Below are 104,194 nucleotides of genomic sequence, written 5' to 3'. Positions count from 1 at the left end.
CGGAAGAGCATTTCAAAATCCGTTTTTTATCTTCCTGCTCGTGGCAAGCAATTTATTCATTTGTAACCGAAAGTGAAACTCATTAAAACTTCTCTCAACTAAAATAAATCGATGCGGCGCTCTAAATTATATTTCGGTTTAGTATGCAGGAGGGAAATAATTCGGGAAAACAACAGGAATAACGTTAATCTAGGAAAGGGGCGGCGTTTATGACTCGCCGAATACGGAACGCTTGTCTGTCCACTTTGTGTTCGGTCGACGTAAAGAGGCCTTTTATATGACGGAGTTGTCGTTTTGCGAGAGGCTTTGTTTTTGCATTTCGCTCCGGGCTTAATTATAATAAATTGTTGCGTTGACAGAAGGCCGGCGGACGGAGGGGCGGCGATCTTGCGGCCGCCGCGGTGGAGGAGTTAATTGTTGTGAGCAGGCCAGAAATGAACGCGGAGCTTGATTAGTTTTTGTGGATGAGGGACGATTATTATGTGCAATTTGTAGTTGGTGTGCTGCCGAACTGAGATGGTTGATTGAAAAACTGGAAAAACCTAATTACGAATTCGTGAATATTTTTACCAATTTTTTAAAAACCCATTCAGGAGTGCGCTGTAAAACTTTACTGCAACGTTTTAATAAAAGCGAACCATTTCCTGGTGCAAAAAGCGCGAGTCCGTACTTGATGTTCTATCCCAGATTTTTAATTTAAAAATTCCTGTTTATGTTCAGGAAAATGTTATTCGCGCCGACATAAAACAATGATTTCGCGCAAAAACAGGCGAATAATTCCGAGACCTTCACCTTATCTGCCATCACCTCGGCGACGTGTGCTCAAGCCCGCGCTTATTTAAGAAGATAAGCTTCTGAAATTTTTAATAAGTCTGAAAATCCCGCAATCACATTTATCGACTGCCTCAACTCGGATTCAAGTCGTTATCCTTTTGCCGTTTCTTTATCCTGTTTTCAGGCCGCCGTTCCCCGACTTAGACGAACTAATTAAAAAAGTTTACATAGCACGTAGCATGTTTTATCGTCTTTCGAAAGAAAGTACTTTGAAATGATCTCCGGAGACTGTTTACTATGGGAACTGTCGGAGGAAAATAGCGGCCCGGAGCCAACTTTGCGCATATTTCAACGTGGTGTTTTTAAAATCCGAACTCGTTTTATGATTTGTCGGCGATCAGACGAATTCCGACTTTAACTTTCGCCGTCTCCAAAAACAAAAGAAGCGCCACAATACGGAATCCTCGAAACAATCCACCTCGAGGCGAAATTTCTCAAAAGCGCCTCCTCGAATCCGAAGCAGTTGCAGCGATGTTTGCCGTAAATTTTCACTAACAATAGGAAAAGTAACTTGTTGGAGAAAATTCCAGTATCTCTGTTATATCCTCTTGCAAAGTATGACATTAAGTCGGGGGTATTTTTAAAGTCGTCGCAAACTTTTTGCTATTTCAAAGCTTTGCGCTGCGGTTTCGACGGCAGCAATTTGAGGGAGCTTAATTGTAATTGGAAGCGACGCTTTCGGGCGTGTTTGTGGGTATTTTCTGGAGGTGTTTGCGTCATAACATGAATATACATTGCGGAAGTAAATTTAGAAATAAAGGGAGTTCTTTCGGCGCCTACGTTTAAAAGGGAGAAAAAGGGCTCGTTACCGATTGCTTTCTTTGTTGGACGATATGTAGCCTTACGACGTAATAAATAACTGCTGCAGAGAAATCAAAATTAGAGGATGCTTTTAAACCTCGACGATACCCTAGATACAAATGTAGACATAGATAGATATAGACGCAACCCACAATACATTTCGAAAGGATTCGTAGATCTATCTTATCTAAGTTACATTAGGTTAGGCCAAACCAGGTGAAGTTAAGCCAAGTTAATAATAATAATAATAATAATAATAATGATGAAAACAGCCATAGCACGTCGCGATTTCATAAGAAATCGTGGCATACAACGTCGATATTATTACGCGGGATTTTGTACTTATGGGTCATGTTTGAAATTAGTAAAAAGTCGATAATTTTAGCCAAGAGCTCGAATTTTCTTGGTTTGAATCTGTACTAAATAAAATCTTATTAAAAACAACGTGGTGTAGTTTGTCCAATAACTTTCAGATGGCGCATTAAATTAATTTTTATACGATTCAAAGGAAATCATCTTACCACGTCGATTTTAGAAAAAAAAAAACTCTCATGGTTGTGAGATTACCTTATGTTCTTATGTATTTTCGCTAATGTCGAAGAAAAAAAAATGTTTATATAAGTCAAACACCTCATCCCACTTCGTCATAAGACATCGCTAAGCGATCCTGTAGGAGTATGTCTTAAGAACTGATTTACAAAATACGAGGCTTACTTCCACAAGGAATACTTTTTTACATTGTTGCCCCATATTTTCGTTTATTTCAAAGCCAGTACGCCTATGTAAAACGTGTTGAAAGAGAGCTAACACAATTTGAACCTTCATTGCTTATCGAGGTCTTGCTAACGTAAGATTTACTGAACAAAATCTACAGATGCCGTCGTTTCAATGGATCTATCTAGTGTCCCTAGATTTTAGAATTATTTTAGAAATCTAGAGACACTAGATCTATCTACTGAATAGTCGTAAAAGATACACCCTAATATAGCATGCGCAGTCACCATGTGTAAAGTTACCGCGTAATTCAAAAGTCTGACAATGAACGAGACAGGCAGCGTTCTCGGATATAACGTGGCAGATCGTGTAGGTGTGCTGTAGTTGTTTGTTTACGTTCATTATGTCAAAGAAATGCAAGACAAACCGATATGACTCAGTTGCCTCTCGAGGATGCCGATCGCCACCAAGCGTTTTAAATTGCACGATGTTGATTCGCTGTTTTAAAAATTGCGGTAAAGATGTTATACGCAAACCTCTGTCTCTTACTAACATGCAGTAATCCCCGGTCTGTTCGTGTTTACGACTATTCAGTAGATAGGTCCATTAATGTCCTGCAATCCCCAAGCCAATGTTAGTGTCTTCCAAAAATTTCAAAGAAATCCGTTATTAATAATTATTTTCTTAGATAAATTGTAAAACTTAATGATAGAAATTATTTTTTTTTCGAGGAAAACTCATATGCGTAAAGTTACAAAACTAGTGCATTATAAAAACATAAGCAAGGCAGCATATCATGCTGCAAATTACAAGTGGGATTTACTTAACAACATTTTAAGATGACTACGGCTCATGGTTGTGAGATTACTGTATGCACCTCAGCTTATGTAACAGAAAAATATATTTTTTATAAATAAATCAAACACCTCATCGCACTTCGTCATAAGACGTCGCTTAGAGATCCTGTAGGAGTATGTCTTAAGAGCTGACTTACAAACCACGATGCCTACCTCACACGAGCAACACCTTGTTGCATTGTTATCTAATATTTTAGTTTATTTGAAACCCAGTCCGCCTATGCCATTTTGGCATTGAGGCTTAACTGACAAAAGATCTTTCTAGATAACATAAATATATAAATCTTAAATATATAGGTTAATATATCCAATTGACGGTAGCATCGTTACATATGTATCAGTGTTTAAAAACGCGGAAATTTATAATTACATGATATTGATAATTTAAAGTTAAATTTAAAAAAATTAGTAACAAGTTTTCAAAAATATAAAGTTTTGAAATTTAATTTTGTTTCCTAGGATGAAAGGAACTCCCATGCGTAAATTTTACTATTTGTTAGTTATATGAGGCACGTGGAACAAAAACACGAACAACAGTTAACACATTTATTATACAAACACAAGTAAATATACATTACGGTGAACTTGGACACACGCGCGCGGATAACCGACCAGCCATTAGTGTGACGTTCGTCTTCGTCATGGCTAGGTCATCGCTGGCGCAGTCGCGCAGACTACCGCCGAACACGCGCTCCATCTATGTTTCCTAACTCTTCCCCTCGTGTTCAAGGGTCGCGAGTAACCGCACTTTAGTCCTCTAGCCTAGAACACTCAAACCGCTAGCCCGCACGCACTCGACATGTTTCGCTCTCGGCAGTCCTTTGGTCAGGAAATCCGCCACTTGTTCTTCAGTACACACGTAGTCCAACTTCAACTTAGGGTCTCGCGCAGAAAGTGATGACGGATGTCAATATGTTTACTACGCGCGTGGAAAACCGTGTTTTCCGCTAGTTTCAGCGCACTTTTATTGTCGCAACGAACAGTAACGTCAGAAAGAGTCCCGAACGCTAGCTCTTGCAAAAGTCGCTTTAGGTGCATTGCTTCTTTCACGCACTCGGATAGAGGCATGTACTCGGCCTCCATCGAAGAGAGAGTCACAGTCCTCTGTTTCTTGGCATCCCACGAGACCGGGCTACTATTCAGAAGAAGCACATATCCAGTGAAAGATCTTCTATCGTCGGGACAGTTACACCAATCTGCATCCACCAATCCTGTTAACGGACTCAGTTTCGATCCGAAAGTCAGTCCCAATTTGGAGGTCCCCTTCAGGTAGCGGAGAACTCTTTTCGCAGCTTTCCAGTGTTCCTCCCCAAAACAGTTATTGAACTGACCCAATCTGCTTACCGCAAAAGCAATGTCCGGTCTGGTTGTTGTTGATAAATAGGTCAGTGCACCCACCAATTCTCGGTATGGAACCTTGAGATCTTCTTCGCTTTGATTGTCTTTCTTAAAAAGCTTTGAGCCTATGTCGACGGGTGTGGCAACAGGCTTACATTCGGACATGCCAAACCTGTTCGGGATGTTGTCAAGGTGACATTTCTGAGTTATTACCACCCAACCTCCTCTCTGCTCGAATTCGACTCCCAGGCAATATTTGGCGTCGCCTAAGTCCACGATGTCGAACTCTTTTGTGAGAGCTCTATTTATGTCGCCAATCGTGCGTTGGTGTTTTGATGCGATTAAGATGTCGTCCACGTACACCCCAATCACGACTAAATCTTCCCCTTTACCGATATGATACAACAGGGATCTGAAACTGTCGGTCGTGCGCCCAAATTTCGCAACACCTCGTCCAATCTGCGGTTCCAACTTCTTCCTGCTTGACGTAATCCGTATAAGGCCTTCTTCAGGAGACAGACCTTGTTCCCCTTACGGTATGTCTTTAGCATCTTGTCGGCCTTTTGTTTAACCGCACTATCGCAATCGGACTCCAGGATGTCAGCTAATATGCCTTCGAAATTCTTGGGCACCTCCATGTACACCGCCTCCTCAAGTTCACCATTTAGGTACGCAGTAGCAACGTCGAATTGCCTGATACGCATTCCGTAACGAGTAGCTAAGGAGGCCATGACCCTGATTGATGAGAAACGGGCAACCGGGGCAAATGTTTGGGTAAAGTGGACACCAGGGCGTTGGCTAAAGCCCTGTGCTACCAGGCGAGCTTTTCTTCTCTCGAGTGTCCCATCTGATTTCAACTTATTTCGTAGGACGAGTCGACTGCCGATGGTTTCCTGTCCTCGGGCACGACGACGACCACCCAGGTATCATTTATCAGAACGGATGCCATTTCAGACACGATGGCGTCGCGCCATTCATCCGCGTCTGCACCGTTCAAAACTTCCTTCATCGAAATTTCAGAAAGTAACCCGACTTCGTTCAATTCGATGACATTCGAGTCGGGCCTCGGCACTTGATTGAATTCCCTCCTGGGTCGTCCCCTCTCTCTAGTTCTGACGATCTTAGGGCGACCAGGTCCTCGTTGTGTCTGGGGCTGCACCTGAGGTGGTTCGTCGCCGTCGTCGTCGATCGGGATCGGTTCATCTCGCGTCACTTCCTCGATTTCCGCATTAATGGAGGTGGGCTTTCTAGTATGGGATCTGCGCCTAAATTCTCGTCGACTTCTTCAGGAATCTCTCGCTCTTCGCGAGCAGGAAATCTGATGTCGACAAATTTCTTCGTGTAGTTCACTTCCTCGCAACATCTATCGACTTCAATTTCGCGGGGTTCGTTCGAAGAATCTTCTAAAAACTTCACGTCTCTGCTGATGATGACTTTGTGTTTCTTAAGAGACCAAATGCGATACCCCTTGTGAGAGTCGTCCTATCCGAGAAAAATCCCCTCTTCTCCTCGGGGAGAAAATTTTCTGTTATCCGGTTCGCGATTCAGGTAATAGACTTTTGACCCAAATACCCTAAAAATCGAGATGTTCGGCACCTTACCGGTCCACACTTCGAATGGGGTTTTGTCATCTAGATTTTTCGTCGGCAGCCTGTTTCTAACATAGTTCACGGTGTTAACCGCCTCTGCCCAGAATGAGTCAGGCAACCTGGCATCCAAGAGAAGACATCTTGCCGTTTCCAACAGTGTCCGGTTCTTCCTCTCCGCGACTCCATTCTGTTCCGTGTTGTAAGGAACGGTCAACCTTCTGGTGATGCCTTTGGACTTCAGATAAGCATCGAATTCGCCCCCCGTATATTCGCCTCCGTTATCGGACTGAAGGCACTTAACTGTCCTGCCCTTTTGATTTTCCATCAGCGTGATGAAATCCTTAGTCGCTTGAAGTGCGTCGCTTTTGTATCTTAGGAAGCGAACTTCTGTCCATCTCGACTTTTCATTGATGAACTCGATAAAGTACCTGGCCTTGCCTAGAGATTCGGTTCGCATGGGCCCGCAAATATCAGTGTGTACCATATCCAACACCTCTGTGTTCCGATTCGATTTTTTGGGAAACGGGGTCCTTATCATCTTCCCCTGAAGAAATGTCACGCATTCGAAGTTGCCACTGTTAGGTTTTAAGCGAACTCCGCGTACGACATTTTGCGAAACGGCACTCAACAAATCCTTCGCGTTCGCGTGTCCCGATCGCTTATGCAACAGCTCAAGCGATATGACGTCATCGCTGTCGATCGGTTTCGAGAATGCTACGCGAGCATCGTGCTCGTCCTCGCTTGCAAAGAATAAATCCCCGACCCTTTTGGCAACAAGGTGTATTTTACCTTTTGAGTCCGCAATTGTTGCCTCGTTTTTCCGAAAATTCACGCTGAAGCCCCGATCCGCGATTCTGCTCACCGAAAGAAGATTCGTCCGTAGATCAGGCACGAATAATGTCTCGTCAAGTGTCACCACAGTCTCTTTGGCGCGCACATTTGATTTGAACCGCACTAGCCCTTCGCCAGAAATGTCCGTTGTAGAGTTGTTAGCGAGATTTAAAGTTCCGCAATTACGTTCGTTAAGTTTTTCGAAACTTCGCGCGTCACAACACAAGTGCGCCGTCGCGCCACTGTCCAGGCACCATCTAGGGTCGGCGGGAGGAAAGGTTAACTTGTCCTTCGAAGCATTTAGACAGATATTTGCGAATTTCGTCCTGTCATTTTTGTTGTGGCTCCAACATTCCGCCGCTTTCTGACCCTTCTTCTTACACTTAAAGCAGCGAATCTCTTTCTAGTCTCTCTGTTTTGCGCCATTCGTGCTGCCCCCATCTACCCTGTCCTTGTTTCGCCGTCTCTGGTTTTTGGCCATCATTGCGTCAGATGAGTTCTGTCGACCATTGCTGCCGCGCATGCTGTTCTTGCGCGCGTCACTCTCTTCTATAATTTTAATACGCAGAATCTCGGGGGTGGGGAGTTCATCCCGCGATTCAATCGCGTATCGGAACATTTCGAAATTCGCGGGCAAGCTGTATAACAATAGAATTGCTAAAAGATTGGGATTTATTGTGATCTCCATATCGCCATGCTTGTCCACTGTATCACAAAATTCGCGCAAATGCTCGCGCACGTCGCCGTTTTCAGGCATCTTACACAAAATTAAATTTTTCAAGAGGGTGGCTTTCCTGGCTGGTCCCTTGGATTGATATATGTCCTCCAGTCTTAACCAAATCTCCCTAGATGTACCGCAGTTTTTTATCTGCTTTAACTCCGGCGGACTAATAGATAAAATAATCTCTGACCTTGCCTTAGCATCGTTCTTCTCCCAGTCTGTGACGGCTGCAACATTCGAACTATCCGCCAATAACTTCGGCTTCGGCGTCTGCCCATTGACGTAATTCCAGGCGTCTCCTTTAATCAGTACAGCTTCCATCTGCAACTTCCACGTGTCGAAGTTGTCCTTCCCCAAAGCTGCAATTCTGACCGCACCTGATGCCATTTTGTTTATTCACCGCCCAGATAATTTCGAGAATAGAGAAAAGAACCCGCAAGTACTCGTGCTACGTTAACACGGCACATGAAATTCGAATGTTCGACTTAACACCACGTGTTAGTCCTCAATGGCCGACGCGCACAGCTTCCGGTTCACCGTTTCGTTTTTTAATTCGCTCAAGTGGTTTTCTGGGCCCATAACCTGTTAGTTATATGAGGCACGTGGAACGAAAACACGAACAACAGTTAACACATTTATTATACAAACACAAGTAAATATAGATTACGGTGAACTTGGACACACGCGCGCGGACAACCGACCAGCCATTAGTGTGACGTTCGACTTCGTCATGGCTACGTCATCGCTGGCGCAGTCGCGCAGACTACCGCCGAACACGCGCTCCATCTATGTTTCCTAACACTATTCTTCTTTGTACATATTAAACATATATAATATAAGTTTTAGAAGATCACGTCTCTTGGTTGTGAAATTTTTGTATGTACCTCCGCTTATGTAGCAGAAAAATAAATTTTTTTCACTAGCAGCCATGAAGCATGCAAATGTCGACTCATTTAGAGGTAGCAAATTCAACTTTTGCGACCACGGGTTAAAAAAGAAGATTGAGGTTATGTACGCAATACTTGATGTGATTATTTCTTAAAAAATGAATAAATGTGTGCTACTAACATTACTTGAGTATACGCATGGTAGTTGCAGACGGTAGAAGATAAAATGATTAATTCAGCGACAAGTGTAAACGGTTTACCCTGTGTTGAAGATTTAGATTAAGTTTGATTAGAAATCCAAACAAAATCATGTTGCGTCAAAAAATTGAACGTTTATTTTTTCAATTTATTGTCTTATGGTTTCTACTAGTGAAAAAAATAGTACATTACCCACGGTTACAAAGCCGCTTCTAGACCTCGCGCTTCAGAGCCCTCGACGCTGCGCGTCTCGGGTTCTAATTTGCGCTCGGTCTAGAATGCTTGGCTTTGCAACCTTGGCTAATAATATACTATTTTTAAAAATAAATCAAATACCTCATCGCACTTCGTCATAAGAAGTCGCTTAGGGATCCTGTAGGAGTAAGTCTTAAGAGCTGATTTACAAAATACAACGCTTACCTCACACAAGGAACACCTTGTTGCATGGTTATCGGATATTTTTACAAAAGATCTTTCTAGATAACTTAAAACAATATTTCTTAAAATATATATGTCAATATTCCAATTAACTCTAGCAACGCTATATATGTATCAGTGTTCAAAAACGCTGAAATTCATAATTACGTGATAATTCACACTTAAATTTAAAAACATTAGTAGCAAATATTCAAAAATATAATATTTGGAAATTTAATTTTGTTTTATGAAAACGAAGAAGCTACCTAGGATCAAAAAGAACTCTTGTGCGTAAATTTTACTATTCTTCTTTGCACATATTAACCATATATAAGTTTAACTATGGAGACTTCAATTGAAAAAAAAGTTTCATATCTAGCAATTACTTTATTTTGTATTTTTTATTTCTTCTTTCTTTAAAAGTTCTACTGCAGCACACTTAGAGAAATGTTTACCTCAGACAATTTATTCCTTTTTGGTTTGCCGGTATAATATAATGCATTTTGTTTTAACAATTTTTGCAGATTGAAATTCAGATGGTGACGCAATACGTGTAGAAAGAAAGCTAACAGAATTTGAACCATAATTGTTTATCGAGGTTCTGCTTACATAAGATTTGCTTAACAAAATTTACAGATGCCGTCATCAATTTTTTTAAAAGGGATGAGTAAATAAATTTTAATCAATGTCCTGTAATTCTCAAGCCAATGTTAGTGTCTTGCCAAAATTTCAAAGAAATCCGCTATTAATTATTTTCTAAGAGAAATTGTAAAATTTAATGATAAAAATTTTTTTATTTTTTCCACGAACAACTATATGCGCAAAGTTACAAAAATAGTGCATAGTGAACAAAGCAACATATGCTGCAAATTCCAAGTGAGATTTAATTAACAACATTTTTAGATGACTACGTCTCATGATTGTGAGGTTTCTGTATGTACCTCCGCTTATGTAGCAAAAAAATATTTTTTTTATAAATAAATTCAATACCTCTTCGGACTTTGTCATAAGACGTCGCTTAGGGATCCTCTAGGAGTGTGTCATAAGATCTGATTTACAAAGTACGACGCTTACTTCACACAAGAAACACCTTGTTGCATTGTTATCTGATATTTTGGTTTATTCGAAACTCAGTCCGCCTATGCCATTTTGGCATGGAGGCTTAACCTACAAAAGATCTTTCTATAAAACCTAAAACTATATTTTTTAAAATAGATATGTTAATATTCCAATTAACTGTAGCATCGTTACATATGTATCAGTGTTTAAAAACGCTGAAATTTATAATTACGTGATAAGTCAAAGTTTAATTAAAAAAAATTAGTAGACTTGAATTGAACAAAAGTTTCATGTCTAGCAATTACTTTACTTTAAATTTTTTATTTCTTTTTTCATTAAAATTTCTACTGCAGCACACTTGGAGAAATGTTTACTTCAGACAATTTATCGTCTTTCAGTTCGTCGGTTCTGTATAGAGCATGTTATTTTGATAATTTTTGAAAACTGAAATTCAGTTCTGTTATTGACGCACTACGTGTAGAAAGGGAGCTAACATAATTTGAACTATAATTGTTAATCGAGGTTCTGTTTAAATAAGATTTGCTTAACAAAATTTACAGACGCCGTCGGCAATTTTTTTGAAAAGGGATGAATAAATAAATTTTTCCGGTTTTCTACGATTAATTTTTGACCTTGAATCTTCTAACTTTAATTTTTTAAAACAACCGCAATGCGTCAACTCGAAAAGAGCGACGGATTCTTAGACTACACACAAAGGAGCATTTGAGCATTTCGTGGTGCACTTTCAAGTGATAATTATTTGAGAAAACGTTGAATTGACATGATCTGTTTTTGGGAGGGGATTAGTTGATAAATATTGGTTAAATTCTTATAATCCTTGCATTCATGCTAGAGTCCTTATAAAATTTCTAAGAAATAGCTTACAAATTTTCCACGATTAATTGTTGACCTTGAATTTTCAAATTTTAATTTTTTTAAAACAACCGCAATGCGTCAACTCGAAAAGAGCGACGGATTCTTAAACTACACGCAAATGAGGATTTCTTGGTGCACTATTCAAGTGAGAATTATTTGAGAAAACGTTGAATTGACATTATCTGTTTTTGGGAGGGGATGAGTTGATAAATCTTGGTTAAATTCTTATAATCCTTGCATTCATGCTAGAGTCCTTACAAAATTTCTAAGAAATCGCTTACAAATTTTCCACAATTAATTGTTGACCTTGAATCTTATAATTTTAATTTTTTTAAAACAACCGCCATGCGTCAACTCGAATAGAGCGACGGATTCTTAAACTACACACAAAGGAGCATTTGAGCATTTCGTGGTGCACATTTCAAGTGAGAATTATTTGAGAAAACGTTGAATTGACATGATCTGTTTTGAGAGGGGATGAGTTTATAAATCTTGGTTAAATTCTTATAATCCTTGCATTCATGCTAGAGTCCTTACAAAATTTCTAAGAAACGGCTTACAAATTTTCCAGGATTAATTTTTGACCTTGAATCTTGTAACTTTAATTTTTTTAAAACAACCGCAATGCGTCAACTCGAAAAGAGCGACAGATTCTTAGACTACACACAAAGGAGCATTTGAGCATTTCGTGGTGCACATTTCAAGTGAGAAATATTTGAGAAAACGTTGAATTGACATGATCTGTTTTTGGTAGGCGATAAGTTGAGAAATCTTGGGTAATTTCTTATACTCCTTGCATTCATGCTAGAGTCCTCACGATATTTCTAAGAAATCGCATGCAAATTTTCCACGATTAATTGTTGACCATGAATCTTCAAACTTTAATTTTTTTAAACAACCGCAATGCGTAAACTCGAAAAGAGCGACGGATTCTTAAACTACACCCAAATGAGGATTTGTTGGTGCACTATTCAAGTGAGAATTATTTGACAAAACGTTGAATTGGCATGATCTGTTTTTGGGAGGGGATGAGTTGAAACATCTTGGTTAAATTCTTCTACTTCTAGCATTCACGCTAGAATCCTTACAAAATTTCTAAGAAATCGCTTACAAATTTTCCACGATTAATTGTTGACCTTGAATCGTCTAACTTTAATTTTTTTAAAATAACCGCAAATCGTAAACTCAAAAATAGTTTATTCTTAAACTACACGCAAATGAGGAGTTCGTGGTTCACATTTCAAGTGAGAATTATTTGAGAAAACGTTGAATTGACATGATCTGTTTTTGGGAGGGGATGAGTTGATAAATTTTGGTTAAATTCTTATAATCCTTGCATTCATGCTAGATTCCTTACAAAATTTCTAAGCAATTGCTTACAAATTTTCCACGATTAATTGTTGACCTTGAGTCTTCTAACTTTAATTTTTTTAAAACAACCGCAATGCGTAAACTCGAAAAGAGCGACGGATTCTTAAACTACACGCAAATGAGGATTACTTGGTGCACTATTCAAGTGAGAATTATTTGAGAAAACGTTGAATTGACATAATCTGTTTTAGGGAGGGGATGAGTTGATAAATCTAGGTTAAATTCTTATAATCCTAGATTCCTTACAAAATTTCTAAGCAATCGCTTACAAATTTTCCACGATTAATTGTTGACCTTGAGTCTTCTAACTTTAATTTTTTTAAAACAACCGCAATGCGTAAACTCGAAAAGAGCGACGGATGCATAAACTACACGCAAATGAGGATTTCGTGGTGCACATTTCACGTGACAATTATTTGAGAAAACGTTGAATTGACATGATCTGTTTTTGGGAGGGGATGAGTTGAAACATCTTGCTTAAATTCTTATACGTCTAGCATTCATGCTAGAGTCCTTACAAAATTTCTAAGAAATCGCTTAAAAATTTTCCACGTTTAATTGTTGACCTTGAATCTTCTAACTTTAATTTTTTTAAAACAACCGCAGTGCGTAAACTCGAAAAGAGCGACGGTTACTTAAATTTCACGCAAATGAGGATTTCGTGGTGCACTATTCAAGTGAGAATTATTTGAGAAAACGTTGAATTGACATGATCCGTTTTAGGGAGGGGATGAGTTGATAAATCTCGGTTAAATTCTTATAATCCTTGCATTCATGCTAGAGTCCTTACAAAATTTCTAGGAAATCGTTTACAAATTTTTCACAATTAATTGTTGACCTTGAATCTTCTAATTTTAATTTTTTTTAAACAACTGCAATGGGTAAGCTCGAAAAGAGCGACGGCTTCTTAAACTACACGCAAATGAGGATTTCTTGGTGCACTATTCAAGCGAGAATTATTTGAGAAAACGTTGAATTGACATGATTTCTTTTAGGGAGGGGATGACTTGATAAATCTTGGTTAAATTCTTATAATCCTTGCATTCATGCTAGAGTTCTTACAAAATTTCTAAGATATCGCTTACAAATTTTCCACAATTAATTGTTGACCTTGAATTCGTCTAACTATAATTTTTTAAAATAACCGCAAATCGTAAACTCAAAAAGAGTTTATTCTTAAACTACACGCAAATGAGGAGTTCGTGGTGCACATTTCAAGTGAGAATTATTTGAGAAAACGTTGAATTGACATGACCTGTTTTTGGGAGGGGATGAGTTGATAAATCTTGGTTAAATTTTTATGATCCTTGCATTTATGCTAGAGTTCTTACAAAATTTCTAAGAAATCGCTTACAAATTTTCCACGATTAAGTGCTGACCTTGAATCTTCCAACTTTAATTTTTTTAAAACAGCCGCAATCCATAAACTCGAAAAGAGCGACGGATTCTTAAACCACACGCAAATGAGGATTTCCTGGTGCACTATTCAAGTGAGAATTATTTGAGAAAACGTTGAATTGATATGATATGTTTTAGAGAGGGGATGAGTTAATAAATCTTGGTTAAATTCTTATAATCCTTGCATTCATGCTAGAGTCCTTACAAAATTTCTAAGAAATCGCTTACAAATTTTCCACAATTAATTGTTGACCTTGAATCTTCCAACTTTAATTTTTTTAAAACAGCCGCAATCCTTAAACTCGAAAAGAGCGACGGATTCTTAAACTACACGCAATTGAGGATTACTTGGTGCACTATTCAAGTGAGAATTATTTGAGAAAACGTTGAATTGACATGATCTGTTTTAGGGAGGGGATGAGTTGATAAATCTTGGTTAAATTCTTATAATCCTAGATTCCTTACAAAATTTCTAAGCAATCGCTTACAAATTTTCCACGATTAATTGTTGACCTTGAGTCTTCTAACTTTAATTTTTTTAAAACAACCGCAATGCGTAAACTCGAAAAGAGCGACGGATTCATAAACTACACGCAAATGAGTATTTCGTGGTGCACATTTCACGTGACAATTATTTGAGAAAACGTTGAATTGACATGATCTCTTTTTGGGAGGGGATGAGTTGAAACATCTTGGTTAAATTCTTATACGTCTAGCATTCATGCTAGAGTCCTTACAAAATTTCTAAGAAATCGCTTATAAATTTTCCACGTTTAATTGTTGACCTTGAATCTTCTAACTTAAATTTTTTTAAAACAACCGCAGTGCGTAAACTCGAAAAGAGCGATGGTTACTTAAATTTCACGCAAATGAGGATTTCGTGGTGCACTATTCAAGTGACAATTATTTGAGAAAACGTTGAATTGACATGATCTGTTTTTGGGAGGGGATGAGTTGAAACATCTTGGTTAAATTCTTATAATCCTTGCATTCATGCTAGAATCCTAACAAAATTTCTAAGAAATCGCTTACAAATTTTCCACAATTAATTGTTGACCTTGAATCTTATAATTTTAACTTTTTTAAAACAACCGTCATGCGTCAACTCGAATAGAGCGACGGATTCTTAAACTACACACAAAGGAGCATTTGAGCATTTCGTGGTGCACATTTCAAGTGAGAATTATTTGAGAAAACGTTGAATTGACATGATCTGTTTTGAGAGGGGATGAGTTTATAAATCTTGATTAAATTCTTATAATCCTTGCATTCATGCTAGAGTCCTTACAAAATTTCTAAGAAACGGCTTACAAATTTTCCACGATTAATTTTTGACCTTGAATCTTGTAACTTTAATTTTTTTAAAACAACCGCAATGCGTCAACTCGAAAAGAGCGACGGATTCTTAGACTACACACAAAGGAGCATTTGAGCATTCCGTGGTGCACATTTCAAGTGAGAAATATTTGAGAAAACGTTGAATTGACATGATCTGTTTTTGGTAGGCGATAAGTTGAGAAATCTTGGGTAATATCTTATACTCCTTGCATTCATGCTAGAGTCCTCACAATATTTCTAAGAAATCGCATACAAATTTTCCACGACTAATTGTTGACCATGAATCTTCAAACTTTAATTTTTTTAAACAACCGCAATGCGTAAACTCGAAAAGAGCGACGGATTCTTAAACTACACGCAAATGAGGATTTCTTGCTGCACTATTCAAGTGAGAATTATTTGAGAAAACGTTGAATTGACATGATCTGTTTTAGGGAGAGGATGAGTTAATAAATCTTGGTTAAATTCTTATAATCCTTGCATTCATGCTAGAATCCCAACAAAATTTCTAAGAAATCGTTTACAAATTTTCCACGATTAATTGTTGACCTTGAATCTTCTAACGTTAATTTTTTTAAAATAACCTCAAAGCGTAAACTCGAAAAGAGCGACGGATTGTTAAACTGCACGCAAATGAGGATTTGTTGGTGCACTATTCAAGTGAGAATTATTTGACAAAACGTTGAATTGGCATGATCTGTTTTTGGGAGGGGATGAGTTGAAACATCTTGGTTAAAATCTTATACTTCTAGCATTCACGCTAGAATCCTTACAAAATTTCTAAGAAATCGCTTACAAATTTTCCACGATTAATTGTTGACCTTGAATCGTTTAACTTTAATTTTTTTAAAATAACCGCAAATCGTAAACTCAAAAATAGTTTATTCTTAAACTACACGCAAATGAGGAGTTCGTGGTACACATTTCAAGTGAGAATTATTTGAGAAAACGTTGAATTGACATGATCTGTTTTTGGGAGGGGATGAGTTGATAAATTTTGGTTAAATTCTTATAATCCTTGCATTCATGCTAGATTCCTTACAAAATTTCTAAGCAATTGCTTACAAATTTTCCACGATTAATTGTTGACCTTGAGTCTTCTAACTTTAATTTTTTTAAAACAACCGCAATGCGTAAACTCGAAAAGAGCGACGGATTCATAAACTACACGCAAATGAGGATTTCGTGGTGCACATTTCACGGGACAATTATTTGAGAAAACGTTGAATTGACATGATCTGTTTTTGGGAGGGGATGAGTTGATAAATCTTGGTTAAATTCTTATAATCCTTGCATTCATGCTAGAATCCTAACAAAATTTCTAAGAAATCGCTTACAAATTTTCCACGATTTATTGTTGACCTTGAATCTTCTAACTTTAATTTTTTTAAAACAACCGCAGTGCGTAAACTCGAAAAGAGCGACGGTTACTTAAATTTCACGCAAATGAGGATTTCGTGGTGCACTATTCAAGTGAGAATTATTTGAGAAAACGTTGAATTGACATGATCTGTTTTAGGGAGGGGATGAGTTGATAAATCTTGGTTAAATTCTTATAATCCTTGCATTCATGCTAGAGTCCTTACAAAATTTCTAGAAAATCGCTTACAAATTTTCCACAATTAATTGTTGACCTTGGATCTTCTAATTTTAATTTTTTTAAAACAACAGCAATGCGTCAACTCGAAAAGAGCGACGGATTCTTAGACTACACACAAAGGAGGATTTCGTGGTGCACATTTCAAGTGAGAATTATTTCAGAAAACGTTGAATTGACATGATCTGTTTTTGAGAGGGGATGAGTTTATAAATCTTGGTTAAATTCTTATAATCCTTGCATTCATGCTAGCCTTACAAAATTTCTAAGAAATGGCTTACAAATTTTCTACGATTAATTTTTGACCTTGAATTCGTCTAACTATAATTTTTTATAATAACCGCAAATCGTAAACTCAAAAAGAGTTTATTCTTAAACTACGCGCAAATGAGGAGTTCGTGGTGCACATTTCAAGTGAGAATTATTTGACAAAACGTTGAATTGACATGATCTGTTTTTGGGAGGGGATGAGTTGATAAATCTTGGTAAAATTTTTATGATCCTTGCATTTATGCTAGAGTTTTTACAAAATTTCTAAGAAATCGCTTAAGAATTTTCCACGATTAAGTGTTGACCTTGAATCTTCCAACTTTAATTTTTTTAAAACAGCCGCAATCCTTAAACTCGAAAAGAGCGACGGATTCATAAACTACACGCAAATGAGGATTTCGTGGTGCACATTTCACGTGACAATTATTTGAGAAAACGTTGAATTGACATGATCTCTTTTTGGGAGGGGATGAGTTGAAACATCTTGGTTAAATTCTTATACGTCTAGCATTCATGCTAGAGTCCTTACAAAATTTCTAAGAAATCGCTTATAAATTTTCCACGTTTAATTGTTGACCTTGAATCTTCTAACTTAAATTTTTTTAAAACAACCGCAGTGCGTAAACTCGAAAAGAGCGGTGGTTACTTAAATTTCACGCAAATGAGGATTTCGTGGTGCACTATTCAAGTGAGAATTATTTGAGAAAACGTTGAATTGACATGATCTGTTTTAGGGAGGGGATGAGTTGATAAATCTTGGTTAAATTCTTATAATCCTTGCATTCATGCGAGAATCCTAACAAAATTTCTAAGAAATCGCTTACAAATTTTCCACAATTAATTGTTGACCTTGAATCTTATAACTTTAAGTTTTTTAAAACAACCGCCATGCGTCAACTCGAAAAGAGCGACGAATTCTTAAACTACACACAAAGGAGCATTTGAGCATTTCGTGGTGCACATTTCAAGTGAGAATTATTTAAGAAAACGTTGAATTGACATGATCTGTTTTTGAGAGGGGATGAGTTTATAAATCTTGGTTAAATTCTTATAATCCTTGCATTCATGCTAGAGTCCTTACAATATTTCTAAGAAATGGCTTACAAATTTTCTACGATTAATTTTTGACCTTGAATCTTGTAACTTTAATTTTTTTAAAACAACCGCAATGCGTCAACTCGAAAAGAGCGACGGATTCTTAGGCTACACACAAAGGAGCATTTGAGCGTTTCGTGGTGCACATTTCAAGTGAGAAATATTTGAGAAAACGTTGAATTGACATGATCTGTTTTTGGGAGGCGATAAGTTGAGAAATCTTGGGTAATTTCTTATACTCCTTGCATTCATGCTAGTGTCTAGAGTCCTCACAAAATTTCTAAGAAATCGCATACAAATTTTCCACGATTAATTGTTGACCTTGAATCTTCAAACTTTAATTTTTTTTAAACAACCGCACTGCGTAAACTCGAAAAGAGCGACGGATTCTTAAACTAAACGCAAATGAGGATTTCTTGGTGCACTATTCAAGTGAGAATTATTTGAGAAAACGTTGAATTGACATGATCTGTTTTAGGGAGGGGATGAGTTGATCAATCTTGGTTAAATTCTTATAATCCTTGCATTCATGCTAGAATCCTAACAAAATTTCTAAGAAATCGCTTACAAATTTTCCACGATTTATTGTTGACCTTGAATTTTCTAACTTTAATTTTTTTAAAATAACCCCAATGCGTAAACTCGAAAAGAGCGACGGATTGTTAAACTGCACGCAAATGAGGATTTGTTGGTGCACTATTCAAGTGAGAATTATTTGAGAAGACGTTGAATTGACATGATCTGTTTTAGGGAGGGGATGAGTTGATAGATCTTAGTTAAATTCTTATACTTCTAGCATTCACGCTAGAATCCTTACAAAATTTCTAAGAAATCGCCTACAAATTTTCCACGATTAATTGTTGACCTTGAATCTTCTAACTTTAATTTTTTTAAAACAACCGCAATGCGTAAACTCGAAAAGAGCGACGGATTCTTAAACTACACGCAAATGAGGATTACTTGGTGCACTATTCAAGTGAGAATTATTTGAGAAGACGTTGAATTGACATGATCTGTTTTAGGGAGGGGATGAGTTGATAGATCTTTCTTAAATTCTTATAATCCTAGATTCCTTACAAAATTTCTAAGCAATCGCTTGCAAATTTTCCACGACTAATTGTTGACCTTGAGTCTTCTAACTTTAATTTTTTTAAAACAACCGCAATGAGTAAACTCGAAAAGAGCGACGGATTCATAAACTACACGCAAATGAGGATTTCGTGGTGCACATTTCACGTGACAATTATTTGAGAAAACGGTGAGTTGACACGATCTGTTTCTGGGAGGGGATGAGTTGAAACATCTTGGTTAAATTCTTATACGTCTAGCATTCATGCTAGAGTCCTTACAAAATTTCTAAGAAATCGCTTATAAATTTTCCACGTTTAATTGTTGACCTTGAATCTTCTAACTTTAATTTTTTTAAAACAACGGCAGTGCGTAAACTCGAAAAGAGCGACGGTTACTCAAATTTCACGCAAATGAGGATTTCGTGGTGCACTATTCAAGTGAGAATTATTTGAGAAAACGTTGAATTGACATGATTTCTTTTAGGGAGGGAATGACTTGATAAATCTTGGTTAAATTCTTATAATCCTTGCATTCATGCTAGAGTTCTTACAAAATTTCTAAGAAATCGCTTACAAATTTTCCACGATTAATTATTGACCTTGAATCGTTCAACTTTAATTTTTTTAAAACAGCCGCAATGCTCAAACTCGAAAAGAGCGACGGATTCATAAACTACACGCAAATGAGGATTTCGTGTTGCACATTTCACGTGACAATTATTTGAGAAAACGTTGAATTGACATGATCTGTTTTTGGGAGGGGATGAGTTGAAACATCTTGGTTAAATTCTTATAATCCTTGCATTCATGCTAGAATCCTAACAAAATTTCTAAGAAATCGCTTACAAATTTTCCACAATTAATTGTTGACCTTGAATCTTATAATTTTAACTTTTTTAAAACAACCGTCATGCGTCAACTCGAATAGAGCGACGGATTCTTAAACTACACACAAAGGAGCATTTGAGCATTCCGTGGTGCACATTTCAAGTGAGAATTATTTGAGAAAACGTTGAATTGACATGATCTGTTTTGAGAGGGGATGAGTTTATAAATCTTGATTAAATTCTTATAATCCTTGCATTCATGCTAGAGTCCTTACAAAATTTCTAAGAAACGGCTTACAAATTTTCCACGATTAATTTTTGACCTTGAATCTTGTAACTTTAATTTTTTTAAAACAACCGCAATGCGTCAACTCGAAAAGAGCGACGGATTCTTAGACTACACACAAAGGAGCATTTGAGCATTCCGTGGTGCACATTTCAAGTGAGAAATATTTGAGAAAACGTTGAATTGACATGATCTGTTTTTGGTAGGCGATAAGTTGAGAAATCTTGGGTAATATCTTATACTCCTTGCATTCATGCTAGAGTCCTCACAATATTTCTAAGAAATCGCATACAAATTTTCCACGACTAATTGTTGACCATGAATCTTCAAACTTTAATTTTTTTAAACAACCGCAATGCGTAAACTCGAAAAGAGCGACGGATTCTTAAACTACACGCAAATGAGGATTTCTTGGTGCACTATTCAAGTGAGAATTATTTGAGAAAACGTTGAATTGACATGATCTGTTTTAGGGAGGGGATGAGTTAATAAATCTTGGTTAAATTCTTATAATCCTTACATTCATGCTAGAATCCCAACAAAATTTCTAAGAAATCGTTTACAAATTTTCCACGATTAATTGTTGACCTTGAATCTTCTAACGTTAATTTTTTTAAAATAACCTCAAAGCGTAAACTCGAAAAGAGCGACGGATTGTTAAACTGCACGCAAATGAGGATTTGTTGGTGCACTATTCAAGTGAGAATTATTTGACAAAACGTTGAATTGGCATGATCTGTTTTTGGGAGGGGATGAGTTGAAACATCTTGGTTAAATTCTTATACTTCTAGCATTCACGCTAGAATCCTTACAAAATTTCTAAGAAATCGCTTACAAATTTTCCACGATTAATTGTTGACCTTGAATCGTCTAACTTTAATTTTTTTAAAATAACCGCAAATCGTAAACTCAAAAATAGTTTATTCTTAAACTACACGCAAATGAGGAGTTCGTGGTACACATTTCAAGTGAGAATTATTTGAGAAAACGTTGAATTGACATGATCTGTTTTTGGGAGGGGATGAGTTGATAAATTTTGGTTAAATTCTTATAATCCTTGCATTCATGCTAGATTCCTTACAAAATTTCTAAGCAATTGCTTACAAATTTTCCACGATTAATTGTTGACCTTGAGTCTTCAAATTTTAATTTTTTTAAAACAACCGCAAAGCGTAAACTCGAAAAGAGCGACGGATTCATAAACTACACGCAAATGAGGATTTCGTGGTGCACATTTCACGTGACAATTGTTTGAGAAAACGTTGAATTGACATGATCTCTTTTTGGGAGGGGATGAGTTGAAACATCTTGGTTAAATTCTTATACGTCTAGCATTCATGCTAGAGTCCTTACAAAATTTCTAAGAAATCGCTTATAAATTTTCCACGTTTAATTGTTGACCTTGAATCTTCTAACTTTAATTTTTTTAAAACAACCGCAGTGCGTAAACTCGAAAAGAGCGACGGATTCATAAACTACACGCAAATGAGGATTTCGTGGTGCACATTTCACGTGACAATTGTTTGAGAAAACGTTGAATTGACATGATCTCTTTTTGGGAGGGGATGAGTTGAAACATCTTGGTTAAATTCTTATACGTCTAGCATTCATGCTAGAGTCCTTACAAGATTTCTAAGAAATCGCTTATAAATTTTCCACGTTTAATTGTTGACCTTGAATCTTCCAACTTTAATTTTTTTAAAACAGCCGCAATCCTTAAACTCGAAAAGAGCGACGGATTCTTAAACTACACGCAATTGAGGATTACTTGGTGCACTATTCAAGTGAGAATTATTTGAGAAAACGTTGAATTGACATGATCTGTTTTAGGGAGGGGATGAGTTGATAAATCTTGGTTAAATTCTTATAATCCTAGATTCCTTACAAAATTTCTAAGCAATCGCTTACAAATTTTCCACGATTAATTGTTGACCTTGAGTCTTCTAACTTTAATTTTTTTAAAACAACCGCAATGCGTAAACTCGAAAAGAGCGACGGATTCATAAACTACACGCAAATGAGGATTTCGTGGTGCACATTTCACGTGACAATTATTTGAGAAAACGTTGAATTGACATGATCTCTTGTTGGGAGGGGATGAGTTGAAACATCTTGGTTAAATTCTTATACGTCTAGCATTCATGCTAGAGTCCTTACAAAATTTCTAAGAAATCGCTTATAAATTTTCCACGTTTAATTGTTGACCTTGAATCTTCTAACTTAAATTTTTTTAAAACAACCGCAGTGCGTAAACTCGAAAAGAGCGATGGTTACTTAAATTTCACGCAAATGAGGATTTCGTGGTGCACTATTCAAGTGAGAATTATTTGAGAAAACGTTGAATTGACATGATCTGTTTTAGGGAGGGGATGAGTTGATAAATCTTGGTTAAATTCTTATAATCCTTGCATTCATGCGAGAATCCTAACAAAATTTCTAAGAAATGGCTTACAAATTTTCCACAATTAATTGTTGACCTTGAATTCGTCTAACTATAATTTTTTATAATAACCGCAAATCGTAAACTCAAAAAGAGTTTATTCTTAAACTACGCGCAAATGAGGAGTTCGTGGTGCACATTTCAAGTGAGAATTATTTGACAAAACGTTGAATTGACATGATCTGTTTTTGGGAGGGGATGAGTTGATAAAACTTGGTTAAATTTTTATGATCCTTGCATTTATGCTAGAGTTTTTACAAAATTTCTAAGAAATCGCTTAAGAATTTTCCACGATTAAGTGTTGACCTTGAATCTTCCAACTTTAATTTTTTTAAAACAGCCGCAATCTTTAAACTCGAAAAGAGCGACGGATTCTTAAACTACACGCAATTGAGGATTACTTGGTGCACTATTCAAGTGAGAATTATTTGAGAAAACGTTGAATTGACATGATCTGTTTTAGGGAGGGGATGAGTTGATAAATCTTGGTTAAATTCTTATAATCCTAGATTCCTTACAAAATTTCTAAGCAATCGCTTATAAATTTTCCACGTTTAATTGTTGACCTTGAATCTTCTAACTTAAATTTTTTTAAAACAACCGCAGTGCGTAAACTCGAAAAGAGCGATGGTTACTTAAATATCACGCAAATGAGGATTTCGTGGTGCACTATTCAAGTGAGAATTATTTGAGAAAACGTTGAATTGACATGATCTGTTTTAGGGAGGGGATCAGTTGATAAATCTTGGTTAAATTCTTATAATCCTTGCATTCATGCGAGAATCCTAACAAAATTTCTAAGAAATCGCTTACAAATTTTCCACAATTAATTGTTGACCTTGAATCTTATAACTTTAAGTTTTTTAAAACAACCGCCATGCGTCAACTCGAAAAGAGCGACGGATTCTTAAACTACACACAAAGGAGCATTTGAGCATTTCGTGGTGCACATTTCAAGTGAGAATTATTTAAGAAAACGTTGAATTGACATGATCTGTTTTTGAGAGGGGATGAGTTTATAAATCTTGGTTAAATTCTTATAATCCTTGCATTCATGCTAGAGTCCTTACAATATTTCTAAGAAATGGCTTACAAATTTTCTACGATTAATTTTTGACCTTGAATCTTGTAACTTTAATTTTTTTAAAACAACCGCAATGCGTCAACTCGAAAAAAGCGACGGATTCTTAGACTACACACAAAGGAGCATTTGAGCGTTTCGTGGTGCACATTTCAAGTGAGAAATATTTGAGAAAACGTTGAATTGACATGATCTGTTTTTGGGAGGCGATAAGTTGAGAAATCTTGGGTAATTTCTGATACTCCTTGCATTCATGCTAGTGTCTAGAGTCCTCACAATATTTCTAAGAAATCGCATACAAATTTTTAACGATTAATTGTTGACCTTGAATCTTCAAACTTTAATTTTTTTAAACAACTGCAATGCGTAAACTCGAAAAGAGCGACGGATTCTTAAACTACACGCAAATGAGGATTTCTTGGTGCACTATTCAAGTGAGAATTATTTGAGAAAACGTTGAATTGTCATGATCTGTTTTAGGGAGGGGATGAGTTCATAAATCTTGGTTAAATTTTTATAATCCTTGCATTCATGCTAGAATCCTAACAAAATTTCTAAGAAATCGCTTACAAATTTTCCACGATTAATTGTTGACCTTAGTCTTCTATCTTTAATTTTTTCAAAACAACCGCAATGCGTAAACTCGAAAAGAGCGACGGATTCATAAACTACAGGCAAATGAGGATTTCGTGGTGCACATTTCACGTGACAATTATTTGAGAAAATGTTGAATTGACATGATCTGTTTTTGGGAGGGGATGAGTTAAAAAATCTTGGTTAAATTCTTATACTCCTCACATTTCAAAGGAGAATTATTTGAGAAAACGTTGAATTGAGATGATTTGTTTTTGGGAGGGGATGAGTTGAAACATCTTGGTTAAATTCTTATACGTCTAGCATTCATGCTAGAGTCCTTACAAAATTTCTAAGAAATCGCCTACAAATTTTCCACGATTAATTGTTGACCTTGAATCTTCTAACTTTATTTTTTTTAAACTAATCCCAATGCGTAAACTCGAAAAGAGCGACAGATTGTTAAACTGCACGCAAATGAGGATTTCTTGGTGCACTGTTCAAGTGAGAATTATTTGAGAACAAGTTGAATTGACATGATCTGTTTTTGGGAGGGGATGAGTTGATAAATCTTGGTTAAATTCTTATAATCCCTGCATTCATGCTAGAATCCTTACAAAATTTCTAAGAAATCGCTTACAAATTTTCCACGATTAATTGTTGACCTTGAATCCTCCAACTTTAATTTTTTGAAATAACCGCAATGCTGAAACTCGAAAAGAGCGACGGATTCTTAAACTACACGCAAATGAGGATTTCTTGGTGCACTATTCAAGTGAAAATTATTTGAGAAAACGTTGAATGATATGATGTGTTTTAGGGAGGGGATGAGTTGATAAATCTTGGTTAAATTCTTATAATCCCTGCATTCATGCTAGAGTCCTTACAAAATATCTAAGAAATCGGTTACAAATTATCCACGATTAATTGTTGACCTTGAATCTTTTAACTTTAATTTTTTTAAAACAAGCGCAATGCGAAAACTCGAAAAGGGCGACGGATTCTTAAGCTGCACGGAAATGAGGATTTCGTGGGGCACATTTCAAGTGAGAGTTATTTGAGAAAACGTTGAATTGATATGGTCAGTTTTTGGGAAGGGATGAGTTGATAAATCTTGGTCAAATTCTTATAATCCTTGCATTCATGCTAGTCCTTACAAATTTTCCAAGAAATCGGTTACAAATTTTCCACGGTTAATTGTTGACCTTGAATCTTCCAACTTTAATTTATTTAAAACAACCACAATGCGTAAACTCGAAAAGAGCGACGGATTCTTAAACCACACGCAAATGAGGATTTCGTGGTGCACATTTCAAGTGAGAATTATTTGAGAAAACTTTGAATTAAAATGTGATGTTTTTGGGAGGGGATGAGTTGATAAATCTTGGTTAAATTCTTATAATCCTTGAGTTCAAACTAGACTCCCTACAAAATTTCTAAGAAATCGGTTACAAATTTTCCACGATTAATTGTTGACCTTGAATCTTCTAACTTTAATTTTTTTAAAACAACCGCCATTCGTAAAATCTAAAGGAGCGATTGATTTATTAAGCTACATACAAAGGAGCATTTCCTGGTGCCCATTTCAAGTGTGATTTATTTGCCAAACTTTAAGTTTACATGACCAATTTTTTGGAGAGGACGTGGTGCACATTTCAAGTGAAATTTAATTGAGGAAACGTTGACTTGACATGATCTATTTTTTTGGAGGGGATGAGTGGATAAATATTGGTTAATTTCCTATAATCCCTGCGTTCATGCTAGTGTCCTTACAAAATATCTAAGAAATCGGTTACAAACTTTCTACGATGGATGAGGAAACGATGAGTAGACATGACCTGCTTTTTGTAGAGAATTGTATAATCACTGCAATCATGCTAGTGTCCGTACAAAATTTTTAAGAAATCAGTTATATTCTTTGGGCGATGTATTGTTGACCTAAATTTTTAGAGTCGAAAAGAACGATAGATTAATTAACCACATGCAAAGGTGCATTCGTCGGCAAAATGTTTTAGCTAGGGCTCACTCGGCATCGTTTCGGCGCACCAGGCGTAGACGTCTGAAGATTTCAGACAAACACGTAAACGCAATTGTCGATACGTGAAAATTCATTTGCCTGGGCCTAATCAGGTTTAGTTGAATTCACTAAAAGCCCCAACAAAATCTCATGCCAGCTGTTTATTAAAAAGAAATATGTGAAAGGAATTTCATGTATTGTTAAAAATAACCATAATGTATTTGATATAATAACAAAAATGACGTAAGAGTAAAATATAAAAAAAGTAAAAGAAGAAAAATTGATCACACTTTGGTAAATGTTTTTCACAAATTCTAAGATCGTTAAAGCGACGTATTGTTGCTGTAAAAATGCAAGTTACAATGTTCGACCAGAGAACATAGTTCGACCGTCAAAGTGTAATTCCAATTCAATATCCCTTGGCGCCATCTAGAGAGAAATCATGTCTCAAATGCGTGGTTTGCAATTTTAAACCTTACGTGTTACGAGATTTTAGCACGTCGACGTTGTGAGAGCAAATTTTCGACGTCCTATGACTCTTTTAGGGGGCGATCTTACAACGATTTAGCGACGTTCGAGCGACGCGCTATACCGCTCGTTAATGGCCAAATGACGCTCTAAAGACATATTCATCATTATAATAATAATAATAATAATAATAATAAAAAAAAAAAAAAAAAAAAGTGACCTTTGGTTGTTCGTAAATTTCTTAACAAGGCGGAATCTTTGGATAAAACTCGATTCAATACCTTTATTTGACTCAAAAGGACTCATAATAGTGCAAGGTACTGTATTTACTATTAAAACCACCTATTTAACTCGATATTTGCACTGAATTTCCTTTTTTCATAATCAACTGTCAACGCTGACATTTTCAACTAAAAAATGAGTCTAAACCAAATTGTTTCGCCTACAACGGAGAATGTTCAACTCGAAATCCGACGAACACCTATTACTGCAGTCTCCGAAGAGGTCGATGGAGCAAGTGGCATCACTTCGGGAAACACTACCACAAGGACAATTAACAACGTATTAGTCTCTAATGTTTCTCAGACAAATCAGCCTCAGACCATTAGAAGACGAGAAGAACCGAAAAAGCGTAAAAAATGGTCTCTAGACATGAATTTACATATTATGCGCTTATATTATAAAATTACAAACAATGAAACTGATGTAAGTAATTATCGTACAGCTCTACACGAAGCCTTCAGCCGTGAGTACCCAAATTTTCCAGTTACCATTCAAAATTTAGCAGATCAACGTAGAGCTATAGTTAAAAATAACTACATACCTCAACTTACTCTAGAACAATTAAAAAATGAACTTTCTAAAACCATTAATCCACTTCCTGAAGATATCAACAACACAGTACCAAATACATTACTGACTGACACATCTGTCACCAATTTGTCAAAAACAACATCTCAAAATAAGATCCCAATTATACCACAAAATAGTAATAGTAGTATATTAAATACACCAGAGACACGAACTGACAGATTTACTAAAGATTTATTAAACAAAACACCTCAAAATAAGATCACAACCGTAACACAAATTACCAACACATTAACTGACAAATCACTTAACAATTCATCAAGAACAATCCAAAACCAAATTAACATCACAGATAATCTACAAAACACGTACTACAACACAGAAGACACATTAATCAAAACTGTAAACAAAAATTTTAAATTTCACATTAATTTCCAAAATGAAATTGAAGACCAATTTAAATTAACTTTCGAAACATGTTCTAAATTAAAACCAAATGATAGACAATCACTTCCCCGCCAGTGTTATTCTAAAAAGTTTCTGGCAATTGTAGAAATAATGAACTCCTTCATTTTACCAAAATATCTCACAAACTCGATCTCTTTTGAAAAACTTCATACAATTATCTACTGTGCAGCTTTAACTTGTATTCAAATTAACACATGTAAAGATAACATAATAAATACAAACAACAATCGCATACCCTCCACCCCTCATTGGGAAACACGGTTAAATTATAAAATTAATAACATTAGAAAACAACTGGGTCAAATAACACAGTACCTTAGAGGAGTTAAAACACCACACATCATGACATGTATGCATTCGATACTGACCAACAATAATTTTCATCAAACTGATTACGATGAGTACAACACAACACTATCCGAAATTAAAGATACACTATTACAAAAGCTTTCCTTATATAGCAAAAGACTTAAAAGATACAAACAATCACATCTCAGAAAAATTCATAACACTAAATTTTTAAACAACGAAAAACTATTCTATCAACATTTAACTAATTCAAGCAAAACTCAATTATCCGGTGAACTACCAAGTTCACAAGATGTAACAACATTTTGGTCAAAACTTTGGTCTCAAGAATTTGAATTTAACCAATCTGCCAAATGGATTCCTCATATATATAATAAACTATCCACAGTTACACCAATGAATGATCATCAGATAACACTTGCCGAATTAATAAATACCATCAATAAGACACACAACTGGAAATCACCAGGACCAGACAAAATCCATAATTTTTGGATAAAAAAATTAAATTGTGTACATATTCATTTACTACATCACTTAAATCAGTTCCTTCTTGACCCATCATCTTTTCCAACATTCTTATGTCATGGTGTAACATACTTAAAACCTAAAGATAACGACACAAAAAATCCATCAAAATACAGACCTATCACATGTTTACCGACAATCTATAAAATATTAACCTCATGCATTACACAAAAAATATATCAACACTGTTTTAACTCTGACATCATTAATGAAGAACAGAAAGGATGTATTAAAGGATCCTTTGGCTGCAAAGAGCAATTAATCATAGACTCCATCATCTGTGAACAAGCTAGAAAAGAAAACCGAAACATATATACTGCTTTTATTGATTATAAGAAAGCTTACGATTCTGTCCCTCATTCCTGGCTATGCAAAATTCTGGAATTATACAAGATTGATACTAAAATCTGCACTTTTCTCAAATGTTCCATGGAATTTTGGAAGACCACCCTCCAAATAACCTTAAATGAACAAACAATTCAGTCAGACCCAATAATGATCCGAAGAGGAATTTTTCAAGGCGATTCTTTTAGCCCGTTATGGTTCTGCTTAGCAATAAATCCCCTCTCCGATATCCTGAACAGCTGCAATTATGGGTTCAATATAAGAATTAACAAACAAAGAGAAAACAGAATAAGTCACTTGCTGTATATGGATGACATAAAAATATATGCAAGTACACAAAATCAGTTAACAAACCTATTAAATCTGACTGAACAATTTTCCGGTGATATTGGTATGTCCTTTGGTATTGAGAAATGTAAGACCCAAGCAATCAGAAAAGGCGTGTTTCACCAAGTACCACATATAACACAGAATAAGGAAACAATTGAAGCCCAAGAACGAAACGATACATACAAATATCTGGGTTTCTGTCAATCCTCCCACATCAATCATACCAAAACGAAAACACAGTTGAAAGATCAATACGTAGCGAGATTAAAATTAATATTGAAGACACAGTTAAATGGAAAAAATTTAATGAAAGCAGTAAATACATTCTGCGTTCCACTGCTAACATATTCTTTTGGAGTCATTAAATGGTCCAAAACTGATCTTGAAAATTTAAACATCGCAACAAGGAAAATCTTCACACAGTATAGAAGGCATCACCCAAAATCGTCGATTGAAAGATTCTCATTACCAAGACAGAATGGAGGAAGGGGTTTCCAGAACTTAGAAAACTTATATCAGAGACAAATCTCAGATTTGAAGAAGTATTTCTTGAAACGAGCGGAAAGAAATGAAATGTTTCGCACCATCACAAGAGCAGATTTGAACCACACACCCTTAAATCTGTCGAACACCGAAGAAATCCATACCCCCCACACAATAGATAAAATAATAAGTGGGCTAAAACAAAAACAACTACATGGAAAATTCTACAAAGACTTAGAAGAAAATCATGTCAATAAGAAGATGTCATTGATTTGGTTAAAAAAATCAAGTTTGTATGCCGAAACAGAAGGATTTGTGTTTGCTATTCAAGACCAAGTAATCAATACCAAGAATTATAGAAAATACATCATCAAAGATCCGAACATAAAAAACGACTGCTGTCGCCTATGCAAAGCAAAACCTGAAACGATCCAGCACATAATCTCTTCTTGCAGCATCCTAGCACAAACTGATTACAAAGCTAGACACGACAACGCAGCCAAAATCATTCACAAAGAATTAGCAACACTTATGAACTTAATCGAAGATACGACACCCTATTACACTTACATTCCATCTCCGTTCCTTGAAAATAACAAATACAAATTATACTGGGATCGTACAATACTTACAGACTTAAACATTACAGCTAACAGACCAGACATCATACTTATCAAAAAACACACGAACGAAGCCATTCTCATTGACATTGCTATTCCTAACACAAACAACATTATTCAAACATACGACACCAAGATTTCAAAATATCTACAATTATCGATAGAAATGAAATCCATGTTGAATCTTAAAAAAATTTCAATTCTACCCCTAGTTATCTCTAATGTAGGTGTAGTTCCAAATAGCTTAGTTGAGAATTTAAAGTCTTTGCATTTGAATGATTCAATAATTGTCAAAATTCAAAAAGCTGTTTTGTTAGGAACATGTCATATTGTTCGTAAGTTTCTTGAACAATCTGATCATGTCAGTCAGATTAGATTAGCACCAGTAGGTCAGAGTAGTGTAGGTCACTTTTCATGTGATGCGCGGATAAATGGTCGGTAGTTACGCTGGACTTTTGGGGATGGGGTGAGATTAGAGAATAATAGCAGACTAATTTGTATGCTGTAATTCTAGAATCTCGAAAGTTGTTCTGTTAATCTAATCAATGCATATCATTACTTGGTCTTAGTACCCGTAATGATAGAAGTCTTGCCTGAATGCCGGTCATTTCCGGGTCAGTGGTGGGTCTTAATAATAATAATCAATGCATATCATTACTTGGTCTTAGTACCCGTAATGATAGAAGTCTTGCCTGAATGCCGGTCATTTCCGGGTCAGTGGTGGGTCCTAATAATAATGTCTTTATTGCCCAACAGTGTAAAATACACCAATTACAGGTACAACTTAAAAGAACAATTGTATGTAAAAAAAAAAGAACTAAATAAAAAGAAAAATAAACTACGAAACGATAGATTAGTGGCTAAACTAATACTAAATTAATACAAAAATTAATGAATACTACTAAATATTACCTACTTTTTCAAAAAAAAAAATCTTTCAACACATTTTTTAAACGTTGAATATTTCAAATGAAATATGTCAACATCATTACAAACTTCATTATATAAAGATGACATCAGGTATAGCGGCGATCTAACAATCATATTTGTCCTGGGGATATTGTAGGTGAAAGTTGAATGATGCCTGGCATATATTCGTGGGACTAAAAAGTTCAGTTTTTCAAGCATTTGAGATATATCCAATTGGGAGTGAAGTAATTTATATAATAGAAGTAGAACATTAGTTTGACGCTTTACTAAAACAGGGATAAACTTAAATTCATCTAGGAGAAGATCGTGGTTATATCCTCTTGGGGGATAAACTTTATGAGATTTTAAGAATAAGTATTTTAGGAATTTACGTTGGATGTTTTCAATTATGACATTGTAGGTTTGATATATAGAATACCACAAAATGGAAGCATATTCAAGCTTGCTCAAAATAAGTGTTCTGTATAAGGCGACGAGGCAGTCAATATTATAGAAAGATTTACTATTACGTATAATAAAACCCAGCGTCCGATTACAGGATGAAATAATATTAAAATAATGTTGATCAAATCGAAAAGCCTTATCAAAGTATATACCTAAGTCTTTAACAGTGTTATATCGCGGGAGTATGCTTTGATCTATTTCATAATCATAAGTAATAATGTTGTTTTTTCGAGTAAATGAAATAATTTTGCATTTAGGAAGGCTCAATTTAAATTTATTGCTGATGCACCACTTATAGAGCCTGGTTAAGTTTTTTTGAAGAAAGATAGCATCTGCTAATGAGTTAATATTATGAAATATTTTCGCGTCATCTGCAAATAACAAAATTGAACAGTGTATGCTGGAAGGTAGATCATTTATGTATAAATTAAAGAGAAGTGGCCCTAATATAGATCCTTGAGGAACTCCTGAGCTAGCAATAAAAGAATAAGATACAAAGTTGTTATACTGCACAAATTGAGTACGGAGAGTAAGATAGGATCGAAAAAGGTTTAATAATTTACAAGTGAAACCAAAATTTACAAGTTTTTTAAGAAGAATATTGTGGTCAATACGATCAAATGCCTTTGTAAAATCCGTATAGATGACATCGACTTGTGATTGATTTTCCAAACTTTCAGATACAAATTGTGAGAACATTATGAGGTTAGTTGTTGTTGATCTATAATTTAAAAAACCATGCTGATACTTTGATATATAATTTTTCACTTCGGGGTAGATATGGGAATATAGGATTAATTCAAAAATTTTAGCAAAATTAGAAAGCAGGGAGATTGGTCTATAATTTTCAATTTTAGATGCATCACCGGACTTCAAGACAGGACAGATCTTAGATTCTTTCCATTTATTAGGAAAAACTCCTGTTTCAAGGGATTTATTAAAAATTAGTAGGAGTGGCTTAGCAATTTGAAACTTACAGTCCTTAATTATGAAACTTGGAATCTGATCTGAACCTGATGTCATACCTGGTTTCAATCTTGTGATGGCTTTTATTATATCATCTTCCGTGATCTTAAATATATTTACAACACATGAGGTAGAATTTACAGTATCAGCTAAATAATATTCATCAAGCGGATCAGATTCAGTATAGGTGGATCTAAAGAAATCACTAAAGGCATTTACTATTTCCATAGGATTTTCAAACTTGTTTATACCAAATGACATTTGGCCTGGAATTCTAGTTTTACCTTTTTTAGCATTAATGTAACCCCAGAATTGCTTAGGATCATGATGTATGTTAATTTGAATGTTGTTAATATACAATTTATAAGCAGTATTTATTTGCTTCTTTAAAAGGGACCTAATTTCTTTAAATTTCAGTAAATAAGAATGTAGACCTGAAGCTCTGTATTTCTTAAGGTATCGGAATTTAAATTTAATATTATTTATTATTTCCCTATTGAACCATGGCGGGTAATGCCGCTTTTTTGACCGAAAGACAGGTACATGTTTACGGAATAAATTGAACAGGATATTATAAAAACAATCAACCATCAGATCTACAGAAGAAAGAGTTGATAATAATGACCAATCAGTTAATAGGATATCATTGTAAAGAGAGATGAAGTCAGCTTTACGAAAGTTAAAGGCACTTATATTATGGTTATCATTACCATGGCGTGGAAAATGAATCGGTTTATCAACTGAGAAGGTGCAAACTAAAGATAGTGCTGGGTGATACTTGTCTTCTATTACCATTGGATTATCAAAGTGGCTAACTTCCCATTGAATATTCGAAAATGCTAAATCTAACAATTTATTATTAGAATTGAAAATATTATTTATTTGATTTAAATTTAAAAAATGTGCAAATGTCTGTAGACGAAGAATTGTTTTATTAGGGATGATGTCATTAAAATTTGGAATATTGAAGTCACCTATTAGAATTATGTTATTAAGACTCACTAACTCTTCCTCAAAGAAATCACAAACAGCATTTAAACCGTCAAAAGACGGAGTACAAGGAAAATATATTACAAAAACCTAGAGAGATTGAAAACCAAGTTTTAATTTACATCCAACAAGATCTATAGATGGATTATTAGTTTGAATTAGTTAAATTAAGTCAGGTCAGGTTGGGTTTGTCAGGATAAATTTGTCTGGTCAAGTTAGTTCTGTTTGGTCAATTCAGGTCTATCTTTTTAAATTGAGTCTGTCTCTGAAATCATATCTATCTGGTCAAGTCAGGTTTTTCCGATCAGGTCAGGTCAATTTGATCACGTCAAATGTGTCTGGTCAAATCAGGTCTAACCGGTTCATAGACGAAAAAGCTAGAATTTTTCGTAATTTAATTTGATTAAATCTTGAAATTGTTCTTTTTCAGTATCAATGTTCGATTAGAACATGTTTTATTTGTTCAGTTTTAACGCGATCAAGCTACAGCTAACTGAAATACAGAATAAGTATATTTAGCAGTACTGATGACATATTTTTCAGTTTTAGTCCGGTCAACGTAAAAACCAAACTGATAAAACTGCTAGTTCCACTTGTTTTTTCCAAGCAAATTATGTATCAGGAACAATGAAAAAACCACTTAGTTACAGCAGTTTTCCGTGTAATTGTGGTATTAGTTCGGCGTTATCAGAAACTCCGTATAATTAGTGACTGTAAGCGGCTAAAAATGTGTACAAAGTATAAGGTGTGCGATACCAGAGAGTTCACGACTGGAAAGCAAAATTAAAGTGCAATCAAAGTTAATAATGGAGAAAACAAAATCTTGTTTTATGCAAACGAGTTGATTTGCTGCAGTGAAATATTAGGTTACTTTTACCTACAACAGTATTTTTTTCAAGGTGGGAATTGATTAAGCTTGATTAACACTACTCTCGGCAGTCGTACCCACGAAATGCTAATTCTAGTTATTCACAGGTGATATAAGATGGTCATATTCGAGTTAACGATACAGAACGAGCCGTCTTTTAGTTTGAATAATTGTATTCGCATAATGAGGAAATGTAGTTTTTCTTCTAATAATAGTAATAAACAGTCGTAACTTTGAAAAGCATTAGATTGAATAGTCGGTCTTGTTGCGGAACATTTCCGTGTGGTGCCTTTCTTACCACGATTTTTCGTACGTATTTAGTAGCCTCAAGATAATAATCATAATAATAGTTCGTTTTTTCAAGTATATCGACTTAACACGTAATTTTCCAACGGCGAATTGTAACCGTCGTGAAAATCCGGATTAATCAACCCCCTCCCCCCGAAACAAAGCGCCCCCAAACTCACTCCAGCGATTCCCGACTTTTCCGGCGAATCGTCCTGGGAGCGAGAATCGATTATCGCGCTTATGTATGGGACATAATTGAAAAAATTACTCGGAAGGAAATAGGAGAAAGTGTTCCAGTTTGAGCGAAAATTGCCACTCGGATAAAATGAAATTATCAAGGGAAAGATGGCGATGGATTTACGGCGCCGATCGAAAGGAAATAAAAACGTAATCGTCCAGTTTGGCAGGGGCGGCTCGGGCGGGGGACGCGACGCCGAGAAGTCGATTTAATTCCGGAATGATTTGTCATTGTGACGAGAGTTTAATAATTAATTTCGGCAGTTTCCCCCCAAATCGGCAACATAGTTGATGTCGGACGGGAATCTGCGCCACTGATCGATTGAACTGTTTCCTGGAATGCCGCCGCTTTCTGGGGCGGCTGGAGTTATCAGTTCGGGGAAGAGCTCGTGTGGGTCTTGAAACGATCACCGGAATTCGGCTGACCATAAATGCGATGACGTCTCGTAAAAAATCACTCGTTAACATTCTTCTAACGTTTTCAATGCAAAAATTACTACTGAGATGGAAACACGGTTAAAGAATTCTGTCCACTTATATCATAACTGCGCTGCGCGCTTCCAGATATGTGTGCATACTTGCAAGAATTTCACTCCGACCGTTATTTTTCTATTCTCGAGTATTTCATAATTGAATAAAGAGCACGAAAGCACTCCGCCACACATTCACACGGATTTTTTCGACAAATACCACCCAGCATGTAACGCTAATTAAAACACGAGTGTAATTAACTCACAATTACGCTACTACCTTGTCAATCACACCGACAAGCAATTACTCCAAACGCACACAAAAATCCAAAGCCACAATTTGCACTTTTTAGCGTTTCAGCGTAACGAGCTCATGATAATAACAATGATTGATTATTATTGCCGACTTTAAATAAGCCTTATTAAGTCAATCATTAAACGAAAGGCATAAAATATGTCTTCGGAGGTAGGATGTGGCGCGGTGTTCTTATTAAATCGTTTAATTCGTTTGATAAATGAGCGGCCGTTTGTGAAGCCGTGGATTCTTATGGGAATAAAAATGCGCTTCATTTATAAAACGGCGAAAAATTTGTTGATGCAAGTCGACGTAACCACATTTCGGGGATTCTCGGAAGCGAGAGATTGGGTTTAATTGGCGCGACGTTGTAGTGTTATATTCCGGGGAAATATTTTCAAAACATAATTACCGGCTAATGTTGCGTAATGACGGTAGTGAGTCTAGTTTGGGATAAGTGGATAATGGTCCAGGGCCGTGATTCGATTGTCGAGCTCTCGGACCCTGCGAAGGAGCAAAACCGACGTTACGTGGCGATATTTTAAATTCGCAACTATAATTTTAGACCTCAAAAATGTCAAAATAGGCGCTTCAATCCATGAACCCCAGCTTATCAGAACAGGTTCTGGAGGCAGTGGACAATCCGGTACGGCTTCCCGGATCCCGGAAGACCATATAATAAGATCATTTTGTAACTAGTGGCAAAGATTCGAAAGAAGCGGTACATAAACAATTACTTAATTTAAGCAAGTAAGTTTTCTGTTCGATTTCGCTGACTGTTGTTTTTGTTCGCAGGTCTCCCTTGCACGCCCGGACGCCCCCAAATCAAAATCTACAGTATTACCTAGTATTAGCCAGTTCCTACTCGCAGGAGCCCCATCCGACTCGACCCAGCGTCTTTCTTTTCCGATTTGATTAACTCATTTGCCTTAAAACGATGTTCGTCCAAACCGAATTTAACAAATCAAATAACAATAACGAGCTAAGTAGATCGCACGACGTAGAATCCGACTACGAAGGTCTCTTCCGCGACCTGGACCTGATCTCGCGGTTTTGCATGCCGATCTGTTCGCGCGACAACGAAATCCGGGAAGTGGCCCTGGACGTGATATCGAAGACGGTCGAGGGGTGGCTGGACGGCGTCGGCAGCCCCAAGCACTATCGGATGGGTCATAGGTTGCAGAACGCGTCCAACGGGTGCGCGTGTTCGGATCTAGTGGGGAATACCGTTAATGACGTCCCGAAGGAGTATTTGGACCTGGTGTCGCTACATTTACCTATCATTTTAAGGTTATCAATTAGTTGTCCTTTCATCAACGTCAGGGAGAAATGTCAACATATCCTGGAAATCGTGCAGGTAAGAGGGGGAGAGGGTTCTAACCAGTCCAAGCTGCTTTGACTATGGATTTATTTTCCACTTTTGTCGCAAATTACTGTTACAGGTGTCGGCAACATTAAGCCGCGATTTATTTATCCTAATCGCTGCACTATTCTGAACCGGTGCACTCACCGGTTGCACTTAATCCCACTTTAAATCGCCCCAAATGCAAATATATCGTCCGTTTAACTCGGATCCAATTTAACTGCATCAAATAACGATCAATTTCGGATTTTCGCGGCGACCAACAGCCATTAATTCCCATCCTACCGCCCAGAATCTCCTCGGATGAAGATAACTCCCGTCAAAGCAAACAAAGAAAAGCGAAATAACAGGCTTTCAGCGAGTGCTTTTTATAATTTCCACTTGGCGTGGACATTTTGTTAAAGGTTAAAGTGGCTTATTGCAAGGTGGGTCGTTAAAAAATAGAGCGGTCCCCAACAAGCCGTTTTAAAATTTTAATCAATCATGCTGTGTCTCGAGATAATAGAATGATTTTTTGCGCCCTCGCGACTAAATTAAATGAGCAATCAGTCGGATAAGGGGGATTAATTAAATCTGGACCGTGAAGTCGGGCTTCGTGTCTTCGTTATATCTCGCACTTCTCGAAAATCACTTTTATATCTCTATCAAAATAAAAAAGTTATGGCCACTATTGGGTTTATGGCTAGCGTGCGGGCAGCGTCCATAATTTTTAAATCTTGCGTCCTATCAGAATATTATGTGAAAAAGTATTATCGAGGGTCACGTTCCATAAAATCCGGGCCATCCGCCGTTACTGGGTTATTTGACGTCCAATTGTCTCTTTTTTCGGGTTATTATGGATTTTGGACCGGTTCATGAGTTCATTTCTTCGACGTCTTTATTAATAATAATAATAATAATAATAATAATAATAAGTTTATTGCCCAACAGTTCAAGCGAACCAATTACAGAGCAATGAATGAATATAACCTAATAACCTAATATTATTCTAGAGTGTGACAAAAAAAAAAAACAGAAAACCGAAACTATAAACTACACTTTCCATGAAGGTTAAATAAAAGAATGTGTGCTTATATATAAATGAATAACAAAACAAAAGAAATAACAAACCAACTTTAAATAATAATAATAATAATAATAATAGTAAAAACAGTATTTGACACAAATTCAAATTAGTAGAAACAACAACTAATAGGTGTAATAATTTAATTAACTACTATTAAAATAAAAAACTATTACCTTCGTTTTGAATTGTTTGAAACTGTGTGAAAAGATATCCAAAGCCTTAAAGTTCTTATTAAAAAGGAAACACATTATATTTAAAGGCGATTTCATTAAAATATTTGTACGAGCTAAAGGTACATAAAAAGGCAAACCACTTCTGCAATTTAAGCGTGGAACATGAAAGCAAATTTTTCCCAATAACTCGGCACAATCAATCCTTGAATGAATTAATTTAAAGAAAAATAAAGTAATGGCAACTTCTCTTCTGCTAACTAATGATAACATGTTGAATTCACTTAGCAGCAAAGCATTATCAATTCCTCTATCAGGATAAGTAGCGTATTTTCTAAACCATACGTATTTCATGAATTTTCTTTGAATGGACTCGATGACATTTATGTAGCATTGGTATAATGGATTCCAAATTATACAACCATACGTCAGACATGAGATAACATATGCCTCGAATAATATCTTAATAGTATTTAAATTATTGAAGTTTTTACATGTCCTTATTATAAACCCAAGTAAAGAAAACGAACGTGCAACAATATTGTTGATATGGCATTGAAATGTAAGTTCTGAATCAAATGTGATTCCCAGATCTTTTATGACATTACATCGAGGTATGATTTCATTATTTACTGAATAATCAAATTTGTGTAATGTTTTCTTACGAGTAAATGATATGACTTTACATTTAGTGACATTCAGGGTAATTTTATTTAAGGAACACCAATTGTTGAATTGATTCATATCACTTTGAAGCTGATGTGCATCCTCAGTTGTTCTAATAATGTGATATATTTTAGCATCATCCGCGTATATTAATGACTGACTCTTGAAAATGGTAGGCAAATCATTCACAAATAAAATGAAAAGTAGCGGACCAAGATTAGCTCCTTGTGGAACTCCTGATGTGACATCGTAGATATGAGAAGAGTGACCATTATAAAAAACATATTGCGATCTGTCTGATAAATATGAGTGAAGTAAATTGAAAATATTGCCACAGAGACCATATACCTGAAGTTTAGATAATAACATTAAGTGATCAAGGCGATCAAAAGCTTTCGCAAAATCTGTATAAATGACGTCTACTTGATACCCATTATCAATAGCTTCTGTCAGAAATTGGGAAAAACAAGCTAAATTGGTTATCGTTGAGCGCCCATCAACAAATCCATGCTGCTGCGGAGAGATATATTTTCGAACATGAGGATAGATAAACGAATACAGAACAACTTCAAAAACTTTTGAAAAGTTATTTATTATTGATATAGGACGGTATTTATCTATTTCAGCATTATTACCTGATTTGAAGATTGGTGTGACTTTAGAGGTCTTCCACTTTTTTGGGAATGTACCAGTAGTAAGGGCAACATTAAAAATTGCTAATAAAGGTTGAACAAAAATATTTTTACAATCATGTATCACAAAACCTGGGATTTGGTCAGGCCCAGCAGTAAAAGAATTTTTGATTTTATTTAAAGCAACTAAAACGTCATTGTGAGTAATACTGGATATAGATAAAGAAAGATAATCAGACGAAGGCACTGGAAAATCTGTTGAATTCTGAGAACAAACATAGGACGACTGAAAAAATGTGGTAAATGCGTTGACGATGTCTTCTGGAGAATTTAAAGAAACGTTATTAAAAGTCATTTTTCCGGGTATGCGTGTTTGACCTTTTATTGATTTTACATACGACCAGAATTTTTTTGGGTCCTGGGATAGATTATTTTGAATGGAATTCAGATATTCTTTATAAGCTAGAGATATTTGATTTTTAGTAATAGTACGATAATGTTTAAATTTGACGTAATAGGAGCTATCATTAGTTTGCTTATATTTATTATGATAATAACCTTTTAATTTAATGTTATTGATAATCACAGAATTGAACCATGGCGGAAACTGAATCTTATTGAATTTATTTGGATAAATTGGGACATGCTTATCAAAAATATGATATAGGGCGTTATAAAATTGAGCTACCATACTATCGACATCAACACAATTATTTAGAAAGGACCAATCTATATTTAATAATTCCTGATATAAAGAAGGATAATCAGCTCTCTTAAAATTGTACAGTTTTACACCATTTGGTCTAGTGGAAGGGAAGTTACTAAAGTTGTCAACAGTGAAGTCAATCAAAATCGAAAGAGCCGAGTGATGGGTGTCTTCCGCAACCACAGGACTGCAATCATGTTCAACCCGACAATGGACATTGGAAAATACAAGATCCAGTAATTTGAGGCGTTTTTCACACAATTATATTGAATAAAATTCATAAAACTACAAAAATTATTGAGGGTATGTACCAAGATATTGTCATTATTTTGAATAAATTGGGGGATGTTAAAGTCTCCTAAGATCAAAATATTATCTTCTTTGTTGAAAAACTCCTCAAAAAAGTTACAAAATACCATCAAATCATCACATGTTGGAGTTCTTGAGAAATATACAACAAATACATAAAATATCGAATTTTTAAGCCAACATTTACATCCTATAATTTCAATTATGTCTATACTATTACGTAATTGAGATAAGTCAACAACTTCGGCAATTATGTGAGATCGCAGTGCTAAAAGGACACCACCACCTCTAGATATATTTAACTCTTGATAATTACGATCGTTTCTAAAGATATTATATAGGTGAGAAGAAACAATTTCAGAATTTGAGATAGAACTACATAACCAAGTCTCAGATATGGCGATGATGTCATAACTTAAATCTAACGTGGCATTAAAAAATTCATTTGATTTATTTCTTATACTACGCACATTTTGGTAATATAGTGATATAGAAAAGTTGGGCCTTACTTGTTTAAATTATTTGAATCTCTGTCATTGGAACGTTTGTTCGCTACCATAACACGCGGAATTCCCCTTATATATTTTATAATAAGACCTTCCTCACCCCCATTTTTTCTTTCTTGTAATTCTTGTCTGATTTTCTTGTAGTAACTACGTTGTTTTGGTGTTTTGTCCAGTGACACTCTAATATTTTTATAAATTTGATTTTCATTAATGATATTACGATTTTTCCTTATCCCGCGTAAAAGCTTTACCACTTGCTCACCATTTTCTAGGTTAACCCTCATCGGGCGTGGGGCAGCACGAGTGGGTTCAAATCTGCCTATTCGATTACATTTGGAAGAAATAATTTCTGAAGTTTCACCAAATTGAAATAAGAAATTGTTTATTGTTGCTAAGTCGTCAGAGTTATTAAAATTTTGCCACATATTCGAAAAACAAATTTTTTTTAGGGAACAATATACACTTTTGAAAACAAAGCTTAGAAGAAAATTTGCAATCATGATATTTTGGTTTTGAAAAAAGATTTCTTTTGAAACGAAAAGAAATGTTTACTAAAACGTCTGACTAGAGACCAAATTCGCTTGTACTGGTGGTGGCGTATGGATGAAATAAGCACTACGAGCTTTTTCTTGTTAGCATCGACTTTCCCAGTTTTGTTTATTCAGTGTCTGGATTGCGGCGTTTACTGTCTGCTGGATTAAAAGGACTACAAGGAATTAAGGATTTAATAAGAATCCTTGCAAGTAGTTGGCCGAAGCCACCGGAACTTTTTACTTTTATCTACGACTGCAGCAGTATTCCTTTGAGTTTCATTTCTCGACCCTCCGTACTCGTTAAAAGTTGAAACGGAAAAGCTGCAAGCGAACTACAAGTCGATCGTAGGGGTTGAATTTTAATTCGAATTAAGTACGTAGCGAGATTTTGAACTTTTTATTCAATAATTTCAACATGCAATAATAAATTTTAGTAAACGGAACGAGCACGCGAAGTTTTCGTTTTTTAATCTCGGCGGCAAATCGAGCCACTTTTTAGTAGTTTTCTCGTCGGGGGACGAAAAAACAGTGTCGTTACTCAATCAATATCTCACAATGGGATAGTTGAAAAAATGTGATTCGTTCGTTCCGCCTGCGTGCATCTCATGCCATTATCAATTCAATTTATGAAATACGTACTAATTAAATTCCAGCCCGAGGAGCGGGAAATAAACATACCTCAAGATACAACCTCAACGTTGTAATTAATTAAAACGACACCTGTTTAAATCGCCTCATTTATGTTTCCACCGTAAAACTTCAATTATTAATTAAAGCAGCAGGCAATGCGATTGAGCTTCATGTGAAATTTATTGGTTCATTATGAGAGTATACAGGCAATATTTCGCTCCCCCGGCATAAATCAAAACGATCACCTTCGTATTTATCTTTAAAACAAAGCATTCTCTCGCATTCCTAATGCCCCGTTTATCGCCGAAATCGCTAATGGACATTTCAGCGCGGCGCTTAAAAATTTCACAGGAAAGTTCCGAGAGAAATTTTATTGTCCTTTTATGAATATTTAATGATGTGAACAAACCACCGCCGTCGACTCCAGGACCGGATATTACCGGAATTGTGACCATAATTCATTATTTCGAACGAACGCTTTCGTACCGAAATAACGTGTTTACACTTTTTTCTTTATTGATCCATAAAAAAGCGGGAATATGTTTTGGAAAATTATCAACGTTTAGAATAACCCGCGCGCATTTTCGGTGATTTAGGACGTTCGACGGCCGGGATAATTAATTTGGAGATATTAGGACCGAGTTATTGCTTGTAATTTCGGCTAGATGCCGGATTTAAGCTGTAAAACCGAATTTATTATAGCTAAATCAAGGCACGTAATAACCTGTAAGGTAGGCACTCGAAAAATATGGCCCATATAACTTTTATTCGCTGTAATAGAATTTTGAAAAGCGATAAAGCGCATTAGCATTTTAGGGGCCATCAGAGGGTTTATGGCGCGGCGATTTTCGAAAAGAAAAATTCGTCGAAGGTTATTTCGGAGTGCATTTCAGAGCAATTTGTGCAATTTCAAATTTAGACAGACAGACAGACGGAACGAGGGGGAGTTTTCATGGAACTACACCAATAGTTTTCTACTGATTTATTAATCACGTCATAACGTTCGTCGTGTTAATTTCGCAACTGTCCCCCGCCCACCCCTCGTTGCAATAGCACACCCCGCACACGAACTCGCCCCTGCCGCGACACCCCGGAACTTCTTCGGGTAGTTCCGGATTGCCCTTCGTGCCTTCCATCTCGCAAGGACAGTTGCAGTGGACGTACAAATTCAGCCGGAAGGTGGCACCACTGGGGGCAGCGCTGATCTCAACCGTTTTGATCTTCTCGGGTTGACGTTTCGCGCAAACCACTTGCTGGACTTTGACCACAAACTCCACGGATTTACCAAACTAGAAACAAGCGTGGACAAAAAATCACATCGTTTTGACTTTTACCTCGACGTTGTCACACTGGCTGGTTTCGATCGCCTCTTCGTGTTGACCACCGCAGTCGCTGAAAAACGCCAGCTTTATCCTGGGTTTGTGGTAGTTGTGTTGGAGTTCGACGGCCCGTTTGCCCCACGATGGGCGCTGCGGTGTGAAGGTTATGGGAAAGGCGAAAGTCTCGCCTGAAACGAGAAATGGGCTTCCAGAAATTTCGAAAAGGCGTTCCCGTTTACCTAGTCTCAAATTCAGGAAGACTGCCTGAGGCGCGAACTCCTCATTCCCTCGACTGCTTATGACGTACAAGCTGCTTTTTGGAGGGTGGACGTAGCCCTTGGTTGCGTCCCTTCGTTCCAGGTCCAGGCGGTCCTTTTTGAAGCACCCGGAACCGTTGACCGTCTGCTCAACGGGTTTGGGTTGATCGAGGGCATTTATATTTGGTTGCTACTTACCCGATACTGCAGGTACCAGCCGCACGATGGTGCATGCATGCACTGCTGGCAGGTTCTTAGCGATGAACAGTCGTCGATACAATGCACCTGTTTTAATTTGGTCAGGACGAACAAGGTTATTGCGATTTTGTTCCACATTCTGCGGTTAGCTCGACCGAACTAAGTCGAGGTTTACGGTGTTAAAGTTCAGAGATTAAGCGTGTTTATTGTTATTGTTTGTGTTGGATTTGAGATGCAGATGGTTGGAGGCGAGACGAAATAAATTAGTTGCGAGGAGTTGCTTGATCGGGCAGGAGATGCGCTTTGACGCTTCAGATGGCGGTCTAAAAAAATGTGGATTTGAAAATGAATGTACATTAAGCGTAATCAATGGGTGATTAGAAAGGTGATGGCATTGATGACTTAAAGTGGGGCATGGATTTTTCCTTAATACACAAATGCGGGTGATTAGTGGAGAATCTTGGAGTTGGGTTGACGCGAACTGTCAAATTCGTTGTAGTTTGATATTTTATACTCTGTTGTGTATCGATTTTGACCGCGCTCCTATACTAAGAGAGCGTCTTAAGCGCTATCAGATTACCAGAAAATATCGGGAATAAGGTGCAAGTCTGCCTGTCAATCAACTGATTAGAAAATATAATTTTGGAAGTTGTAGACTACGCATTTACTGTGCAAAAATATTAAGAAAAAAGTCAAAGATTAAGCCCCACCCACCAGTCCCAATCTTACTTGTGATGAATTTTTCATTGGTCGTCAGACCGAGGGGCGGAGCTTAACGAAAATGTAGAACATTTTCAACATGTTTTCAGTTTTTTGTTCCCAAAAGAAGGCCACGTATATTAAGAAATAACATACAAAATACAAGCCCCGCCCACCCACCCTCTCTTAATTGTGATGATTTTTTTCTATCCGTCGTGGGGCGGAGCTTAATTGTAAAAATCATTATTTTTCCACAAGAAATTACCATGTGAAACATGCTCTTAAGTCATCGTGTTGAAAACTATCTACACCCGCTCGCATCTCAATTATGATGAATTTTTCATTCGTTGTCAGATTGAGAGGCGGAGCTTAATTGCGAAATCCACATTTGTGTATAAAAATTACCATTTTAAACCATTTTGAGAGATTGAGAGGCGGAGCTTAATTGCGAAATCCACATTTGTGTATAAAAATTACCATTTTAAACCATTTTAAACTTGTTTTCAGCTTCCTGTCGGGAAAGAAAAGTACGCATACTAAGAAAAAAACAGGTTAATTGTAGATAACTCCCGCTCACCCACCCCCATCTCAAATATGATATTGTTAAAGTTTCTTGTTGTAAAAAGAAGGCATTTGTTAAGAAAAAGGGGGCAAAATATAAGCCCCGCCCACCCGCCCTGTCTCAATTGTGATGATTTTTTTCTATTCGTCTTGAGCGCGAGGGCGAAGGATAATTGTAAAACCACTATTTTTCCAGAAGAAATTACCATCTGAAACGTTTTTTTATCGTGTTATTCAAAAAATACTATGTATCAGTTTTAGTGTCCAAATTTTTAAATTATTAAAAAAAATGCACTTGGTGATTCCTGAAAAAGGTACGAATTTTCTCAAAAATAAATTCTAGAGGTCGAAATGCTTCAAAAATCGTCGATAACATTGAACGGTAAAATTATTGTTTTCTTAATATAAGGAGTTTTTGCACTACAAGAAAGTTAAAACGTGTTTCAGATGGTAATTTCTTATAGAAAAATAAAAATTTTGCACTTAAGCTCCGCCCTACGGTGTAACAATGAATGAAAAATTAATCACAATTGAGATTGGGCGGGTGGGTGGGGCTTAATTTTTGTTTTTTTTTTTTTAATATATAGAGTTTTCTTTCAAGAACAGGATAATTAAACATGTTTTCAGTTTCTTGTTGGAAAAAGAAAACTTCGTGTGTTAAAAAAAAACGAACGAAATATAAGCCCCGCCCACCCACCCCTTCTCAATTCTGATGAATGTGAGCTGACGGGTGGAGTTTCGTTACAAAATCCTCATTTCTCTACAAGAAATTACCGTATGAAACTCATCACAATTGAGATAATTTTTGGTTTCCTTTTTACTTCTTTGTTAATTATAGTTTTGTTTGAACATAATTTTTTAAGAACGTGTTTCAGATGGTAATTTCTTATAGAAAAATAAGAATTTTGCAGTTAAGCTCTGACTCCTCGGTGTGAGACCGAATGAAAAATTCATCATAATTGAGACAGGGTGGGTGGGCGGGGCATATATTTTGTATTTGTTTTTCTTAATATAAGTAGTTTTTTCACTACAAGAAACTTAAAACCTGTTTAAAATAACAAATTTTTGCACGGAAATGTGGATTTTGCAATTAAGCTCCGCCCTTCGGTGTAACAATGAATGAAAAATTAATCACAATTGAGATCGGGGCGGGTGGGTGGGGCTTAATTTTTGTTTTTTTTTTTTAATATATAGAGTTTTCTTTCAACAACAGAATAGTTAAACATGTTTTCACTTTCTTGTTGGCAAAATAAAACTTCGTGTTTTAACAAAAAACGGACAAAATATAAGCCCCGCCCACCCACCCCTTCTCAATTGTGATGAATGTTTAATTCATAGTGTGCAGAAAGGCGGAGTTTAGTTGCAAAATCCTCATTTCTTTACAAGAAATTAGCATAAGAAATTCGTCACAATTGAAATTAGGGCGGGTGGGTGGGGCTTAATTTTTGGTTTCCTTTTTACTTGATAATTATAGTTTTCTTTGAATATAATTTTTGAAGAACGTGTTTCAGATGGTAATTTCTTATAGAAAAATAAGAATTTTGCAGTTAAGCTCTGACCCCTCGGTGTGAGAACGAATGAAAAATTCATCACAATTGAGACAGGGTGAGTGGGCGGGGCAAATATTTTGTTATTTTTTCCTTAATATTAGTAGTTTTTTCACTACAAGAAACTTAAAACCTGTTTAAAATAACAAATTTTTGCACGGAAATGTGGATTTTGCAATTAAGCTCCGCCCTTCGGTGTAACAATGAATGAAAAATTCATCACAGTTGAGATCCGGGCGGGTGGGTGGGGCTTATTTTTTTTTTATATATATACAGTTTTCTTTCAACAACACGATAGTTAAACATTTTGTCAGTTTCTTGTTGGGAAAAGAAAACTTCGTGTATTAAGAAAAACGGACCAAATATAAGCCCCGCCCACCCACCCCTTCTCAATTCTGATGAATGTGAGCTGACGGGTGGAGTTTCGTTACAAAATCCTCATTTCTCTACAAGAAATTACCATATATAATTCATCACAATTGAGATAATTTTTGGTTTCCTTTTTACTTGTTAATTATAGTTTTGTTTGAACATAATTTTTTTATTATTTTTTTGAAAAAATTAAAAATTTTGATAAAATTTCATTTTGAAAAATTGAGCTTTTAGAAAAGTTGCCTAAAAATTCACCAAAAATCGTGGAAAATTTTGACAAGATAATTCGAAAAACAGCATGTGGCCGGTCTTGGATGAAGATCTTCGATGTATCCGTTTCCAAAGTCAGATTTTTAAAGAAATCTAAAAAGTGGCATATTTAATTTTGGGGATTCCTGAAAAATAATAGAAATTTGAAAGAAATGCAGCACAAAGAAAATTTTGGAGCTTGACATCTGCAAAAACTCCTTTTAGACATTTTCCCAAGGTGCTTGGAAAAAGGAAAATATTTCATATTGAGAAATTGGATTTTTGGAAAAGTTACCTAAAAACCCATTAAAAATACTGGAATATAGATCTCGAACAACTAATTAAAAAAACATAGCTTGTAGATGGTCCTGAACAAAGATTTTCGAGGTATTCGTTTTCAAAGTCAAATTTTTAAGGTGCATATTTTAAAAATTGCTATATTTTATATTTCGATTTGAAAAAATGACATAATTTTTGGATGAAATGAAATTGAAAATAAATCTTGAAAGTCGAAATCCGTAAAAAATTCTTTTAGAGAATAATTGTCGACGGTGCTTGAAAAAGGTAAAAAATTCCATCAGATTTCAAATTGAAAAACTGAGCTTTTGAAAAAATTTTACGAATTTTTTTTTTAGAAATCAGACCAAAAATAAATTCTAGAAATCGAAATCTGCCAAAATTCTTTTCAGATAATATTCGACGCTACTCGAAAAAATTCAAAATTTTCATAAAAGTGAATTTTGCGAAATTGGGCTTTTAGAAAAATATAGATTTCGACAAACTTATTCGGAAAACATAGCTTGTTAATGTTTTCCGACAAATATTATGAGCTATTCGTGTTCAAGGTAAAAGTTTTAAATATTTCTAAAAATTGTAATAGGCCATTTTATCGAGTCTGGAAAAATGTTAGATCCAAAAATAAATCCTGGAGGTCGAAATCTATAAAAAATACTTTTAGATAAATTTGGACGGTGCTCGAAAGAGTCAAAATTTTCTTAAAATTTGATACTGAAAAATTGAATTTTGGAAAACTTGCCCAAAAATCCACCAAAAATTCTGGGAGTAGGATTTCGATGAGCTAAATCGAAAAACATTCGTGTTAATAATGGTCCCGGACCAAAATTCCGGGTCAAAATCGAAATCTAGAAGCTGCCGTACTATTTTTGTTAAGTACGCATTTAGTACCTCTCCGAGAAAACTGGGTGTTCTAAAATTTTGAAAAAAATTGTCTTTGCGCAGGAATGATACGTCTGTTAGGGAAAATAATTCCAAGTTGATACAACAGCTCGTTTTCGAAATATTCGGGTTCAACTCCAAATTTTTGAAATAGTTCCAATTTTGTCACCTTTCATTTTGGCCATTTTGGAAAAACGGTAGGAGTTTTCGCAAAAATGAAACCATCATAAACGTCTACAGAAAATAACCGAAATTAAAAAAAATGGTGTGTTGAAGGTCCAGGATCAAGATCGTGGGGAAATATCGAAAATCTCGAAGTGCCCAAAAATCCACCAAAAATTCCGGAGCTTATTTTCCGATTCGTCTTACTGTTGGACTAAATAGGGAAATTTGGGTTTTTCGGGATCGTTCTTCAACTGCTTTGAAACTTTATTTTTATTTCTGGTCGGCTTCCATTCCAAAAAAAATTAAAACGGGCATTCACAATTAAAATGCAAATCCACGGTCACCTTTTGCTGGGTTTGCGTCGTAGGCAGAGTCAGAGTTTGTCGAAAACTCTTGGCATCTTGTGGACAGCGTAAAGCCTCCAAATGAACGATGACAAAGTCGGGCTTCGTACGTAGAAGTTGGACGATTATGTTCTGGTCGTGGGGAGTCACTAGAGATTCATCTTTGGAAGCAAACCGGACTTTAAACAACACTGGTGAAACTACAAATACCAAAGTAGTTTTTTGTTAGTTTTATAATAAAACACTTACGTAGACGAAGGTGCGCCGATAACTTTTGTGGCGCCACCAAAATTTTGTCGTCAAGGGGCAAATTTTCTATTACATTGATTGAACTTCCGGGGTTGTAGGCGCTTGCTTGGTAGCTGCTCACGTTGGTGTTAGTGAAGCAATTACTGTGGTCCAGTTCCTAACAATTTCGAAATTGTGTAATTTTTTTTTTTATGTTGAAACTACTTACAGTGGTGTGTTTCACAAACCAGGAACAGCCCAATTTGCGGATGCAATCATTGCAAGAATTATTGTGGGCGTTGCACTCGTCTTCAGGTTTGGCATAGGAAACAACGAGCAACAACAAAAAGGTCTCGATTATTCTCATCTTCACAGCACTGTTTCCACGACTTCAAAAAGCAAACTCAAACCGGTGTCTTCACGGACGTTCTTATATAAAAACGAGCGGAGGCGTAAACACCATACATACAATAAGCCCGATAAACAAATAATTGGAAAGGTCGTGACATTGATTTATAAATAACTGGGTTTTTTCCTTAACACACTAGTGCAAGTAAATACTCGGAAGTCTTCATCCATTTAGCGCACACCCGTCGAATTTCGCCGTAGTTCGATATTTTATTACTCTCCTGCATATTCAAGTCGATCACGATCTCCTCGATGCGTTAGTTCCCCCGATAGCGAATAGAACATGTTAATAAGCCCCATTTGCATTTTCATTCTGCTATAACACGACCGTCTCAAGCGCCATCAAACTTCCACGAATTATTACCATTAACGCTCTCCGTGTTCGGCGCGAAATTTTATTGTAGCAACGCCTCCAACATTTCCAGAAAAGCTCGAGCGCCGTATTTTTCGGCAATTATTCGAGTTCGAACCGGCACATAAATACGAGTTCGGCGATCCGTGAAGCAGAAGGTTTGTTAAATAAACATGGGGTCTTTCTGGCAAAGAAAACCTCTTTTTGGGATTATTTTAGTTTATATTTTATTTTCAATTCGGCGTTGGGTTTAGGCGGACAGTTTAGGAAATTCGGAAAAAATAGTTCGGGTTACTATTTATAAATTCTTTTCACGAACGCCGGCCTCTGGCTGGGCTCAAGCTGGAAATTCATTGCCGGGAAGGGGTGGCTGGAGCGGTTTGGAAATATTTGTGCAATTGACGCATTTGACGTGAATAAGCAAAGTTTGCGGTACGTGCTGAAAGCGGGGAAAGTGCGAGGAGGTTGATGCATTTTTCTGGGGCCGGGGATTGTTTAGGCTTGGGGTGAATAATTTTGCACGAGCAGGTATGTCGAGGATTATGAATGGTGCGTTCGCGGAAAAAAAGAATGACGGATATTCGAACTGGAGATCGATTAGTTGTTTCCAAGGATGGTTTTCGGATTTTGTATCATCTTTTAAATATTTAGATACATTGTGAAGGATGAAACACGCAACGATTGTGCTGGAACTGATTTTAATTATAGTCTAATGGTATTCTGTAAAATGGGAAAGCGTTGCCTTAATTGCTCGAAGCGACTTTCCCGTTTCCAAAGATTATTAAAAGCAATCTCTTAAGGTGTTTTAGGGTCCTTATAAAGAGTCATTAGACACTTTTCAATGGCATAACTTCGATTCAGCGTTATAATTCAGCATTCACACTAGACGTAAATGAACCCAACATCAAGAATAATTTTGTTTCTAGTAGTGAAATTTTATTAAAATAATAGCCAAAGAAAGACCGTAAAGGGTATATGACAACGAATGCATTTTTGGCGAACTCGCTCTTGTCAAAATTCCCACCGAATTACACAAATCCGTATAGCACATGTAACACTTCTCCTTAGTGCTGTTGACGCAAAATTGTTGGTGAAATTCCCTGGTGGTAACGCAGCGTCTTGCTTCGTCTACCCTACCACCTAAAAGTAGTTCAATTACCAACACAGTAAGTGTACAATTATTATATTTACGGAAGAATATCTGTTGCATTACGCATGCGCGGGTGTAGCTTTCGTGTGTGGTACAATTTTGTATTTCCATGGGTTTTTGACACGAGCGTATACAAAAATAACACTTGGTCGGTTCTTGCATCCCATTTAAGGCCGGTTCTTTCGTCCCATCTTGTGTCGATCCTGTTGTCCCATCTTGGCTCGGTTCTTTACTCGTTTCTTCCGGTGCTTCGGACGGTGCATCGTCAGCCCGGCAAAGCACCGCAACCAAAACTAAATCGCAGAGTATCACAACTAGGTTCATTATAGAGACATAGAGTTCTATTTAGGTTTCAGCAGACGTTGTACTATTTACTTATAATTTGGCAGAAATTTGGAACGGATACGATATGAAATTTTTGCGAATGTCAGTATGTGATGATAAATTGACAAACAAGTAAGGTTTCTAGATATTGTAGATCCTTTTTGATGTGGTGTCGTTTTTTGGCTGCTAGTAGGGCAGTTATAACAGAAAAAAATTGGTCTAAAGAGTTTAGACAGTACTTCCCTCGCTGTCGGAAACTTGACGACTGCATGCCTATTGTGTTTTTTTTCTCATTACATTTTTGTAGTAAGAATTTAAAAAAAAATTGCGATGACGTCATCAACATTTTTGCAAGGACACGTATATCAGTTGGGATAGATGTAGTGTAATACTAAGAATAAAATTATTATATTCTCAAATTTTCGGGAAAATGAATTGGGTCGTTTTGAATATTGATTTGTAATAATCAATAAAATAACGAAACAATTTACTCACGTATACGTATCAGAGGCAACTGAAAATCGTGTATGTATAAACATTCTTAATTTAAGATGACAGGCGTAACAGCATACGTGAGAGTCAAACAGAGAAACTGTAAACAAAACGACCATCGGTTTTATTGCTTCGACTTCCGCTTATTGTATAAAACATTGGGTTTTATTTTAATTCTTGACGGTGAAATTCACAATTGGTTGATTATAAACATGTCTATTTCACATTCGCGGAACCAAGTGAACGCATAAAACAAATGCAGGTCTGTAATGTTAAAGTCGATGTAAATAAGCGTGCTACCCTTATGTTTCAACCGAGTTTTTCCTTTAACAAATTTTGTGTCTACCAAATTGGGTTGGTTGGGGTGTAATACTAATAATAAGTGTTGCCTTTAATTTAATCAATAAAATAAATTGACTTCATTAATTTTTTTGAACCACCTCTTAAGAAAATCTAAAAAATATGAATGGAATGATAAATCACAAGTACAAACTCATCATATTTTTTGCATTTTAGATAGGATTTATTCAGCAAAATTTAAGGGTGACGTCATCAATTTTTTTAGGAGGGATGAACAAATACATTTTGAACAAAAGTTTACCATGCTTATAATAACTTTAAAATATTCCCAAGATTTCAAAGCATTCGGTTTTGTAATTCCTGATTAAATCGATAAAATAAATTCACGCCTTCATTAATTTTTTTGAGTCACCCTGCATATGCAAATCCAAAAATATGAATGGAATGATAAATCACAAGTACAGACTCATCATATTTTGTACATTTTAGATACGATTTATTCGGCAAACTTTTGAGCTGACGTCATCAGTTTTTTGTAGAAGATAACCAAATATATTTTGACTAAAAATTTATTATGCTCTTTATAACCTTAAAACATCTGCAAGATTTCAAAGCATTCGGTTTTGTAGTTCCTGATTAAATCAATAAAATAAATTTACGCATTCATTAATTTTTTTGAGTCACCCTGTATATGCAAATCCAAAAAATATGAATGGAGTGATAGATCACAAGTACAGACTCATCATATTTTGTACATTTTAGATATGATTTATTCCACAAACTTTTGAGCTGACGTCATCAAGTTTTTGGAGGGGATAAGCAAATATTTTTTGACTAAAGATTTATGATGCTCTTTATAGCCTTAAAACATCTGCAACATTTCAAAGCATTCTGGTTAGGAGATTAAAAATTAAATTTCAAAATGTTGTTTTATAATTTTGATTTTTTTTTTCCAAAAATCTGGACGTTTCGGGTGAAAAGTCGATTCAGAGTTGTAAACTACATGTGTAGGACTATGTTATTTTATACAATTGAAAACCCATTTACTATGTAGAATTTTGAAGTGACGTCATCGCATTAGTGGTGGGAATGATTAGACAAATTTTGGTTAGCGTTTTACCATCTACATGATATTCTTAATATAAGTACAAAATTTCACAACAATCGGTCGAGTACTTTCGGAGATTATCTGTCTAATAAAAATCCGGGACGACAGACGGACAGACGGACGGACAGACGGACGGACAGACGGACAGACAGACGGAAATGGGAGACCTATTTCTTCGTCTTCTAGGGGTCATGAAAGATCGAGAAAACGTAAAAGTAGAGAGTCAGCCGACGGACTTGATTACAATACTTCCTTTGCTTACGCTCGGGAAATAAAAAAGACTATACATAATTCCTGGAAAAGTCGTTACCACTGAAATTAGTTTCTTCATTGTTTTCACCACTTCTTCGAACTACTTTCAAATCGCATTAATTTTAAACAAGTTTTCATTTTAATGGTCACAATTTCGTAATTTATTATGCCGAGCGATAACGTTTTTGTTTGTAAACAACTTTAACCCATAGTTCTTCGTTTAAAAGTAGATAAGGAAGAGTGGAGTAATGTTATTTTAATTGTACTTTGTACAAAAATTTCTTCCTTAGAAATGTGTAAGAAATTTCCAAAAGTACGAAAAAGTAGGTCTCCCGTTTCCGTCTGTCTCAATTTTCATTAGGTTTATACCTTAGGCATCCAGATTTTTGGAAAAAAATTCAAAATTGTATAACATTTCACAATTTAACTTCGAAATTGCAAAATCGTGTGCTTTGAGATCTTGCGAACGTTTTAGGATTATCTAAACCATGCTGAATCGTTTACCAACATTTATCCGTTTATACTACGTCCCGCCCCACAGGATTTGATGTCATCTTGTGATTTTGTCTAATAAATGTTATTCAAACGTTAAAAAATAACATTTTTCAATTTTTCGATTCTTCAGTTTCTCGGTTCATCAAATTTTTGATTTCTTGAGTCGACTGTTTGATATTTCGACTTTTCAATGTTTTGTTTCGATTTCTCGACTTCTCGATTTTTCAGTTTTTCAGTTCTTCAATTTTGAGGTTCTTGATATTTAAATTTTTCGATTTTTTAAATTTTCGATTACAAGACTTTTATTTTTCAACTTCGATTTTTCAACTTCTCAATTTTTCGTTTTTTGATATATAAATTTTGTGATGTGTCATTTTTGGGATTTTTCAGTTTTTCGATTCTTCAATTTTCCAATTTTTCAATTTTTAGAATTTTGGATTTTTCGATTCTTTCGTTCTTCGATTTTTCAACTTTTCGGTTTTTCGATTTTTCGATTTCTCGGCTTTTTGATTTTTAAATTTTATATTTACACTTTTTCAATCTTCCGATTTTTTCTTGTTTCGATCTCTCGATTTTTCAATTCTTCGATATTTCTATTTATCAATTTTTCGAATTTTTAATTTGTAGGTTTCTCGGTCTTTTTATTTTTCGACTTGTTGGTTTTAGATTTTTCGGTTTTTCAATTTTTCTAATTTAAAAATTTTATTAATTTATCGGTTTTTCAGTTTTTCGATTTTTCGATTTCTTGATTTATCAATATGTATTTCGATGTTTCGATCTTTCCGTTGTTCAGTTTTCCGATTTTTCGATTTTTGAATTTTTCGATTTATCGATTTTTTAGAATATAAAATCTTTCAATTTTTTAAATTTAAAATTTTTCAATATTCAGATTTTCGATTTCTCGATTTTCGGCTAATTCGTTTTCTTTGTTCTTCGATTCTGAAATATTAGCTTTTCCAGTTCTCATTTCTTCGATTTTTTGATGTTTTGATTTCTCGATTTTTATTTCTGATTTTTAAATTTTTCAATATTTTAGTTTTTCAATTTTTTAAAATTTAGATTTTTCGATTTCTCGATTCCTCAATTTTTCAGTTTTTCGATGTCAATTTTCCAATTTTTAACTTTTCTCTTTTGGGCTATTTCTATTTCCTAATTTTTTGCTTTTTCGATTTCTCGATTTTTCGATTTTTTAGTTTTTTAATTCATCAATTTTTTGACTTTTCAGTTTTATTGATTTTTGTTCAATTTTTCGATTTTTCGACTTCGATTTTCCGGATTTTCGATTTCTCAATTTTTCGAAATGTAAATTTTTCAATGTTTCAGTTTTGGGATTTTTCCGTTTAGGGATTTTCATATTTCGATTCATCAATTTTTCGATTTCTGGATTTATCGAGATTTCGATGTTTCGATATTTCGATTGTTCAATTTCCCTGTTTATTAATTTTTTTACTTTCAACTTTTCGATTTTGGGCTATTTCTAGATCTCAATTTTTAGATCGAGAAATCCATAATTGTTGTTTTTTCGATTTCTTGATTTGATGTTTCCGGTTTCCAATTTTGCGATGTTACAATTTTTCCACTTTTCGGCTCTTCGATTTTCCAATTTTTCGATATTTCGATATTTTGATTTTTTGATGTTTCGATTTCGCGATGTTTCAATTTTTCGATATTTTATTTTTGCAGTTTTTAAAATTATATATTTTTCGATTTTTCAGTTGTTGAATATTTCTATATTTCAATTTTTCGAATTTCTAAGTTTTAGGTTTTTCAACTTTTTTGTTTCTATTTCTCGATTTTTCGTTTTCGACTTCTCGGTTTTAAGATTTTTGAGTTTTTCAATTTTTGTATTTTAGAAAATTTGCAAATTTTCAGTTTTTCAGTTTTCCGATTTTTCAGTTTTTTGATTTCTCGATTTATCAAGATTCCGATGTTTCGATTGTTCAGTTTTCCGATTGTTCGATTTTTGAAATTTTCGATTTATCGATTTTTACAATTTAAAATCTTTCAATTTTTAGAATTTAAAATCTTTCAATTTTTTTATATTGAAAATTTTTCAATTTTCAAATTTTCGATTTGTTGATTTTGGGCTTTTCGTTTTCTCTTTTCTTTGAGTCTGGAATTTTAGCTTTTCCAGTTTTCAATTTTCAATTCGATTTTTTGATGTTTTGATCTCGATTTTTCAATTTTTTTTGTTTCGATTTCTCTATCTTTTTGGTTTTCGACTTCTCGGTTTTAGATTTTTCGGTTTTTCAATTTTTCTATTTTAAAGAATTAGCAATTTTCGGTTTTTCAGTTTTTCGACTTTTCACTTTTTCGATTTCTTTATTTATCAAGATTTCGATGTTTTGATCTTTCGGTGTTACAGGGTCCCGATTTTTTGATTTCTGAATTTTTCGAGGTATCCATTTTTTAAAGTTTAAAATTTCTAACTTTTTTTAAATCTAAAATTTTTCAGTTTTCAAATTTTCGATTTTGGGCTATTTCGATTTCTCAATTTTACGATTTTGAAATTTTAAATTTTCCAGTTATTCAATTCTCCGATTTTTTGATGCTTTGACTTCTCGATTTTTTAGTTTTTCAATTTTTTAAAATTTAGATTTTGTAATTTTACCATTTTTCGACTTTTCAGACCTTCGATGTCAATTTTTCAATTTTTTATTTTTCGATTTCGGGCTATTTCGATTTCTTAATTTTTGATTTTTCAACTTCTTGACTTTTCGGTTTTTCGATGTTTTAATTTTTCGAATTTTTCAATTTCTCAATTTTTCAGTTGGTCGATTTTACGATTTTTTGATGTTTCGATTTAGGATTATCGGAAATATATTTTTTTTATTTTTCAAAGAAGCGAGATTTGTTGAAATGGATCAATTTTCTACGATGGTGTACGAAAGGATCGGATCCTTCAATATATCCACTATTCTGGACGAGAAGCAATGATCCCCTATAATCTTCGTTGGACTTTGATTTCGTCTTAGATTTTTTCAACCAGGATGTTCCATTCTCCATGCACTAAAACCCGTCGTCCAATCAATCCGATACCGCATCGCCATTGCACAATTTATACCATTAGCAAAAACAATCGCCCGTCCACCGCAAAACAGCTCAGCTCCGGCAAAAACCGCCATAAAATCGCAACTAGAATAATGGCCACTTAGCCGGTCAAGGCCCCACCGTGCCCCGCTCCACATTAATAATAATCCTTCACTGCCTCACTTTCTAACCTCCCAAAAATGTAGTTAGGTAATCCTCGTGCCCGCATCCTGCACGTCCCTTTTACGACCAAATAAATACGAACCGAACTTTTACGCCCCGACACGCGTACGTACGTGCGAACAAGTACAAAAACCATAAAATATTTGTTGAAAGCCCAATTTTACAACCGCCTCGCTTCCGCCCCATTCATAACCTCGCCAACCTTTTACAGCCACTCGATATCTGAATATTCAGCGGTTGCTTGCGATGCAGGTTTAGCGACGTTATTGATGGCGAAGAAATTGTCTTTTCGATTTATTTCGGCCGTTACTCAAGTGCCAGATCGCGCCGTAAATCCTGCTTCGACGAAAATTAACTGTGCGCATGCAATCAGCGTGCCGGAAAAATGCTGAAGAATTAAAAAATTAAAGGGGGAATTTTAGTGTCTTGGAATGGAACGGCGCCGTAAATTTGATTGTGGCGCCGTAAAATTTTAGATAAAAAATAAACAGTGAGCGGTATTCAAATTCGGGAGCATGTGCGGAATGGGGAGAGGGGCCGTAAAGCGCAGAGGTTCCTGGTTTATGGGTTCGGGCCATATGGTGGCAGGGATTGAGATCTACGTGGACTAGTGGCGAAAATAAACACGAGAAAACCGATTCCGGGAGTTCATCATCAGGCAAACCTCGTAGTGCCCATTCAGGGAAGTACCGCTGTCTATACCACATCATACGTGATGTTTCGATTAAGACCTAACGAGTAGAGTACTCGTAACACTTCATAGACTCATAGTACTACTGCTCACCTGGTGGAAGCTTCGTTCGGTTTCTGCGAGGAGACTTAACTGGAAGATATAGTGAAAATTCCATTTTAACTTTGAAACCGAAATCTTGTTTTAAAGTTGTCGTTAAGGACGGTAAATCGGCAATCAAATTTTTTTTGTTTATACCCCCCCCCAAAAATGAATTACATACGCTTGCATGTGTGATTCATGAATCCGTGTTGAATTTTACCCTAGAAGTCCAGATTTTTGGTAAAAAATCAAAATTTTATAGCTTTTTACAATTTAACTTTGAAATTGCAAAATCGAATGCTTTGAAATCTTGCGAACGTTTTAGAGTTATCGAAAGCATGGTAAATCGTTAATCAAAATTTATCCGTTTATGGCCTCCCAGGAATTGATAATGTTAAAAAGTAACATAGTCCTGAAATTGTGGTTTATGAATTCTTCTTGAATTTTTATCCTAGACATCGAAATTTTTGAAAATGAAATCAAAGTGGAGATATATAACAATTTTTCGATTTCTCAATTTTTGGAATTTTCGATTTTGGACTTTTCGATTATTCAATTTCACAATTTTCAATTTCTTGGCTTTCAATTTTTCAACTATGTACTCAATTTTCAGTGTTGGGATTTTTCAAATTTTCGATTCTTCAATTTCTCGATAACCCAAATTTTCGATTTCTGGATTTTTTCGTTTTTCGATTTCTCAATTTTCAGATGTTTCAGATTTATTATTTTTCAATTTTTGGTTATTTAATTTTTCGATTTCTCAATATCTGCGTTAATCGATTTTTTTACTTTTTGACTTTCCGATTTTTCGACTTTTTGATATTCCCATTTCTCGATTTCTCGACTTTTCAATGTTTGGATTTCTCGACTTCTCGATTTCTCGATTTTTTAGTCTTCTAGTTCTTCAATTTTTCGATTTATCACTTTTATCGATTTTTCAAGTAATTATTTGAATTTTCGAATTTTTGATTTTGATTTTTCGATTTTTTGATTTCCCGATTTCTCAATTTCTCAACTTTTTGATAGCTAAAATTTGGTGAGGTTTCAGTTTTTCGATGCTTCAATTTTTCTTCGATTTTTCAGTTTTTTTGGTGTTTCAGTTTTGGGATTTTTCAATATTTTGATTCTTCAATTTCTGGATTATTCAAATTTTCGATTTGTACGTTTTTTTTTTCAGTTTCTGACTTCCAATTTTTTGATGTTTCACCTTTACGATTTTTCAATTTTTGGTTATTCAATTTTTCGATTTTTCGTCTTTTTGATTTTCCCATTTCTCGACTTTTCTTTGTTTAGATTTCCGGATTTTCCGATTTTTCAGTTTTCCAATTCTTCAGTTTTTCGATTTTTCACTTATCTATTGATATTTAAATTCTTGTCAAGATTTTTGGGGTAACATTAAAATCGTATAACATTTTACAATGTAACTTTGTAAATGCAAAACCTAGATGTGCTCTGGAATCATGGACTTTTTAAGGTTATAGAAAGAATTTTCGATTTTTTGGAACATTTGTTCATCGGATTTTTGATTTTCGATTTGTTCATTTTTCGAAATTCTAATTTTCAATTTTTTTACTCCTCATTTTCTCCATTTTCGATTTTTCGAATCTTTGATTGATCGAATTTTAAACATTCGATGTCTTGATTTTTCAATATTTCCATTTTTCCACTTTGATTTTTCACTTCTAGAACTTTCGTTTTTTCAACTTTCGATATCTTGTTTGTTGTACATTTCGATTCTTGGATTTTTAGATTTTTAGAAATCCCGATATTGGAATTGTTTAATTAATACTCAAATTTTCAGTTTGTTTCCCTTTTGATTTCTCGATTTTTCAATTTTTTAGTTCTTCGCTTTTTCAAATCTTCTGTATCTAGAATTTTTTTTTTAATTTTTCCATTCCTTAGTTTTTAGATTTTTAAATTTTTTTGATTTTCGATTTTTAATTTTCTCGATTTTTGAAGTTTTCGGCTTTCCAATTTTTCGAATTTTCGTTTTTTCCATTTTAGAATTTTCGAGTATTTGATTCATCGAATTTTAGACGTTCAAATTTTCGATTTTTCAATTTTTCAATCGAATTTTGATTTTACAACTTTCGATATTTCCGTTTTATCTACATTTCGATTCTTGGAATTTTTGATTTTTTGAAATCTCGATTTTGGAATTTTTCGATTTTTAGATTTTCGAATTTTCGGTTTTTCGAATATTTAATTAATGATTCAGTTTGTTTCCTTTTCGATTTCACTATTTTTCAATTTTTTACTTCTTGGATTTTTCAAATTTTCTGTTTTTCGAATTTTCTTTTTTTGATTTTTCGAATTTTACATTTTTCAATATGTCCAATCTTCAGTTTTTAGAATTCCCAATTTTCTTGCGTTTCGATTTCTTGAAATTCGAATTTTGAATTTTCAGTCTTCCTAATTTTCCACTGTTTGATTTTTGATTTTTCAGTTTTTACATTCTTCAGTTTTTAGACTTTTGAGTTTTTATACGTTTCGATTTTTCTTTTTTTTTTCGATTTGTCGATATCAGAATTTTCCCAACTTTTTGGGGGTTGTTAAATTTTCGAATCTTTGACTTTCAGAAAGATTTTTTCTGTTTTTTCGATTTTTTAAATTTTCAATCGAATTTTTAATTTTTTTAATTTCGCTTTCTCCATTTTTCAATTTTGACTTCCATGTTTCGCTTTCAGAATTTTCAGTTTTTCGACTTTCGATTTTCCGTTTTTTCTGCATTTCGATTGTTGGATTTTTCAAAATCTGGATTTTATAATTTTTCGATTTTTTGATTTTAGAATTTTCGGTTTTTCGAATATTTGATTCATGATTTTTTTCATATTTGAATTTTCAGTTTGTTTCCTATTTGATTTCTTGATTTTTCAAATTTTCTGAATTTAATTTTTCGAAATTTCCATTTTTCCATTCTTGAGTTTTTAGATTTTCAATGTTTTTCCTATTCGATTTTTCGATATTCGAATTTTTAATTTTTTTACTTTTCGAGTTTTCAGTCTTCCTACTTTTATATTTTAGGAATTTTCGGTTTTTCAATTTTTACATTCTTCAGTTCAATTTTCTTTTTTTTTCACTTTTTGAGTTCTCAATTGTTCGAATTTTCAATTTGTCGACGTCAGAATTTTACTCTTTTTTTATGATTTTTCAATTTTCGATTTTTGGTTTTTCCAGTTTTCGATTTTGGATTTTTCCGAGTTATGTACACGACTGGTTTTGACTTTATAAAGGCTATGACAAAACAAAAACGGGTAAATCCCGCATCTTTGATAAATTTTTGTTTTGGACTTTACCTCAAGGGTGAAGGAATTTCTGAAATTCTTCTACGAATTTTTTTTGAAAAATTTTGAAAATTGCAAACTCAGTCATCGCGTTTATTCAAATAGAATAGAGGTCGTAACGGCGATTTCGGGTTCGTAATTGGCGGAAAATTATAGAATTTAACACCAATTCTCAGTAGATTGAACCAATTTTGACCATTTTTTTTTGAAAAATTTTGAAAATCGTAAACTCACTTTCTACATTTATTTGAATATTCTGCGCGTTAAAAGCAGTGTTGTAGAGTGACGACTTCCAAAGAGCCATCGAAAAGTTGTTAAAATCATTGTTAAAACGTGTGAGAATAATATATTGGTAGCTTTTTGAAAAATTCTAACGATATTTGGGCCTAATTTTTTAACTTTTGTTTCATTTCTGGTCAAATACACGTTTTTGGTGAACATTTTAAATTGTCAGTTATTTTTGTTACTTCGGTTTGTAGTTTGCGCGCACCTGAGAATCCGCTTAGTATCCAGATACACATTATGGTATTTGAAGGAGATTTTAGGTACGTGCCAACATTGTCAACCTGGCCGGGGTATTTTGATTAATAATTGAAATTAATTGACTTCGTAGCTGAAAATTTTTCAAAATTATGTCAGTTTTTTGAAATATTTGTCAATGAACGATATAAATTTTTAACGTTGTTTTTCCTGTATTTTTATTCCTTTCTTTGTATGTATATGTTTTTTAACTTTATGTTATGATGTTATGAATTATAATTAAAACAACCCATAAATTAATCTATTAAAGTTTGTGAAAACTAAGTAACATTTCTACTCTCCAAAACAACTATTCTTGATTAAATATAAAAGGTGTACAAAACGTTGTTCCTCGTTTTTATTTTTAGGTTTTTTTACTTTTATGGCATTTTAATGTAATAGGTTGACTTAACACCGGAAATATTAATGGGTGATATTCGTTTTTTGTGATTTCTAAAATCACCTGACTTGGCAGGATTTCGGTAATCACCATAAATACATAGTATTATTTATATCTGTAAGTTTTGTTTTTATATCTAACTTTAGTCACGCAGAACTTTGGTCATATTATCCTTTTGGCACCTTTTAATAGACCAATTTTTCTGCTTTGTTTACTAATTTTCTTAAAAATTAGTTTATAATTTTGACTGGCAGTTATCTCAGAACAAGGTCAAAAAAGCTTGTTTTTATTATATACCCATAAAAATGTTGTGTAATTCTTTCAAATTTGGAACAAAAATACCAATAAAACCAAAAATGTCAAAAAAGTTAAGAATCACATGCAAATGCGCTCGTATTAGTTCCCACATAAATTCTAGAACGAGTTATCACTTCGTTTCCTGCCAGCACTGCTTAATCGCTCATTTACCATTTCACAGTTTTTCACCTAGTAATTTACAAAATAACCACCTTTCGATGGGAAATTCATTAGCCAATGTAAATTTCACGGTTTATCAAACACGGAAGCTTACACTAGTTCGCATACTGTTCTTCCACCGTACTTAATGGAATATAATGCTCACTCCACTCTGAAAATTAGCGGTAATTTCACCGAAGCTATTGAACTCCAAGTACACCCGCAAGAACGTAGAAAAAACGTCGTTCGCACCAAAGAGATAAATCGTTGTAGCTTGTCGATTTTAAATTCAGTTTACTAACTCGTGTTTTAATTATAACAGCGCGACTTCATCATTAAACCTCAGCTTCCTCAGAGCGTCTTGAGACGAACATGCAAAAACTTAATTCTCGTAAAACGCCCGCTCAACACAGATACCGTGCGATCGAAAAAAGTTAATTAGGCGATTTTAAAATTTCATCGGGCAATTGTGCGCCATAAATGTCACAATTTATTAAAAATTAAAAATTCGATATTTTATGTATTTGTTGTATATTTCTCAAGAACTCCAACATGTGATGATTTGATCATATTTTGTAACTTTTTTGAGGAGTTTTTCAACAAAGAAGATAATATTTTGATCTTAGGAGACTTTAACATCCCCCAATTTATTCAAAATAATGACAATATCTTGGTACATACCCTCAATAATTTTTGTAGTTTTATGAATTTTATTCAATATAATTGTGTGAAAAACTCCTCAAACAAATTACTGGATCTTGTATTTTCCAATGTCCATTGTCGGGTTGAACATGATTGCAGTCCTGTGGTTGCGGAAGACACCCATCACCCGGCTCTTTCGATTTTGATTGACTTCACTGTTGACAACTTTAGTAACTTCCCTTCCACTAGACCAAATGGTGTAAAACTATACAATTTTAAGAGAGCTGATTATCCTTCTTTATATCAGGAATTATTAAATATAGATTGGTCCTTTCTAAATAATTGTGTTGATGTCGATAGTATGGTAGATCAATTTTATAACGCCCTATATCATATTTTTGATAAGCATGTCCCAATTTATCCAAATAAATTCAATAAGATTCAGTTTCCGCCATGGTTCAATTCTGTGATTATCAGTAACATTAAATTAAAAGGTTATTATCATAATAAATATAAGCAAACTAATGATAGCTCCTATTACGTCAAATTTAAACATTATCGTACTATTACTAAAAATCAAATATCTCTAGCTTATAAAGAATATCTGAATTCCATTCAAAATAATCTATCCCAGGACCCAAAAAAATTCTGGTCGTATGTAAAATCAATGAAAGGTCAAACACGCATACCCGGAAAAATGACTTTTAATAACGTTTCTTTAAATTCTCCAGAAGACATTGTCAACGCATTTGCCACATTTTTTCAGTCGTCCTATGTTTGTTCTCAGAATTCAACAGATTTTCCAGTGCCTTCATCTGATTATCTTTCTTTATCTATATCCAGCATTACTCACAATGACGTTTTAGTTGCTTTCAATAAAATCAAAAATTCTTTTACTGCTGGGCCTGACCAAATCCCAGGTTTTGTGATACACGATTGTAAAAATATTTTTGTTCAACCTTTATTAGCAATTTTTAATGTTGCCCTTACTACTGGTACATTCCCAAAAAAGTGGAAGACCTCTAAAGTCACACCAATCTTCAAATCAGGTAATAATGCTGAAATAGATAAATACCGTCCTATATCAATAATAAATAACTTTTCAAAATTTTTTGAAGTTGTTCTGTATTCGTTTATCTATCCTCATGTTCGAAAATATATCTCTCCGCAGCAGCATGGATTTGTTGATGGGCGCTCAACGATAACCAATTTAGCTTGTTTTTCCCAATTTCTGACAGAAGCTATTGATAATGGGTCCCAAGTAGACGTCATTTATACAGATTTTGCGAAAGCTTTTGATCGCCTTGATCACTTAATGTTATTATCTAAACTTCAGGTATATGGTCTCTGTGGCAATATTTTCAATTTACTTCGCTCATATTTATCAGACAGATCGCAATATGTTTTTTATAATGGTCACTCTTCTCATATCTACGATGTCACATCAGGAGTTCCACAAGGAGCTAATCTTGGTCCGCTACTTTTCATTTTATTTGTGAATGATTTGCCTACCATTTTCAAGAGTCAGTCATTAATATACGCGGATGATGCTAAAATATATCACATTATTAGAACAACTGAGGATGCACATCAGCTTCAAAGTGATATGAATCAATTCAACAATTGGTGTTCCTTAAATAAAATTACCCTGAATGTCACTAAATGTAAAGTCATATCATTTACTCGTAAGAAAACATTACACAAATTTGATTATTCAGTCAATAACGAAATCATACCTCGATGTAATGTCATAAAAGATCTGGGAATCACATTTGATTCAGAACTTACATTTCAATGCCATATCAACAATATTGTTGCACGTTCGTTTTCTTTACTTGGGTTTATAATAAGGCAATGTAAAAACTTCAATAATTTAAATACTATTAAGATATTATTCGAGGCATATGTTATCTCATGTTTGATGTATGGTTGTCTTATTTGGAATCCATTATATCAATGCTACATAAATGTCATTGAGTCCATTCAAAGAAAATTCATGAAATACGTATGGTTTAGAAAATACGGTACTTATCCTGATAGAGGAATTGATAATGCTTTGCTGCTAAGTGAATTCAACATGTTATCATTAGTTAGCAGAAGAGAAGTTGCCATTACTTTATTTTTCTTTAAATTAATTCATTCAAGGATTGATTGTGCCGAGTTATTGGGAAAAATTTGCTTTCATGTTCCACGCTTAAATTGCAGAAGTGATTTGCCTTTTTATGTGCCTTTAGCTCGTACAAATATTTTAATGAAATCACCTTTAAATATAATGTGTTTCCTTTTTAATAAGAACTTTAAGGCTTTGGATATCTTTTCACACAGTTTCAAACAATTCAAAATGAAGGTAATAGCTTTTTATTTTAATAGTAGTTAATTAAATTATTACACCTATTAGTTGTTGTTTCTACTAATTTGAATTTGTGTCAAATACTGTTTTTACTATTATTATTATTATTTAAAGTTGGTTTGTTATTTCTTTTGTTCTGTTATTCATTTATATATAAGCACACATACTTTTATTTAACCTTCATGGAAAGTGTAGTTTATAGTTTCGGTTTTCTGTTTTTTTTTTTTTTTTTTGTTGTCACTCTAGAATAAAATTAGGTTATTAGGTTATATTCATTCATTGCTCTGTAATTGGTTCGCTTGAACTGTTGGGCAATAAACTTTTTATTATTATTATTATTATTATAATTAACGCGGCGAAAATCGCACTGTACATGAATTCTTCCGGGTTCTTTCGACTCGTCCGGAGCCATTAATTAAAATCCAACTCCGAGTATTTTTGGCAATGTTATGCGTGGGCTTAGGGTCAATTCCTGCGAAATTTATGGCGGCGAAAGTGCACGCAGGCTACATTAAGGGATTAAACTTATTAACATTCCGCGATAAAGCTGCACGGCAGGGACAATAAAAATGACTAATCCTTTTGCGTTCTTTATTAATGAATCCGGGTTCGAACGGCGATTGGCTTTGTTGGGTTCGGTTAATTGAGGCGCGTTTAAAATTCATAAGGATATCTTGCGGGAAGTGGGATCGCGGAATGTCCCGATTCCGTGGATAAAACTGTCAGCGTGGACGGCCTTCCTGCCATACGGGTGATTGATGGGCCGCTAATGTTGCAAGAAGTTTTTCGTTTTTGTAAGAATCGGCCGCTGCTTTCGCTTCAATCGCCGCTGTCCGGATTAACGAGCTTTTGAAATGTGTGGCGTGTGACTTTCGCCGAGAACTAGAACAATGCGGATAATTAGGATAATGCACCGGTTTGTTCGAGCCGGCTTCATCGACAATTATGTTTATTTTGAAAATGATTTTGTAGTAGAGCGTTCTGCGACTGCACTGCTTTGTCTTCGGCCCCTAAACCCGTGTAACGAAATCCCGAAAGTTCATCCACGTCGGATTAAATCCCCTGTAAAACAGCAAAAAAGCGCCGGTTCAGGTCGATTTTTCTTGAAGCGTCCCATCCGTTTAAAATTGCCAGCGCCGGCTTTTAGTTTATCAACGCGAAATTGTGCTATCTCTTCGGCAACTTTATGTTTCATCTCTGCCACAGAACATTAATTCCGGCCGTTATGAAGAGCGTCTGTTTCACGATTTTTCTCGTGCATAAATCAGGTGGGTGATGCAAAAAGGGCAATAAATTCATGAACGCCGAAATAATTATCTCGTTCCGCTTCATCTGCGCCATTATTCGCTACTAGAGTCTGCGGTGGCTCGTAAAGATGCAGAGATGACATAGTTTTTCCCGGCGAGGGCGTCCAATAAAAATTTTAATATGAATTTCTGCAAATAAAGGGGTCGTTTGATGTTTAGTTTGAGGTTATTAAATCCTTCGGCAAACAGGAGTCCGCACTGGAACAAAGGAATTTTAATGGGTTTATAAATTATTCGCATTTAAAGCATCGTTAATTATGTCTAATTAAATTTATATGAACAATTTCGTACTTTTCGAGGGGCGCGTTTTATTGTAGTGTCGAGAGGGGAATGAGAGGAGGATTACGATTGTTGTCGAAGAAAAGGTGTGTTCAGACCGCTCTCTGTTTAGTGGGTTTTATAAATTGCGGTCGAATTTGAGGGAAAATTTTCACCCTGAAAGCAAACTAGACCATTTTTAAAATAACTGTGAGGCAGTTAATTTTTATTATTATTGGAATGTATCTGGACACTGAGAGCATTCTCAAGTGCACGCCGTGCACGAAACGCAATAACTAAAATAAATGAGAACTTAAAATATTCAACAAAAAAGTGTTTGGGACCACAAATTCTGCTTCAGAAGATTTTAAAAAATCAAGACCAAACGATTTTTCAAAAAACTGCTAGAATATTCTCCCACGCTGCGTTTTAATAATGATTTGAACAACTTTTCACATGCTCTTTGGAAGTCATGACACCACAACAATGCTTTTAATAGCAAAAATAGTCAAATAAACGTGAAAAGTGAGTGTACAGTTTTAAAAATTTTTCCGAAAAATTTTTAAAATTACCGGCTTTCAGTCAATCAAGTAATTCAATTTGCCGAAATTCCACAGCATGCAAATTTTGATCTTTTTTCCAGGCTCAAAAACATGAAAGCTGGCACTTTTTAGAATTTTTTAAAAACTGAACTTTCAAATCGATTTTTTTTGTGGAATTTTAGGCAACTTTTCCAAAATGTAGATTTTCAGTATGAAATTTTTGACTAAATGTCTCTCGAGCACTTTCAAAAATTTCGTCGATTTTCACTTTCCGAAGCTTTTTATTTTCAAAAACAGCCAATATGATGTATGGCAATTTTTAGGGTTTTTAAAAATTTGACTTTCAATCAATTCGACTTTTCAAAAAAATTCAATCTTCCAACATTCTCTAGCATAAAAGTTCTGACTCTTTTTCGAGATCTCGCAAGCCTTTTTTCGTCTTTATTTTTTTTAAAATTCCCAGAGCCAATAACAAGAAATATGGCGATTTTTTGATTTTTTTAGATATTGGACTTTCGAGTCGAAAATTTCGAAATTCCTTATCCTTGTTCATAAAAATGCCGTGTTTTTGGAATTAGTTCGTCGAGATCTGCATACACTCCAGAATTTTTAGAAAATTTTTAGGTAACTCTTCTAAAACCTCAATTTATCAGCATGAATATTTCGACTATTGAAAGCACTTCTGAAATATCTTCAAGCACTTTTAAAACATTTGCAAAGAAAATTTTTTATAGATTTTGACTTCCCGAAACTTTTTTTAATTTTCAATTCAAGTCCTTAAAAAATTCTACGGTGTTTCCAGAAAATAATGTAGGCCAATTTTTAGGATTAAAAAACATGACTTTCAGTAAATCAATTCATTTCACAAAAGTTCAATTTTCTGAGATACTCCAGCATGAAAATTTTTACAATTTTTCCAGATTAGACATGTGAAATATGTCAATTTTTATGAATTATTAAAAATTGAATTTTCAAGTGTAATGTTTCGAAAATCCTGATCTCTGTCTAAACTTTCACTTTTCGATTTTGGCGTATTTCGATTTTTCAATTTTTTCATTTTTCGACCTCGATTTTTCGATTTCTCAATTTCTGGATGTTTCAGATTTTGAATTTTTCGAATTCTTAGTTTTTCGGCTTTTCGATTTTCCAACTTTTCGATATTTCGATTTTTCTTTTTCCCAATTTTTGGTCATTTCAGGTTTGGAACTTTTCAATTTTTCGTTTTTTTTACGATTTTATTTCTCGATTTTTCAAATTTTCGATATTTTAATTATCCAATTTCTTAAATTTTAGGATTTTCTATTTCCCGATTTTTCAGTTCTTCGAATTTCTAATTTTTGATTTTTTGATTTATCAATTGTTTAATTTTTTACATTTTACATTTTTGTATTTTTCAATCTTTCGATCTTGCGATTTTTTGGCATCTCGATTTTTCGATTTTTAAAATTTTCCAACTTCTCGATTTCTCACATTTTCAACATTTCAATTTTGGAAATTTTTGTATTTCTAGATTTTTCAGTTTTTCGACTTTTCTCTTTCTCGAGATTCCGATATTTCGATTTTTTGATTGTTCAAAATCAAGAAATTTTTGGGTTTTTCGGCTTTTCGACATTTAGATTTGTTGGTTCTGGATCTTTTGATCTTTCGATTTATTTATCGATGTTTCAGTTTTTGAATTTTGCGTAATTTCAGTTTTTCGATCTCTCGATTCTTCGATTTTTCAGTTTTTCGATTTTTCGATTTCCCAGCGTTTCGTCATTTCAGTTTTGGAATTTTTCAATCTCTCGATTTTTCAGTTTTTTGATTCTTGAATTTTCCGCTTTTCCCATTTTTCGGTTTTTTAGATTTTGGATTTTTTGTTGTTTATATTCCTCGGTTTTTCAATTTTGCGATATTTTAATTTTTCAATTTTAAAAATTTTCGATATTTCACTTTCTAGATTTTTGGTCCTTTACTTCAATTTAGGGAATTTTTCACTTTCTCGATTTTTTGATTTCTCGATTTGTCGAGATTTCGATATTTCGACTTTTTAATTATGCAATTTCTGGGTTTTTCGATTCTTGTTGTTTTTAAATTTTTCACTTTTTGACTTTTCGTTTTTCCGATTTGTCCTATTTCAATGTCTCAATTTTTCGATTTTTTGACTTATCGACTTTTAGGATTTGTTGATTTCTCGATTTTTTGATATTTCGATTTCTAGGTTTTTCGATTTTTTGACTTCTAGGCTTTTCGGATTTTTTATTTTCCAATTTTTCAATGTTTCGATATCTCCAATTTTTGGTTTTTCGACTTTAATTTTCAATTTTTAACTTTTTGTTTTCTAGATTTTATCGTATTTTGATTTCTCAATCCTTTGATGTTTCAATTTCTTTGACTTTTTTTCGAGATCTCGCAAGACTTGTTTTCGTCTTTATTTCTTTAAAAAATCCCAGAGCCAATAACAAGAAACATGGCGATTTTTTTATTTTTCTGACTGTTCATAAAAATGCCGTGTTTTTGGAATTAGTTCGTCGAGATCTGCATATATTCCAGAATTTTTAGAAAAATTTTAGGTAACTTTTCTAAAACCTCAATTTATCAGCATGAATATTTCGACTATTGAAAGCACTTCTGGAATATCTTCAAGTACTTTTAAAAAATTTCCAAAGAAAATTTTTTATAGATTTTGACTTCCCGAAAACTTTTTTTAATTTCCAATTCAAGTCCTTAAAAAATTCTACGGTGTTTCCAGAAAATAATGTAGGCCAATTTTTTGAATAAAAAAAATGACTTTCAGTACATCAATTCATTTTACAAAAGTTCAATTTTCTGAGATACTCCAGCATGAAATTTTTTACAATTTCGAAATTCCTGATCTTTGTCTGAACAAGTACTTGCTAAGATAGTGTTGATTTGGCAAATGGCATACTCTCTAACAAATAAAGGCACGTGGGCGGGGCTAGTACTTATTAAGATAAGACTGATTTTGGCAGATGATATATCCTTGAAGAAAATAAGGGCGGGCGGGCGGGGTTCGTACTTGCTAAGATAAGACTGATTTTGCAAATGACATAATCTTTAAGATCATAAAGGTGTGTGGGCAGGACTAGTACTTATTAAGATAAGACTGATTGTAGTAGCAAATTATACATTTCAAGAAAATAGAAGGCGGGTGGGTGGGGCAGCACTTGCTAAGTTTTATTAATTTTTTTTTTGGAAAATTGCAAACCTCCCTTTTTAAACATAGCGGGGGTGTAAATTTTAAAATAGTTTGACTAATTTTTCATGAAAATGCAAATGTATAAAATTTGTTGATTATAAAGATCTATATTCCAGAATTTTTTGTGGATTTTTAGTCGATTTCTCCGAAAGTTCAGTTTTCCAAAATGAAATTTTTGACCATTTCTCGAGCACCTTCAAAAATTGCCTAAAGAAATTTTTTTGTACATTCTCTATTTTCGACGTCATATTTTCAAAAAAATTTACGATGTTTGCAGAATCTTCACTAATAAATATAATTAATTTTTAATATTTTTTAGAAGTCGAACATTTCGAAATTCCTTATCCTTGTACATAAAAACGTCATGTTTTTGGAATTTTTTGTAGATTTTTAGACAGCTTTTCCAAAAGCTTAATTTTTAAGAATACATTTTTTTAATATTTTTCAAGCACTTTTAAAAAAATTCCAAAGAGATTCTTTTGTAGATTTTGGCTTCCCGAAACTTTATTTTCGATCTTATATCTTAAAGATCAAAATACAGTGTTTCCAAAATCTCAAATACGACAATTTTACAATTTTTTAAAAACTTGAATTTCCATTTGAATGTTTCGAAATTCCTCATCGTTGTCCATAAACACGCCATGTTTTTTGAATCAGTTCGTCGAGATTTATTTCCAAAATTTTTGTGAAATTTTCAATGTAAAATTTTTGACTTTGAAAAGGGAGTTTACAATTTTAAAAATTTTTCCAAAAAAAAAATGGTTAAAATAGGTTCAATCCACTGAGAGTTGGTGTCGATTTGTAGATAATTTTCCGCTAATTACGAATCTAAAGTCCCTGGTACGATAACAAGCTAAATAAATTTGAAAAGTGGGCTTACAATTTCAAAAATTTTTCAAAAAAAAAAAATTAAAAAAAAATGTTTCGAATGGTTTAACATTTGCTAATATTACGTCGATCGCCTAGATAATCTTCATCGTCCAAGTTTAAGCCCAGTCTAAAAACGATACCATCAATGAAGATGAAAATACTCTCTTGGACGAAGTAATCTACCCACCTCGACCTCCAAGAAGTTCATCCAAAGGTGCGTCGTTTAACTTAGCCCCCAAACACTATGTCTTCCTTTTAAGTCTCCCCAACTAGAAGAAACCCAACGAAGCTTGGGCAAGATGAGCAGTAGTACTATGAAAACTCTTGCCGAAGAAACCTGAACAACAGAAAAGAGTTTAAGGAAAGAGTTGGAGCTTAGAAAGCTTATAAACAAATCGCCAACATTCTCGAAACATACTTCGTTATTTCCCCGCATCGAATCGAAGTTTGTTTGCATTATGTGCTTCCAGTGAAAAATTGCGCCTCCGCCGAAAACAGTTCACTTAAACAGGATAAAAAAGACAAATACAGGAGCGCGAGCAGGAATAAAAGGGGGAGCGGCCGTCGAAGCCCCTCAAAAACTCGTATCGATTCTCGTGTCGAATTCTATATTGCGGAAAGAGTGTTTGCCGAGTGTTAAGTTATCATTATCACGATATTCGGAGATCTAACGATAAACCGACAAATTTCACAGAAATAATGGACATAAAAACATGGATCTAAGTGAGGCTCGTCACGCGAAACCCGCAACCAATCATTTTAGGATGTTTTCGCGGATGGATTAACTCGGCGAGGGTCCCGGCCCGGGAGGGACGTAATTATGAAAAATTGAACGACGGGACGGCGTGGAAATTGAAAGAAAAGCACCATCGATCAAGTCGACTCCACACTCGCACGGGGTGCACCGAACACCTAATCGGTAAACCATCGCCATATGGTCGATCGACCGATCACGCTCCGCTAATTGGTAGCACGGTACCATTGATATTCTTGCCTCAAATCACTCGCCGCCAATAACAGACTTGCGTAACCGATCCTCCTGTCAGGAGTCCTTTTACTCTTCTCTAAGGATAAACGTGCCATTATCTTATTATAAAGTTAATAGTCAGCTCGGGTACTCGTGGCATTACGAGGCCATTCTTCGACGATTTTTTTGATAACTCAACTCGGCGCGGTACGCCCATCTGTGATTGAAGCTCGATTACCGTAAACACCATAACGATCTTAATTTTCCATTGTGTATTAGAAAGTCGGATCATAAAAGCTGCAGATTGTATTGAATTATGGTTTTTCAGTTCGCGGCCGTTAACAATCCAATAGGTTCGGAGTTTATTATTCTTATCTCGCGTGATGCGGTTGCCGCTCATGCATCGCTCCATTGGGCGCGTCTTTATGGGGCTGATGGCTCGCGGAAGCTAGACGAAGCGCGGGCTGAGCGAGATGAGCGGCCCACGGCCAATTTTCTACATTCGACCGACTTTTTTTGTACAGATAAGCAATTTTAATATCTATTTGTTTATAAACTGTATAACTACAAACAACAAAAAACGATTTCATAGATAGTGAGACATATTCGTTGTTCTCTGCAATTCTTCGCTGTTATTGTGGGTTTTTGTACAGTTATTTAGATAAATTTTGGTGTGTCAGAGGACTTTTATGTGTGCGGTACTTCTAGCAAGTTTTACGCTGCTGCGTTGAGTATTTGCCCGGATTTTGCCTTTTTAATTAAGTGTGGGTTTCAACCTTATCACTGAGTAAGTTTTTGCTCTTTCTTTTTCCTTATCAGCGAAGTCATTCACCTAGTGTTCATCTTCCCTGATCCCTTCCGTGGCCTAACTTGTTTGTTTTATGTTAGACACCATAAAAGGCCCTAGTGGTGTGAAGTACTGTGTCCCAGTCTTTGTTTCCATATTTTTTATCATTACCTGATCCACTCATGGCAATATTTTGTTTGGTATGTAATGGTGCGGTAACACCTTCTACACCATCTATTAAATGTTCATCATGTAAAAAACACTGTCACACCAAGTGCTCTAGATTGGATTCTGGCAGTTTGGACACCAACGTATCTTGGACGTGTCCTGCTTGCTCTCCTTCTTTACTGGTGCCTACAACTCCTATTTCACTTTCTGCGATCGAACAATTAATCGCAAAACAATTCGTTAAATTAAGAACTGAACTTTTGACTGAGATTTCGCAGTTAATTGACGACAAATTTCAACAATTCAACAATAGGATTGCGACTGTTGAGAGTGATGTCAAGAAATTGCAGGAAGAAGTTCATTCGCTCCAGACTGGCAGCTCCAGTGAAGCCTCCTCTTATAAAGTCAGTGAGGTGGTGTCGGAAATTTATGATCGTAATGTTCGTAGCAAAAATGTAATTTTATATAACATCCCCGAATCTTCAGCACAATCTGCCGAAGTTAGAGTGAACGATGATGTGAGTCAAATTATCTCGATTTTTGAACCGTTAGGAAACCTACCACAACCCAAAAAATTATATCGCATGGGCCCTCCTAAGCCCAATTCTATACGTCCATTGAAACTGACTTATGAAAATAATGATGAGGTAATGTGTGTTTTAAGGAGTAATAAAAATAATACTAATAAACGTTTTCTTTGTCATCCGGACTTAACTAAATTACAACGTGACAATAATGCTGAGATAATTAATGACTTTAATATGAGAAAATCACGAGGCGAAACTGACATCAAGTTGATATACAGGAATAACATGGCTTCAATTGTTGGAATTAGGAACAGTGGAAATAAAAGCAATCGCCCAAAAAACTAAATAGGTCTGTTAATAAACTTATTTTTTTTTATCAGAATGCTGGGGGTATTAGGACTAGGCTTGAGGAGTTCTCAAAGAATGTAAACGCTAGTGTTTATGATGTCATTATTGTTACAGAAACATGGTTATGCAACAAAATATTAGATTCTGAATTATTGTTATGCAATTATAAAATTTATCGTGCTGATCGAAAATTTGAGTCCGTTTTGAAAACTAGAGGTGGTGGGGTCTTGATTGCCATTAATAAAGAATATAATTCATCCTGCGTTCTTTATAGTGATAATGTGGAAAGTATTTATGTTCGTATTGTTATTAACGATTTGAGGCTGATTATTGGTGGTGTATACATTCCACCTATGTCTTCGCTTGAAACTTTTGCCGATCATTGTACTGATTTGGAATCCATATTTGAACAATTTCCTGATTTTCACTACATCATTGCCGGCGATTTCAATTTACCTAATTTGGTCTGGGATGGTAATAAAGTTATTAATGATTTAGCTGGTTCTTCCAGAGAACTTTATAATATGTTAAACGTTACTTATGCTTTTTTGAATTTAAATCAGGTTAATCAAATCCCAAATAATAGGAATGTCTTCCTTGACCTTATATTTACGAATTTAAAGCGGCTGGACATATTTAAAGCGGAAGATCCCATTTTTGATGACAGTCACCATCATATCCCATATTCTTGGTTCGTTGACATCAACTCCCCGACAATTTTGATATCACAAGTTGAAGTTTTTGATTTTGCCAATGGCGATTATGCTCTTTTGAACGACTATCTTGCTTCCATTAACTGGGATGTTTGCTTTCAAGGCAAAAATTTAAATGACAAAGTTTTAACATTCTATGATATACTTTTTGCGGGCATCACTCATTTCATTCCCACGAAAATATTAAGAACTGGCTGTTCGTCTTACCCAAGATGGTTCAATAAGGAATTAATCGAATTATACAAAACGAAAAAGTCAGCCCATTCGGCATTTCAAGTTTCTGGCAATCTTGAGGATTATTTATACTTTAAATCTGTTAGGTCTCGTTGTAAAGAACTTAATGACAGTCTTTATGCTTCCTATATTCGCAAGGTGGATGGTTGTATATCGAATGATCCGACATATTTTTGGAAGTTTATTAAAAGCAAAAAGGATTGTAATGGTATTCCGAATGAAATGTTTTTTGATGAAATATCCTCTTCAGGTGGTCAAGACATTTCCAATTTGTTTGCAGATTTTTTCTCATCAGTTTATGATAAGGGTAATAACGACGATTTGGCTGATAATTTCAATTTTTGTCCTAAGATGGAAGTAAATGATGGTGGTTTGAGGGTAACTAATAGGGATGTCTTTGATTATATCTCAGTTATGAAATCTTCATTAAGTCCTGGTCCTGATGGCATTCCTAGCTTTTTGTTAAAAAAGTGTATTTGTACGATTACGTTGCCATTGTGTTCTTTGTTTGAATCATCTTTGCTTGAATGTAAGTTTCCTGAGATATGGAAAAATAGTTATGTAACTCCCATCTATAAATCAGGAAAACGTGATTTAATTATTAATTACAGGGGGGTCTGCAATCAGTCCGCAATTCCTAAAATGCTGGATTTTTTAATTTGTAAGCAAATACAGTGGATGTCAGTTAATGTGTTGTCCGATAAACAGCATGGTTTTTCCAAAAACAGGTCTACTCTGTCGAATTTATTAGAGTATTATTGTTTTTTGAATGATGCCTTTGCGGAAAGGCTGCAGGTGGATTCTGTTTATACAGACTTTTCCAAGGCATTCGATAGGGTTAACCATAGACTTCTCCTCTTTAAATTGGGTAAATTGGGTTTTAGGAGTGATACTGTGGAATGGTTCAAATCATTTTTATCTGGACGAGTACAGCAAGTCAGAATTGATCAATATCTATCAGAACCCTTTTTAGTTTCTTCAGGTGTGCCTCAAGGTTCACATTGTGGCCCAATATTGTTTCTATTATTTATTAATGATATAATATCTTGCTTCAAATACTCCAGGGTTTTGATGTTTGCTGACGATCTTAAATTGTTTAAGACAATTAGAAATAATGATGATGCTTCAGATCTTCAATTGGATTTGAAACGTTTATACGAATGGACCATTATTAATATGCTACCCCTCAATATAAAGAAATGTAACATTATATCTTTCGGTAAAATTAAAACGATCATTACAGCAGATTATTATCTTGGTGATTCTTCAGTCTCTAGAGTTGAAGAGGTGAAAGATCTAGGGGTCATTTTTGATTCTAGACTTACTTTTAAGCCTCATTATCAATTAATTTTTAACAAAGCGATGAATATGTTAGGTTATATATGGCGTCATTGTAAAGAGTTATCCCCTTGGTCTTTGAAAACTTTATATGTATCCCTTGTTCGCCCACATCTTGAGTACTGTTCTCCCGTATGGCGGCCTTATTACAATGTTAATTCTTGTTTGTTGGAAAGAGTTCAGAAAAAGTTCTTTAGGTTAATTGAATATAAATTTAATCGAAGTCATCGCCAAGGTGACTACACTTGGATTATGTGTACTCTCGGCATGAATTCTCTTGAGGACCGGCGCAATATAGCCGACGTAAATTTTTTGCATGGGATTATCAATGGTTACATTGACAATCCCGATTTATTGAGTCAATTAATGTTTTGGGTGGCCCCGACCAATTCTAGAAACACACGTAGCGTAGTTCTGTTTCGTGTCCCATTGTACAACTCTTCTAGAGCTGGAAATCATCCTTTATTGCGTATGATGAGAGAGGCTAATCCGCTGGTAAATCATGATCAATTTCTATTGTTTAATACAACCAAAGGGAAATTTAGAAATAAAGTAAGAAATTTGTTAACCTCTTAGCTTGCGTCTAAACTTGTTAAGAATATATATTCTGTTCTGTATGTGAGAATATGTTTTGTTAAATTTTGTTAAATTTAGGTTATTTTATATCTGTTTTTTTTTGGAAAGTTAACTTTTATTTATTTTTGCGTTTATATTTAATTTTTATGTCTTTCTGAATCTTTTTGTTTCACTATTAATTGTATGTATCTTAAGGGGTATCCCGTTGAATAAATAAATAAATAAATAAATAAATAAATAAATAAACTATCTATTAAAAAAAAACACAAACTGTCAAGTTGCATTGATTTGATTCTTTTTTGAAAAAATATCTATATAAATACCTACTTGAATTTACAGGTCTCGACAGAAACTATTTATTAATTTTATTGCAGACAGACGAACTTATTCTGGGTCCAAGGAGGAAGATTTTCGAAATATTCGATTTTTTTAAGATTACTAAAAATTTCATACATAATATTGGCGATTCTGGAGAATAGCGGTAAAAATTTAATTTAAAAATGGCTTCAGGAAGTTAAAATGTACGAAGTTCTCTTGGGGTAATTGTTAAAGGTGATCGAAAAATGATCAAAAATAAAAAAAAAGAAATTCTGATTTAAAAACTGTGCAGTTGTTGTCTGTGTTCGAGAGGTGCGGTAAGTTCGCCGTGGCCAACTCGACTGTTTCACTTACCGGCCACATAACATATGCTAATTCACGGCACAATTACGCCGTCCGCAGCGGCCCCGAGGTGCGGTTTTGCGGCATTTTGGGCGCTCGTTTTTTCCGAGAAAAGCGTAATGAAGTGTGACGGTCTTGCGGAACGGCCGCTTTCTATACGTCGGAATTAAATCGCATTAAATCGCGATGTTTTCTCATCGTTAGGATTGTTAAAACGGAATCGAGGCGTAATTACGGCCCGTACGTAAGGCAATGATCCATTCCGCGCAGGAAAACCGGCCGAAGACGACGCTTTTTGCTGCGTAAACAAGCATTGTTTTCAGCACCTTGTAATTTTCGCTTAAATGTGAGAATTTTAACGGTCGTCTTGGTGGAGGCGACGGTCAAAGGGTTTACCGCGCGCCAATTAGCTTGATTAGGATACATTTTTATAATTAATTCCGGCAATCCGGAGGGACGAATTAATTTCGGTCGGATAAACGCACAGTGGAATAAAATTTCACTGAAAATCTCTCACTTTATTGTTTCGGTGTAGAACGGTCATGGATGTATGTGTTAGAAAATAGAACGTTTTCAGTTCAGCGGGCGATTTTTCCGGTAGAGTAGTCGCCTCCTTTCCAGCTTTGATCAGTCCGTTAACATACATTAACATCGTAAGTGTGGAAGTCTTAAACAAAAACACAATTCATCGCTCGAACGCTTAATTGGGACCCAGTGAACTTTTCGCTATCACAGCGTGCAAAAATTGAGCTAAATCATCCCGACTTAACGACTTTTTCACCGCAAAACACCGTCTTTCGCTTATTTATTTAAATTACTTTTTTTTTTTAATGGTTAACCCATTACGGAAACGTTGCCCTCACGCTTCTACAATTTAGTAGACGACCTGTTAACAAAAGATCACTCGTAAATATAATAAATTGATTCATAAATATACAGCGTGCCGGTTATTTTTCTTCAAGCTATTACCTAATTCGGGGTGGGGTCCACTGTTCATCTTCATTCGCTCTTGTCAGGGCAACAATTATAATTTCGTTACGGTTCGTTTTGATGAATTCTTTAACGAGTACCTTGGATCGGGGGCGCCGGACGGTCCGGCCCCGGACTGTGCTAATTTCGCTTCGACTTAAATATTTAGAAAATGTCTCAAAAACTGACTTAACTCCGGTGTATCGGTTTTATTATTTCGGCTTGCTCTTCCCAGCTGCTACTTTATTCCGAAGCTACATATCATCGTGCACGAGAATCCTCGTCGACTCTCTGCGGAATAAATATTAGCATAATGTAAGTCAAGAAACATTTTTTATTTTAGCAACATTAGGTACACGGCTTGTCGGCTTTGCTAACCAGAAATTTATATTCCTCTTCCACGCAGCTGGGATATTTACTGGGGTGGTATTGTTTTCAGCGGCCTAAATTTTTCGGGGGATGCGAGCAGTGGAAATTATTAAACAGTACGTAAGATAACCGAGACCCATAAACCTTCCACGGACGAACTAATCTTGAAAATTACTCACGCGACATAAAATCCCATAATTTAGACGACTAATGACAGGTTGCCTCATTTTTTACGCTGATTCGTTAAACCCAAAAAATGCAATTTTGCGATTTGCAACACCACTCGAGGCCAGCATAAACCTCGCATAAGTTGAGGCCGAACTGCGCCGATTTTGACGTTTCTGGAGGGCGCAACGGCGAAATTAAGTAACCGTTGAGCCGACAGTTGTTGGTGATTGATGCTACGTTTGCATAAAGAAAGCCTCCGCGAAAGTAGCGCCAGATTATAATTACGATTTTTAAACAAACCGCCTTGGGTGAGACATCTCAACTCATTTTCGAAAAAAATCTCTTTTTACAACTCCGTTTTTGCACAAAATGCTAGTCTCTCACCTTTAGGCGTAGTTTCCACGTTCCCGGTTCAACTTTACTGCGTCTAAAGCGCGCATAAACATTTGACTAAATGTTAGAATCCTTTCACTAACCTGCTTCTGAAAATACCAGTTCATTACTCGCGATTGTTTTAATTCACCGGCTTCGAAATTGATGTCTACAATTTCGTATGTAAATTTATACATTCAATGAACCGCAACGGAAATTCCTCCTATTCTTGCGAATATTCAGCTCCATTTGTTTGATTCCCGAAGAAAATAAGCGTAAATCGAGCCGATACACGAAAATCCTCCCCGGGCCGGAGCCAAACGACTTTTTCATCGCTAATGGCCGTTATTAAAAATCGCTTAATTTGCTTCCGCGGACTTGATTCTTCCTGTTTCGCTTATTAATCGTTTTGCTCGTGATGGATATTGCACGACGGCTAATTAAGCTCGGTTGAACTCAACTATGTACATATGCGTATACACCGGACACTGCTGTTGAGGGTGTTGGCATGCGGACAAACTAATAATAAAAATTCAGCAATCAACAAATGCGATTTCATTAGCTTGATTATGCCTGGGCGACACGCCATCTTGCTCTTTAAATTTTCATGACCCGCAAACGTGCCAGCGTTGTATTATAGGTGTTAATTATTTTTTTATTTATAGCGATAGTTAGCGGACGTAGTTTTAATAACAGTAATTTCGGGTTTGCCCCAAAACTGGCTTTGTAGTTGCATAATAATAATTCTGACTTTTGTTGCCGTTGCACGGAAATTGGAACTGTGTCGAATTATTTTTGTTAGTTGGGTAACCGTTAATTTGGAGTCAGTTTTAAATTACACGTTTAATTTTGGCCAAAAAAACCTGTATTTGTGTTTAAAGAAAATGACATTGGGTTTTGGGAACCAAGTGTTCGGATGAGAAGACTGACACAATCACGGTCATAAAATCGTGCTACGTCTTCTCATCCGAACAGTCTTCTTTATTTAAGTAGGTGGAATTTGACATTCCCACAATCATGATCCTGCAGTTTCTTTGATGTAGTCGCGCATCGCCGCCACGTTCCCGTAGACTCCGGGATACCCGGGTCTGCCGCACCCATACCCCCACGAAACGATCCCGCCTAGCAAAACCCTCACTACCAAGGGTCCCCCCGAGTCTCCTTGGCAGGCGTCTTGGCCGCTGCCGCTAACTCCAGCGCATAGCATCCTGTCGGTGATGCTTCCGGCCCCGTAAGCCGCTTTGCAAGCCGAGGGGCTGACTATGTCCACGTTAACCGCTTGGAGATGGTTAGAGAGGGCGTCGCCGTCTTCTTCGGTCGTCCCCCAGCCGCTTACGAGGCCTGTGGTACCTTCAAGCCAAGTCGTTCCGGCTTCCGGAAGGATAGCCTGGAGGACGTTTATGCTGGGCTCGATGACGGAAGATAGTCGGAGGAGGGAAATGTCCCAGTCGATCATAGTCCGGGTGTTGGTAGATTGTGGCGACGTTGACTTCCTGGCCATCGGATTCTAGGATGGAGGTGCCGGCACGGATGGTCAGCTGTCTAGAGGTGGTTCTATACAGAGTGTTAATAAAAACGTGCGCATTTGGTGGTGTGGTTACCTGTCGGTGCAGTGGGCGGCTGTAATGACCCAGGTTTGCGAGAGTATGGCACCGCCGCAGATGTGGGCGCCGTAGAACTGGACGGAGACCTGCCAGGGTACTTGGGAGATGTCTATGTCTCCGCCTCCGATGATCCTGCCATCAGGGAGGAGGTCTTTGGCGAGCGGGAAAAGTGGAGTGGCTATATTAAAACAAAACAAAAAAGTATATAGGTATGATGATTTGAATCAAGTTTTGGCTTACTTGAAGCTGAAGCTGCTAAGAGGGCGACGTGTATGAAGGACCTCATGGTTGTGAGTGATCCTTGGATTGTCTTGGGGGCTCTGTTATAGTCAGTAGATTAACATTTTTGTGAAGTTGCATTTCAGATATCATCAGTCAAACTTATCTAGTTAATTGTAGAACAATGCAGCGATTGTTTGGTTTTTAAGTTCGTCACGTGCTTAGTGCAATCATGTCTACTAAGTACGCAGAAAATAGGGCATGATGAAAAAGTAATAAAGCGGCGAATTAACTTACTGCCTCACCTTAATCTTTCAGTACAATCACTTTGAAAATAGGTCATTGTCATCGCTCGAGTTTAAAAATTGTCACCTCGAAGAGAAAGATAGATATAAAGTTATTTTAGACTATAATCTACAACTTTGCCTCTGACTGACTTTAAAATTTTCAATGTGATTTGGTCTTAGAAAAGTCACTTTTGATATCATCTGATCGATGGTCAAACAACTTTTTGTATAGTCTAATGGAACATATCGTCGTTGATTCTGCAATACCTGCTATGTGCACTTTTTGTCCATTTTTAGGTTTGCTCATGATTTGATTGTAAGAAATATAGCGCGTCGAATGGTAATAACTGCTATGTGTTAAAAATTCGCGGTTATTTTTAAATTAAAAAAGAAAAAACCTGTCATGTGTTGGTAGTCAAACAACCGCTCGAAATATCTGCTATGTGCATATAATACACATAGCAGATATTACATTTATAATATTATTGCCAGTGTGTTGCACATAACAGTTTGCGCATGAGTACGTTATCCAGGAAAATCATCCCGCCTCACGTGTTAATGAAAATAGTGCAGTTTTTTGCAGTGTTTTAATTCAAAGTATACCGTAAGTATGATAAAAATTATTAATTATTTGAACCATTATTGAATAAAACTACAGATATAATATTATTGTAGTACTTGCTAAGATAAGACTAATTTTGGCAAATGACATATCATACAAGGAAAGAGAGGGCGGGTGGGCGGGGCTAGGATCTGCTAAGAAAAAAACTGATTTTAGCAAATAACATACCCCCTAAGAAAATAGAGAGAAAGTGGGAGGGACTAGTACTTGCTAAAATAAGACAATTTTTGGAAAATGATATACTTTTTAAGAAAATAGAGGATGAGTGGGCGGGGCTAGGATTGCATAAGTTAAATTTGCGATTAATAATCTATAAAACTAGAAACTCAATGTTTCCCTCTCAAATAAAGCCATTTAGAACAATTTCAATTTTTTCGGAAATTTTGGGGATTTTTGGAGTCATTTCCCCGCATTTCTCAGTTATTTGACGCCAAATCGTCAAAAATATTTTAGATTCGTAATCTGCGAAAAATTATCTATAAGCCAACCATTTTCCGTTGGGTCAGATCGTCTTTTAACTGTTTCAGACAACAAATTTTTGGAAATTACGAAAAATTTTTCTCACTTTTCTCGCTGATTTTCGGAAATAGTTGAAAAATAGTCGAAAATGTTAAAAGTGCGAAAATCTGTTTTATCTTATTAAATACTAGCCCCGCCCACCCACCCTCTCTCTTCTTAGAGGGTGTCTCATTAGCCAAAATCAGTCTTATCTTAGCAAGTACTAGCTCCGCCCGCCCGCCCTCTACTTTCTTGGAAGGTATGTGTTTTGTCAAAATTAGTCTTATCTTACAAGTACTATTTAATTATTGTTTAATATTTTAGTTTGCCATTTCAATATATAATATAGTAGTTGCTAAGATAAGACTGAGTTTGGCAAATAATATACCTCCTAGAAAAAATACAGGGCGGGTGGGCGGGCCTAGTACTTGCTTAGGTAAGACTGATTTTGGCAAATGACATATCCTACAAGGAAAGAGGGCGGGTGGGCGGGGCTAGTATTTACTAAGAAAGAAACTGATTTTAGCAAATAACATACCCCCTAAGAAAATAGAGAGAAAGTGGGAGGGACTAGTACTTGCGAAAATAAGACAATTTTTGGGAAATGGTATACTCTTTAAGAAAATAGAGGGTGAGTCGGCGGGGCTAAGATTGCATAAGTTAAATTTGCGATTAATACTCTATAAAACTAGAAACTCAATGTTTCCCTCTCAAATAAAGCCATTTGGAACAATTTCAAATTTTTTGGAAATTTTGGGGATTTTTGAAATATTTTCCCCGCAGTTCTCTGTTATTTGAAGACCAATTGACAAAAATATTTTATATACGTAATCTGCGAAAAATGATCTATAAGTCAACGATTTTTATTAGTATTATTATTATTATTTTATTTTAATGTTTTTGTATTTTTGGTTTAAATAAAATACTTTCCAATAAAAGTTGTTAATTATATTAATAGAGATTAATTTACATGTATTGTGAAATAAATGACATGTACAAAAGCTGAACTATGAAAAATCTGCTCTGTGAAAATTAGCAACATTAAATGAGTTTTAATAAATAACTGCACTAAAAACGTTATTTTCTGTAAACTAAATGTATCTTAAGCAAATTATTATTTTGTTAAGTGACTAAACCAAACGAACAAGGACTCCCTTTTTTTTGTAATCAGTTTATTGTGTTTCCTGAACAATTTTCAATTTTGCACATAGCAGGTATTGAAGAATCAACGACGATATATTCAAATTTATCGTGTTTGGAGTTAATTATTTATTGTCTGATAATTTTTTCGAGCCACTTTTTGCTTTTCTTGTTTTCTCCTTTTTTTGGAATGGTTGTTCGTGTCTCCTTTCAAGGAATTATCTTTCCTTATCCTTTGGAGTGCTCTTCTATGTTTGTTGGAGATTCGCTGAGTAACGAAGAGATTTTAGTCCAGTTTTTGGAGATACCAAACCCCACCTAGACTAGAAATCCGAATTCAGCAGTCCAAGAATCAAGGTTAGATCATTAAAAAAATATCATTTTAAGACAAAGATTTTCGATTTAGTATTCTACTTCTTTATTCTACTTATCAATATTTACATGATATCTCAGAGTCCTGCAGTTTCTTTGATATAGTCGCGCATCGCCGCCACGTTCCCATAGACACCGGGATACCCGAGCCTACCGCACCCATATCCCCATGAAACTATCCCGCCTAGCAAAAACCCTACTGCCAAGGGCCCTCCCGAGTCTCCCTGGCAGGCGTCCTGGCCGCCTCCGCTGACTCCAGCGCACAGCATCCTCTCGGTGATGCTTCCGGCCCCATAAGCCGCTTTGCAAGCCGCGGGGCTGACTATATCCACGTTAACCGCTTGAAGATGGTTAGAGAGGGCGTCGCCGTCTTCTTCGGTCGTCCCCCAGCCGGTTACAAGGGTCGTGGTACCTTCAAGCCAGGTTGTTCCAGCTTGCGGGAGGACAATCTCCAGAGCGTTTGCGTTGAGGTCGATGAGGGCAGATAGTTGGAGGAGGGAGATATCCCAGTCGATGGTATCGCGGTCGTAGTCCGGGTGTTGGTAGATTCTGGCGACGTTGACTTCCTGGCCGTCGGATTCTAGGGTGGAGGTGCCGGCACGGATGGTCAGCTGTCTGGAGGTGATTCTATACAGAGTGTTAATAAAAACGTGCGAATTTGGTGGTGTGGTTACCCGTCGGTGCAGTGGGCGGCCGTGATGACCCAGGTTTGCGACAGTATGGAACCGCCGCAGATGTGGGCGCCGTAGAACTGGACGGAGACCTGCCAGGGTACTTCGGAGATGTCGATGTTTGCGCCTCCGATGATTCTGCCATCAGGGAGGAGGTTTTTAGCGGGCGGAAAAAGTGGAGTGGCTGTATTAAAAAAAAAATAGGTGTGATTTTTGAATCAAGTTTTGGCTTACTGAAAGCTGATGCCACTAGGAGGGCGACGAGTATGAAGGACCTCATTGTTGTGAGTGATCCTTGGATTGTCTTAGTGGCTCTTTTATAGTCAGTAGATTAGCATTTTTGTGAAGTTGCATGTCAGATATCATCGATAAACTATCAAAATAGTGCTAAATGTGTGATGATCATTCGGAACGAATTCAGTCAAACTTATCTAATTAATCGTCGAACAATGCAGCGATTGTTTGGTATTTAAGTTTGTCACGTGCTTGGTGCAATTATCTCCACTAAGTACGCAGAAAACAGGACAAGATGAAAAAGTAAAAAAACGACTTTGAAAATAGGTCATTGTCATCGCTCGAGTTTAAAAATTGTCACTTCAAAGGCAAAGATAGATATAAAGTTATTTTAGAATATAATCTACAACTTTGACTCCGAATGACTCTAAAAATCTTCAATAATAAAAACAAAACTCTTGGTAGAAATTTAAAAACACTAGTCAGTAAAGACTATATTATTAAAATCAGTATTGTTTGGTTATATTACAGTTAAATAAGTAAGACAGAATTTTGTGTATTTTTTTAAATACATATGATGTGATAAATAACCAAAAAACCCAATTTTAAAATTAAGAAGATTCAAGAAATAATTCTATTTACTAATTAATATATAAAAATCAAATTTTAATGCATATAAAAGCGGAATAACAAACACTTATGACAACTTGTATAAGATTCATGTACATATCAACTTCTTTAGAAATCGGTAGGTTTTTCTCCCATACAAAATACGGAAATGATACCTGCTTAATTTTAGTTGCGATTTGCCAATATATGTGTGAGTAAAATAATAGAGACTATTTCCTCATGAATCTTACCCACTTCACTTGCTGTTTATTATTATTATTTTTTAATTTTGTTGACTTTGTGAAAAATTCTGCAACTGAAAATTCGCCTCATTTTCGTTTGGAAAATATCTTCCTAAATTTTGGGAGTTCGTCGAAGTTCTTCTTACTCCGCTGAGTGATAGCTCGACTAATCACGATTTAGCTCTGTGAGTAACCACCTTTTTTCTGTAATTATCTGTCCTTTAGTATTCACAGGACCTTTCTTGTTTTCTCCCTTTTTTGGAATGGCTTTTAGAGTCTCCTTCTCTTTTGGAGTACTCTTCTACCTCTGTTGAAGATTCGCTGTAATTTTCGTCCAGTTAGGAGATACCAATAACCACCTACACCAGAAAGCTGGATTCAGCAGTCCAAGAATCAAGGTTAGACCATTCAAAAATTGCAACCAGATTGTCACATTTGACATCATCGTTTTAAGACAAACACATTTTAGATTTACTACTTTTTTATTCTACTTAACAATATCTACATCACATCTCAGATTCCCGCTGTGTCTGTGATAAAATCGCGCATCGCCGCCACGTTGCCGTAGACTCCGGGATACCCGGCCCTTGCGCACCCATACCCCCACGAGACGATCCCGGCTAGAATATCTCCCACGACCAAGGGGCCGCCGGAGTCTCCTTGGCAGGAGTCTTTTCCGCCACCGTTGACACCAGCGCACAGCATCCTGTCGGTGATGCTCCCGTCTCCATAAGCATCGTTGCAAGTCGAGGAGCTGACAATGTCCACGTTGACTCCTTGGAGTTGGTTCGGGAGGTTAACGGCGTCTTCTGAGGTGGTTCCCCAGCCGCTGACGAGAGTCTCGGTACCTTCAGGCCAGGTCTGGCCGGCCTCCGGGAGGTTAACCGCAGCGGCGTTACCACTCAGATCGATGGGGGAAGCTAGTTCGAGCAGGGAGATGTCCCAGTCGATGTTGTAGTCGTCGAATTTGGGGTTTTGGTGGATTTTGGCGATGTCGACTTCTTGGCCGCCGGATTCTAGAGTGGAGGTGCCGACACGGATGTTGAGGTCTTGTTCGCTGGATCTAGACAGGGTGTTAAAAAGTGGTGGATTTGGTGGTGAGTTAGTTACCCGTCGGTGCAGTGGGCGGCCGTGACGACCCACTTTTCCGAAATTATGGAACCGCCGCAGATGTGGGAGCCGTAGTACTGGAGGGAGATTTGCCAGGGTACTTGGGAGATGTCGATGTCTGAACCGCCGACGATTCTGCCGTCAGGGAGCAGGTTTTTGGCCGGCACGAAAGCCGGAGTGGCTACATAAAAAAAAATTAGTGTGATTTTTAATTATTTTTAATTATGTTTTTTTATTGAATTTTGACTTACCTGAAGCTGATGCTACTAGGAGGGCGACTACTATGAAAGACTTCATGGTTGCGAGTGATCTTTAGGTGGCTTGGTGTCCCTTTTATAGCTAGTAGATTAGCATTTTTGCTAAGTTAGGAATCGCGTGTCAGATATGATCGATAAACAATCAAAATAGTCTAGCCGAATGTGTGATGGTCATTCGGAGAGAATCCAATCAAACTTATCTAAGTAATCTTGGAACAATTTCGCGATTGTTTAGTCTGAAGGACCTTTTTGAGTCGTACTTGAGTTGAAGTGTTGTAGTTATCGTTGCAACATCGGTTTTTTGACAAAGTTCAAGACGTACATGCTACGATAATGTATACAAAGTATATAGAAAATAGATAGTGTTTATCTGTTCTCAGGAAGGAAAAGTTTAAGAAAAATTAAAGATAACGTGGTAATATTTTTGAAGGGAACGTGATATTGTCAAAAATGTGGAAAATTTTTAAGTACAGGTAATTACATAAAAGTATAAGTTATCTGTAGCTGAACTTAGAAAGCTAAATAGGTTATATTACATCAACTAGGATCATCCTCGTGGATTCAAAATGATTTATTTTGATAAATGACATTTTTAATTGAATTGTTGGAGCTGTTGACCCCCAGCTTTGATACATAAATTGCTGGTCGCTTTAGATTTAAGACTCAAGCATGAATTTCTTACGGTCTTCGGAAAACATATTTCTCGAGGTGAAAATTCTGCTTCTGCGTCAAAAAAATCCTGGATAGTTTTGATTCACTCTCAAATAAAGATTTAGCCCTCAGATAAAAAAAATGATATTTTATTTTTTTTGAATTGTCTATACAGGATGAAAGAAGCAATTAATTTTATTGATTAAACCGAAAAGAGCGTATTAGAATTTCCGAAAACACGCTGCTTCGTTTGAAAATCGGTTCTCGTTTCGAAATCGAGATTAAAACAATCGTCACAACAAAAATGTCAAATCATGGTCTCAAAAACTGACACACACAAATTGTTGCATTTTTTTAGTACTTTTCCTTGCGACATTTGATACATTGTAAGCTAAACTTGTATTTAAATATATTGTGAAACACTGATGGTTCGTTATTATATTTGAAAATGAGATAAAATCAAAAGTAAACACTCGCAGAAATTCTGCGCGGCCTTTAGAACCGTCCTATAAGAAAACCCTTGCAGTGTAGTGCAAGACTACATGTAAGTGCTTCGAATGTGATAATTATTTTCGTGTGTTTAGATAAATTTAAGGTCACCTGTCAAACACGCGCCTCAGAATTTATCTTTTTCAAAAACGAAACCTTGGTAGAAATATTTTCGTCGAAAAATTTCCCTGGAACATGGCCTATTATTATACCTAAGTATTATCAAGTACCAAGGCCTTCAACTCATATCAGATATCTAATGTCCAATTTCAAGTGGAGTACTCTCGAGATCCAATCAGGTCATGATATGCCTCTCCTGTATCTCTTTATCATTGCTGCACTGCAATGATCATCAATCCGATATCAACCAAAAAACTTGACCGAACGAAATTTTGGGGTTGAGCGAAGCCACAACTCGCATTACTCCGGCTGTCTTTAGAAAAAATATTTGCAATCAAATTTCGCCACTCCTCCATTGTCCAGCTTTTTCGTTCGCAATTTATCGACCTATCAGGATTTACCATCAACGACAGATGCAATTCCGTTCCGAACGCAGAAAATATAGAATGGAGCCGCGCTTTTAAATCAATTTTTTATACTCACTTCCTCGTCTGCGGACCCGAAGAAAGTATTCGGAGAATTGGCCGGCAGGTTATTAGTATCGACAATAAATATGTTCTTTTCTCTGTTCGAGTCGATTTTTTCGTTGCCGTAAAGATTTTGTTGCTTTATTTAAAATATTCTTAATTTATATGTAAATATCCTTGGCTAACTGTCCCCCATCGCTAATAAATTAGCCGCCACGGTTCCGAACCGCCCATTACCCACTCGCCAAAAAACACCTGATAGATTGACGTAATTATTATAATAAAATCCACTCCCGATTGATTTGTAACCTCTCGGGTGATTTATTATTATTAAACTAGGAGAGAAAGCGTCGACTTCATCAGAGTGCAAGACACCCATCGATGCCTCTCCGAGATAATCAAATAATCAATAATTAATGCGGTGTTTAAAGAGAATATTAGTATCCCGTAACAAATAAGCGCTTTTGGGCCGGAAACAATTATTCTCGATCAAATTAAATTTCTTCTAGCCTCGGGTCAGCCGTTGATTAGCGAGTGCTAGTAAGTAATTGGTTCTTCTTCTTGTTCTGAGATCATCGCCGTCTAGAATATGCATTAGCCAACTTTTTCTCGAGACCCGTTAGATCGAATTAATTACGAAGTTGACAGCAGCACTCTTTTGAGAGTTTTGTTTCTTAATTAACCCATTCTTTTTTGATGGGGCTAAAAGAGTGTTTCTTGTTGCAGAGCCGTGGTTTGCCTATACCTTATCCTGTGATATCTGGACCGAGTGCATATATCGATCCCGAAGAGGTAAGTCTATGATTGTTTTTAAATGAACGCAAAACCACGCACCCACACTGTTGCGTTTACGCATTTTCTAGAGTTACTAATTTCGTATTTATACATATTCATGCATACATACCTTCAAATAGACTTTACAATGTAATCGTCAGCAGTTTGCCTGAACCTCAAGAAGTTTCTGTCAAGGATAAAAATTAGGATGGCTCGAATAGTTTGAGCAAAATCCTCGTCCGTCGACCCGCCAAAATTTATGCATTCCAAAACGACCACTAGTAGGTTTCTATTGAAATTTGCATCTCGATGATTGGTCTTTTAATAACAGTCGTTCGTAGCTCGATTCGGTGTTGTGCGTGCAACCCATAATTAGGTGAGTGCTGTTGACCGATTCGATAGCTCAGTCAGTCCTTGACTCGCAGCTGAAGAGCAAATGGATTTTATGCTTTACGTAATTTCGTTCGTTCGAACCTAATTGCTAATTTAAAGTTTTTCGAATTAAACGAATATCGGGAGCGCTGATGATAATTTACGGGATTAAAAAACGTTAAGTCGAGCCGGGTTCATTAGAGGCAATTGGCGCGACGACTTTTTTAGTTTACTGGATTTGTGCTATAAATCGGAATTAAATTCTACCTACCGAAAGGAGTAGTTTTTGGGTCATCCCGCACGTCTTCGAGAGGCTCTCCTTCAACTCCTCCGTTCTCATAACTGCTAAGCATACAAAACACGGCAAAACCCCATTGTTAGCGGCCAGCTGTGCTTTCGCATTATCCGTCCAGGCCACAAAAGGAATATAGCGGATCCTGTCCCGTTTGACAAACGTTTCGGAGTGGAAATAAAACGCGCGATTTCCATTTTTGTACCGAGATTAAAAGTTAATAATGAATAATGGGCTTTGCCGTCGATGCTCGACAGCGATGTATATTTCGCGCTGGTGTGGCGGTGCGCGGGGTCAATGAGGGGGAGGTCGGAGGTGACAGATTTTTAACGCTAATGTACACGACTTGAGGCTGAATGGGCGAAATGAATTGGTCGAGGTAGATTTTGAAATTTCGGAGTTGGTGAAAATCGTCAACAATCCGACGACGGACAGACAGACGGACTCCAAAAATATTCACTCAATTTCTCTAAAATAAAACATGTCAGAGAGTATCATATTTTTACAACAATTCCTCACATTTTGGGTTTTACACTTTTTTTAACATAATATTAAAAAAAATAATCTAAAAATTCCTCGTTGGGTTAACCAGACAAAAACGCTTCCCTAGCAGCCAGTGACGCAGGACTAAGATATGACTATCAAATTTCCCGAAAAAAAGCCGGGAGATGGTGAAGCCGTCACGTGTCCGAGTCCCGCTCCATCCTAGATAACTTGTAATTTCGCCGAGTCGATATATCAGAATGGAACTATTACGCACATAAATCACTGTCTCTCCACCCATCTGTCGGTTTTTGTACGGGATGATAAAACTTTCTCTCCCTTCAAGTTTTGGCATATGCAGCGGGATCTCGCCGACAGAAAAAAAAAATCGCACCGACAAGGGGATCCTCCGATCTTGTTACTCGTCTTACAAGGCTCACCTTTTAAAAATTCCTTCGAGATAGAGTCGTCATATCTTATCGCTTCCATACATGTACCAGCATTGTTTTGGTTGTGCGCGCTGCATGTTGATAGTCGCTATCTTCGTTTTGTTGACTTTTTTGCATAATTTCTCTTAACGCTACATAAATTATTACGAATCCACATGTTCCTAACGTATCATATCGATAAGCTCGGCGTGCATTTGCATAGCTTTGTACAGGTTTACCGAGGGATTGCATACAAAGAAGATATTTATCTGTTTTTTTCATTTCCTTGTGAGTGTGCGGAGCGACGTGGAAGAAATCCTGTTCTTGTACGAGTTTGTTTATATTTCCTTGTGGCGAGCGTGCGTGTAGTCGGGTTATGAGAGGCATTGTTCTGTGGAATATTAATTAATTTATTGCTAAGTCGACAGCGCGAGAAAACTATAAGATAGATAGGTTAACCCTCAGCCTCTCAGAAGTCCATTTTAAAGAAGATGAGACATTAATCGTTTCACAAAAAATTGGTTAAGTATTTTTATTTCAATTTTATTTTTACTTCAGGAGCATAAGCTAATACGTATGTATTTTAATTTTGATTTCTTGGAGTTTCGTAAGTCTTAGAATATGAAAGAGTAGCTCTTCCGTTTCGTCTATCTGTTCTTTGTGGTCTACTGACGTCTTTATTACTCTGAAACTACTGATTTACCATCAGTAAGTTGTGAAATTTTAAATACTATGTAGTTAATAAAGCGTTAACCATAATTTGCTTGATTATTCCTATAAAAATGTGATGACGTCATCTCATTTTTCGATCACCTTCGAAAATTAGCTAATGAAATTTTCGTGTAGACCTCGATGCCCAGAAATTATTTTCATTTCGTCTAAAACAAATTCCTACCACTTCTCCAGAATCGCCAATTGAAATCTGGGGATTTTTTACATTTTTTAAAAAATTTTCGATTTCTCAAGTTTGCAATATTTCAGTTGTATGATTTTTCAAATTTTCAATTCTTCAATTTTTCGATTTCTTAATTTTTTGATTATTGACTTTTCGAAATTTCGGTTTTCTGATTTCTCGATTTGCCAAATAATACATCTTTATATTTTCCCATTTCTACTTTTCGATTTCTCTGTTTTCAGTTTTTCGATTTGTAAATTTTGGATTTTTCAGTTTGTCGATTTTGTAAATTTTTTAGTTTTTAAAATTTTCGATTTTTCGATTTTTCAGTTCTTCGATATTCCTTATTTTTCAAATTTTTAGATTTAAGATTTTTCGTTTTTAGAAATGTTTTGGATTATTGGATTTTTTGGTTTTTAAATTTTTGGATTTATTAGTTTTTCGATTTCTCGGTATTTCGACGTTTTGGTTTTTCGACTTTTCGATTTCTTGATTTATCGATTTCTGTTTTCAGATTTTCGATTTGTACATTTTGGATTTTTCAATTTGTTGATGTTTTAATTTTTCAGTTTTTTAAATTTTTGGATTTTTCAATTTTCGAGTTCTTCGATATTCCTTATTTTTCAATTTTTCAAATTTTTAGATTTAAGATTTTTCAGTTTTTTGATGTTTCGATTTCCCGATCCGAGTTCCCGGTTTATGATTTTTTGATTGATTAATTTGTCGATTTTTCAATTTTTCGATTTCTCAGTTTTTCGACTTTTTGATTTTTCGACTTTTCGGTTTTTTCATTTATAGATTTTTGTTAATTTTAAATTTTTCAATTGTTATGTTTTCGATTTTCGATTTTGGCCTATCGAGTTTTCAATTTTTCGCTTTTTCAACTTCTCGACTTTTCGATTTCTCGGTATATTAATTTTTCGATTTCTGGATGTTTCAGTTTTTGAATTTTTCGATTTCTTAGTTTTCCGATTTTTCATGTTTCGATTTTTCGGTTTTTCGATTTCCTAATTTTTCGTCCTTTCAGTTTAGAAATTTTTCAATTCCTTGTTTTATAGTATTACGATTTTTCAGTTTTTCTATTTTTAAAATTTCGCATTCTCGATTTCTGAGTTTTTCGATTTATTAAATTTCAATTTTTTGATTTCTCGATTAATCGAGTTTTTAATTTCCTTATTCACGGCTTTTCAATGTTTCGATTTTTCAGTTTTCGATTTTTCAATTTTTCAGTTTCTCGATTTATCGAGATTTCTGTTTCGAATTTTTTATTGTTCAATTGATTTTTCGATTTCCCGGTTTTCCGATCTTTCAACTTCCATTTTTCGATTTTTTGATTCTTCAATTTTTCGATATGTTAATGTTTCGATTGCTCGTTCTTTCGATTTATCCCCTTGCCGGATTTCGATTTTTCGGTCTTTCAATTTTTCGATTTTTGAAACTTTTGAGTTTTCGATTTTTCGTTTCTAAATTTCAGTTTTTTGATTTCTCGACTAATCGATTTTTCAATGTTTCAATTTTTCGAGATTTCAATGTTTCGATTTTTTGATTGTTCAATTTTCGATTTATCGATTTTTGTTGATTTTAAATTATTTATTTATTAATATATTAATATTAATTCTTTATTCCACTTTTTCAATTTTTAACATTTCGAATTTTCGCTTTTGGCCTATTTCGATTTCTCAGTTTTTCGATTTTTTGACTTCACTCCCTACATTTCTATTTCTCGATCTTTTGATTTTTCGATTCAGTTCAGTTTTTGAATTTTTCGGTTTCTCGGCGTTTTGATTTTTCGACTTTTTGATTTTTCAATTTTCCAGTTTTCGTCTTTCAGTTTTTCGATATTGGATTTTTCGATCTTTCGATTTTTGAATTTTTGGTTTTTCGAAAATTTGTTTCCACTTCTATTGTTTGATTTCTAGATTTTTAAATTCTTGGATTAATGAAATTTTCGGTATTTCGAATTTTCGATTTTTGATTTTTCCAATTTTCTATTTTTCAATTTTTCTATTCTCCCGTTTTTTTACTATTTTCAGTTTTATTACTTTTCGATTTTCAATTTCTCCATTTTTCTATAGTTCAATTTTTTAATTCTCAATACTCCAATTTTCAATCTTTCTACTTTTCGATTTTTGATTTTTCGAATTTTCGATTTTTCGAATATTTGCTTTATCGAATTTTCGTCTTGCAATTTTTCGAAACATCAGTTTGCGAATTTTTCAATTGTAAATTTTTAGATTTTAAAATTTTTCAGTTCTTTGATTTTTGAAATTTTCGATTTTCAATTTTTTGATTTCTCGAGTTTTTGTTTCTCAATACTCGAATTTTCAGTCGTTCTACTTTTCAATTTTTGATTTATCGAATTTTTCTATTCTTCAGTTTTTCGATTTCTCGTTTCTAAATTTCAGTTTTTTGATTTCTCGACTAATCGATGTTTCAATTTTTCGAGATTTCAATGTTTCGATTTTTTTATTGTTCAATTTTCGATTTATCGACTTTTGTTGATTTTAAATTATTTATTTATTAATAAATTAATATTAATTCTTTATTCCAGTTTTTCAGTTTTTAACATTTCGAATTTTCGCTTTTGGCTTATTTCGATTTCTCAGTTTTTCGATTTTTTGACTTCACTCCACTTATTTCGATTTCTCGATCTTTTGATTTTTCGACTTTTTGATTTTTCAATTTTCCAATTTTCGTCTTTCAGTTTTTCGATATTGGATTTTTCAATTTTTAGATTTTTGAATTTTTGGTTTTTCGAAAATTTGTTTCCACTTCTATTGTTTGATTTCTCGATTTTTAAATTCTTGGATTAATGGAATTTTCGGTATTTCGAATTTTCGATTTTTGATTTTTCCAATTTTCTATTTTTCAATTTTTCTATTCTCCCGTTTTTACTATTTTCAATTTTATTACTTTTCGATTTTCAATGTCTCCATTCTTCTATATTTCATTTTTTAATTCTCAATACTCCAATTTTCAATCTTTCTACTTTTCGATTTTAGATTTTTCGAATTTTCGATTTTTCGAATATTTGCTTTATCGAAATTTCGTCTTGCAATTTTTCGAAACATCAGTTTGCGAATTTTTCAATTGTAAATTTTTAGATTTTAAAATTTTTCAGTTCTTTGATTTTTGAAATTTTCGATTTTCAATTTTTCTGTTTTTAAGTACATTTAAGTCGATTTCTCAACTTTTTTACTTTTCAATTTTTTGGTTTCTGAGTTTTTGTTTCTCAATACTCGAATTTTTGTATTCTTCAGTTTTTCGATTTTTCGTTTCTAAATTTCAGTTTTTTGATTTCACGACTAATCGATGTTTCAATTTTTCGAGATTTCAATGTTTCGATTTTTTTATTGTTCAATTGTCGATTTATCGACTTTTGTTGATTTTAAATTATTTATTTATTAATAAATTAATATTAATTCTTTATTCCAGTTTTTCAATTTTTAACATTTCGAATTTTCGCTTTCGGCTTATTTCGATTTCTCAGTTTTTCGATTTTTTGACTTCACTCCCCTTATTTCGATTTCTCGATCTTTTGATTTTTCGACTTTTTGATTTTTCAATTTTCCAATTTTCGTCTTTCAGTTTTTCGATATTGGATTTTTCGATTTTTAGATTTTTGAATTTTTGATTTTTCGAAAATTTGTTTCCACTTCTATTGTTTGATTTCTCGATTTTTAAATTCTTGGATTAATGAAATTTTCGGTATTTCGAATTTTCGATTTTTGATTTTTCCAATTTTCTATTTTTCAATTTTTCTATTCTCCCGTTTTTACTATTTTCAATTTTATTACTTTTCGATTTTCAATTTCTCCATTCTTCTATATTTCAATTTTTTAATTCTCAATACTCCAATTTTCAATCTTTCTACTTTTCGATTTTTGATTTTTCGAATTTTCGATTTTTCGAATATTTATTTATCGAAATTTCGTCTTGCAATTTTTCGAAACATCAGTTTGCGAATTTTTCAATTGTAAATTTTTAGATTTTAAAATTTTTCAGTTCTTTGATTTTTGAAATTTTCGATTTTCAATTTTTCTGTTTTTAAGTACATTTAAGTCGATTTCTCAACTTTTTTACTTTTCAATTTTTTGATTTCTGAGTTTTTGTTTCTCAATACTCGAATTTTCAGTCGTTCTACTTTTCAATTTTTGATTTTTCGAATTTTTGTATTCTTCAGTTTTTCGATTTTTCGTTTCTAAATTTCAGTTTTTTGATTTCACGACTAATCGATGTTTCAATTTTTCGAGATTTCAATGTTTCGATTTTTTTATTGTTCAATTTTCGATTTATCGACTTTTGTTGATTTTAAATTATTTATTTATTAATAAATTAATATTAATTCTTTATTCCAGTTTTTCAATTTTTAACATTTCGAATTTTCGCTTTTGGCTTATTTCGATTTCTCAGTTTTTCGATTTTTTGACTTCACTCCCCTTATTTCGATTTCTCGATCTTTTGATTTTTCGACTTTTTGATTTTTCAATTTTCCAATTTTCGTCTTTCAGTTTTTCGATATTGGATTTTTCAATTTTTAGATTTTTGAATTTTTGGTTTTTCGAAAATTTGTTTCCACTTTTATTGTTTGATTTCTCGATTTTTAAATTCTTGGATTAATGAAATTTTCGGTATTTCGAATTTTCGATTTTTGATTTTCCCAATTTTCTATTTTTCAATTTTTCTATTCTCCCGTTTTTTTACTATTTTCAATTTTATTACTTTTCGATTTTCAATTTCTCCATTTTTCTATAGTTCAATTTTTTAATTCTCAATACTCCAATTTTCAATCTTTCTACTTTTCGATTTTTGATTTTTCGAATTTTCGATTTTTCGAATATTTGCTTTATCGAAATTTCGTCTTGCAATTTTTCGAAACATCAGTTTGCGAATTTTTCAATTGTAAATTTTTAGATTTTAAAATTTTTCAGTTCTTTGATTTTTGAAATTTTCGATTTTCAATTTTTCTATTTTTAAGTACATTTAAGTCGACTTCTCAACTTTTTTACTTTTCAATTTTTTGATTTCTCGAGTTTTTGTTTCTCAATACTCGAATTTTCAGTCGTTCTACTTTTCGATTTTTGATTTTTCGAATTTTTCTATTCTTCAGTTTTTCGATTTTTCGTTTCTAAATTTCAGTTTTTTGATTTCTCGACTAATCGATTTTTCAATGTTTCAATTTTTCGAGATTTCAATGTTTCGATTTTTTTTATTGTTCAATTTTCGATTTATCGATTTTCGTTGATTTTAAATTATTTATTTATTAATAAATTAATATTAATTTTTTATTCCAGTTTTTCAATTTTTAACATTTCGAATTTTCGCTTTTGGCTTTTTTCGAGTTCTCAGTTTTTCGATTTTTTGACTTCACTCCCTTTATTTCGATTTCTCGATCTTTTGATTTTTCGACTTTTTAATTTTTCAACTTTCCAGTTTTCGTCTTTCAGTTTTTCGATATTGGATTTTTCGATCTTTCGATTTTTGAATTTTTGGTTTTTCGAAAATTTGTTTCCACTTCTATTGTTTGATTTCTAGATTTTTAAATTCTTGGATTAATGAAATTTTCGGTATTTCGAATTTTCGATTTTTGATTTTTCCAATTTTCTATTTTTCAATTTTTCTATTCTCCCGTTTTTACTATTTTCAATTTTATTACTTTTCGATTTTCAATTTCTCCATTTTTCTATAGTTCAATTTTTTAATTCTCAATACTCCAATTTTCAATCTTTCTACTTTTCGATTTTTGATTTTTCGAATTTTCGATTTTTCGAATATTTATTTATCGAAATTTCGTCTTGCAATTTTTCGAAACATCAGTTTGCGAATTTTTCAATTGTAAATTTTTAGATTTTAAAATTTTTCAGTTCTTTGATTTTTGAATTTTCGATTTTCAATTTTTCTGTTTTTAAGTACATTTAAGTCGATTTCTCAACTTGCTTACTTTTCAATTTTTTGATTTCTGAGTTTTTGTTTCTCAATACTCGAATTTTCAGTCGTTCTACTTTTCAATTTTTGATTTATCGAATTTTTGTACTCTTCAGTTTTTCGATTTTTCGTTTCTAAATTTCAGTTTTTTGATTTCACGACTAATCGATGTTTCAATTTTTCGAGATTTCAATGTTTCGATTTTTTTATTGTTCAATTTTCGATTTATCGACTTTTGTTGATTTTAAATTATTTATTTATTAATAAATTAATATTAATTCTTTATTCCAGTTTTTCAATTTTTAACATTTCGAATTTTCGCTTTTGGCTTATTTCGATTTCTCAGTTTTTCGATTTTTTGACTTCACTCCCCTTATTTCGATTTCTCGATCTTTTGATTTTTCGACTTTTTGATTTTTCAGTTTTCCAATTTTCGTCTTTCAGTTTTTAGATATTGGATTTTTCGATCTTTAAATTTTTGAATTTTTGGTTTTTCGAAAATTTGTTTCCACTTCTATTGTTTGATTTCTAGATTTTTAAATTCTTGGATTAATGAAATTTTCGGTATTTCAAATTTTCGATTTTTGATTTTTCCAATTTTCTATTTTTCAATTTTTCTATTCTCCCGTTTTTTTACTATTTTCAATTTTATTACTTTTCGATTTTCAATTTCTCCATTTTTCTATAGTTCAATTTTTTAATTCTCAATACTCCAATTTTCAATCTTTCTACTTTTCGATTTTTGATTTTTCGAATTTTCGATTTTTCGAATATTTGCTTTATCGAAATTTCGTCTTGCAATTTTTCGAAACATCAGTTTGCGAATTTTTCAATTGTAAATTTTTAGATTTTAAAATTTTTCAGTTCTTTGATTTTTGAAATTTTCGATTTTCAATTTTTTGATTTCTCGAGTTTTTGTTTCTCAATACTCGAATTTTCAGTCGTTCTACTTTTCAATTTTTGATTTTTCGAATTTTTCTTTTCTTCAGTTTTTCGATTTTTCGTTTCTAAATTTCAGTTTTTTGATTCCACGACTAATCGATGTTTCAATTTTTCGAGATTTCAATGTTTCGATTTTTTTATTGTTCAATTTTCGATTTATCGACTTTTGTTGATTTTAAATTATTTATTTATTAATAAATTAATATTAATTCTTTATTCCAGTTTTTCAATTTTTAACATTTCGAATTTTCGCTTTTGGCTTATTTCGATTTCTCAGTTTTTCGATTTTTTGACTTCACTCCCCTTATTTCGATTTCTCGATCTTTTGATTTTTCGACTTTTTGATTTTTCAATTTTCCAATTTTCGTCTTTCATTTTTTCGATGTTGGATTTTTCGATCTTTCGATTTTTGAATTTTTGGTTTTTCGAAAATTTGTTTCCACTTCTATTGTTTGATTTCTCGATTTTTAAATTCTTGGATTAATGAAATTTTCGGTATTTCGAATTTTCGATTTTTGCTTTTTCCAATTTTCTATTTTTCAATTTTTCTATTCTCCCGTTTTTACTATTTTCAATTTTATTACTTTTCGATTTTCAATTTCTCCATTGTTCTATATTTCAATTTTTTAATTCTCAATACTCCAATTTTCAATCTTTCTACTTTTCGATTTTAGATTTTTCGATTTTTCGAATATTTGCTTCATCGAATTTTCGTCTTGCAATTTTTCGAAACATCAGTTTGCGAATTTTTCAATTGTAAATTTTTAGATTTTAAAATTTTTCAGTTCTTTGATTTTTAAAATTTTCGATTTTCAATTTTTCTATTTTTAAATACATTTAAGTCGATTTCTCAACTTTTTTACTTTTCAATTTTTTGATTTCTCGAGTTTTTGTTTCTCAATACTCGAATTTTCAGTCGTTCTACTTTTCGATTTTTGATTTTTCGAATTTTTCTATTCTTCAGTTTTTCGATTTTTTGATTACTTGAGTTTTCGGTTTTTCGAATTTTCAAATTTTGATTGGTGTTTGACAGTCGGAAACGGGGGACCTAATTTCTCGTGCTCTAGGGACCATGAAGCGTCGAGAAAACATGAAAGTAGTCAGTCGCCCGATGGACTCGATTACAATACTTCCTTAGCATACGCTCGTGAAGTAAAAACGTAGTTTAATACAACTGAAACTAAAATCCAATCAACTTTACAATCCAATCAAAATTACAGATATTTCTTCGCTTAATAACACATCCAGTCCAACCGTCACTTATTCATTTCGCGTCGAGGCGCGGCCATCACCATCGCAACATTGTACAAGAACTCGATTACTGGCTCTTTATCATCTCGACGCATTAACGTTCTCCGTTATTAACCTAATTCGACTTATGCAAATCCGACCGTAACATATTCATTTCCCTGTTACCCGCCACCTGGCGACGAGATACCTATTCACCGGGCGCAAGAACCTCCACTTTTTTCGATGTCGGATTTTGATTGATCGGAGGTCAAGAGTTTGGGTGGGCCCAAAGCGCTCCGAGCTTTACCGTGCCAATGTCAAGAATCTTTCAGGCGTGCGTTATTGATATTCACATGTCATGCGGGATTCTCGTGAAAAATCTTCAACGTTTATTATTCAGTCCTTCCATTCAATACGTTTTTTCAATTCGATATTAGGACACCCATTATAGAGGCGCGCAGGGACGGACTCGGTGCGACGAAATGTGCGCCACGTGCACCGCAAGCCTCGAGAAATAAACAAGAACCAAAAACCATGAGAATTCGCCCCGAAACGCTCACGAACAAACTCGCTTAAATTAAACACACGATTAACGCACTGAATGCAAGCAAACACTGTAAAACGTAAACTTCCTTTATTATTCCAAACCGGCGGAGGCATAATACGAATATTAAAAATAGGTAGTTGCGCTTTCCGGGGCGGACGCCGCCATTAAAATGGAGATATAAGTATTTTTTTTTGGAAACGGTTTTCGCAGGATTGTCAAATATACCGGAAATCAGTTATTATGAGTTATTTCGCTTAAACGGCCCCCGATCTGCGTTAAAATTGCCACATCCTGGGTTGCTCTTTTTTGTTTTAATTTTTTTTGTCATTCTAACTCCCAAAAAGTGAGAGCGTCTTACATATCACGCTCTAGATTCCAATTGGACATAGATACCGCCTGAAAATTAAAAGCGTGACTTGCCACAACTATTCGCGAAAAATTTAATAAACAGGTCGACTCTTATTGGAGAACGCCACACGCTGAAATAAACGCTCGAGAAGTTGCAAGGAAAACTCGCGATCCGAGTGACAAAGCCGCGAACGAGGAGAGATTAGTTTAGAAAAGTTTCCCGGCCGATACGGCTTTTTCTGCTTTGAATTAAATATTTTTTCATCTCGCTTTAGGAAAGAGCGAATTTGCCAAGTTCGGAAATGCGGTAAAAGGGAAAGTTGCCGTAAGTGGATTCAATACCTGTGTTTCGGAGTGAATGATTGAGAGGGGCAGGGCCGGCTTCGGCGCTTGGAAACACACGCTTCGAATCCAGACAAGGAAAACGGTAAAAATTCTCGTCGCTGCGATTTTATCGCCGGCAATGATAACATCCACCGTTAGGACTTACCGAAATTAGCGAAACGCTTCTTTTTAATTACGCCTCGTAAAAACTTTTTTACGTCGTGTGTTTTATCATAATCCCGCAGCGAGCGCGGGCTCTGCAAGATTTCTCTTTAGCGGCGCAGGTGTAATAAAGAAATCGTTAGGGAATTTTAATTAGGCATTTAAATTTCGGCAGAGATTGCCTCCAAACGAGGAAAAATGTGCAAGCGAACGACCGCGTTTATCACTCGGACCGATCAAACTCCGCAGTGATAATAGTAAAAATCACGCGAGCAGCGGGGGCGATTTTTACGACTTTTAACACAGTAACACGACGCAAGGAAAATGTTAAAGATTCGAAGAAATCGCGACCTCCACTCGGTAATTTCGGTCTATTAAGCCCGCGGGTTGTAATCCGCAGACTCGCATCCGGCATTTAATAAAATTCCGCTCTTTAACTCCGGGAAATCGGCTTTAACTTCTAAATCTTCGCCGGATCCCGAAAACAGAACTCAGCGATCATCGGTTCTATCGAGTGGAGGCGGCTTAGGGTTGACGTCGGGCCGTAAAACAAGGTGGCCATTACTCTTGTTCGGCACCCTAATTTAAATCGCCCCCTAAATGTGAAAAATGAAGAAATATCTGCTGACAAGCCAACTTTTAGGCTTTCGCCGTGAAATATGATCGGTCGGCATGGATTAGGGGCGGGCTGTGGAAGGGGATGTTTAGCATAATAAAAGCGCCGATTCAATTAGGAAAAGAAACCGAAAAGTGAAACTCGCGAAAATAATTTGTTGGGGCGGATCGATGACGCCGAGGCCGGCTCTGTATGCATTATTAGTTCTCAGATACGTACTCGATGCCGCGCACGTAAGCGTCCTTTCCGCAAACGAGTTTTAGGACGTGAGTTCGCGAACACCCTGTATTCGGAGTCTTTTTGCTCTGTTTTCGGCCGCCAGACCTGGAGAATTGATTTATGTGT

General features: G+C 35.0%; 4 protein-coding genes and 1 pseudogene across 4 annotated transcripts; 1 reads left to right on the top strand and 4 right to left on the bottom strand.

The window, feature by feature from the left end:
- Positions 1-35,051: 35,051 nt before the first annotated feature.
- LOC135142709 (uncharacterized) lies at positions 35,052-91,383 on the top strand. Its single transcript, XM_064074460.1, has 4 exons — positions 35,052-35,075; positions 37,130-37,691; positions 91,238-91,303; positions 91,375-91,383. Exons 2-4 carry the CDS (start codon positions 37,272-37,274, stop codon positions 91,381-91,383), a joined length of 495 nt encoding a protein of 164 aa, XP_063930530.1. The 5' UTR covers positions 35,052-35,075; positions 37,130-37,271.
- LOC135142712 (uncharacterized integrin beta-like protein C05D9.3) lies at positions 43,883-45,290 on the bottom strand. Its single transcript, XM_064074462.1, has 4 exons — positions 44,690-45,290; positions 44,474-44,636; positions 44,250-44,422; positions 43,883-44,204 (listed from the first exon to the last, which is right to left on the bottom strand). The coding sequence occupies exons 1-4, from the start codon at positions 44,825-44,827 to the stop codon at positions 43,905-43,907; spliced, it is 774 nt and encodes a 257-aa protein (XP_063930532.1). The 5' UTR covers positions 44,828-45,290; the 3' UTR covers positions 43,883-43,904.
- On the bottom strand, positions 49,711-50,451 carry LOC135142711 (uncharacterized). Its single transcript, XM_064074461.1, has 3 exons — positions 50,260-50,451; positions 50,052-50,208; positions 49,711-50,002 (listed from the first exon to the last, which is right to left on the bottom strand). The coding sequence occupies exons 1-3, from the start codon at positions 50,395-50,397 to the stop codon at positions 49,761-49,763; spliced, it is 537 nt and encodes a 178-aa protein (XP_063930531.1). The 5' UTR covers positions 50,398-50,451; the 3' UTR covers positions 49,711-49,760.
- Positions 81,935-82,809, bottom strand: LOC135142708 (trypsin-4-like; annotated as a pseudogene).
- LOC135142713 (transmembrane protease serine 9-like) lies at positions 85,739-88,932 on the bottom strand. Its single transcript, XM_064074463.1, has 6 exons — positions 88,779-88,932; positions 88,528-88,708; positions 87,943-88,480; positions 86,567-86,636; positions 86,336-86,516; positions 85,739-86,288 (listed from the first exon to the last, which is right to left on the bottom strand). The coding sequence occupies exons 1-6, from the start codon at positions 88,822-88,824 to the stop codon at positions 85,739-85,741; spliced, it is 1,566 nt and encodes a 521-aa protein (XP_063930533.1). The 5' UTR covers positions 88,825-88,932.
- Positions 91,384-104,194: the final 12,811 nt, after the last annotated feature.

This window comes from Zophobas morio, unplaced genomic scaffold (assembly GCF_036711695.1).
Source record: "Zophobas morio isolate AGI-343-1 ecotype UQ-CSIRO unplaced genomic scaffold, CSIRO_AGI_Zmor_V1 ptg000050l, whole genome shotgun sequence".
Classification (NCBI taxonomy): domain Eukaryota; kingdom Metazoa; phylum Arthropoda; class Insecta; order Coleoptera; family Tenebrionidae; genus Zophobas; species Zophobas morio.
Note: the sequence above shows the minus strand (reverse complement) of the source record. Positions and strands in the feature narration are given on the sequence as shown.

Bases quoted from the DNA above. Each gene is read 5' to 3' on its own strand.
- LOC135142709 (XM_064074460.1), top strand. From the start codon at position 37,272: ATGTTCGTCCAAACCGAATTTAACAAATCAAATAACAATAACGAGCTA. The intron at 37,692-91,237 runs GTAAGAGGGGGA...TTCTTGTTGCAG, and splicing joins ATATCCTGGAAATCGTGCAG to AGCCGTGGTTTGCCTATACC.
- LOC135142712 (XM_064074462.1), bottom strand. From the start codon at position 44,827: ATGTGGAACAAAATCGCAATAACCTTGTTCGTCCTGACCAAATTAAAA. The intron at 44,637-44,689 runs GTAAGTAGCAAC...CCCGTTGAGCAG, and splicing joins GCTGGTACCTGCAGTATCGG to ACGGTCAACGGTTCCGGGTG. The intron at 44,423-44,473 runs GTAAACGGGAAC...TTCTCGTTTCAG, and splicing joins CTTCCTGAATTTGAGACTAG to GCGAGACTTTCGCCTTTCCC.
- LOC135142711 (XM_064074461.1), bottom strand. From the start codon at position 50,397: ATGAGAATAATCGAGACCTTTTTGTTGTTGCTCGTTGTTTCCTATGCC. The intron at 50,209-50,259 runs GTAAGTAGTTTC...CGAAATTGTTAG, and splicing joins GGTTTGTGAAACACACCACT to GAACTGGACCACAGTAATTG. The intron at 50,003-50,051 runs GTAAGTGTTTTA...TGGTATTTGTAG, and splicing joins ATCGGCGCACCTTCGTCTAC to TTTCACCAGTGTTGTTTAAA.
- LOC135142713 (XM_064074463.1), bottom strand. From the start codon at position 88,824: ATGAAGTCTTTCATAGTAGTCGCCCTCCTAGTAGCATCAGCTTCAG. The intron at 86,517-86,566 runs GTAAGCCAAAAC...TTTTTAATACAG, and splicing joins CCTAGTGGCATCAGCTTTCA to CCACTCCACTTTTTCCGCCC. The intron at 86,289-86,335 runs GTAACCACACCA...CACTCTGTATAG, and splicing joins GCCGCCCACTGCACCGACGG to AATCACCTCCAGACAGCTGA.